Source organism: Scleropages formosus, chromosome 11 (genome assembly GCF_900964775.1).
Source record: "Scleropages formosus chromosome 11, fSclFor1.1, whole genome shotgun sequence".
In the NCBI taxonomy this organism is placed as follows: domain Eukaryota; kingdom Metazoa; phylum Chordata; class Actinopteri; order Osteoglossiformes; family Osteoglossidae; genus Scleropages; species Scleropages formosus.
This window is the reverse complement of record NC_041816.1, coordinates 11,606,713-11,709,144: the sequence shown is the minus strand read 5'-3', so window position 1 is coordinate 11,709,144 and position 102,432 is coordinate 11,606,713. Positions and strand designations below refer to the sequence as shown.

The following is a 102,432-nucleotide window of genomic DNA, read 5'->3' as shown; positions in this document are numbered from 1 at the left end:
CTGCATGCGGCACACGGGCACATCCGACACACTGACACCGACACTCTGACAGTGACATGACACACCACAGGGCAACCTGTCTTGGTTACAGCTAACAAACAACACTGACATGTCTGACCACCGTTTTTTATGCTTGTTTAACAGTATGTTACACTGTTATGACACTGCCTATTTAAAGCCCCTTTTGCCCTCAGTGAGATGGTCTTTTTAGACACTGCTCCTGGAGGGTGGAAGCAAGAAAATCCAGAAATCCCAGTCTGAAAGTCTGGGTCTCCTCTTACAGTTCTGAACCCGTTCCCCTCAACTCCTCATCCAGTCTAAAATAAAGTTACAGTTAAACAAAGATCGTTGTGTCCGCATCCTCTTGTCCCATTGAATCAGAACAGTTGCACTGGTTCTTAGTACTGTCCTCAGAAAGTGACTGCTCTCTTACAAACAGTGGCAATTTTTAAATGCAAATATTGTCCTTCCATAGTTTTGAGAATACTTTTTTTCAGAAGTGTACTTTGTGTATTGGGTTTTATATAGTTACACAGATCTTTAGTGAATACGTTCATTGACAGTACAGTTCAGTGACTTTGCCGTTTTTCTTTATGATAAGTACGAGGATGTGCAGCCGCCACGATGTGGATTCAAGATCTTTGATCAGTGCAGGAAATTCTTCCAGATTCTCATCACATGGTATTTAGAAAAAGACTGAACAGTTGTAAATGTGGTCAACGAACCTGGAACAGCACACAGCTAGAAGAACACCTTGGAAACGGTAGCAAGGCTGCACTAGCATCAGGTGACGTTTGAAAATACTTCAAGGGAAATCTACTATATATTCATTCAGCTGACGCTTGTCTCCAAAACACATTATAATTACTTACTCATTTATACAGCAGGGTAATTTTACTGGAACAAGCTAGGGTAAGTACCTTGCTCAAGGGTACTACAGCAGGAGGTAAGAGTTGAACCTACAATCTTTGGGTCTAAAGACAGCAGTTCTAACCACTATGCTACCAGCTGCCCTGTTTTTTCTGTCTATTTTGAGAATGATTAAAAAAATGGTCCCTGCTATAAAACAATTTTGAAAACACCTAACGAAAACAATCTGCAATACCTAAACCACAGCAGTAAATAAAAGGCTTTACAGTAGAAAATGACCTATAGGACCTATTAACTCGATCCCCTTCATTTATTTTTTTCCGGCCGAGACGAGAAGAACACTGTGCACTCCTCAACTTTTCGGCTGTACAGTGTTGAATAATAAAGGAGCAAAGCAATTAGAGTGAGAAAGTCAGCTTTCCGTGGTGTGTGAAACACGTGTCATTGACATTCATGAGATTCATTGCTGAGCCAGCGGCCCTTTCCCGACACCATGCTGCCCAGTAGTGAGCCAGCATGCCCTGCCACCATGCTGCGAGACGCTCTGCGTGTCCTGATCACAGGGCGCCGAGATAATTTCATTTGTACACGTCTCCGCGGAGCCCGCAGCATTTTGGGATGCCGCTCAAATGGACAGCCAGAGTTAAGGGCCGTGTGATGGGGCCCGTCCTGAAAGCCATCCTTTCTCCGCCGGTGGCTCGGCCCATGATGAAAACAAAATCATCCCGAAAGAAGCCCCCCTTCCATCTTTCTATCATACTTTTTTGAGACTGGATGAGCGTATGAATACAGACAGGCTATTTTTGTTTGTTTCGTTTGTTTCCATGAACAAAGAACGAACCTCACAAGACAGCCACCCTGGTGTAAAAAATTGTTTAAAAAGAAAACAAAGGGAGCTTTTAAGGAAATTGCCTCAAGACTTAATGCTCGGTTATAAACGCTCCCAAGTGATGCAGGCCTTCTTTTCACAAAAAAAGAGGTACAAAGGAAAATTTTTGTGGAAAATTGATGCCAATAAATACTGCAGTTTTTGTTCCAATGTACTACCGTATAAGTCCGGTAGATGGCGACAAAACCTAGTAAATGTTACAGAAACGCAGCCCTTTTGCTTTACGGTCCAAATAGTGTACATCCGTACTGTGTATATACTGTACTATATACTATATTTTATATATAAATACTATGTATATATTTACATTTCTGTTATCATATATAGTTTTATTCTGTCATCACTTTTCAGTTCTGTGTCTAAAAGTTACTTCATATGCTCGGGTCCTTTACCTCTAACTTAGGATCAGATTTATCTCTAGTGTGAAAGGAGCATCTTTTTTCCTTAGTGAAATGAAAAAAAAAATTCAGGAAAAAAAAAACAACTTTTTTTTCATTTTTATCCTTCGCTTGGTGTCATAGTTATATTTGCATTTTTCATTTGACACTGAAGTTGTCAAATTAATTTCTAGCCCGTATAAAACAACAAAATCAATTCCAATTTCTCTCCTCTTGTAAAAATTTGATAAATGTGATCCTTAGTATATATGTCCTCTTCACTGCAATACTTGTGAAAGGACTAAGAACGGTGCAGTCATCTCATTCTGCATCAAGATTTAATTACAAATGGCGGAATATTTTAAGGTTTAAATAAGCAATGGCATTTATTCTCAATGAACAAAATATCATGTGTTTTGAATTGAAAAAAATGACTGATATGATCCAGACACCAGAGATAAGTACAGTTCACATGTAATATATGAATGTTTTAACAAGAAGTGTGCAACCAAATTAGTGAAGCTTGCAGACACACAAATGCACTCATGGGTAACTCTACATTCCCGGAGTAAACATACCCATCTTAATGTTTCTGACATTGATGATTTCCATTTACATTTACATTTACATTTATCCATTCAGCGGACACTTTTCTCCAAAGCGACGTACATCTCAGCGATTTAAGTCAATAATCCTCTACTTGCAATTTGACAGCGGTATTAGATCATTTAATGAAGACAGTGAGTCCAAGTGCAGCATGTGTCTATATGTTTCATTCCCAGTGAAGTACCTCCTTTGTCAGCTTAATATTGTGGAAACGGGGGTTTCTTGTGCAAGGTCTTAAATTAGACAAAAAAAGTTCAGGGGCATAAGCCCTCCAGGGCAGTCAATTTGCAATACATTTTCATCTTAAAATTGTATGGACCTGCACCTTCATGTGTTATTAATGTAAAGACAGCGCAAAAGCTGTGTGACATCCGAGCCGAGCACCTTCAACAGCCTCGGCATCTGCCGCCAGCCGGGAAGGGGGGTCTCGGGGTCTCTTGTGCAGCAGGCCCTGCGTGCGCGCAAATTCCGCTCACGGGTGACACCGAGTGCACTGAATAAACGATCTAAATGTTTGGCGGAGATTGTTTTGCCACCGCGGCCCCCTCAGCGATGACACAAAGGGAAATCGACCCCCGTGGCCGGCATGGCGGAGCCAGGGTGGATTTGGGGAAATGAAGCAGACAGCCAGTAAATAATTGTTGCCGTCGTGCCCCTCAGCCACGGCAGAGCCGGGGAGCGTTCCGCCACGTGCTGCCAGGGCTTGACATGGCACCCAGACCACGAGCTGTCACCCCTACGGAAATATCACCCTCGCCTCCGCAATTTGTACACTTAACACTTCACTTGGCACATGACAGGTGCTTATTTCCCCATACTGGTGGACCTTTTTTACAGGATGCCTCTGAACTTGGAGACATGCAACATCTGCTCTGCTCACCCTCTTTAATGGGCGCTGCGCTTCTGTATCACTTCATTACGGCATTAATATGCTTTTTTTTTTTTTAATTGTGCCGAGAACACTGCTGCGCGGCACTTGGGGTCCCCGGAAGTCCCGATGGACCCGGCGGATCTGGTTTTCGGCTGAGCCGTGAGAGCTTCCCGCATTGTGTTAAAGGTGTCGCTGCTTGGGGGTAGCAGGAAAGTAGGTGTCACCCGGCCTGTAGGATTTACATCCCATCTGACGGGTGGCTTTCTCCTCACTCCCTCGGAAACCGTACTCGGTGCTAATGCACACGGCGTAATTGAGTTGCTGAGCGCCCCTTTGAACCTATGCTTTTTAAAAAACACTGAATGTGAGCAAAAAGCGGTGGCACCGCCGGTGTGAGCGCTCTGAAAAACACTCGTCCTTCGGCCAGCGCTGAGAACGTAAGTAATGTAAGTGCCTTTTCAAACCCTTTCCCATTGTACGTCCCTGTTCGGGAGTTTGGTTCCTTCAATTTATGTTCTGTAGCCTAGAAACAGTGTTATATGTTCCATGTTTATCATCTGTTCTGTCTTCTGGACAACTGTTCTACTGCTTTTGTAGAGAACCACAGAACGCAATGCATGAAAAAACTCAAAGCATTGTCTGCACACTCAAATGGATAAAAAGAGTCTTTTTTTTCAGCCGAAATCCAGGCGCTCCTTGCGCTACACAAAGAGCTGCGAGGGGATTGGATGGAGGAGCACTCGTTCCCGGCTGTGCCTGCGCACCATTTGGGCCCTCGAGGTCGGACAATGTGAAATGCGTTCTGTTTACCTGACTCTCTTCGAGAGGGGGCCAGTTGGGGCAGACGGAGACCCATCACAGTGACTCCTGCTGCTTCCATGGAACATGGGAGCCCAGTGTATCTTTGAAAACAGCCTGGGCTTTGCTCACCAAAGTTTTGCTTTCCTTTGTGGAGTTGAGTTTGAAAGGAGTCTTGGGCTGTTCTTCTCATGTCCTGGGTCCAGGTCTGGGTCTGTGGGACTAACTATCTTGGAGATGGATGTTGTTGTGGAGACGTTGCAATGCAGATCTGTGACAGCTCCGTTGTTAGATTGGCGGCTTGGGAATCTACTCCGCAGTAGATTGCGCCACTCATGACCTCGCTCTTGGCCTCCAATCAGAGGACCATTTTCAGACTGCAAGAGTCTTCAAGTCATATCATACTATCTACATTATACCCACTGGAACTCACGTGAGAGAACTGCAGTATGAGTTATTTCTGCCAAGCGAAATCGCTAGCGAGCGTTCCGAACTGGTGAAAGCTGGAGGATGTAACACTGGGACTCAAGAAGGAAACACATCATTCAAACTGAATTTCTCAAGTGCTGCTAGAATGAAATTGCGTTCAACTTAATTCCAGACAGCAGCTCATCTCACCGAAGAAAGCATACCAGAATAGAACCGTCTTCACTGAGATGCATAGTAGTGTAAATTTTCAGATTTTCTCATTTTGGAATTCTGTCACATTAAAATTAAAAAGGACAGCAGAGGTTGATTTTTTCTGAATTTGGAGAAATTTGCACGCATTCATCTGAAAAATAAACTATAACTCTGATAGGGGTATTGGACCATTATTACCCTCCTGGGAGCAATCTTTTCTGCCTAAATCCCGAATGAAAATTCATCCAGGAGCCATTGGGACTCGCAGCCGTACAGGAGCGATACATCTCAACAGCATTAAATATTTCCCGTATTGTCTCCTCTGCTTGTTAAAGCTTTCACACTTCCGAGACATGAGCAACATGAAAAATCTGTGATGTTTCACGATTTCTGACAACCCCGCATGCGTACACCTCACAACTACAGTCCTCGTCATTAATAAACTTTGACTTCTAAACGCTTTCATATATGGGCCCGATGGTGTGAACCGCTTCATCGGCATGCTGATATCCCTTAGCATGGCGTGCCAAGATCTTACCATGTTATTTGCACAAATTACGGTGCTTTTCATTGCGCTTACCTGTAAGAGGTGGGGCTTTCCATGCAGGGACTGAACCGCTATTCCGAGCGCCCACGGTACGTAACCTACTACGCTGAATGAAAGAGGCCAAGGAAACCGTTCGTATTCCGGTCTTGATAGTAGGGCGGCATTTTTGTTTCACTGAGCTGTCATAAAACAACTTTTTACTTGCATTTGGTAAGGTCTGTGGGCGCTTTTATTTTCTTTTTTCTAGTGACCTGAGTGAAAACAAGGACTGGCTCATCTTATCCACGCTCACCATCCATTGAACCACGCGTTGTACCCTGCTCGAATGCGAAACAGGCCGCAGCCGAGCTCTCGTCGTACTTTTTGCTGGTCCGCTGGGGTCTTTATTACAGGCGGACACCCTAAAATGAGACGCCGATGAAGGGCAAAGCACAGATCTAAGCCACGTGTCATTTCAGTTTCTTTAAAGAATCCCTGGCACAGCCACCTCGTCCCCCACCACCGTCTGTTAAATCATCTTGACCTGTGAGAGTCAAAGGGAAGCAAAAGAGTAACTGTTAACCAGCTGGTATGCAGACACTTTCAGCCTTGAAACTAACGGTTTCATATTGTAAATAATTAAATGTCTGATCGAGCGCACCCCTAACCACGATGCCTCTCTCAAGTAACTTCGCCAGGTTCTTTTTAATCACCTCTTGTATTCAAAGTCACGGATTTGCCTTTCATTTTCAAATCCCATTGCCATGGTTGACAATTCAAAAACATAAATGAGATTACTCTCCTTTTTGTCCTTGTCAATCACCAGAGCCGCACGCTTGTCTCAGTGACACTGTGGGGATTCTAGGGAGAGGCTGTCAGGTGGCATTACGGCCCTGCCTCCGCAACGAAAAACCTGCCCTTTTTTACATAACAAAAACCTAGTAATGCATTATTTAGTGACCCGATCAGGCGTCATTTCTGTAAAGATCTAGAATCTTAAACTTGGGGTTTCAGCCAAGTCTCAGATGTGGGCAGCAACGCGGTGGCGCGCTGCGGGCCCGCACCGCATTGCATGAATAAACCATGAGCGAGAGCCAGTGCCACGCGCGCCCCAGCACCGAGCGCCGTCCCGCAAGCGCGCCGCGGCGTGACAGCTGCGAGCGGGAGGCCAGATGTGGACCAGGTCCAGGTGGTCCCAGGCCCTTCCGCTGGGCTGCCGACAGCGCATCACGCCACTCCCCTGATTGGCACTAATTGGCAGGCCCGGCTTGCGGAGGCGCTCGGTCTCCAATGGCACAGGCTTAGACGTGTCTCGCCGGTGCTGTTTGTCAGAGGTTCCGTCTCGCGGGCCAGACTTCTCCTGACCTTGAATGTGCACACCGCCAGGGCTCAGGGAAGAGGGAGAAAAGCTGAAACCGCTCGTCTTTGTCCACGTCGTTCATCGCTCTCAATGCATGTCCTCGCCACATGTCCGCGATGACAATGCATGTCAGTTATCGTTTCAAGCCCTGGAAAAACGAAAGCCTTTGAGCAGCAAAGCATACATTCCAAATGTTCAATTCCCCGTTTGAAAATGGGCATCGCTACGAAGGTTCGTCTTCTTCGACAAAAAGATTGTTATTGATATTCGCCAGCTGCAATCTGTGCGATCTGTTACCGAATTTGATCTGACTGGAGTTCACCACATCGCCCTTTCCGCACAGCGTTAGTTAGAGGAACCTGCTTGGGAAAAACAGCAAAGTTTCAGACGTTTCTGAGCGAAGCTCCTGTTATCCGCCGGGAAATCGGTCACCGCATGCCTGTAAGTAACCAAGCTGAAGATGCAAAAGCACATCCGACGGAGTCGTGCCGAAACTGTACATAACAAGGTTCCACGGGCAAGGTGTCGGGTTATTATACTCGATTAGAAGTTTGCGAAACGGAGGAGTGCACCGCCTTTAATTTCAGAAATATTTTAGAATCAAATTGTATAAATGCTGCTCCCTTCATGACTCAACATGTCTGTTTAACCAAGGGCTACGCGCGAAATCTCGCAAGTTTCCTCAGCAGTCATGGCGTAATACAGTAGTGGCACTAACCTCTCGCTCACAAACACTCACAAAGCGTTTTTTTTTTTTCTTTTTTCTCCTGTGTTCCTTCAAAGCTCGGTGTTTTTCTGGGCCTTGGCGACATGGTCTTTTCTTCTCTTTCAGTTAAATTGATCACGGTGCTGCCGAGTTAATCGTTCCGGCATGTGTTGTGCTTCCTGGTGGAGAGGAGGTACAAGCCAGCAGAGGTCACGGGTCACAGCGACATGTTTTTCTCTGAAATTGAGGGAGAGGAAAGGCCATGGGAGTGTTAAAGCACAGACGAATGTGACTTTCAAAAAAGCCCTCAAACCTGCATAAATATCAGACGCAGCCAAAGAAGAAAAAAGACCAAATACAGTGACTCTTTTGGGAATACAAAACATTTTTATTAGAACTAATGTTTTCAAAGTGATGCTTCACTTAATGAGATACATCAGTTAAACAGTTACATCAGCAGTGACAATAATATATTAATGTTTATAAGTAATAATATCCGTTCAGAGACTTTTGCATTTAACAGCCATCTATTTTTATAATGCGTGCCCGATCTTAGATTGGAAAATTTTAGATTTTAGTTATAAAAAAGAGACTGGAAAGAAATAGAAAAGTAAAGGTAACGAAAGGAAGATAAGTGACTGACCTTAGCTAAAATGTCAGAGAGCAGGCTTGGATTTACCACTTAAACAAGACAAATTAAAATATCCCACTTTGACCACACATTGGTTTGCTTAGTTATTTAAACAGGCAGTAATTTATAGATCATTGTAGTATATTTTTACAAATTATCAAGGTAAGAATTATCTGCATTGAGTCATTTGGTGTTTATCGGTTTCCGGCATGTTGGATTTTTACTCATGGCATTTGCAGAAAGCCCTGGTCCACTTTCCGTTTCTGCCACACGAACTTTTGTCTCCTGCTGGTTCAGATTCTAGAGCCGTTGGTCAGAAATCATGCATAAATTATTTTTAAGGGCTCAGCCTGAGCGGTCGGCTTATGCAGGAGCGGTCTCAACGCCAAGACGCCCGCAGTCCGCGTGACCTCTCACTGGGACAGCGTTCACCTGAGGGAACCTCGCTGGTGCGTTCAGCGTGTAGAGGCTGTGCAGATGCCCGGGTGGAGCGTCAGCATGGCATCGGCTGTATGTAGCTCCACGGCGGGGCTGGGAAGAACCATTACGGACAGACTCAAGTTCCTTCCATTATCTGCTGTAATCGTCATCCTTGGCAGGAAATAGGAGAGCCCATTTAACAAAGCCTCTGTAATTGATTCTGGCAGATCCCACCAAGGAACAGCAGGACCATAGATGCTCAGTAAGCCCAGCAGAGGGTCTTAATTGAAGTGGATAAGAGAATTATCTATACTCTGGTGATTTTTAGTGCAAGACACTGGAAATTGAATTAAACTGATCTATTGTCTTTAAATAAAGAACGCGTGGCAATGATGGCAGATAAAAAAATCAGACTAAACATTGTAAATTATTGTAATTTACAGGTGTAGTAATTTACTAGAAGAAAAGCATTTAGAGGGAGCAATAAATATTGCACAATGAACATTAAGTGAATACCTTCATATTAATTTCACTCAAAGATTAAATTGTTGATATTTACAATAGGATATAATTTAAATGTGTAAATTTGTAACTTTGCAAATTTATTTTGCATCACAGCAGCACTATTCGTCAAAGACAATTACATATTACCCATCAAGTGCATAAAACAGAAAGAGATACAGTGTCATACCAATAAACTCACACATGAACACAAAACATCACAGTACATACAGAGCATGGCCGGAATGCTGCATACCTTCGTTGCATGTCAATTACTGTGCTTTTTATTTAAATGATAATTCTGTAGTAATTTGGGTAAAAATGCTATGTTTAAATAAAGATTTTCTACTAATTTATAAAAAATTATTATTATTATTATTATTATTATTATTATTGCAATAATAAATTTGTGATAAACATACACCAAAGCATCGCTCCTAAAGTGAAGTATGAACTGACATGGTTTTCCATGTTTTCATGGTACTCATTGATGATAGCAGGATAATAAGCGGGATGAGAGTTCTTTGAGTAAAACCAAAGGAATGGCTAAATATATTCTTTGCAAAGTCATTACCACATTCCAAAGCACTGAATGTATGATTTGGATAGCTCATAAAGACAGAAGTGAGTCTCGTGAAGATAAAAAAAAAAAAAAACCCAACCTTTCAAAATACAAGTGTAAAAAATATAGTTCCAATTTTTTCACGATTAATCTATTTAAATAACTAAGTGTTTCGAGATACGCGAATAACTGACAAAGCATCAGCAATGAAGGTCAGTGCGCATGGTAGAACTGAAGAAAATAAATTACACGTAAAAGTAGAGGAATTCACTTTACAAAGAATAAGATACCTTTCTGTATAGCAAGCTTATCTTTCCATTCCGTGAGGGAAATGTTCAAATTTATTAAACTGTGCGCTGCAAGGCAAGGAAATTTCATCATATATCAAATTTCATCCTTTTTTTTTTTTTTTTGAAAATAGACAAATTTCAAGTTTTAGAGAACTTACAGTAGGCTGTCATACATATAGATATACTGTATATATATATAATATATATATATATATATAGATATACACACATATATCTACTTCTGAGGGAATATACTGTACATAATCCCTCACAGTTAGAACGATTACATCTTGACTAAATCTGCATCGGCATTGCGCGTTGCGTTAAAGTTTCTTCGGCACAAATTTAAATATCCGGTTAACTAAACATTTTTTCATGGCCAAAATTGTTGCAGACTCCAGGGTCTCGAGCGTTTCCCTTCGCTGATGCATTTTTGTAATTGTGAGGAGACACTAAAACAGTTTCAAACAGAGAGCAAATTAAAAGCACTTTTCCTGGCACTTTATCACACATTCAGCTCAGTTAATTATTGCATCACAGGGACTGACAGAATACATGCTAGTGATGTTCACAGTAAGAAGTGTCGACGTTTGTTAGGGAACATTGGCTCATGGCTCTATGGGTGAAGCAGTAAGTAAGAAAAGCAGATGTTCCCTGTACCGAACAAAGGCTGACTCTAAATGATTATGCGCTCTGGAACAATACCGACCTTCAATGACCTCAGGGCTCAAGATCACACCGGATCGCTGGAGAATCTGACCTGAGAAAGACGGCTGTTCGTCAAACCTATGAGCTGCTGGAAAAGTGGACACGACCGCGATGCTTCGTGATCATTTGCCTCCCCGCTCTCTGCCATTTTACAGTAAATAACGGGTAACGATATACTAAAAAACACATTCAATGAAAACCATCCCCCCACTTTGACATGTTTGTGTGTAATGGATTTTCATCGGGCGAAAGTACCGGGACTTGTTTGACGAATCCCAAGACTGCTATAGAATTCTTTTTGAAATCCTTTTCTTTAGTAGTCTTGTTCAAGTAGCCTGGGGGCATAGCCTTCAGAGATCACAATATTATTAATATAAACGTGTCAAACCACATGCTGAAATTCAAAACAGAGGTGCCAAAATGTCAAGGAGTCGAACTCCTGAAATATAAATTATGCTTTAATATTCCTAAGCACTACACAAAACATGCTTTAATGCAAAAAAACAGATGTGTAAGAATGCTTAATATTTTAAGATGAGGCTCCCAAGTGCAAGACCAAAAGGACTCTCTAATGCCCCCTGAAACTAGTTATGCTGTCATACCCATCAGAGCACCTTAAGAAAGAAAGGCCCGGACGCAGAATATGTCCCTCCCCAGGATGCAATTATTTCCAGGACGATAGGACATTTACTTAAAAATGGTAATTAGGAAAAGCAAATTTGGGAGCCTGCTCTTCCGTTCCTCCCTTCATTTGTGAATATTGTTGAAATGTAATACGCTGAACGGCCAACACGCAAAAAGAGAAAAAAAATCGCGAAAATGCAGACTGGCAGATGTGGCGACTGTGTTCTGTTTTACCAAAATATAAAATGTAAATTAATATCTGAGGGAATCGTGGTAGGTTTGATATACTGTATCGACACTGAAAAACGTGCCAGGGATGTTCCGAAGAGCATCACACCACCCGGCATACCCTGAAACGGGATACATTTAAAATGCTTGGGCATATTGACAATTCCCGGCACAAATACACATCTTAATCACGAGCGCTTCTTCCCTCATTCATTCCTTTTTTTTTAACATTAATTCATTTTCCTGTCCTGCAGCAAAACTCGTAGCATCGCGCAAGAGATTTTTTTACTCACATGAAAAAAAAAGTGTGTAAAATATAAATAAGGCTGTCCCTCAAAGGACCTTCATATCTAACTTTCTTACGGTCAAAGTGAGCGATGCAAATGCGAACGTCAAGTCGGCACCACGCGGCGCACGTCCTGGTGGCTGCGTGGTGACAGGGCATCGGGTACCAGCCTGCTCCCGCTAAATGCTTCCTCCTGCGAGTTTGAAAGTATGCAGGTGCTGATCACCTCTGATCGCCGTTAAGGCCTGACAGTAATTTGACGTACTGTGTTACGAGAGGATGGAAGGCAGCCAGAAAGGCAATGTTACCTGATGCATCGTGCCACCTCTTCCAGTTCCTTTAACAGGCTTTCGCTCTTGTGTTTGCTTCGGGCTCCTTAGCGTCAAAGTGAATCTGCTGCTTCACAGAGCCAGAAAACTCCAGTATGACAACTGAAACTAGCCAGATACACATTAGTTTACACTTCAAATGCGTTTGCTATTGAGCCCCGCGAGAGCAAACTGTCCGTCAAGCTGCAGAGGACCTTGAAGCAGTTACCTGACTGCTGGAATTAAGCGAACACCGGCACTGTTATACGCTCAACATTCATACATACATACATTCATGCGTATCTGTACAGTATATGTACATATGTGTGTGTTCTTAACTCGATCTTTCTTTCTATTGGACTTCTGCCACACTTATGGCGCCTTTTAATCAAAAAGTCTTAGCAGCCTTCCGCATCTTGATCCATTTGCAGTACGCATGTCTTCGTAAGTCAATATTTTATTAATACAGCATTTATTAGGTTGAGTTTAAGGTGACAGCCTTGAAGGCAAAAGCAAAGTGATTTTTGGACAAGTTTTCTTGCAAGAAGTTAATTAAACAAGTTACTGTTGATTTAGACGAAGACCAAAAACTGTGTCTTCAAATTGAGGCAACGTGTTTTCCCGGTTATGTCAGTTATACTTGTAGAAATTCATTCTTTTGAAATCCTAACTATTTGAATAAATGCATTACTTTTATATGCATTTTATATTATATTATACAGTACTTTTTATATTATATGTCATGTGAAATCATGTCAGAAGCAAGAAATGGAAAATGTACAGTTGCAACTACAACAACGCGACACTTCATTCATTACGTCGCTTTTGACAGAATAACACAATCAAAGCCACAAGATATAAAAAAAAAAAAAAAATCCTGTACCATTCACTGACAATCCACACTGTATATTGTATGTTTAATGCAGTGCGGTCAGTGTGCTCTCATTAACTCTTCTGCAAACCGTGTGTATTTACCTAAAGGGTCCTTTAAAATCCCCATGAAAATTAGGACCGTGAACAACACCGCTGGCCATGCCTCTGATTCCAGGAGCAAGGCGAGAGACAAAGACTCTTCCATTGTTTCTACACAGGGGTCTGTAATCTGCTGGAGGGGAAAGATGGCGGCCAGGGAAAGCTGGCCCACAGTCCCAGCAGCGAGACGGACGCAGACGGCTCAGACAGCCGCTAACCGCCGAAGCACACATTCCCCTGCCACACTTATCTTCACAAATGCCTTGGTGTCAGAGGTCACCGGCTGACGGGGTACGGAGCCCCCCGTGTGGACAGGCAGGCCTGCGGACCGCCAGCATCCCTTTTCCCCCCATCGGCAGCATGCGGGAGGAAGTAAAACACTCGCAAAAAGGCACCGCTGGTTTAATCAGGGAAAAAAAAGACTTGCCATCGCAGGATCACTTAATGACCGGGTTGGATCGAAGCGCAGATTCCCCACCGTACAGGAGAGGACTTGACCAATAATCCGGTTACAATTCGTGCCTTGGGCTGAACAACAGCAGGCCGCTTCACAGCTGGGTGAACCGCTCTTCATATGCAGATCACCGACAGGCCACGATTTGAAGCACAGGATGTCATCGCGAGAAGAACGGAATTAAGACAAATAACAGGGGTATGAAAACGGTGCCTTTCTTTCTCGTTTTCGAAAGGAGCTATAAGAAGTGTACATGGATTAACTATTATTGGAGAACTAATGTGTTTAAGCAGCTGCATTTTTTGCACTTCGGTTCCACTAACAGCTCCAAGGAAGGAGATGCATTTGCATACTGACCCTGTGGATATGGTCGTGCTTTTTAAAAGTCTGATTGCTGATATTGATAATTGCATATACAGATGCACTTTGGTCTGGCAAACTTGTTATTACTTGGTCATGTAAAATTTCTAAATTATTCCCCGATGCATTGAAGGACTTCAGAAGTGACATCAAAATACTCTGATACAAGACACACATTTTTAAGTTAAAAATATTTGATATAAGTGCCTTTAGCATTCATGTAAACAACACCACTGTGGCCAAAACTGCATGATACTGGTCTTTGATCTCAGAACCTAGCCTTTGATCTGGCTTTTGGAGTAAAAAATGTATTTTCCAAGTGGGTTTCAGGCACTGTGATGAAATGACCCTTGACAGCATTAGGGAAACTTCAATTAAACTGTTGATGTAAACCTGCAACAGAAAAAGTTGACAAATAAGATAAACATATTTACTTTCCCCCACATTTAGAGATGCATGCAAAAGCGTGCCTAAAAATAGTAATTGACTGGCTTTTGTGACTAATCCATTTAGGAAACATGTGCTGTATTTGCAGATTAATGGACTAAAGTGGACATGGTTGACACTGATCATAAATTCCAGCGAGCGCAGAACTGTTACGCTTGTGAAATGAACATCACCTTAGTAAATATATCTGACCTTGAAGACTTCAGCACTGCAGAGCACAGTACAGTACCAAAAGAACGGTGGCGAATGATTTGCTCTAATTGACTTTAAAAGCATTTACGCTTGGAAAAGAGAGGAATGCTGAAACCAAGCTGTGCTGGATGAAATGCATATTGATGGTGTGCATCAAAAGGACCGGCTTTGAAGTGGTGTGGTGTCAGTGTGTGATTGGAGTGCAGATAGGGAGCACTGGATAGTAGACAGGCTTTCCTCATGCATGACTGTGTGTGGGAGGGGGGTCATTTTCTCCCCCGGTGATGCTGGTGTGTGTGCGTGTGCGTGTCTGTGTGTGTCTGTGTGTGTGTGAGCGTACGTGCGTGCGTGTGTGTGTGTGTGTGTGTGTGTGTGTGTGTGTGTGTGCGTGCGAGCACTTTAGCTTTCGGTGTGGGAGTGTCTGATTGCTGTTCTTGGAAGAACAGCGGAGAAAGCATGGAGGAGTACTTTTCTTCCATTGAAACCACATGACTGGCCTTTGACCCCGGCAATGACTTCCCTTTGGCTTCAACTCTACTTGCTCACAGTCACCTTTATTTCGTTGCTGTGCCCAGGCACATGCTTCCCTACGAAGGCGATGTGATAAAACAACACGCCAGGAGAGATAAACAAGTTACGACTCAAAATACAAGCGCGCTAAGGTGCAACCGTACAACTGACAAACAGCATGAGGCTTTGCAAGCATATGGTTTTCCGATACCACCATCCTTATTTTTCTGGCAACTTTGTTCAAGGCGACTTGGAGCATCAAGACAAAGCTTTTTACAACTCTTCAGCTGTGTAAACAGCTGGGTGGATTTACGTAACCATTTCATGGTAAATACCTTGCTTAAGGGTACTACAGCTAACCCTAACCCTAACCCAGCACCTACTGATGGGAATGCAACAGCTCTATAAACACTATTCCATCTGCCGCTCCTTGTATAACTTCTTTAACACAAGCTGTAAGTCACCTGGGACAAAAGTGTGAATGTGAAAGTAAAAAAGTAATAATTCTAATATTTGGTAAATGAGAAGCCTAGTGCCTGGACGCACTCGAGCAGCGCTCCTTTTATTTTGCAGCAGTCACTGATGCTGGGCTCAGTTAAGAAGAAAGTAACCTAGGGCCTATCTGGCTATGGCCAAATGCCTGCCACTCTGGTTCAGTTGCTAAGTTCCACTGTTGCCTATAATTCTCCTTTTTTCTGCTCCCCCCCATCCCCCCATCCCCCCAAGGGCAAAAGCAACCCCAAACCACGCTCTAAAAAATCCCCTGGACATGCATGCTGGAGAGAAGCGAATTTGCCACGTCTCCATGCGGAATGTCAGCCATGGCTTGACAGCCACCGGCGTGATTCCATAACCTGACCTTCTGATGCAGGAGGTCGGCACAATATCACACAAACATGTTAAGCCATCGGATCAGTCTGAGGATTTCCCTTTTCCCTTTGTGTTTGTTGGTGTCCCAATATGAACTTAAAAACTGCGTCCTGTCACTTGAACTTCTTCTGAATTACAGGCCTGCATATCTGGATACGATAAAAACACGCTTTTGTAAGACCTGTTTTTCATATACTCTCAACATTCATGCGATGTATTCAGGTTCACTAGTCAGCAGAGAAATTCAATGTGAAGCACTTCAACAAGCCATGTAGCTTATTGCAAGCTTTACTTAGAAAGGAGGGGAAGTACTGGCACTTGAATATACTTTAGTTAAAACTCATTGCCTGGAAGAAATTTCCTTTCAGAAAAGTATGCCACCCACAGTCTTCCAATACCCCTAAACACATCTTGCTATTTGTATATGTGAGTTACATATTAGAAGTTCAGATTTCACTAGCTGATGTTCTCTGGCTTACTTTATTGATTTCTGCCTCCTGAAAAATACATTTTAAAAATGCTTTAAGCTATCTGACACCGCAGTCGGCCCGTGCACCAGGGGCGGCGTGTCTGCTACACATTCTGAGAGACCTGCTACAGGCCTTGGAGGGAGAGCAGAGGTGAGAGAGGGGCCCTCGCAGGCCGTGCCTTGTGCACCTCGAGCCTGCTTGTGTCTTTGTGTCCCTTTATGCTTAACCCCTGCTCCAGCACAGTGGCTGGAGCTGCTCAGGGTTTTGGTCTCACCCTTGTTTTTTGCAATGGCACTCCCATCTATCTATCTATCTATGTATGAACACTGTGTCCCCAGCCTTGGACACCACATTTCTCCAGCACTTAGACTAATGGAGGAATCCTTTCATCCACATGGGGGGTGCTTGTCACAAAACAAAAAATATGGGATGTACTGTAACAGTAGTTAATTTGTATTCACTTGTATCAATATGAATATCTGTATATTTTTTGTAGAAATTAGCTCACACACACATCGAATGAAACCGTTTGTCTCAAGCGGGGTCGCGGTGGGCCGGAGCCTAACCCAGCAACAGAGGGTGCAAGGCTGGAGGAGGAGGGGACACACCCAGGATGGGGCGCCAGTCCGTCGCAAGGCACCCCAAGCGGGGCTCGAACCCCAGACCCACCAGAGTGCAGGATCCGGCCAAACCCGCTGCACCCCCTCTAGAAATTAGCTGCTACGTCTATTGTACATTCACTCGTGAAGGTCATACAAATAAAGTGTTTGTTATGCCATAGGAAAACATTAGCAAGATGACTGTAAAGACCTGTATTCATAAAAGCACTGCCGTTTGAGCAAATCATGCACCTTTTCGGAATGCTTAGTTAGGCAGTTTTTTCTTTATTATGAAAAGGGATGTGAAGCTGAGATCCATGGGACTACATTTTTATCCTCCTACACACTCTTATACTTTACGCAGTAAAAACTTTGGTTATTGCTCTCTTTTGTTTGTAACTTTATACATCCAGAGAGCTATTTTATCCAGCATTGAAAAAATACTAGTCAATAGACTATTTAAGCTAGGGGAACGGTCTGGAATAAAAACCAGCATGTACAAACCATATCAGAAGCTGAGTTTGAGACTCCCTGACATTACTGATACTGAACACATGTTATAAATGACCAAAATAAAAGTTAGCAAGTTTATGGAAAAGTAAGCCAGTGATGCTCTGGATATATTGACTTTTAGGGCCCCACAGGTGGTAAATTAATATATTTGACTTGACTGATGAAAGGAGCAAAACAGCTTGAAATTCTGTCCAAAGTCATTAAGAAATGTTTCATTTGAGCATGATTGTACCCAGTTAACTTATTGACATTTTCATGGTTGGAGTACCACAGATGTGACAAAGCCATTGATTTCAATGTACAGAATCAACTCAGAATTACTTGGTTAGAACAAAAGACAGATGCAAAAAAAAAGTTGTTTATTTGAAGAAGTTTACACAGAGGCAATTTAGTTTTTCAAACAATGAAATTAACATTGATCTGTGTGGTATAACATAATTTTTCACTTGGTACACATTTATTATGTTTCCTATAGTAAGAGTGAAGAGTAAATCATTCTCAACAATTGTTTCACTATTTAAATGAATGTTTAAGTCTACTGATGATGGACAGTAGAATCTATAGGCCAAGTTTAAGGCGTGCCTGGTTGTAACACCAGACTTCTCTCAGCTGAAGAGCAACATGCATGATCACCCTTCAACCTTTGATTGCTGGACTTGTTTACCCAAGCACTGGAAAAATACCGCTCCATGTCTTGTTCCACAGAGGTTCAGCCTATAAGTCACATTTACGTCTGACCTACAGTTGGCAAGAATGATGGCCCCAGGAACTGGAACTTCCTCTGTGTGATGCAGGGCCACAGGGGCAGGAAGCAGTGTGTGTGGCAGCACTGTGCTAACAGCCAATTGACACACAGCACTTTGTGTTACGGGCTGCTTCTGTCCGGGTCCAACAGCCGTAGGGAGTTAGGAGGTGGGGCGAGAAGCCCAGAGGGACAGATGATGGAAAGGTGCCTGTCGTTTGTACTCTTGGGAGTCAAGCTTTTCTAACACGCTTTTTTCCAGGATATGTTTTCCTGATGGTGGTAGCATGCATATGCAGTGAGTCCTAGCCCAATTTACTGCAGGAGGACAGCCATGGGGCAGTTTGCAAATGATGGTGCTGATTTTAAATTCCTACAACAGGGGGAGTCAACCTAGAATGACCTCCACTCATAACCCCTGTGGGCACAATAAAAATCGATGTAGTACATGTTATAAACATAGCATAAAATATCTGTAAAGTTTTTTTTTTATTTCTGCTTATCCATCATAAAAAATAATCAGTAAGTTTCCTCCCAAGTATAGCTATTCGCTTAAAGATATCACGTTATTACGCAAAAGATGTATTTCAGATAGATTTTGTTTTTAATGCCAATTCTTTTTACAGAACAGATATTTTTTTAAATTTTCATCAGGAACTAGAGTGCATGACCTGTATTTGTCAGGCCACCTTGTCTGAAGGAGAGAGTGTGTTGTGCATGTGTTCTGTTGTCATCTGACTTTCAGGCTGGCTGCTGATCTCTTCTGATATACAGTACATGACACACCGGTGGAAGCACATCACTAATCAGGGCGATGAGGGCTATGGAGCGCAGCCCCGTGCAAGGACCTGGGGAAAGCAGCACAGGCCGCCGTATGCTCAGCAGTCAGGTGGAATGAGGGGATTGGAATCAAGTGGATGTGGAGCAGAAGGGTGTCTGAGCCAAGCCGGAGACAGTTGCACACTGCCGTTCAAAAGCCCCCAATTACTGCCTTAGTCCTGGCGGCTGCAGGCTGCTCGGCGACTGCACTCGCAGTGGCATTCTTGAACTAATGGATTAATGCGGCCAACCATTATACCATCACAACCTTTAAGAATGGCTTTTGGCCGACCACATCAAGGGTAAACTGTAATCAGCTTTCTGATGTACCATTAAGTCTTTCAGAATAAAAAAAAATGGCAAAAATCACATCCATAACAGTGGATTTTCAATCCATAACGGTGAAAACTCCCTGATTACCTAGGAGAGAGATAGATTTTGGGATCACTCATGTAAAGACAATAATTAAATATCATCATTTCAATGGTTTAGGGACAGGAAGGTGCTTCTATGTGTGTTAATATTCTTAAGATATATTTTCATATAGCAGGCAATGTGCCATCAGGGAGCCAAATGTCTCCCAAGTCTACCATTTATTTTAAGAGAAGTATAAGCCTGCATTCAGAGTTGCCTCGGGTAGTGGGGAGACTGTTAGGTTTAATTACTGTTGTCTGACTCACCAAGACTGTGGGTATATGTTTGCAGTGATTATGTGGCATGTCTGTGTGTGCACGCATGGGTGTATTGTGTGTGTTCCTAAGCTGGGTTGTGTCAGAGACCTCAATCTTTCTGAGCTCTACATGAATGCACCTCTGTTGTCTGTCGGCCCACACAGGGCAAGGTGATGAAGAAACCCAAGCAAACCAATAACAACTGGCTGAGACACAGCGAATGACCGCCATGCAGGAAGACAGAGATGCCTGAGAGAAAGGAATCACCTGGGGGAGTTCAGACAAGAGCTATGCACAGAAATTACAGAGCGTATCGCAGAGAAATCAATACTGTCACAGGAGAATGGCGGAGGTACAAGACCTAGCAGCACCTATGAAATGGGTTGGTTACTTCAAGATGTCTGTGCATGTGTATGAGAGTGGGTGGCGGTTGTTGAGGGCAAGAGGGGAGGTGGAGAAAGTGTGTCTAAATAGAGAATCTGCTAAATGTCTGAGGCCACAACAAAGCATTTTTCAATTAAACAGACAGTGAGCTGTAACACGTAGACCCACAGTATCAAGAGCTAAGGGATTACACAATTATATTTCTGGGAACTACTGTAACTTATTGTAAAGGAACTTACAGTATAAGGTAATCTAAATCAGATTATATAAATTCAGAGTAAATTATTCTTATACTAAGGATTGCAACAGCATCTTCAGCTCTTTCCACATCAGGTGAGTTTGTGGACATTTCAGGGGTCTATTTTCTCCTTCTGCATGGTCATCTTGAGTGTTTTGCCATAGTCTTTAGATATGTTAAAAATGTACCTACAGGACCTGATACTTACAGGGCCTGATCATGTGCTATGCCAAAGCCAGACTGCTACACTTCTCCAACTCTGGATACTTGATGGTCCCATGCACAAAAGGTCCAAAAACAAAAACCCAAAGGATCTGGCTGCAGTGTGGTGGAATGATCTCCCTCTGTCCTTCATAACTGCTGAATCTGTCTCAACATTCAACAAAGGTCTCTTTCAGACCCACCTGATCCATCTACTCCATAAACTTGCACTACATTGTCTGCTCTGTATGCTGGTAAAACGGTGGTTGTTAAATTGATTGCACTTCAAGAATCATGTTTGAATTATATCTCTCTCTGTCTGTTGGTGAAAAGTACTTTTGTTTTCTCTTAGTTTAAGTCTGTTAAATGAATAATTCCAAATGTGAATATGACACAGAACAAAACCAAAACCACAACCACACACTGGGAGTCCTGTATTATCCTAGACAACGGACTGCCACAGCTGTAGGTACATTGACACTAGCTGCTGTATCAGAGTGCAGAAGATCAAACATGACCTCACAACCTTTAAGAAGACTTGATAAGCTATTACTTTATAAGTCAAAACAATACCGAAAATCTTCAGCTCTCAACCTGCATTCATCATACATCTGTCAATAATTACTCAGCACCATAACAAATGGAGGCTAACAAACCAGGCACTCATGCAAAGTGTCAGTCACTCCCGCTGAGTGAAGCATCAACCTCAACCTGCCTTCATAAACACATGTTGCGAAAGTGTACACATTGTGAGACTATGATGGTCAAATATTACATTGTAACCTCAATAAAAATATAAGTGTCCAAGACGTGAGTTTACATGTCATCGCATTTACCCATCTATAATTACTTTCAGTGACAGCCAACTGATTTGATAAAAAAGTCCAAATAAATGGCAACACATCATCTAAGTTATAATAATATAGACAGTCTTTATTAAACACACACACATCTTCAGAACCGCTTGTCCCATACGGGGTCACGGAGCCTAACCCGGTAACACAGGGCATAAGGCTAGAGGGGGAGGGGACACACCCAGGACGGGACACCAGTCCATCGCAAGGCACCCCAAGCGGGACTCAAACCCCAGACCCACTGGAGAGCAGGACTGTGGTTCAACCCACTGCGCCACCGCACCCCCCTTTATTAAACAAACAACTAAAAACATTTTACTTTGCAGTAGCTTTATTCCTTGTGATGGACTGATGTCTCACCCAGGGTCTACCCCATCTAGCCTTGTGCCCAGTGATAGGCTCCAGTCGGCTGTGATCCTGAGAAGGACAAGCCGTTTAATGAAATTAGTGAGTGAGATATCTTTAAATAAAAAATTGTTTAAACGATCAAGATAATTAATGGAAAAAGTACATAAACCTTTAGGATAATGAGAATTTAAAAATAGTGTAGTTGGAGTCAGGTATTACGTAGTTAATGAGTCAAGTGTTCCAATCACTTCAGGCGTGGGTTTGACCTGGCCTTTTGTATAAAAAAATACATAAGTTTGGTTACTTGTTCTTCAAGACAGAATTCTGTTGAAGCGTGCACACACACGCACACACACACAGCGTGAAACTGCTTTCCTGAGCAGGGTCACGGCGAACCGGAGCCTAACCTGGCAACACAGGGTGCAAGGCTGGTGGGGGAGCGGACACACCTCGGACAAGATGCCAATCAGTCGCTAGGCACCCCAAGCAGGACTCAAACCCCAGCTCCACCAGAGAGAAGGACCCAGCCAGGCCCGCCACACCGCTGCGCCCCCTTGTTGAAGCGGAATATGGCCCAATTTGTTGAGATTTAGATTACAAATGAAAGAAATTCTGCACTGTTGCTACTCACTCCACAAATGGGTGTTCTAAAAACATCAGTGCAAGGGTATGCAGTGCAACCCTAAAACAAGTGACAAAGTACCCTAGGGTGGCTAAGGATCTGCAGACATGTATTGCACCTGATAATGTCTGTTTAATAAGTCTACCATAAAAAAGGAGAACAAGCTATGCTCATGGAAAGTTACTACAAGGAAACCACTGCTCTCCAAAAAAGACTGCTGCCTGTCTCAAGTTTGCTTAAGACCACTTGTGTATTCCACAGCACAACTGGAACAATGTTCTGCAGACAGATCAGAAAAAAGCTGAATTTTTATGGTAAATGTACACACTTATGTTTGGGGGGGGGGGGGACTGCACACCAACATCAAAACCATGGTGAATCATGGTGGAGGGAGTATAATGCTGTGGGGCTGCTCTGCTGCCCCATGGGCAGGATGGATTGCAACCAGTAAGGGACAAATGAACTCCAAGTTGTTTGAGAAAATTCTACAGAATGTCAGGAAGCATATCTATGATGTAAACCTGAAAAAGAAGTTGGGTTATGCAGTATGGCAATGACTTAAAACACAACAGCAATTCAACAACAGAGCGGCTGAAATAGAAGAAATTGTGTAGGCCTATCTCACAATGGACAGAGTCCTGACCTCAATCCCATTGATTGAAATTCTGTGACATGATCTAAAGGAAGCTCTTCAAGCAAAACCAAATATACATCCAAAAGTTTTGTATGCAGGAATATACCAAAATACCACCCAGTCACTGGGCAGGTCTGATGAGCAGCAACAGAAAGCATTTGGCTGGGGCTGAACAAGGTTTCACTGGTTGTTAAACATAAGCTTCACATACTTTTCCTACCAGTAAACCTTGGTTGTTTGTTCATTAAAGATATGGCAATGTAAAATGTCCTGTGTGTTGTTTGCTAAACAAGACCTGTTTTATTTTTATCACCTAAATTAAGGTGTGATTACATTTTAGAAGCCAGGCATGCAGAAATCGAGATAATTCCAAAGGGTTCACAACCTCTTCTTAAACTAAGTATATGTAGATTTCCATTACTCGAGCCTCGAGGTATCTAACTGATACACTTATTTATGTATAATTCTGCATCTAACATGATAGAATATTAGCTTATTCCGTCCGGAGGAATACTTATGTCTTCAAGTAAAATCGTCCCCCTGTCATTTTTGCAAATCTTCGGCAAATGGGACGCCGTTTTTAAGGCACTAGGAAGAATTGTCCTGTCTGAACAGCGGCAAGTTTGTCCCTTCGGAGAACGAATTACTGACGGGTCTTAATGAAGGCGCAGGTGCAATTCTGCTCCCGCCAACGACCACGCGCCTTTCCCGAGACGCTTCTCTCCGCGCGGTGACAAGTGCTCAGCTCGACGACACACGCGCTGTCATAACCGCGCCATTACTGAAAGCCGAGCAACTTCGATGTTCTGTAATACACCGCGCTCGTGTCTGTTAGTCTAAGTGTAAAGTACGAAAGAACGCTAACTTGACGCTACATTTTTTTTTGAAGCAACGGTATGGAATGTGAAGCGCCCCTTCCGAGAAAAGCGACCCGCTGACAATTTGGAAAATGGCGTCGGTAAGTGACCGAGTTACTTCAGTTGAACGAATGCTGCTTTTTTGTGCGTTCTACTGTCCCCAAGTGCCAAAGCTTAGGATATTTTGAGTGAGTAGTTCTCAACATCCGCGAAGTGTCTAAACACTGGTGTAGAACTGGTATAAATTAGGCGGCCTATATCGTGATTAAGTAAGTTCTTTTGTGCGTGTGCTGAAGCGCGGTGTTCTGAGTAACCCGTCTCACTCAGTCTCAGATTACATAAGCGAGTGTAGTGTTCCGGGACACATAAAATATTAGGTTAGTTAAGTTTTTGAAAAATATAAGAATTACCAAGTCGGACAAAAAAACTCTTTATTTGTATCTTCTCAAACATTCAAATTTTTGTAGCGATCCACGCAGCTCCTTTCACTCAAGATGAAGGATACAGCACAGGCCACATAGGGAAGTCAAGCTCCCCGAGTTGCGACCCGTTCCTGCTCTGTTCTGGCGGTGAATCGGCCTGCTGCCGGTGACGCCGTAACACTGCTTTCACATGAGTCCCGGCACGTCGTGCTGTCCAGCCTTTTCCAATACGACAGAGGTCAAAGTTCAAGTGAAAAGTCGCCAGGGCCGCCAATGGCGACCCACGCTGGGGAGCAGTTTATACAGTTAGTTTTCGCTTTAATCGATTTCTAAGCATCTGTGTGGCAATAAATTATTTTTGTTCAAGATTTTAGCCAGATCTGAAATATGTGCACCAAGAGGAAGTTAAATAATTAAACATAATATAAATTATAACTGTAAAAAGAAGTGGCATCAGTGAGAACAGTAAGACATTACCAGTATATAATATATGGGCCTGACAGGATTGTCTGATGTGTAAATTTTTGATTAATAGAAAAGGGATACTATAAGTGAGCCCAGTGATTTGCCATGTGCAGTTGATTATTGAACCACTTAGAAAATTGGTTACAGTCAATAACTGCTTATTTTTTTGCCACTGGACTATAGTAGGCTAATTCATGTAGTTACGTAGTGTTAACTGACAAATGTTTGTTCTTGAGTTTTCTAGGAACTGGCATTCTTCAAGGCTTTTTTTCTTCATTTTCATTCATTTTTCTTTTTGAGATGAGCCTTAAATTCAATTATTTGCCTGTCATTAACAGGTCCCTAACAGGTGTGTTAGACAATAAAGACAGAGAGATAAATCATTTGAACTGGGCAAGAATTATTTGGAAGATTAACCAGATTATCTTTTTGTTTAACCAGATAATCCCTTTGTTTTTGGAAGATTGCTTCCAGATATTATAAATGGGATATCACAGAAAAGACATTAGAGGTAGTTTGATCGGTATGGCTTATTTTAGCATGCTTGCTAAAGAACTCGCCCATGTGTGGTGTCTGGCTTTTGTACAGAATTTTTCACAGCAGGTAGAAAGTGACAATGTGATGTTTTAAAGCAACTACATTACACACTGATGGCATTTTCTAAATTGCTGGTATTATTCTTAGGTTATGTGTTGCTCAGAATGTTAAACAAAAGTCTTAACTAGTTAAACTTAATGTTTTTTTGCCAGTAAATTTACATATACCTAGGAAATATTTAGTTGTTTAGTAGGTTTGCAGTTTTAATAAGTAATTAATAAGTACATTTCACACAGGTCATTATAGCTTTAAAATTTCTTTTCCACATGATACCCTAATGACAGTACTAAAGACTCGATAAGACAGCTACATGCATTTTTTTAATGGAAATCCACAATTTTTTGTTGTCTGTTAAGATTTTTCAGCAGTCTCAATGTTAGCTGAAGATTTTCGGGGTTTTTTTTTTTTTCTCCCTGAGTATTGTTCTTAAAACTGATGAAAAGAAACCTTAAATGTAATGTTTGAGGGTTATATCTGAGTACTACCAAATTTAGTTTTAGCTGATACACAGTATATAGTTAAAAGCTCACAAGTGCTTTCTCATCAAGATTATAGTTAAAAGGATAGCTGGGAATGCTCACCAGTGTAGATATAGTACAGAGAGAGACTGAAATAGAGATTATTTTAATTCATCAATTGTAACAAGGTGTACAGATATATTGCAGTACTATCAAGAAAATATTTAATAATTTGAAATCTATTCCAGAATAGGTATCTTAGTATTGACCTCATAAAACTGTCAGTGAAGAAGCACATATTTAGCAGTGTCATATCTGAGAACATATTTGCGTTGAAACTTAATTTATTCATTTGTATTTGTTGTGGTTACATTTGTACATCATATCAGCATAATAATACAAATACACTAACCCCTCACATGACAGGATCCCATATAGTGCCAAAAAGAGATAATGGCTTATGGAGATATATACCTTTTTTTTTTTTTTACATTTGACAGGCTTATAAATGCAGTGCAATGCCATCATTGTACTCCTATAAATGTGATCTTGACAAAGACATAACAGGCAGTACAACCACACACACGTTCATGCACTTAACCCCATATAAGTGATTCTTGATTGCACAGCACAACTCCTGTCTGAGGTTATTAGTTCAGTGCAGTCATTCAGCACAACAGCAGCAAAAGTAAACATGGAATAAACACTCTTGGGAACATTTAATGAAATTTCAGAATTCAGTGAATTCGTTTAACTATGTACAGAAACTTAATTATGCTTATTGCAAGACAACACTTTGACAGTTTCTACAATCACAGCCATTGGTTGTCAATCTAATATGACAACTGAAACAGCATATTATAATTATTATTTATTAGTTAATTTAGCTGATGCATTTCTCCAAAGTTACTTATGATATTAATGTACTTAGTTACAGTATTTAACTATTTATACTGAGTAATTTGTATCATGTTACTTCAGGGTTGCAACCTTAAGCAAGGATGTTATAGCCGGAGGTGGAATTAAAACCTTGGTCCTTTCAGTCCTTATAGGAATAAACTATAAACCTTTGACTATTTCTGTGGTCTCATTCTCACGGTTGTGCACCTTCCTATGACCAGGGAAGGTTTTTTTTTTTTTTAAAAAAAAAAAAAATCCACCTGTCTTGGTCACATGCATCATAATCACATAAACAGCTTTAATAACATGAACACCCTTACACTATCTTGGGAATTTTCTTTATATCATAAATACGTGTGTGCCAGATTATCAAAATGTCCATGCAGTGTACAGTGTCTCACACCTTATGCTTGCAGGATACAGTGTGGACCTTGCATGGGACAAGCAGTTATTGATAATAAATGAATGACTGTATAACATTAAAAAACAAACTATAAATAATAAATTTTTTGTAAATATTGTGAAATATGTTGATTTTATTGTCGTGCATAAAAACACCCTTTATTTTTGTTTGTGAATTAATTTCAGGTGGCATTTTTCATTCAGGAACCAATTATTTTTTTCTGGAAGAAATGATATGAATTTGGTTCCCTCACACTGGGATTCACCTAGTGAGGTGATTTCACAGAATAAATTAACTCTGTTTTGTAAGGGATTAATGTATTTACAGTATATCATCTTCAGCATCTTAAATTCTGTGTACATTTGTATGTATTCATACAGTATACACACTGTATCAGTTCATAATGCTATGACAATCTTATTTGAACTTGCATAAACCATTAGGTAATGTGAAATTCTGTCATCTTCCCTCTGCTTCCCCTTTTTGGTGGAAAAACATGTAGCATTGCCAGAGAGTGAGTGAATATTTTAGCATCAACAAAGGCATTAGTGGTGTCAAAGTAGTTAATGCTGCTGGGGTTTTAGAGAGCACATCTGGCAGGGGGCTGTGGGCGTCGCCTGTGGCAGCTCCCTTCCCGTACCAGCCTCTGCAAGGGAGCTGTCGCACGGGTGATTTATAGTTTCCTAATGTCACGGGATAGCAATGTCGAGCTGTGGCATAAACACCAAATGCCTAAAAAGTTTAGAGATTATGATTCAGTGTCTAGGGAGGTTCCTGGTCCTGTTCCACCACACACTTGCACTCCCCTTAGACCTCGGTGCATGATATTCAGAATCTAGCTGTGCCTAGCAGTTACTGACACGAAATCATACGAGTATTTTTTTATTTTTTTAAAGTGACCTGCTACATGCACATGCTTTTTGGCCCTTTCTTCCTATGCATTCTCTTTGTCGTTACACCTAAGCCAAAGATTGTCACGTTGCCCCAAACCTGATATGTTTGGGGGGTTTTTTTTTTTGGCTTGTTTTTTTATTAGTGATTTTTACCTTTTTTCTGGACTTCTTGGGAATTAACTGTGTGAAAACTATAGTGGGCTATCCTGTACGGCCATTTCCCCCTGTATTTTGAGTGGAAGGAATTTCACAGCAAATGATTTTGTAGTAGCGAATTAACGATCAAATGATTTTCATAATAACTGGTCTCTGCTTTAAACACATGGGTACTTGAGTATTCTATTTTGGATGGAAACCAAAGGCTGGGTGTCCTCTTAGGAGCTGCAGCCTGGTGCAGATGAGGCATCTCCCTCAGCATCTGAAACATTAATGCAGCAAGTGGATTACCAATGCCATCACAGACATTGCACTTGAGTATATTGATTTTCCTTCTGCTCTTCCAAAAAAAAAAAAAAAAAAAAAAAGAGAGAGAGTAGTCTCTTAAGACTTAGAGATGCTGCACCACTGTTTTTATTAGGAGACTTCTGCTTGCCTGTGTTTGCGCGTTGAGTTCTGGTTGATTTCTTAGGAGGATTCAAAGGGTTGTGTGCTCCAACCAATACCCCTAGATACTGTTAGAAAAAAGAAATACACAAATGAAGCCCTCCTGACAGTCCTTCAATAGCCTTTATTGCATTCAGTGACAGAAGAACAGAAAACAGTATGTGAAACTGCAGACTTTTCACCTTCATTGAAAGAATGTGCTTAGGATTTCCATTTTTTTGTCGAGGCCAATTTGGGGATTGTAAGGTCTATTTACCTTAAATCTTATCTTGTTTCAAATAAAACCCCCAAATCTTCCATAATGAAATAATAAAACTATATTTGCACAAGAAATACATCATCTTAAAGGTTAACCCAGGTAATTTGTAGAAATTCCATACAGTTCATAAATTAAAATGAATAAAAGAATCTAGTTGAATTTACTGGAAGCCTGTCTGTCCCTCACTTTATGCATTTCTTCCATCATCCAGTAGGTGGATCTGCAAAAAACCAGTAGAGGGAGATGTTTATAAAGTCAGTACGGGGCTCAAGGGAGCGACTGCAGAACTGTAATAGTACAATATTGACCATTTCTGAAAAAGCTTATTTGAATTAATGAATTAACCAAAAACATGTTTTGACAGCACAAGTGCGTTACATATGAAATTCTGTGTTATGAGTTCACACTACAGTGAAACACTAATAATGTATAAAATAACATCATTGGTAGCGGTAGCATTTTAAAAAGATATTCATATGCAAAGATACAGAGATGAACCCAGTCCGTGGTTGGTTTGCTAGTACAGTTCTCTGATATGCTTAAATTCGACTGAAAATTGTTTGAGAGGCTGAGAAAGGTGTTCAGCATTGTAATTACTTCATAAAGTTTTAAGGATTAAAACTTGACCTAAAGAAAAAAGTGTCTGATTTCAGTGTTAATTTTGTGATGATGCAGGACACAGACTACACTGTAAGCAAGTCCTAACAAAAAGGTGTCATTAGGAGGAAAGTCACAGATGCATGGGGAGAACATAGACACTTTACACAGAATGTACAGAAATCGAGCCCATGTCAAATTGCACAGCCCAGGTGCTTGGAGACACAATGTCAGCTTGCTTGGTGAATGTGAATTCATTTGGTTTATAATTGATTGGATTGAAAGGGACGTGGTAGTGCAGCGGGTTTGGCTGGTGCATGCTGTGTGGCAGGTCTGGGGTTCGAGCCCTGCCCTCCCCCCGATCGGCCCTGCGTTGCTGGGTAAGGATCCGGCTTGCCGCGACCCCATTCGGGACAAGCGGTTGTAGATGTTGGTTGGTTGGTTGTTTTAGCAGATTTTTTTTTTTCTGTTTAGGTGTTTAGTTATTTATTTATTTCAAAGGTTGAGTGAATATTTGGACATTCAGTATCATATGTATGTTATGTATGTATGTATGTATGTATGTTTATGAGAGTTTAAGTGTACGGTACATAATAGCAACAAAAGAGTCGAATGGCACCATGCTTGACAGCCATGCAGTATTATAGAGTAATTAATGAAGGGGCTCTGCCATGTTATATTGTGTTATGAAAACTAATATTAAATACTGAAGTAACTGTATTCCTTGGAATGAGATTTTGATGATATTTTACCATGGATGGCTGTCAGTTTAGATGCTCAGAAACATTAAAATTTTTGTAATTGAAACTAAAGGTATTTACATCTTAGAGTTATAAAAATTCATCTTACGGAGAGTGTTTCAAGAATGTGTTACTTTCATAAGGTCTGAGAACACTATTCTTTTTGTTAGTGCAGGATTTTAAAAATAAAAAAAAACTATTGCAACATTAGTTACTAGCTTTAACACCTTTTCATGAAGATTCATTGATTTGTATGCTTCACTCAAAATAATCACTCCACTTGGCAGAAATTTATCAAGACCAGTTTAACATTTTGCACAAATTTTAAATACAAAGAATTTTTTTTTTGTGTGAGATAGTATTGAGTAGTTTGATGAAATGTCATCCTATCATACCTGTGTGCACCTGCATAAGTGTCATGCAAAGTGCTGTAGTTTCAGTAATTTGGGTCAGATAGTATTTGAATATTTACAGTAACAAGGAAAGAATGAGAGCCAGTTACACTGACTGGAGAGTGTATTTGCACTGTTATAAGGGGAAAAAGTCTCCTTTCATCAAATTGAATACCATGCAAGTTCTCAATGTTTTTAAGACTTCTCAGATGGACACAAGGTTTTTAACAGCCTGTAATTGGGGCACAAATATTGAATTCCTTTCTGTACTTTTCTTATGTATACCCAGACAGCACAGATGAACATAAGTGGATATTATCCCATGGAATCATCATCAGTACAATGTCTTCCTGGTATCTTATTGTTTTAACCCTGATTTACATTTTGTCATGTTTATTGAAATATTCTGTGGGCTGTCATAAGTGCACACTAACTTGTTTAAATCTTCAAAAACACATTTTAGGTATAGTATAAACCTGTGCAAAAGGGTATTGCTGAAGGAAGGAAAATTTACCTCACTTGGTCTTAAAATGTTGACATGCAGCATCATCTTTCAGAAAATGCTTAAGTCATCAGCATTCACAAGGGGCTATCTAGTCAAGGTAATGGGGAGAAAGCTGTGTTATTGAAAGGGAACAGTATTACTTTATTATTTTGTGATCTCTTAGTTTGTGTTTTCTGCCCCATGTATGAACGTGTAGATTTTTTTTGGACGGGTCCTTATGAGTACGAATTGGGTTCTCATTGGACTGAAACTTGTAATGTTTCTGTGGCAGCTGACATTTTTTTTTCTAATGCCTTCAGTGCTTACGTTTACCTGTAGGCTTGCAGAGGTCTTTTGGCGAACATAGCAAGTTAATAGATTGGACAGCACCCATTGATGAGGTTATGAGAATTGAGAGTGTTAAGGAATGAATGAGTATAGGAATGATTTCCACCTCCCTTTCTCCACAAGCACAAGTGTAATAAATGCTATGTAAAACCATGTGCTCCTGATGAGAGGAGTGCCACGGAGAGATAAAGGGTAGAACCATATTGATGATGTGCTGGGGGCTGGATTATAACCCGCCTGGCTCCCATCAGAGGGAAGGCAGGGCTGATTGCAGGCCAGAGCAGTGCTGCTCATGCCAGTGGCAGGTAGCATAAAACTGATAAGGGAAATGCACCTATTGTTTAAATAAACTTGTCTCTGTGTAGCTCTCTCCCACATTTATTACATAAAAAAAAAAAAAATCAGACACTACGGTAATCTATATGTTTAAATGCTTGTTACCAAGGGCCTCCCAACAGACAAACTGAGGCTTCAGTTTTTTCAGTACTTTCAGTATGTCTGTGGTTCATACTGTATTCTAGGTCTTTCGTGGAGTTTTTGACAAAATTATTCCTCCTTTGAATTGTAAAATTCACTTATTTTCACAATTAATCATAAATAAATGTATTTGTCTAGATACATTTGATTATTTTGTGCATTACATTACCACTGTTTATTTTTTCATGATGTATTGCCAACTAGTACTATTCAGTTTTACATCATGTGTTCTCAGGAGAACCCAGGTTCAACTGTTTTACCTTCAAGGACCGCAGCATTTGAAGGTGTAGTTAGAACAGATTTTACTACTGGATGCTTCCTGATTTCAACCCTCACCACTTACCCAGGCTTTGGACTGACATTGACTAACCAGTAACTGGGGCTGTGGGCAGTTTAGTGTCACCAATTCATGATATACTGAAATTAGAGAAATCAATAGATTTTGTTCTGTATTCCTTTAATTGTCAGCCACCCACCAGCTCTGTGGTGCTCATGAGTATACTGATCATTTATGGCTTTTCCAGACACTGTTACTTAGAAACAGAAGGACCAGGCTGGAGAGTGACAAATCCAGCAAGGCACTGAATTCCCTGAGCCGAGAGGAGATGAAAAAGTAGATAGACAACAGAACAGAGCATGTTTTATTTTTAAGTCACAGATTCCCCCTCCAACTTGAAGGCAGCTTCTGAGGAAAAAAGCAACATTGAGAAAGGAGTAAGAATTGCAAGCAAAGAATCTGATCTGGTTTGTGTGCCTCTACACACTCTGGCCAGAGAATGGAGAAAAGCAGATCCTGAGAATTTGGCACTGCTGCAGTGGCATGTTCCAGAAGTGTGGGGCACGGTGGGGGGATTCGACATGAACCTATCTGCACAAGTCAGTATTCTTTTTCAGCCTGACAGAATTTGAGAGGTTTAGGCAATCTACTTAATCTAATGGGCCCAGAATACTCGTTTAAATGTATTCCTACTTGATGCCTAAAATTTCAGTGTTAAAAGCTGATATTTATTGTGACAGTTTCTTTAGTCTCTTAGTTATCACTCAAAGACAATGTCAAAACATGAGGTTTATGGCTGTGTTTTGCTCTGTAGATATTCATTTTATGGAATAGAAATGAATTGCTGGATTTCATGAAACAGAAGTCACTGCACTATTAAAAGCACAGAATATGAAAAACTGCAAAGGGTCTAAAGTTGTTAGTACCTGTTTCGAGAGGTAAGGTTAATAAAAGAAAATCGAGTTGTACCACTGTGACGAACACCAGCGACATACACAGTCATTTGAATGATAAGGTCATAAATGATTTGTAAAACTAGAACTGTAGCTACACACTAACTCGTTAGACTTGAGGCCAAAACACAGAAAAGCATTAATGAGTATTATATACTGAATCTCATCCAAAAATCATTTGGCAAACACTGACAAAACACAGGAATAACCAGCCCCTTTTTGACCCAGTGTAAAAGAGTCTAAAGAACAGATTCCTTGCATGTGTGCACAGAAAGGGTTAAATTCCTGTGAAGGAGGCTGTCCTTTTGTTTCCATAGGCGCAGGCACTGGCAGACACTGAAGCCAAAGCCACATTCACTCGATGAGTTCCATTGCTGATTGATGTAACTCTGGCTTTTGTGGCCCTTTGGCATAGGTGGAACAGGTGTGACTCTGCCACAGAACAGAGCTCAGGCAAGCTGTATCACAGCACAATGAGGTCATTGTGGAACATCAACATTCTTGCAAAAAATATCTACTTTTTTTACAGGCAGAGGTAGCCATCTGTGAGCTGGGGTCCAGGTGAGGAAGATTTCTTATCGTGTAAATAGATGAACACACACCAATTACACATAGGTCTGTGGCAGTTTACTTGAAAGTATCAAAAATGGACTGATAATTCATTAAAATGTTTTTTCCAGTTACTGAATTAGAATTTTTCACTGATCCTCACACTGAAAATCATTTCTGAAACCTGGTGATTTTAATCACTTCTGTTCCTGGTCTCAAACATCTTTCATTGCCCCCTCTCGGGTTAAATATCCTGTAGTTCAACAGACAGATGGGAATTGTAAGCCTAAAACCAAGAGCACAATTTGTGGTCATCCTTTCACATCTTTTTGTTTTGTTTAATCTACAGGCACTCTAGGAGATCGCATGTCTTATGCTCAGCAGTTTACAATAAAATCAAAGTTTTTTTTTTTTTTTTTTTAAATTTAAATCTAGGTGTTACTGCCACTTTGTTCACAGTGGCCCTAGTATTACCTGAACGCATTTCCTGCCCATTTCTGTCCCAAAAAAACAGAAAGCCATCTATTTATTTTAATCTTTCCTGCTCTGCCCAAGACGGCGTCTAACAGTGGATTTGGGAGTGTGGAAAGTGACGGTGATGTGTATTTTGTTTGTGGGGGCTGGATGTCTGGATGAGGTCCCTTAGCTGTTTTATGGTTTAACCAGCCTTGACTTGCGCTGCGGTGACACGCATCTGCTGACTCGGAGGATCAGTGTGTGTTAAGCTTCAGGCTGACTGGTGGGCCATGCTTGAAAGACTTTTGGCATGTGCTGGTGCCTGCATTTTTCACCCTTGACTGAAAGCATATGCTTCACACAATTGAGACAGTGTTAGTGTGTGGGTCCCAGGCAGCTTCCTACACATCTGGCAGCGCTTTGCCCTCCTTCCAGGTGAACCCTCTCCCCTGGGAGGGTGGCTCGCAGCACTGTGGCATCTGCAGAGTGGCAGGAAGTGTCTGAATCTGTCTGTGAGTGATTTCTATCTCCACATGCTTTTCTAGTTCCATTGCAGCCCCCCTGCTCCCACCACCAGCAGTCCTCTAGCCCAACCCCTTTGCTTTGCTCCTGGTGATGTGAGTAAATCAGCCGTGAATGAAGGGGTGGCTGATTGATTTAAAAAAAAAAAAAAAATCATCTGTGACCCTTAGATGGGAATGTCATGGGCAAGCTGGGTAATTAGGTCCCACTGCAGAGGTTTAAACCCAGTGTGTGTTATGTGCCATACCTTGTATCAAGCTGATTGTTTGTGACACAAACAGATGTGTGTTACCTCAATATGTCAGAAGTAAAATGGCTCTCCTTATGGAGTTTCCCTATTTTTGTCATTAAAAATTAAAACAAGATAAAGCAAACATCTTGTCATGATAGGTTTTACAAATCCCTGCAGGATCCCTTTGTACTTGCTTTTGAGATTAACCTGCTTTGGAAATTATTTTTTTGAAAAGTGTGTTAGGTAGAGTGACATTATGTATTTATTTGTTTGAATGAATGTAATAGTATTGTTTTGATGTTTTAAAAAGATTGTGTGCTAGATGGATCACACAAATGCCTAGGTCTTCAATTCTTCTCTAATTTTCAGTGTTGAGGCAGTAGATTATCTGAATAAATTTTTTTTCTTTCTTTTTTTTTTTTTTGCTTTGTAAGCAAGGTTTTATGTTTTCATCATATGACAGTGTTGAAGCCAGAAGATGTTCAACTTTTATGGCACATTCACCCTTGAATACCACTTGATTTCTCATTTTCATGTAAGACACAAATAAATACAAGTCACCCAAGCAGCTGAATCTTGTTTTGTGTCAGAAATAAATGTCATACTTGGTTTTGTTTAAAAATTGAACAGCTACCCTGTACAGCTCGTGATGGGTCGCCTGGTAGCCTAATGAAAGCAGAACTTTGACTCGAAGCGAGTCTGAGAGAAACTGTACAGTTGTTTTGCCTGGAGAGGGTATGTGACTGGCAAGGCGTGATGTTTGTCTCTCTGCCATGGTGCAGATCTCTGTGCCCCACCCCCACCAACCCCTCTGAGATTTAAGGAGCCTCCTGTCCTGAACCCCAGTTTTCTGCCTCTGAGTAGCAGAGCTTTACCACTGAGTTGAAACAACCTCTGGCAGATCCAGTCATGTATTGCTTGTGGCTCAACTGTATCATTGACCAAAAGAAGAAAATCTAATTGCAATCTCCTTGCAAGTTGTCTTTATCTAGTTTTTTGTTGGAAAACATGTTATGTTTGCATTTCCAGCTTAAAACTGTTGACGGTGTGGAAGCATAACTGGCCTGTATTTATGCTTCTTTAAATATGTTTGTGCTTGCTAAGATCAGGGTCATAGTAACATGGCATGAGGTGTGAGATTTAGCAATTCCTGTGAAGGAAACATGTTCTCTGTCTAATCACTGATCAGAGCTGTAAATGAGCTGTGCAGTATTATTTCCACAATCCTCACATGCTTGCAGAGGCTCACACTGGTGTCACTGAGCCCAGTGTGCTCTGTCCTGCCTGAACCAGTCCCCTTGTGCATGTCAAGGAACCACACCTCCTGCTGACAGGCTTGCATGACGATGACTTGCCCCAACACAGGCCAGCCACTTAAGTATAGTGTCACTCTCAGCTAGGAGGGCTCTGTTTGTTGGGGGGGCTTTGTTTGCAGATCTGAAGATACTGTCGTTTATGCTCGTCTTTGCAACATACTTTAATGTAGGTGCTTCTTTTAATTTTCTTTTCTTATTTTAACCTGATACGTGTAAGACCTAGTAACTTATAAGCCAAAACATTTATGAGAGTTGTTACATTGTGGGGGGCAGAGAGAGAGTTAAAGTGGTCTTGAGTTGTAAGCCATTTTTCCTAAATCAAAAAAGGAAAAGTGGTGTGCCTTTTCATTTGGATTGATAGATTGGGCTGGAGGGTGACTGGTGGAAGCTTAGTAGTAGAAAAACAAGCAACCCCAGGAACACCAGCTTAGGAGAGGCAGGCCAGAACATTTATTTTTCTCTTTCTTAATGAAACCTAAACAATACAAAGGCACGGACCCATGAAAACAATCCTCAGATGTTCGCTTCTTCTCTGTCATTGCCTCACTTATTCCCCACAGAAAAGTTGTGCTCTCACAGCACCCAGTTCTGACACCAGTCATTGGCAGGTCAGGTTATGTCGGTGCAGTACCTGCTGCTGAAGAGTACTGTCAGTACAGCTCATTGTCCAGTTCTCCATTCCCATTGTCTCCATTGAATGGTCAACAGCATGTTGCTACTGATCTCTTGGAGCTTACCATTCATTGTAATAGAATTAAGAAAAGCTCTCTTGTGTATCTTGTTTCTCGTGATGTGAAGAATCAGGGTATTTTCATTATGATGAAGGAGCAATAGCAGGTTTATGATATAAGAAGAGTTGTGAAATATCAGCTGCAGAGGTCTGAGATTACTAACGGAAATCAGTGTGGATCTCTTTCACAACTAAAAATCCTGTGTCGGAAATTTGAAGTCCCATGGATACTGCTTTTTAAAGGAAAACAAAGCAAAAAAATTAATTTATGGTTGTCAGGCACTTAGAGACATTGCTGTGCAGGTCTTCAGGATAGTCTTATCTGATGTCATCACATACAGGTGGAATGGCACATCTTGTGTGATGTGATGACATCAACATTATTTTGGATGGAGAATCCTTTTCAGGAATTAAGTAATTTTCCTGTGTTTCTCTGCAAACATTCTTGCTTCCCAGTCCCTGATATCTTGCCCTTTAGTGCTTTCTGAAGTTCACATTTGTCTAATCAAGGAACAGTTCCTTTTCTATTTGTATTCTAGTTTGGGATTTTGGGCGAATGATGCTGAGCAGTAAGGAAAATGCTTTCCCATCAGTGCTCAGATCAACAGTTGTCCCTCAGTGAATCATTGTCAATAAGTGTTGCAGGGGTAGGTGGTTGAGAAATCTGTTAGACTGGGATAGGAGTGTGCAGAGGTCGATACCCTGCAGGTCAGTGATAGGCCACGCCAACAGCAAAGGATAAAGCAAGTCAGAAAGGCGTACCTCCAGTAGAGCAATTTGCTATACTGAAGCACTCCGCTATTTAGGTTCACTGTTATGCGCATAAGGGGGTGCGGTGGCGCAGTGGGTTGGACCACAGTCCTGCTCTCCAGTGGGTCTGGGGTTCGAATCCCGCTTGGGGTGCCTTGCGGCGGACTGGCGTCCCGTCCTGGGTGTGTCCCCTCCCCCTCCGGCCTTACGCCCTGTGTTGCCGGGTAGGCTCCGGTTCCCCGTGACCCCGTATGGGACAAGCGATTCTGAAAGTGTGTGTGTGTGTGTGTGTGTGTGTGTGTGTGTGTGTGTGTGTGTGTGTGTGTGTGTGTGTGTGTGTTATGCGCATCACTGTTTCCTACTTGTAGCACAGTGGCACAGCAAGTAGCGCTGCTGTCTCACAGTGCCTGGGTGGTGCAAGAGGACATGGGTTTGATCCCTGCTCAGTCTACGTAGAGTTGGCATGTTCTGTGTCTGTGTGGGTTTCCCTTCCTGGGTGTGTCCCCTCCCCCTCCAACCTTACGCCCTGTGTTGCTGGGTTAGGCTCCGGTTTGCCACGACCTCGCTCAGGACAAGTGGTTTCAGCCTGTGTGTGTGTGTGTGTGTGAGAATGAATAAATGAATGAATGAATGAGTGAGCAGTGGAACTTGGGTCTTACTAGAATACTGAATCCCTTCTTGGCTCTTTACTGGAGGTGACATACTGAAAGATGAGTCTCACCTGCTGAAATGGAATTCAGTGTCATTCTGGTGCGTCCATATCTGCAGAGCTGCTGATGTACACATTACCTGCATTCCTTTTACAAGAAAAATTGCTATCACTTATACTGTAGATGTAACTAAATTATGTGTTTGACTGCTAACTTTTATAAATCTCCCTCCTCCACTAGACACTCACTCTCCCAATTTACCATCTCTTTGCAGTTTATTTCATAATTCTTTCAATTGTCTTAAGAGCTTTGGTAATTTTAATGTGACATCAAGTTTGACCTTTGTTAATATTATGTGTAAGTGAGTTGTTGCTGAATGCAGACAACTTTTCTGAAAAGCGTTTTTCAGTGGAACAGACAGAAGGGGGCTACAGTCCTTTGTCTGTCACAGTCCTTACAGTGGGACATATGGGGGAGTAGAGGGAGTGCAAACTGGGTAGGAGGGTGCTGAAGCAGTGTCTACTGTGCCACGTTGCCTGGCTTTGTCAGCATTCAGGCAGGATGTCAGCTCTGGTAATGATCCCTCCAGAATGCTGAGTGTTGTCCCCTGTTGAAAGATTCCAGAAACTTCTCTACCTTTTCAAGGCTCCTGGGTCACTCGTTTGTCATCATGACCTTTGACCTTTGCCGGCCAGCAGGCTGGGAGGAATGTCAGGGCTGTTTACCTTGGGTGAGACTGATGGTGTCCAGGTGGCTCTTTCTTCAGGAGCTTGTGATCATGCAGCCAGAATTCTCCAAGTCAACCCTTAGTAAAAGAATGTTCAAAAAGTAATAATTGAAATTTTATCGTTCTGTATGAAAACCTGCAGCAAGCAGTGTCCCCTCCTGCTTGACATTTCTTTTGGCCAGTTTTTATTTCATGCTCTCCTTTCAATGATAACAAAGCTATGGAAAATACACTAAATACAAGAAATGTAATGCATTTTGAATCTGGACTTCTGTACTTTAGTTTCTGTACTTCAGCTTCTCATGTCATGCAGTGGCACCTCCTTCTCCACTCTACATCTGTGCAGGAACGTGTTTATTGCTTTTAGTCTCCCTGCCCCTTGGCTACGAGGAAGGGGGAGTAATCGCTGCCTAGGGACAGGGCAGGATCCCTGTGTGAAACTGCTCTGCGACACACTGACCCTACCTCCCCCCAAACAAAGTTCACCTCCAACTAACAGCAGCTCCCCCACAAGCCGAGGTCTCAGAAATTAATCATGTAAAACGGTGCCATCTATCACCCTACCACTGGAGAGCTGTAATGGCTTTCCACAGTTCTCTTTAGGTGGAACTTCTAGAAAGTTTTCCACCCTTTCCCCCACTACCACCAAACCCTTTGCCATCTAAAGAGGCCATTAAACACTGTTGTAATGCAAACAGTAATTCTAAAGAGACCAAACAGGTGTCAGATGTAAAGGGATGTGTCTCTAATGTACCCATTACATAATGCAAGGGTAGATTATTGTAAAAGCGTCTGTTGTCTAATGCGGACACATCTGATCAATACCAGACTACCAGGATGGAGAGACGACTGAGAAGGGCAGCTTTATTAAACACTCATCTGTCTGTTCTGTTGTGACCAGGTGATAGTTAAGTCCTCCAGCTGAAGGACAAGGGACTTCTCAAGACTATGGCATAATGTGTGAGACCATCTGGGCAAACTGTTTAAGATTTACTTCTGTAACAGCACAAAACGTGATTCTTATATTACTTTGAATAATGGTACTCTTCTCTCAACTGATAAATATACATGTTTAATTATGGACACTGAATAATACTGTCAGCTATCACTTTAGACTCATAGGAAGTACTGTTTTCAAAACCAAAACTCTGTCCAAAACAAAATAATCCATTAAAACATACCTCATCATTTTCATAGTAAGGTCTTCTGGAATAATTGTGAATGGACAGTTTTGAATTTTGGCCATGCATTATTTGTGTGTGTGTGTGTGTGTGTGTGTGTGTGTGCTCTTTGTTGAAATGATGCCACATGTTGTACAGTTTAAGGAGCAATAATTTAAAAAGTGAAATAAGGGCCAAACAAGTGAAATTTCCCCTGGGCCCACAGGGTTAAATGACATGTAACATGCTGAGACAAATGTCTGCAAAAGAAAAATTTATTATTTCTACAACTTTTCAGCAGCAGCTTTGAAACACTGTTGTGTGATGGCAGCAATTATTAAATTGTACACTAACAGTGATAATAAAGTCAAAGCTTTGGAAGTCTCAAATATGATTTTATTCTTAAATATGTAATGTGTTTTCCTGCAGGTATCACTTATACTGGACATGTTAAGAACTCTTAGCATTTCTTTGCCAGGACATGTAAAGCGGATATTGAGGTAGTTTTTATAAGTGTTCTAATGTTACCTAAAATGCTGTCTACTGTTTTCATGTGTGACTGTTGTTATGGCAACCCATAAGATGAAAAATGTACGGTTGCAGATGAGCCATTAAGTTTTCAAATACATTTATCTCCTCATATCTGGTCCTAATTGGCTCCTGAGGTTGACCAGATATCAAAAAAGCAAATAAAGAAATTACTTAAGTCCATTTTTTATTAAGGGTGGGTGTAGTGGCACGGTGGCACAGCGGTTTCAGCTGGTGCCCGCTGTGTGACAGGTCTGGAGTTTGAGCCCTGCTTGGGGTGCCCTGCGACGACCTGGCATCCCGTCCTGGGTGTGTCCCCTCCCCCTTCGACCTTGCACCCTGTGTTGCCGGGTACGGCTCCGGCTCCCCGCGACCCCGCTCAGGACTAGTGGTTGTTCATGATGGATGGATGAATTCTTTTTCTTAAGGTGGAAAAATTTCCCTGTATTCACTCCAAGCCCATCCCATATTCATGTCAAGATTACCCTAAATAATGCCTAGTACCATAAGGGAAAAAGTTTTGTAACACATTAGTCATCCCTCTCATCCCCACATGGGGTGGTGTGTGTGTCTTCCTCAAGCTCAGGTCCTCTGCCAGAGGCCTTGGAGTTTGAGGGTTCTGCGCAGTATTAGTTGTTCCTAGGACTGGACTCTTCTGGACAGAGACTTCAGATGTTGTTCCCAGAATCTGCTGGAGCTACACTCCCAGTTTGGGGTCACAGCCCCAAGTGCTCCTGGTACCACTGGGACCACTCTTGACTTCACTTTCCACATCCATTCCAATTCTTCCTTCAGGCCTTGATACTTCTCCATCTTTTCATGCTCGTTCTTTCTGATATTGCTGTCAATTGGGATTGCTACATCTGTCACAATTGCCTACTTCTCCTCCTTGTCGACCACCACTATGTCTGGTTGGTCGTAGGGCTGTCACTATCGATTATTTTGGTAATCGAGTAATCGGACAATAATTTTGGCGAGTACTCGAGTAATTGTTTTTTATTCACAATAAAAATAGAATCAAGTGAACAATAACATATCATGCTTTGCATTTCAAAATTGAAAATAAAGCCATGGTTAATTTTTGTAAGGGTTATAATTCCTTGATTTGTGTGATTAGTAACCATCAAACATGCTAACCCAAGCGGGAGTTTATGAGTTAGGAAATCGCGATGAAAAGTAATGTGAACATTTTGAAACATGGATATATTCACGCCTTAACTTCACATTTCATCAGAGTTTATCATCTACATTCCATTAAATTGTGCTCTCTGACGGGTGTTCAAGTGGTGAAACTCTTTATAATGCATATATATCGTACATATATCGTGTTCGGTCTTGTGTTTAAAACGGCGTGCAAATTAAGAGTATTCAGAATAATTCAAGTAAAGCTAGTAGTGAACTTACTATGCTGGCGGAGCATCTGTTACGCCTGGATGTCGCCTTTTCAGGTGCTGTAGCTTTGCAGATGTGCTGTTATTGTATTTAAGTTGGTTTTTGCACAGACTGCGGACAACTATGTTATTCCTTTCTTCTAACGTGAAGTGTTCCCACACTGTTGACATTTTTTGACATTTTTTGCACGGACCCTTGTCTGTGCACCGTCGCCTTTCCGCCATTTTGCCGAGTACTCGACACGGCAAATTGTACTCGAGGATTTTTTAAACCGGGTACTCTGAATTAATCGAGTAATTGTGACAGCCCTAGTTGGTTGGCCAGCAACTGCTTGTCAGTCTGGAACTTGCAGACCCACAGGACCTTAGCTCTGCTGTCTTCCACCACTTTTGGTGCTGACTCCCATTTGGACTTGGAGGCTTCCCATCCCTATTCTGCACAGATGTTCCTGTATGGTATCCCAGCCACTTGGTTATGCCTCTCGATGTATGCAGTGCCAGCTTGCATCTTACACCCTGCTACTATGTGCTGGACTGTTTCAGGGGCATCTTTGCATAGCCTGCACCTTGGGTCCCGTCTGCTATGGTAGACCCCGGCCTTGTTCTTGTGCTGCCATGATCAGAGCCACTGTGCTGTCCTTCAGGCTGACCTTTCCCAGCCACTGGTAGGATTTTTTGATGTCAGCCCCTCCCTCTGTCTGTTGATGGTAGAGCCCGTGGAGGGGCTTGGTCTTCCACAATGTCTCCTCTTCTTCCTCATCAACCTCTGTCTTCTTCTGCCTGAGGTATTCAGCGGTTTGTCCTGGGGGGCGATCTTCCTGATGTACTCTTGGATGCTCCTCGTTTCATCCTGGATAGTGGCTTTGAAACTCACTAACCCTCGGCCCCCCTCTTTTTGCTTATCATACAGTTTCAGGGTGCTGGATTTCGGGTGGAACCCTCCCTCCATCATAAGTTTTTGCGTCTTGACACCTGTGTCATCTATCTCCTCCTGTGGCCATCTTATTATTTCAGCTGGGTATCTGATGACTGGTAGGATGTCCTTGTTATCAAAACCCATAGGCTTCCACGGCTGGTGTCAACTGACTGGGGATTTAATTCTTCTGGATTTGACCGCATCATGTAGGATACTGGTTCCAACGTTTTGCTTCCCCTGTTGGAAGTACCATCAGGGAGCTGCCACATCTTGTAGAGGCTAGATGTGAACTGGAGTGTTCGACGAGGGTGGGTGTATTTATGGGTGGGATCAGGGTCGGAGGTTGTAGCAGGTGGTCCTGATAGGTGGTGCCCCTGCTGTTTTCTCCACTTGCACTGTATCTTTTGTGTTACAGGTTGCCTCATTGAACTGAGCTTCAGTGAGAGGCAATTGGGTCATTGTGGGTCTGACACGAAGACTCGAAATGAGAGGTGTCCAGGTTCTTGATAGTTTGAAGCCCTCCTCCCGATTGAAGTTGTCGGGGTGCTTCTCAGTCTCAATCGCCTCTCTTACTATGCGGCTTCTGTATCTGGGAACAGGTGCAAGCACTGTGGTCTCTTCAAAATGGATCTCATGACCGGTTTGCAGTGAGTGTTCAGCCACTGCTGAGTTGATGTTAGTTTCTTGTCGCTCTTATGTGTTCTTGGAGCTGTGTTGAGATAAGTCGAGCTGTCTGCCCAATGTAGGTTTTTCCACAGCTGCAGGGTATTTGGTAGACTCTGCTAGTCTTCAGTGGCAGGTTATCTTTTACTGTGCTGAGTAGTCTTTTTGTAGTGGAACCAGTAGTGAAGGTGGTCTTGAATTGACCCTCGCCCACTACTCCTCTACAGTTTACCCAAAATACATAAACCAGGGATACCGATGAGACCCCAACCCCACCCATAAATACAGATAAATACACATAAAGATGTGCCAGCTCCCTGATGATGCTTCCAACAGGGGAAACAAAACATTGGAACCAGTATCCTACACGATGCGGTCGAATCCAGAAGAGTTAAATCCTCAGTCAGATGTACATGCTGATGGCTTGGATCTTATTCCTACCATTGAGCTGGCTTCTCAGGACCTGCCTTACTCTTTGGAGATATTTGGTTGTGGCTGAGCTCCTTGCTGCCTCGCCATGGTTCCCATTGACCTGTGGGATACCCAGGTACTTGTAGCTGTCCTGTATGGCTATAATTCTGCCTTCTGGTAACTCCACTCCTTCAGTCCTGATCACCTTCCCTCTTCTTGCTACCATTCAACCACACTTATCCAGTCCAAATGACATCCCAATGTCATCGCTGTATATCCTTGTGAGGTAGATCAGTGAATCGATGTCTTCACTTCTGGCATACAGCTTGATGTCGTCCATGTAGAGGAGGTGGCTTATGGTTACTCCAGTTCTGAACTTATATCCATATTCACTCTTTGCAGTGATCTGACTGAGGAGGTTTAGGCCTATGCAGAACAGCAGTGTGGACAGTGCATCACGTTAGTATATACTGCACTTGATGGTGACTTGTACGATGGCCTTGGAGTTGGATTCTAGTGTTGTTTTCCAGAGCCACATTGAGTTCTTGAGGAAGGCTGTCAGTGTCCTGTTGGCCTTGTATAGTGTCAAGCACTCCAGTATCCATGTGTGGGGCATTGAGTCGTAGATTTTCTTGTAATCAATCCAGGCAGTGCTCAGGTTGGTCTCTCTGGTCTTGTTGGGTGATTGCTCTATCAACCAGTAGCTGGTGCTTTGACCCTCTGCTGTTGTGTCCAGTGCCCTTCTGAGCATCGCTCATGTATTGACTCATGTGCTTGTTCAACTTAGCGGCTATGATGCCTGAGAGGAGCTTCCATGTTGTGCAGAGGCAGGTTATCGGTCTGTAGTTGGAAGGTGTTATACCCTTGTGGGGATCCTTCATGATCAGGATTGTCCTGCCCTGTATTAGCCAGTCTGGGTGAGACTTAGATGTTACAGCTTATTAATTTGTGCTGCCAGGTGTTTATGGAGTGCAGTTAGCTTCTTCAGCCAGTAGGTGTGGATCACGTCAGGTCCTGGTGCTGTTGGACTCTTAATACTTGAGACTCGCTGTTGGATGTCTGATTTTGTGATGATGACTGGTTCTTGCTCTAGGGAAGTTGCCTTGGTCTGCTCTCAGGTCCACCAGCCACTGGGCATTGATGTTGTGTGATGCCTCCTTGTCTCGTATATCCTTCCAGAATTGCTCAGTCTCAGCTTTGGGTGGGTCTGCTCTTGTGCTACTGTTCCCTTGCAGCTGGGAGTATACTCTAAATGCTTTCTTTGGAGAATAGGCTATTTATTTTCCAGATCTCTGCTTCTCTAGTGTATCTCTTCAGCCTGGCACACAGAGCTGTGAGTCTTTGGCAGTTTCCAGGACCTCACTTATGGACATCTTGCTGTACTCCTTTCTCATCCAGGATCTGTCTTTCATCACACCCTTCTGCACATCTGTTAGCCAGCTGATGTCTCTCCAGGTTTCCTTGGTCTTGGCCTCCAACCTTCTTCTCCATGGGGGGCACTTTCTGCATTTTGCAATCTTGATCTTATAGCCCACCATCTCCAGGATTACAGTTGCAGTGGCATATGCAAGCTTTTTGGTTTCTATGATGGTAGTAGTGAGGATAGTGAGCAGGGCTGTGTTGACATCTGCAAGAATTTCTTCTGATACGAGTTTGTCAGTGAGGCGGGGAATCAGGTCTGGGGCTTGACTGTATTCAGTCTGGCCGTGATTCTTGTGGTCAGCTCAGAGGATTCAGCTGTCATGGTCAGTAGGGTTGTTTCAGCTGGTTCTGTAACCTTGTTCTCCTCCATCAGGGGTAGCCCTTCATTTCCATGCTACTGAGTGCCATGGCCGTTCTGTTGTAGCCTCTCAGTCTGTAGCTGTGACGGTAGCTTCCTCCTGTTGATGTTTGAGCATTGAGCTACTAGGTGCTTCTTGGGTAGAGGGGTGTTGGTCTTCTGCTCATCCATAGTTCCCACATACAGTGCATGTAACCCCTTTCCTTCAGTCTGCTGTTATAGTAATACTCCATGAATTCCATGTTCTCAGTCAGTGTCCATGAATGTCTTGTTCCAGTAGCCCACTTGTCATCAGGTTAACCTGATTCCGTAACACCTGACACGGACCTTGTTAATTCAGGCAACATCCGAGCCGTTATGGCTTCAGCTGTATTTCTCTTGCTCATCTTCCGAGGTAGGCTTGTGTACAGCATTAGGAGTCTAAGCCTGGGGACTCTTACTTGAGGCTCGCCCTGACCGAGATTCAAACCCCGATCTCTTATCCTTGAAGAAGAGATAATATATATATTTTATGTATTTTATTTAATGATTTCGTAAAGTAAACTTACTGTGATAGTGTTCGTAAACTGGCTTGAGGGCAGCAAAGGCCATGTGTCATTTAAATAAGTTAATAATTAGAAAATCATAAAATCATACAAAACAGAAGATGCAAACACATGAGCGTGCAGGTGAGACCATGTAGTGCCAGAACCTAACGGAGTAGTTTTCACAGTCTAGTGCACTAGTGCATCTCACGGTCTCTCTCATACAGCCACTTAGTGCAGTTTTCAAATGCAGCCTTAGTTTATTGTGTCAGATCAAATGTTATAAGCCCAGACCAGATAAATGAAAATCTGGACCAATGAAGTATAAGAGGTATTAATAACTGCTGATCAGATATTGGGAGAACAGTTAACTGTTGATTAGTTGAGATGAGTATATATTGTTCACGTCAGACCAGCTGACATTGCTGAAATTGAAGTTTTCATGTACCGTATGTCCCTTACAGTGGCTTTTGGTTCAGAATGCAGTACAGTATAATTGTAATGTATTATTTCTCCATGTTTGTCTGACTTTAAATTATGGTCTGAACATTGTATATAGTCCATCTAATTTTAGCAAATAAATTTTAATGGATACTTTTGTATTTTCCTTGTCATATATTCTTATTCTTGATCTTTTACTGATAAAATTTTTTTTTTTTGAGGGAAATAATTCAGGTACATTCTGAAGTTCATTCTAAGAGGATCTGTGGTTTTTCCTTCACAAGTAATTTGATGTGAAAAACTGACCTTGTAAATGTGTCCCCAGTGATACTATGGACTGAAATGGCTGAGAACTCCAAACAGCTCCAAGTGGTGCCTGGTACGGGTGCTGAAGTGGGCTGAGGAGGCTTTCTTGCCACCCCCCTCTACATCTGGCCTTCTTTACTGTGAAATAAAATAAGGGGAGACCTACTTGTCTGTGAAATGTAAAGTGCCACTGCAGTGCCAGGTGGCTGGGTGGGGGCTATTGCTGTGCTTGCAGGATCATACCTAGTCTCTGCCAGAGGCAGTGTTGTTCACCTGTGCACTCTGAGTAGACCCGCCCATGCAGCCTGGTAGGTTGCCAGTGCATTGACTCTATCCACAAACAGACAAAAGGAGCAGTCACCCAATTTACAGGTATCACTCAAGCTTGAAGGAGAAATCTCCTTTTCAGTAAGATTAAAAAAATGTGTTACTTTCTGATCTTAATTTCTTAAGTGAAGGTATTCTCAAATGGCTCATGCTTTTTGTCTTGGGTCCTTTGCCTTGTGGTCACCCCATCAGTAAAGATTAATACTTAAGTTTCAAAAAGGAAAATTTTTGAAAGGGCAGGAACTAGGTTTTTGTGGCCATGATCAGAAAATGTATTTATCAAAATAGCAGGGGGTTGCAGGTGTTGCACTGAATAGAGTTGCCACCTTGTTCTCAGAGGACCCAGATTCAAATCCTACCTCCTGCTGTAGTACCCTTGAAAAAGGTATTTACCTTTAATTGCTCCAGTAAAAAGTTGTCTACCTGTACAAGTGGGTAAATAACTACAAGTAGCTTAATAAACTGCTGGAGGTAAAACATCTGAATAACTAAAAAATGATTTGAATAACTAAAAAAATGTTTTGGTATTAAGGCCCTTAAGGCTCAAAAGTTTTGTGCGTTTGTTTTCCTGTGCCATTGGGAGACTTTGAAGAAAATATCGAAACACTATTGAACCCTGGAAAAATGTCCTGACATTTGTGGGAACAAAATTAGTTTTTTTTTTTTTTTTAAAATTTAGTTAGTACACTTATCCTGTTATCCGTTCCTAATTTGTTAATGAAAACGGACTCAATATCAAAAAACTTGACAACGAAATTATTTATTCCACCTTTTCCTATGAGGTTAAAATTTAATTTTGCTCCAAGTACAACCCGAGTTCATTCCAAACTCACACAAAATGATGCCTAACAGTAACAACACTATATATCTAATTTAAAAAATGATTTCCTAAAGTTATTTTATCAAGATTGAGTTCTTGAACTGGCTTGAGAACAATAAAGGCTATATTTTACATTTAATTAAATGAATAATTAAAATGCATGAAACAGGCTGCAAACTCAAACGTGATTGCACAAACAAGACTGTCAAATTGTTACTGAAAGCATAAGTACTCACAGTGCAGTGTGTCTGTCTCTCTCACGCTGTTAGTTTTTGCAATTTTCAAATACAGTCTCAGTTTGTGTGGGATCAATGGGACAGACCAGATAAATGAAAATCCACACCAGTTAACTTTAAATGGTCTTAATAATTGCTGACTGTAAACGTTGGGGGGGCGCTCATTGGGTTAGGGATAGGGATAACTATATTTTGCACTTTTATCTAAAAATGTTTCCACTTTTGTATGTTTGAGTTGCATTTGGTTAGGAATCAAATATTACTTTAAACTGAAGTAAAAGTTCCACAGAGATGGGAAAATCAAAGTCTGTATTTGCACACAGTGCTTTTTGAACATGTTTGTGTGTATGAATTTGGTTGTGCTTGCTGCCTCATGTCTGTGGTTTCTTTTCATTTTTCTATACTGTCCCTTTTTGCCTTTGATTAATGGTGGATTCCACCTGGCACTGCATTTCCATTTCAGATTTTTTTGTCCTGGAACATAAGTACAATTTAGGGGTAGCAAATGAAAAACATTTAAGAACTAGACAGGACACATTCTCTTCATCGTTTTGGTTATGTACTGTGGCCGGCTTAGATTTCAAACATGGCCTAAAGGCAAGAAAATGGCTCTTGCCGTTCAGTAATGAAAGTGGAAAAAGTGATTTCACAACTTTGCAGAATCTATTTAATTTTGTGGTTCATTGTATGTGCACTTTCTGTGGAATTAAAAAGAAAGTGTTTTCATACCGCTTGGCTTCTGATTTTCACAGTAAGTCTTTTTACTTTGTGCAATATGGCTGATTTGATTATGTTGATGTATAATTTCATAAAAGGCTATCAAAAATGATCAGTATTATATTCTGTCTGTATTTGCCTGATTTTAATGGAATATCAAAAGCCTTAATTTTTTAAAATAAAATTGCAAGTACATAATTTGTTACACATGTTTTCTTTAGAGCCATCCATATTATGACATTTTTATGCTTGGATGGAATGTCACCTGATCAGTTTCTTTCGCGGGTGGGTTCTGAAAACATCTCTCAAGTTTTTTCCTCTCCTAATTGCCGAAATCACAGAGTGAAACAAAATGTGCCTGTTAAAACTTGTATTGTAATTTGTGGATTAACAACCGCACCTAAACAGTTACATCAGAATTGAAGCGTTTGGAGTAGGAGCAGATTTGCACAGCTCCAAGTCATATATTGAAAAACTGTAGATTCTAAAGACTCCCACTAAGACACAGAACCTGCCTCTTGACCCTTTCAGTGCCAGGAAGGCCAGGTGGTAATAGAAGAGTGTGTAAAACTTCAATCCAATTGTCAGGGTGGGCTGGCTGTGGAGTCTGTAGTCACCTCTCTTCTAGTTCTTTAAGGTCTAAACAGTAACTTCATGTTTCAGTTGACTGTATAGGCCCCATGTAGACGTCTTGCTTTCATGGACTTGCCATACATTAATATTTAATGCTAAAGCAACAACAGTAAACATTTCATTCTGTTCCAACTTGAATGTGTTATACATTCTTGTCACAGTGTCATTTCCAGTAAAACAAGAAGTTCTCTGTTAGTATGGGTTAGTACTCGATTGGGATTGTACATTTGTATATGGTTGTTGAAAATAAATCAAAGTGCATCACATGATTAAAACCAATATTCTCTTTTATGAAAGAGAATGGGAGAACTTTTGAAAAGGCGTGTGCTTATCACATGCAGCTTTAGAAGAGCTGCTGTCCTTGTTCCTCAAAAAATGCTCAGAGCAGACACCGATACATTCCTCTCAGCACAAGGTACAACTTGTTGGGGCTGTTCACAGAGCAGTGTTGAGGAATATGCGAGCACACACCCACACACAGGCACACATGGGTCCAGAGACCAGTGCCGGGGCGAGCTCTGAGCAGTGCTGCATTGATTTAATGCATTACTCAGGCTGCTGGAGAGGAGAGGTAGAATCTCTCCAGACTGCATTAGGAGTGCCTCAAGCCTCTGTGATTCCTTTTGATCAAATCTCTGTGAAAGATGAGTGTCATGCCCTCTTCCAGCCAGCTGTGAGGGGACTGCCCTGTGACTCGGGGGGCCAGGGAGAGCTGGCGGGGGGGGGCAGGGGGAAGGGGGGGAGGGGCATGCTCAAACACACCATGCTGGGGCTCGCAGGGGAGAGTCAGCTCCTGAGGTGAGAAGGCGCTCTGGAGAGAACACCGAGTGGGAGGATCTCATTGCGCTCCCCTGTGCCCCGTTCAACACACAGCACATCTTGAGTAGTTTAGATCCAGACTACAGCAACAAAGAGGCACAGGACCACAGAGTGTGTGTTCGTATATGTAAGTGTGAGCTTGCAGAGGTATGTGTGTTTGTGTGCGTGCGTGTGTGTGCGTGCGCATGTGTGACTGAGTGTGACAGACGAGCAGAGCTGGCGGGTGATGGCTCTTCTGCCATAATACTTGTACAGACAGGAGAGGTGGAAGCATTTCTTTTGTAGGAATCGTAGGGAATGGCAAACTGCATGGTTTCCTTGGCAACTTCCATTTAATGAGAATGTCTGAGGTAAGAAAGACATGTTATTTACATTATACTTTTTCTGTTAATGCAGCCCTTTAAGCTGTTTATTTTTGGAAATTGGTCCTGTTTAAACACCGTGAATACCTTTTTTTCTGTGATGTCTTCCTTTCTGATTTGAGAAGCAGCTTTGGTGTTGATTTGTCCCATTTTCTCAGATAGCCGTGTATCGTACTTCTGTACTTTGAATCTTGGGAATAGCTTTGGATACGGAATCTGTTTCTTGGCCTCTGCTGGTATGAATTTTTTAGTAGTTTACTTGAATACCTTCACATTTCATTTGCTGGTGTGCTCATTATAACCCATTATGACTTGTTACAAGAGGCAGGATAGGCAGAAACTCCTATAAAACAAAACTTGAAAAAAATCAGCACATTAATGCTGACAGAAGCCTTCCTTCCTGGAATTCCTTTTCTGCTACTTGTGAGAAATATGTGTTTTATTTTACACTTGTTTTCTTTGGAAGACCTTGATAATTTTAAATTGGAATTCTCCATAATTTAATTAGTGCCCTTTTTTAATTATCGCTCGCTGACTGTTGCCGTGTAAAGCGCCGTGTAAGGCTGCTCTGGAGTGCTGGCTTTTAGTTCCTTTCGGCTGGCGACAGTCCAGCTACTATCAGAATGAAATTTAAGACTGAAGTAATGTTTTGTTGCTGCCTTAATGCAACAATTTGTGGTACTGTCTGGGAGCTCATTAATATCGGCAACTGCTGCGTTCCGCTGAGACACATCCACCCAGATGCTGGACTGCATCTTGGCCACAGGGAAGTGTGTTTGTAGGGCTGAAAGGCGTAAAAAAAACACAGGCAGGTGTCGTACAACGAAAGGGAGAAACTAGATTATTTAGAATTGCTTGTAAAGGAGAAAAGTTGTGTACCTGTAGCAGGACAATGCTAAAGTTTGTCTTCTTAAAACTTTTTACATGTGTACTGTTGATGAAATTTGAATAGTATCAACCCACTTTTCAGTGTTAGTTATTTTTAATGACTTTCTTAATTTCCCTCCCCAGATTTGTCTAGGTTCAATCATTCCTTTTAGCTGGAGTTAAGGATCATAATGTTATCTTTTACATCTCTGAGGGAAATCATATGAAACCACAGCTGAAGTTGTTTTTCAGTGGTATTTGTCACGTTATGCAATAATGTGATTAAGCAACTTAATTTCTGTTAAGTAAGCAGGCAGTCAAATGATAGAGTGATTAATTACTGGCAGGAAATGAGAAAATATAGAAAAAAATTCACTTGCTTACCAAGGTGCTGGGATTTTGGAAGTGTGTTTCAGATGCAAAATCAGAAATAATTTCAACTTTTTTCAAACCACTTGGAAAGAGACATTGTTACTGATGTAATATCCCATACACCCATGGCAGGATGTCCAGTTTAAATTTGTTTTGCCTTTCTCTGTATTGTGGGCTACCTAATGTGGGCTGCTAGTTCAGTGATCCTCTTCACCACACCCCCTACCCCCACCCCCATGCGGCGCAGGCCCTGGGGCTGCCTGCCTGAGCAGCTTTGTGTGGTTGCAGCCTGCGCCCGCCAGCAGAGAGGAGCGGATGGGAGTCGGCTTCATTAGGTTCATGATGGTACATCAGTGCGGGACTGCTGCTGCAGGCCCCTCCAGCGCCTCTCAGAGCGTGGTCCGCAACACGCCAGCTTCCAGACGCTTGCGAGGATTTGTCAGCCAGATGTGACAAGATTGTCAAGAGGGAAGCGGAGAGGGAGATCTGATATTAATCAGCACATAGCTGGGAGCCAGACTTTCTCCTGATGCAGTGTACTAACATGTTCCTCTCATTTACTGCTTTTTTTGTGGTTTCCAAGCTGCCACTGTCTTGCGTTTAGACGGTTAGTAGTACAGCAGTTTTTCATATGTCCGGCACAAAGCTTCTCATGGAGATTCAGGTAAAGTTTGTATTTTTTTCCTTAGTTTTTGGTTAAAGACTTTTTTCTTCTTCTTTTTTTTTTTTTTTTTTTTTTTTTTAAAAAACTCATTATTGATTCTATGACAACTGCTTTCTTATGCTATACTGAATCCTGAAAAGCATGGTCTGTCTTTTTCGTTTCAGGCTGACTGTTTTCAGATTTAATATTTGAGTCAAGAATTAATCATTCTCGTAATGTCTATTTTAAAATGATCCTTCTGAGTAATTATTGCAAAAATATTTTTCCAGGGTGAAGTATTACATGCCGTAGTTACTGTGACAGTTGTTTCCTTGACCCTTTATGCTGATGTTGCCGTTTTACACTCTTGTGAGTGAACTTCCCATTTCTCTGCATATAGGCTGTACCCAAAAACTCATTCCATGAGAACCAGTCTAGGGAAACACTGTCATCAGGTTGTTTAGTTTGTGGTAAAGGTGCATTTTCCTTTCATTATTAGTCTGTGGTGGACAAATGAATAAAAAGTAGTATAGTAAAGACAGTTACAAACAGGATAAATGTGTTTTTGTGGTGCCTTCAATTATTGTAATTTTTAGTTGTAATTGTCGGTGACTTTAAATGTTTATTTGCTGTCACTGCCATTTTAAGATATTTTTAAGGCAGAGACAAGTTTTTCGTAAACCTCATAATGAGGAACGATCTGTAGAAAATGAGAATGTTCACATTTAAGTGTAGGTTTTATGTCAGAGTATTGGTTCTTATAATCATTTTTGTCCTCAATTAGGTTTTTCCTCTAAGGCATATGGGTGGCCTCTGTGGAATAGTGGTGTGGTTTATTCATTCACAGTAGCTTCTGTGTAGGTATCTCACTGGCACACGTTCACATTTATAAGCATGAGAAAATGTTTTGTACCAGGAAATATATCATCTGTAATCCATATATTATACCATCAGAAGGTGTTGATTTTTCTCAATCTGCCTTGGATAGCTTTTCTTGCACCACATTACTGAGATATGTCCTTTAATTGGAATAATATGTTTGCAGAGTTCCAGATGCTGCAGCAAGGCTAGTGGATTCTGGGCTTTGACAGCCCAAAGAACTTCTAATTTATACCAGTATAATACAAATCAACTCCATACATGTAATGTTTTTTCTGTGGTTTCTAAAGGTACGGATTTTATTCGAGCTTTAACATTGCACATTATTGACAACACTTCCTGCTAACTATGAATAGCAGTTATTTGGATTTACTACTGCCCTAAAAAGTTGTGGTTTATTGGATGAGTATGTGACTGCTGTCAAGAGTATCCTGTGTGAGTTGTTAATTGATGTTTTATTATGTTGGTTTACAGATTGTTTTTATGTCATGCTTTTAATTATACAAGTTATTTTGCCCTTTGTTTTGAGTGACACTAAGATGTCATGTATTTGTTTTCTGTTGAAGTACTTTGCTCCTTTTCGTCAGTCAAAGTGAGGATCCAAACTTGTCTCTGATCTCTAGTTTTCACTGGTTCTCCTGCTAAAGGTGTGCCTTTGTGCAGGTTGTCAGATTACCTCTTGATTTAACATTTTGTGTTAAAATTAATTTTCTGCCAGAAGTATTTTTTTAAGGTGGCATTTGTTCATTTCCACCTCTTCACTTCTGTACTGCACTGTGTAAAACAATTGTTGCTGACTTGGTAAATGAAATGAAGTGCATATTGTAGTTTTTTTAGTCAGAAACTGCATAAAATATTTTTGAGAAAGATTATTTTACGTAACTATCAAGGGATATAAAACAGGGTTCTCTGTATCTTGCAACATTAGATAAGTGATGCATCTTGAGTAATTTTACACACTTGACAGTATGAGTTAAAACAGTCCCCCCCCCGCCCCCCAGAAAGTGAATCGGCAAAATATTCTTTTTGTTTTCTTCTGCATCCTCTAAACATGTATTTTTCTCTTATATTGCACAAGTTTGAAGATTGGAGCTAATATACTACCAGATTTCTCAAACCTGTTTTAAATTAGATGTGATCAGAAAGTGTGCAGATAGATCTACCAGCTCAGGTACGTTCATAGAAGCGATCAAGAGGAACTTTGTCAGGCATTGTGCTGTACGCTGCAGCTCTGTCTTTGAAGGTGTGGTCCACATTTGGTGCCTGCATGTTTCCTAAGGAATTATTGTTTTCCCCTCTCATACTTTTTCCCGTTGGATGTCAGCTGTGTGAGGCACAGTTGGAGGACTGCGTCTGCTGGATGACTTGCCCCAGAAACCCTCCCTCCTACAAATGCATGTTATCACTTGGGCCCGGGCTCGGCCGTCTGCTTCTTTCTTCAACTCCCCTGCCTACCTTATCGAGACCATGTCAGCCAGCCCTTCTAGAGAACATGGCCTTGTCTGAAATGCATCTGAAACACATTTATTTGGAATGATTGACTACAAACTGTAGTCAGACTGCAGATTCATAGCACTGTAATGACATCAGAAATGCTACATATGCAACAGAATAGTTAGAGTTTCAGTGAGGTCACAGCGCTTTTTCGATTGTCAGGTGTAGCATTTTCACTTAACTAAAGTTTAAAGATAAATTCTTTTGGATGCATAAAATGTTAAATCTAAATATTAACTGAATATGAATACTTCTTGAAGGTCGTAGTTTCTAAATTGATAATTTTGCACAAGACAGCTACATCTATTAGAAATTTTAACTCTGCTATTCTTTTTAGTTTTTCTTTTTATATTGCAATTAATATTTTCTTAACATTGTCGTAATAAATGAATATTGAGAATATACAAATTATAACAGTACTACTCCAAGAAAAAGATAAAATGGTCTTCCTAGTCATCCAGGCACATGCCACCCAGGTCGTAGAAAGATCAACACTTTTTTTTCAATTAATGGGAGTAATTGCAATTTGGGACAAAAGTGCCTGTAAATCTGGTGTCTTATCAAACTGAAAAGAAAGCCAGTGAAGTTATTTTTTTGCAAAGCACTGAGCTTTTCAGATAGGAAGCAGAAGCAGATCCTTATGGAGCACACCGCTCCACACATCTGCTTTGCATCTCTCAGGATGAGGAGTATTATACTGAAGAACTCAGTGACAGTATTAGCATGAAAAAAATCTGAGAAACAGTTGTCTTGTAACGTATTTGTTTATTGTGATACTTAATGTGGTCAAGAAAAAAAAATTGCATGAAAAATTGGTGGGACATTAGCTGGAATTCATGTAAGTCACTTTGCACTAGGTTTTTTTTTTTGGTGTTTTATTTGTAGTTTGTATGAGACGGATAGAATTCGTTAAGTTAAGGGTGCTTGAGTGTGAGGTACCTCATCTGTGGCTTCTGGTACTGCTCTCAGGCAGTGCGTATTCCAGCTTGTCACGCTTTCATTCTCTTCTTTTCCTCCATCAAAGGGAACACTAGTTGAATCATATGCGAATGTCTTTATGCCATCTTAGAAAGGGCTTGCTGCAGTGAATTTGTAGCTGCATGGGAAAACGTCTTTATTTTTAGATGTTCTTAGAAAGTTACAGAAAATAACATGGAAATTTAAGAAGACAGAATCCCAAATATTGGCTTCGTCCAATTATGGTCTTACTGTTTTATTATTGATCCTTAACTATAGTTCACTAGTGTCATGTTTACTTTTTTTTAAATTGAATAAGCAAAATGTAAGGCTGCATAGTCTGCTTAAATAGTTCCCTTAAATATACAAGATTCACAGGGGATGAAGAAGCAAAAAATGGGTATTTGTTCTGGTACTTCAGATGAATAGCTAATTAAAGAAAACGGCAACAAGCAGCCAGCAGCAGCATTCCCACCCCTCTGCTTCCATTTGAACTGATTGAGATGTATATTAAATGGAACAGCAAAGGAACTGTGTGTGTGCGTAATGGGATTACGATAATTGGACCGTGTTCATTTTTGTGCCTGATAATGATGGGATTTAGCTGCCTTAAGATGCATGGTTTTACACATCACTTTATTTTTTAAATGAAAATCAGGTGCCTTGCCACTACAGGGATGTTGGTATTAAAGTATTTCCGTTAATTAAACTCAAGCAGGAGTCACATTTGATTATGAATATCTGAGTGTCCACTTCACTGTGGGCTGTGTCCTGCTTTGGATTTTGGCATTCGCAGAAATACAGTGGGACAAAATGCATAGTTGGATGATTCAGACAATTTATTTTACATTTTTGGGTAAATTCTCTCTGTAAATAATTAGCATTTTGAAAGCATTTATTTATAAAATGTTACAGTAAACTACAGTCTTTTAAAAAATTGTATTGTGAAGCAGCATTGATCTGAAATTTATGAACACAGATTAATCTGGATTTTTATATAACTTTAATTTGTGTGTATTTGATCAAAGTGAAGCATACTTAAGTTATGTTAAATATTTACAAAGTTTTTTTTTTTGTTCATGTGAAACAATAACAGAACATTTAACAATATGCACAATTACTCAATAGTCCTTGTAACGCTGTGTGCCACCATGCTGGACTTTTAGCAGAAGAACAGATTTGCACAAAGGCAACAATCATACTACAACATGACAAGTTCAGGCTTATCCGCTGATCTGACATCACTAGTCCCAAAAGCCATATGAAATACTCACCTTTTTGTGTTCCATGGCAGATTTCCTGTCATCTTCGTGCCCCCCCAACCCACCCGGCAGAGATGTGCAGAGAGGCCACTTCCTCTAGAGATGACAGAGATGGAGAAATCTGTCATAGTGCTACCATACCCTCTGTAGGAAGCCACATTGTTGTGGTTTGAGTTCTCACTTGCGGCTGTATTCTGCACAGGTGTGTCAACATACTGCTTCGATAATTCATCTGAGCTGTCATTGGTAGCTCTCTTCAGTACTGCTCCTCTTCAAGGCTTACTTTGGTATTTGCCTGCCAAATCTGCCTCGAGGCTACAGATTGTCTATGGAGTATTGTGTAAGATCCCAGGTGCTTAACAGCATGACCCGTTAGGGGAGCTATACGTCTGCGTAGCCAGGCAGGCGCGCTGGCACCTTCAGCCTATGCCACTTAAACCCAGCCTCAACCAACAGCACATACAGAGTCTAGCTTCACATTGGGTACTTGTCCTGAGAGACATGGCCCATTAGAGAACAGAGTCCCCCACCAGACACCGTGAAACAACTTCTGGCAGGTGAGCGCCCAGAGCTTTGATTTCTTCAAACGGCTGCAGTGGTGCAGGTGTGCCGAGGCAGGAATGGCCCGGTCCCTGCTGCCACAGCTACTGAGTGCTTCAGTCCTTCCTTCTTTCCCATGAGAGTACAGCTTGGCCTGATGCGCCCCGCTGCCTCCCGCAAACACAATTGTTCACTCTTCTGCACAGCCTTGGAGGAAAAAAATCAAATGATGAGTTATTTACACTTAGGAGACAGCTTCCAGTTCTGTGTGTTCTCTGGGACTATTTTGATGTAGCTGAGTGGGGAAAAAAGTCCAAAAAGCATTGCATTTATTCACAAAAAAAGTTCTTTTCCCTCCTGAAAGATAGATCTGTTGTCAATGTCTGATGAATTCAAAATCTTCACAATGCACAGTAGAATTTAATAATATATACTTTCCCTTTGATATGGTGGTGTATAGGTTCACTGCTCTGATGAAAAGCATGCTTTCCAGCTCATAGTTCTGTGCAGAAACAGAAGCTGAGAATTCTGCCGGTTTTGATTAATGCAGTAAAAGAGAAGCTGCTGCAGCGGCACTCCAAGGGTGTATCTCTTCTATTTTCAGTTCAGTGAGCTATTGGAATTGATAATTTTGGTACATGTTAATGTTGTGTACGTCTGCTCAATAACAGCCATTCTCTAAAACAAAAAGTGAGATGCTGTTTGAGTCAGTAAATGAACTTGCTACAAGTTGGCAACTGTCCTTTAACTTTCATTAAAACATGATTTGACAGACTCTTTGACATGCTGTTAAGTGCAATCACGGTCATTTCAGCAGTTATTTTTCTTGCAGCTGAATGTAGCATATAAGAGTAAAGTCATAATAATAGATTAAGGCATGCATTTTCTCTTTTTTTTTTTTCCCCTAATGCAACTGTGTCTCTCAACAGGCTATTTGTTGCACTTTGGTAAACTGCAACTGTGAAAGTTTCAAACCGGGGAAGCTAAGGAGGCGACAGTGTGAGAACTGCAAGCACGGATGGGTAGCACACGGTATGTTTGGCAGATCTGGAGAAGCAAGGACTGCTTTGTTCACTGTTCCTGGTGTTTTAATCCTGCCTGTTTTGTCTGTCTCTGTGTTTGTATATGTGTGTGTCTTGGCAGCGCTGAGTAAGCTGAAGGTGCACCACATGTACCAAGGCAGCCAGGTGGAGATCGTCCACTCCAATGTAGTTTTCGACATCTGCAGCCTGATGCTCTATGGCACCCAAGCCATTCCTGTGCGGCTGAAAATTCTGCTGGATCGCCTGTTCAGTGTCCTGAAGCAAGAGGAGGTCATCCAGATCCTCAGTGCACTGGACTGGACCCTGCAGGACTATATCCGAGGATACGTGCTGCAGGTGTGCCCATTATTACCGTTCCAGAAAGGCTAAAATGACAAGTACTGTGAGCAGTTCACTGGAGCACATGGGTGGTTTGCAGAAGACTGCCAGTTCTAGTCCAGAAAAAACACATATTCTGCGGGGGGGTCCCTCTACGATAAATGTGTTTGCATTTAGTAAATATGACTGTAAAGACTGCCACAAGACACATTTCCGAACCACCTCCATGGTGTCAACTGTTAACAGGACATCAGATATTCAGGTTGTTGCGTTTAATTCTTGTTAGCTCCCCTGATAGAGAATGTAAAAACAAAATTCTCAACAGGCCATCAGATGAACGCCGTATGATTAAATATTTATCATGGTTACAGCATGAAGTCGCAGCTCGACTTTCAAAGACTGGTAACACTCATGTGTAATTACAGCTGTGTCGACAAGGACAGCTACTGGATCAATGGGAAATTCTTTCCCCTCTAATCTTGTTCACGTTTCCTCACGCATAATTGGACTTGGAGTGGGAAAATCCACATGATATAATGAGGAAAAATTAAAATAGGGATGAAACACTGTGCTTCATTAATAAGCCTTCCTGGTTCTCTTTTACATCAATTTTCATCAGATGTACACCTTGTAATCATGTACATTCATATCACATACATTTTCAGAGTAACAGAATACCTTAATTTCTTTGTTTTTTTTAATAAAAGCAAATAATAAAACATAAGTGGAATTTTTTTTTTACTTTTTCTTAGGATGTTACTGGAAAAGTTCTGGACCGCTGGGCCATTATGACCTTTGAGGAGGAGATTGCAACACTGCAGCAGTTCCTTCGTTTCGGAGAGACCAAGTCCATCGTGGAGCTCATGGCCATTCAGGATAAGGAGAGCCAAGCTATAATTGTCCCCAGCACCAGAACTAACTCAGACATCCGGACCTTCATTGAGAGCAGCACCCAGCGGAGCCCCATGCTCCCTGCTAAGGTCGAGAAACTGAGCACCAGTAATGTGCATCACTTTGAGAACTTTATTAACAACATGGCTTTCATGCTGCCCTTCCAGTTCCTGAGTTCTGTTCCTGCACCCCTCCTGGGCTCCTGCCCAGGCTCCTTCCTATTGGAGCAGGAGCAGAGGCGAGAGCAGCGCAGTCGGTCAGAGGAGGTTACTCCAACGGCAGAGAGCAGTCTGCTGGGCTCCAGCTCTGCTTCCTTCACATCTGATGTGGAGAGGAGCGAGCAGCCCTCTGATGTTGCTGCCACCAAAGTGGAACCTGAGGATTTTCCCACCAGTGACAATTATTCAGATGCTCCCTCCACACCCTGCACACCTTCTGTGACCTCTGACATCACTCAGATGTCTCCTGATAACAAGCTGCGGTCTCTCGAGAAGGGTAGTGGTGGACTCAAGAAGGGGCGCGTGTTCTGCAGTGCCTGTGAAAAGACCTTCTATGACAAGGGCACCCTGAAGATCCACTACAATGCTGTGCACCTGAAGATCAAGCACAAGTGCACCATTGAGGGCTGCAACATGGTCTTTAGCTCCCTGCGCAGCCGCAACCGGCATAGTGCCAACCCCAACCCACGCCTGCACATGCCTATGAACCGTAACAACCGTGACAAGGACCTGAGGAGCAGTCTTTCAGCAGATGAGGCATCAGAGAGTGAGCGGAGGTCCGAATTTAACACCATCCCATCCACTGAGGCCAGACAGGTCTCCAGCTATATAGCCAACAGCACAGACTCCAAGCTCCACGGCAGTTTCCCGAACATCAGCCAAAGTGGAATACTGTTCCCCAACCTGAAGACTGTGCAGCCTGTTCTACCCTTTTATCGTAGTCTAGTCACTCCAGCTGAGCTGGCCAACACGCCGAGCACTCTGCCTTCGTTGCCTCTGATCTCTTCATCAGTCCCCGTGAAGCCTACAGCTATGGAGCCCTCCTCTGATCCAATACCAAAGAAGAAATCTCGCAAATCTAGCATGCCCATTAAAATCGAGAAAGAGGCAGTTGAGACTGTGGAGGAGCCGGCAGAAGAGAGCGGCACGGATGATGAGATTCCCTTGCCCACGAGGGATAAAGAGGAAACTGACAATGGCAGCTACACATGTGAAAAGCGGGCAGCCAAAAGCATTGAGGGTAGTAGCTTAGGTGTTATCCAGGCCACAGACAGGGAGAACACTTCAGCTCTTCCTCAGAGGCACCTGGATTTAAGGTCCAATTCAGAGCCATGCATTGCCAAGGAGATTGACGATGAAATGTGCCCAGCAGAAATGGAATTTAGGCACATGCAAGAAGGGAGCGTGATTACTTGCACATCTCCAATCAATGGCAAACAGAAGGAGCATCAAACTCTCACTGGCACGTTACTGATGCCTGAAGACAAGGCTTGTGCCACTCAGGAACCCATCAGCTGCATGGAGAACAACCACAGGGCAACAAATGGTGGCTTGTTTGGAGTTTTGACAGACAACAAGGAAGCGTCTGAAATCTATACAGAAGAGTTTGGCACCTTTCCCCAGATGGACCCCGCTACAGTTTGTCCGGACAGGGAGGACATGCCCCACCACTGTGAGATTTGCAACAAAACGTTCAAAAACCCCTACAGTGTCAAAATGCATTACCGAAATGTGCACCTGAAGGAAATGCACATGTGCACAGTGGATGGCTGCAATGCAGCCTTTCCCTCTCGGAGAAGCAGAGACAGGTGAGAAAGTAGCCATACACTTCTGAATAAAAGCGAAGCATGACTTTAATACTCAGTGCTTGAAAACAAAAAAACAAACTTTTTTTTTCTGCAACAAATATGTTGATGTGCTTCATTTCACTAGGTATTTTTTTGGTAACTTTCCCCATTTTGTAACCTTCAGGCACAGCGCAAACCTGAATCTACATCACAAGCTGTTGACCAAAGATCACTATGGTACGTCAAGCACAGTCTGCAGAGATCTGGCAAACGATTTTCATCAGGACACCTCTCTGAAAGACCCTATCGGGCAAACATCTGTGATCTTTAAAGGACACAACCGAATGGGCTTGGTCTATCCCATGAGCAAGACGATGGAGAACAGTCCAGAGCCACCTGCAGCAAGCGGCGTGGAGGACGAGGCTGTGCTGGACCTCAGCACCAGTTCCGTGCCTAAACCAGGTGGCAGCGTGCGCTCCTGGGACTCAGACAGAAGCAGCGAGGAAGGTATGCCTATGGACGACAGTGATGAGAGTTGTGACAGCATGAGCTTGGTGCCCAAAGAGGACATGCATCTCGAATTGGCTGAGAAGCCCAGTGGTTGTTTGGCTGTGCACCTCCAGAGCAGCTCTCCCATCACCTGCCACCTCTGCCAGAAGGTGTACAGTAACAAGGGCACGTTCAGGGCTCACTACAAAACAGTCCACCTCCGGCTGCTTCACAAGTGCAAAGTTCCTGGGTGTGACACCACGTTCTCGTCTGTGCGGAGTCGAAATCGTCACAGTCAGAACCCCAACTTGCACAGAAACTTGACTGCAACTACAGGTCACAATCAAGAGTAGCTTCCACTTACCGTTTCTAACAGTCCCAGTATATTCACTTGATATTTTGATTTCACTTTAATTTGGAATTTTTTTTTCTTACCAAGATACACAGGTCAGATACAAGTCTTTGTCAGCAATAAATTCAATCTAATCGTAGGGACAGTAAGTTTATTTAGATGATATTGATTTGAACACAGCGAAGGACTACTCTTTTAGTTTCATTGTCAGTTCAAAGTAAACAACAAATTAAATATATTTGATGTAACCTTGATTTACTTTCTGCCCACCAAAATGGATGGTAGATGTATTTCGAATATGTAGAGTAAATTTTGATGAATACTTCAGCTGGAAGAAATTTAAAAAAAAAAAAAAAAAAAAAAAAAAAAAAAACTGACAGTTCTATTAATGCTAAACACAAAATTGATAAGCAAAGTACCTCAAGCCTCATCAGGTATTTCTTGTGACATTTCCCTGTGGAATTTATATTGATGTGTTTTACTGAGGAAATTCAGATAAGAGATTTTTATGTTTATGTAAAAAAAATTGTATGACATCCACTTTTTGTTTCTATGCACTTCAGTAATGACTGAGACATTGCTTGCCTAACGTATGCCTCATGTAGACAAAGTCCACCCCCTTGGGAACTTGCAGAATGCCATATTCTTACCAGATGTACCAATGCAGTGTTCATCTTCTTGTGTCCTACTTGACATTTCATACTGTATCCAGTGGAAGCCAGTATTTTAATTAATTTGCCCAGCTCAAACCTGTGTCCATGGTTTCCTGTGAACTGCAGAACTGCCCTTGCAAAAGTGGCTGTGAAGTGTCAGGTGTGTGCCACTTTTGGACCATAATACTAAAAAAAAAAAAAAAAACAAAAATGTTGATTTTGAAAAGTGTTGTGTACATGCTGAGTAAGTTATTGTTTGGTATAATATAGATTTTATTATTTTTTTCCCTTCTGTTCCTGTTGTCATTGTTGATGGTGTTACTATTTTTGTTATTTAGAAGGCTAAAGGTGACCAAAGATGTGTTTCATGAGGCCTATAAAAAGATCCTCATACATGAGATAAGCAGTATTAAACGATCATTTCAGAATTGTTTGCAACATTTTCTGGACTGTCTGAAAATGCATTGTGGCTGATAAGACTAAAGAGTTGGGTTTGACCTCTTACACAAAAATGAAAACTAAATTATTCAAAAACTGTATATTTTTCAAGGTCTGTTTTTCTATATAAGTATGACTATACTTTGGTTCTGAGGATTTTTTTAAGCACTGAAACATAATCATGTAAATGGATTCCCTCATGTTCCTTGTGGACATTAGTTATATTGTGGTCCTGTTGTACTCTAAACACATAACTGGGAGATTTAAGTGTTGAAACAGTTGCGGGCTAACTTACAATAACAAAGAAAATGTACTGTAAAACTGCACAGAGGAAATAAAATGACATTGACGCTCTGTGAGCAATGTTCCAAAGTCAAAAACATGGCCACAAAAAGCCAGGAGCGTGAATGTTCACTTAGGTGTACATTTTGTGAATAGAATAATTTGTACTCTTGATAGAAACCAAAAATTTACAATGCAACAGAGGAATTCTATATATTGGATTTGTTGCTTGTCATTGTTAATCTTCTGAAATTATAAGAAGATAAAAGAATGGCATAAACAAGTATCTCAGACCAATATTTCGTTATAATGAACTTTTTCTAGGTTTTTGTGTGCTACTTCAGCATTGTTTTTGACTCAAGTGGATTAGATTGAAATTTAAGTTTTGTAAAAAAAAAAAGAAAAAAAAATCCATCATGTTAATAAATGTTGAAACGTTTAATTGTAATAGTATTCATTAATGCTAAATAAAAAGCCATATCTGTTTGCATGTTTTTGTTTAATACTTTAATACCTGTTTATTATATAAAAAAGCTTTATACACAAAGTGTAGCAGAAAAATTAGGAGGCACATAATACAAAAATGGCGTAAAATGTTTAATTGAAAACAGTTTAATAAAAAAAAACTAAATGTGTTGCAGGTGTGTGTTCCTTACAGGGTGCTTTCCAAACAAATACAGAACGACTGCATCAAAAACCATCAATTTTTCTCTTGTCACCCACACATAAATGTTCATCTGGATTTTTGGACAGTTACATGAGTTGACACAGTGAACATTGCTACTGATTTCTGTCTGCCTGAGAGGAAAGATAAGGTCACTTAGTATATAATAATGCATGACGGTATAAACAGCCCTCTACTGCTTTTGTATTTTTTTTTTTTTTGGACAAGGTTTCTCTGCATTATGAAATCATCCCTTTTGTGACCCCAGCAGCTGTCATTTCCCACACACAACGAGTACGGTGTGGCGGCGCCGACAGCGTAGCATCCTCGCTAAGCGGTCCAAGAACATCACAGTCGAAGGAGTACCTTTCAGCAGTGGACAAGGGTGCCGTACTGCCGCGTCTGAGACCACCTCACTGCATTACGGGGTTAGGAAACCAGAGCCCCGAAAGGAGAGAGGAAGGTGCAGTAGCAGGTTGGGTGTTCTTGTTTGTCATGCAGTGCGGCACAAAGAGCTGCTGCACACCTTCCTACTCAAAAGCACTACAGCTGAAAGCATTGAAATGCTCAGCAGTTACTGTCAACCCACCACTATAATTTCCATTTTTATAGGGCTATTCATCACCACTTCAAATATTAAAAAGCAAATCCTGATATGACTATTAGGATAATTCCAGCAGTACTCAGAGGACGTGCTAGTCCTCCACAACGTGAAATGAACAATGCAGTCGTTCCTCCGTGTGGCATCGAGCTGCGGTGCCGCATCACGACCATTTGTTAAAACACCTTCCGAGATGTGTAACGCTTTGAAAGGGTTTCTGCAGGTTTCCCGCGCCTTCTCCCGCTCGCTCGCTGCGGGGGACGGCCTGCGCCGAGAGCCACCTATGGCGCCCCTCTGTAAACACGGCCCTTTGTGAGAGCGCGACCCGTTACGCCCCACCACCACACGGGTGCCCTGAACACGGTCCTCCCGGACTCCTGACACACGATCCCACGCCTGTGACCCGGGATGCGGAGGAGTGAGGACCGGGAGAAGGAGCGGATTGTCTGCTGGGGCCTCCGTCCACCCGATAACTCCGAGGGAGGCTAACCGGGTCCGCTCGGTGTCCGACAGATGGCCTGCAGATGATTTGTTTTCTCCAGATACCGAGAGGGACGTGGAAAATCTATCACGGCCGCAGAGGTTATGTCCCCCCTGCGAGGAGTCGGCCGTCGGTGATAGCAGAGCACTTCCCTCTACCATGTATTCGTGCTAGAGGAAAGTTATTAAAACTACAGAAAAAGATAGACATATGGTTCCACTTTATGCCCATCTGCTGGCATAATAATAATACAAAAGATTCCATATCTACTAATTCAATCTAGGTGACAGCAGCTTTGACCACTGCTTTGATGATGCAAACTTAACAGTACAGTATGTGAAAGACACAATAAAAGTTTTTTTGAGAATTTAAAGCTCTAAAGAGGTTTTCCAATTCCTAAGAAAATGTTAATGTGAAAACAGGTCTGAAGTCTTCGGTAAGTTTGCAAAGGTTTTAAAGGCGTCTTTAAGTTCAAAGTGTGCTTTGTGTGCCACCTACTGGCCGCAAAATAGATCTACGTGAGCGCACGTCCAATGCCTTCTCCTTGTTTGTGTCTCCCCCTAGCGGTGGGGTGTGAAACCGCAACGAGCACAGAGGTCGCAATATTTTTTTTTTTAATAATTTTTAAAGTATTTTTAATATAATTTTTTTTTACTATTTATTTTTGCACTTTACTTCCTCTACAGTCAGAGTGGGATCAGACGCCGACAGCATGATTATTTCATCGTCATTGCTAAGCAAAGTAATGCCACTCCTTAGTTATTTTAATAGCCATGTGATGTACTCAGTGACATAAACCGCTGCAATCTACTACACTTATACCATGAATCAAATTAATTATAAAAAAGTGCACTCTTAAGAAGAGTAAACCGAGAGTCTAAATGCAGGATTTCATCAATAAGTCCGCTGTGTTTAAGTATTGATCCTAAATTGGTCCTCTGGTTACACTTTTCCCGCGGCGGACAGGAATTAATTATTATCGACACTCAGACAAACTATATCTTTAATATCTTTAAAAGGTGACCAATGCAAAGCATGAGTTTTATTCGTGGGCTGTGATTCGAATTAAGGAGAACGCTGTCATCACTCACTCACTGTCACCGCCGGAGACAATGATGGCGATTTGCTGCAGACATACCGAGAAAAAAAACATTAGAGCTGGTGATGTTTGCCTGAAGTCACTCGGCAGAAGTGAATGAGCCGCAGATTCTCTCAAGTTTCTCAGGGATGAGCCTTGAAAGAACCGGCCTGAAAGGCGGTGACACGAGCGGCTGCAATGGGCCGGAACCCCCGGTCTCGCACAGACATTCATTCATTCGTTCGTTCATTTAATTGACGATCTTACCAAAAAGGCTTACAGGGCTCACCTTCTCATAACTATTGTAACGACCCGCGTTACTGACTCAATGTAAATAGTTGCATTATGGGAAATAATGTTAAATGTGTAACCATTGGAGGCACTTAAGGGAAAATGACGCTAGGCATGCTGGGAAGGTTAACTGTAAGCGCAGGCCTTAGAAGAAACGGGGTCGTCAGGCCGTAACCATCATTTCCCTTGTGCTGGTGTTCAAATAAATCGTTCGTAATGAACGTTGCCTCCGTGTCCTTCTTCACCCCGTCCAAATCCACGACGCTGAGCGCCACAATATGCACATTTTTAATAGAGCAACTTTGTGTGAAGTAGTAAAGAAGGCGCTTGTATTCGAATCTACGTCCTTTCCATCCAAAGGCGACATATCTAGGCACCACGCTTCCCGTTGCCCGTTGGGTGTTTGTTTTATATCCCCTACAACTGAATAGTGACTTTTCCAATTAGGACAGTTATTGCATGTGATAACAGTATGAATTATTGATTATAAATAACCTGCGTTATACTATTATGTTGTCCAGGATTTACTGTTTGCTCATTGGGTTATGTGCCATTTGGGTGGAATTACACCCATTCCTTACATAACGGGGTTAATTAGTTCCGTGACATCATCCCAATAGGCGAATTCCCGTTTCGAGGGGTTAAATCACCGTTACTTATCATGGTAAAAAAATAATTAATTCCCAAAGTAAAAGTATCACTCGAAATAATTAAAATACATAAATAGAGGTACTGCTATCCAAGCAGCATGGTCCAGCTCTTTAAATTGTACATTTATTTATTTCACAGACACTTCTCTCCAAAGCAACTTCCAATGAACTCAGTTATCAGCCCACACACTTTATTCACCAAGGTAACTTACACTGCTAGGTACACTACTTACACTGGGTCACTCATTCATAGAGCACACACACTATGGGGAACCTGAACAGCATATCATTGGCATGTGGGAGGAAACCAGAGCCCCTGGAGGAAACCCACACAGACATGGAGAGAACATGTGAACTCCACACAGACTGAAGAGGGATCAAACCCACATCCTTTTGCACCACCCAGACGCTCTGAGACAGCAGTGCTACTAGCTGTGCCGCTGTGCCGCCGTGCCGCCCCTGTTTTTGTGTTTAAATTGTGTTTAATAAAGTAGCATTATCCCAATACACCATTAATACAGGTATTAACTGCTGCACTAATGACTTATTTGGTTATTGTGTATTGTGTAGTACCTGTATTTATCATATTGGGTTACTTACTCGGCTGTATGTTGTGTGTGTGTGTGTGTGTGTGTGTGTGTGTGTGTGTGTGTGTGTGTGTGTGTGTGTTCAGTCCGCATGTTACAGAACACGGTGAAGCAAACACACACACAAACATAATAAAAATATATTTGCAGCTACTTATATTTTCATCAGTTCGCGAGGACACACTCTCCGCGGAGACTTTTCAGTACTTGGGCTCATGGGTACTTGCGATATACCCTGTAAAGGGTGTGTGAGGTACCTTGAAGTCCCACGATCACAGCCCTGTTTCCCTGTGCCACTAGGGGCGCTCTGTAGCCTTACTTGTGCACCTTCGATTCCCACTCCAGCTCTCACCACGTACCATGAATTACTCCAGTAAGAGTGACTCACATTCTGTATGAATGGGCCAATCATTGTAAGCAGCTTCGGAGAAAAAGCATCAGCTAAATCGATGATGATAATTATTATTATTATCCATCCATCGTCAATGCTTGTCCCGAGCAGGGTCGCGGCGAGCCGGAGCCCAACCTGGCAACACAGGGCGTAAGGCCAGAGGGGGAGGGGACACACCCGGGGAGGGGACACACCCAGGGCGGGACGCCAGTCCATCACAAGGCATCCCAAGCAGGGCTCGAACCCCAGACCCGTCACACAGTGAGCACCGGGCCAGTCCTGGCACATCAACACACCCCCCATTATTATTATTATTATTATTATTATTATTATTATTATTATTACGTTTGGAGGCATGAGAAATGGAAAAGAAATGAGAAGACATGCCTCGTAGATATGGGGTGTTAAAATACAATGGGTATTAAATGCCAGTCCCAGCAATGCTGAATTTTAATCTCATTTTACTGCCTTACTTAAACTTTAGTGAAGTGAATCTTTCCTTCAGTTCATGGTGTCGCACCTATAGGAACAAAGACGTTTAGAATGTATGTCGGTTGTGTGAAGAAGCACGAGGCAAATGTGTGTGTCTGTGAAGGGTGTGTATCCGTGGACTACATCAGAGCACAGATCGCACACTGTGTTCCAATGGCACAGCTGGCCACATGTGCAGTGGGGCGACGGGTGCGAGCCTCCAGCACAGCTACAGTCCTTACCGACAGTCCTTACTCCTCCTCTCCTCTCTCTTTTCCCTCCTTCTCTCCACTGCTCCAGGAGATCGATCGATGAACTGCCAGAAGCAGCGGTGGAGCTTCCGCCAACAAATACGTCGCCTTCTGTGTGGCACCGGCTGCTGTTTCAGAACATTTTCCAAATGATCCCCAGGTTCCATGAACCAGGGATGAAGGTTCTGCGTTGAAAGGTTGTTGGGTCGCTTCCCAAACGGGTATCTGTCCTTCACGATGGCAGCCTGCAGCTGTACTTGTGAAGTGTGTGTGAATTACGTGGAGGCCTTTCTGCTACAGCAGAGACGACGGAATAAAGCGAGCTGCAGGATGGCCTGCTGGAGATGCAGAAACGTGTGCAAGTTGCTCTTGAAGCTGCCGTTTCCTTCCACGTTTACGGTGCGCTCCAGGGCCCAGGGAATCTTCTTCCGTACAGGGAGTAAAGCGATAACTTCAGAAAGTTAAACAAAGGAAATGATTCGACAAGGGCCTCCGGGAAATGGAAAGCAACACACGTGGAGTTCACTGGCTTTCCGCTTCCCGCACGAAGAGCACAGCCTTCGTTTTCATTTATCATGAAAATAGTGTGAGGAATAAGATTTTTTATTTAGCAGGTGCTGTTATGTAAGTGGGGGGCGCGGTGGTGCAGTGGGTTGGACCGGGTCCTGCTCTCCTGTAGGTTTGGGGTTCGAGTCCCACTTGGGGTGCCTTGTGATGGACTGGCGTCCCGTCCTGGGTGTGTCCCCTCCCCCTCCGGCCTTACGCCCTGTGTTGCCGGGTTAGGCTCTGATTCCCCATGGCCCTGTATGGGACAAGCGGTTCTGAAAGTGTGTGTGTTATGTAAGTGAGATGATTTACATTTATGCATTTTGCTGATGCTTTTCTTAAAGCAACTTATAATGTGAAGATATGATTATTTACCCATTTATACAGCTGGGTAAATTTTACTGGAGCAATTTAGGGTAAGTACCTTACTCAAGGGTACTAGTAATGGGATTTGAACCTGTGGGTCCGAAGGCAGCAGCTTTAACTATTACACTTCGAGCGGATTTCGATAACTTCATGCCTGCCCTCCGTTTACTGTTTAATGAATCGTTTACGCCAGTTGAGGCGAAGATCATTGCTTGGGATAATAATTCGGGCATTAGAGCAGACTGGGCCGTTGATCATATATTAAAAGCACTGTTCCAGTTGTGCCGCTGCTGACGTAACTGATGACGTAAAGAATACGCAGGTCATAAGGTGTGCTGTGCGCGCAGCACATCTTCTCGGAAACCAGGGGGCGGGGGGGGGGGGGGGTGGGTGGCGTCATTGCTGACGGTGACAGTGGGGACTGTCTGCAGGAGGGCCGTCCAGGGAAGGAGGAGATCAGTGCCGAGCGGAAAAAAACAGCTTGTACCAAGATATTGAAGAATAGAACCCAGTTGAAAGAGGTCTTTCTGGGTCAGAACCTGCTGTGGAACCAGGACAGACTGGACAGAGCGTAGAACCCACTGTGACAGTCCAAAGGGTTGAGTGAAGGATCTCCTCCATACTAGAGCTGCTTATGCTTGCTTATCAACCTAATCTACATCTTCTTCAAAAGAAATTGTACGGAAAACCAAGCGAAACTCCCTCTGTGAGCTCGATCTGACTTGACTTTACTGCAGTATTCAGACGTCACACTTTTCCCCTCAGTGTGTATCAAGCAAAGAGAAAGTTTGCATAGAGGAATTGGGTTTAGTGATCATCGATAGAGTCATTCAAACAAGATGCCTTCCCCTTCCTCAAAACGTGAATCACTTTCTTCATCACATCTCTGCTGACTCTTTGCTTAGCAACCACTGTTGCTTAGCAACCGTCTTCAGGCACATATTTTTCAATGCATGATATATTAGAAGCTCCCTGTTTCACAAACAGGATGGTTGATTCCCAGTAACTGTATAATTTTGTTTTTTTTAAATACATCTTAAAATCGACAAGTTATACTCAGATAGTTTATGTGTCATATGTAGAGAACACTTGGGAGTTTAGGTATTACCTGTGGATTTTTTCTTTCTTCTAAAGAGAAATAATTTAAATCATGGTGCTTTACTGCAGATGTATTAATAAGAAATGAAAGGAAGTCCCCCGTTTTGAAATTCCTGATTATACAGGGACACATCCAACTGTGATATCCAGCATGACCAGCTGGATACGTATGTGTGTATTTGAGAGCATTAATCTTAATCTGTGTTTTCCAAAGGAATTTTCAAAACTCTTCAGCAAGTCCTCCGGAGAGGACGAGGTGGAGCTGGACGGCAATGGGGACGACCGCAAAGAGACTCCAGTAGCAGGAGATCCCAAGACTGAGCAGCCTCCTTCCACAGAAGCAACCGGACTCAGAGGGAGATCTACCCCACAGTTGCTCCCACAGGGTAGATCACATTTATGGGATAGGCTCTGGACTGCCATGTCTCTCTCTTGGGAAAGTGCTTAAGTAAGTGAGCAAAAGAATACTGTGCTCTGCTAAGGGCTAAATCGCTGTGCAGCTGATTATCTAACATGGTATGTCACTACGGACAAATATATTAGCTAAATAAAGGTTAATTCTTCAATTAATTGTTAAAAAGATGGAATAAATTATAAAGGACAAGTGTGAAAGATGGCATGGTGACACAGCGAGTAGCACTGATGCTTCATAGCACCTCACGTATAGGTTTGAATCCAGCTCAGTCTGTATGGAGTTACCCTGCCTTGTGCCCTATGCTTCCAGGATAGGCTCCTGACCATGGTGATCCTGCACTGCACAGGCGATGAATGTGTAAAGTGTGAGAAACTACCACAGGGGGGCAGGAGTGCTACAAAAATCGAAGTAACGACCTGGCATTCTTCACAGGGCCCAGTTACTATGTTCATTCACATCTGCTTGATATTGATGTACATATGTTCGTATTTCCCCTTACATTTTACATGCTTCTAGTCGTCTTTTCGATTTCAAAAATACAAAAGCAATTTTTATCTGCAGTCATTCTCAATGCCACGTCTTATTTCTCAGTTTAACATTAATAACTATTTCCATGTCCATTTCCAAGGGCCTCAGAGAAGAAGAAGACTGAAAAATGAAGCTCTCAAGGGAGAGTTATTCTTTTCAGCTGCAACATCTACCTATTTCTCTGACGCTTTTCTCCGAAGAAACGTACAACTATTTATCCATTTATACAGCTGGGTAATGTTAGTGGAGCAATTTAGGGTAAGCACCTTGCTCAAGGGTACTACAACCAGAGGTGGGGCTCAAACCTGTGGGCCCAAAGGCAGCAGCTCTAACCACTGCACTCAGGAAGTAGCTATATGTGAATTTTTAGCCAGTTGTTTTTTTTCACTTGGTCTTTTTTGTGGCCAATATTTACTGTTGTTGAGTCATAGGATTCAGTCAAGTCTCTATGTCTTTGTCCACCTCTTTATTACATTGTTGCCTGAAATTATGCTCTTGGATCAGATAAAAGGAAAGCAGACTGGAGCATTTTTGTGCGTTCGGTATCATCCATCATCACAAAACTAAATTTCACCATGGTAAAGTCAGAAGAACAAAAAGGAAGTAGAATAAAAGTGTAACATGTGCATAAACAATGTTACATAATTGTACCTTAATATCATTTTCATATAGAATATACGTATGACAGTTTGAAATTTTTGTTTATTAAGTGACTGTCTTTTCTGAAAAAGTGAAAATGTTATCCTTTTTTGGTGTCTGTGTTAACAGCTTTCTGTCATCATGCATAACCACTGTAATAATCTTACAACATTAAATCTGTGTTTTCTTGTACAGTTGCACTCCTTTATTACTTGTTCCTTCAGCTGACACTGTGCTCCAAAGTGACTTAACATGACACCCATTTATACTGCTAGGTCATTTTTACTTTATCATTTCAGTGTAAGTACCTTGATGAATAGAGCAATAGCAGGAGGGGGACTTGGAGCTTGGTTCTTCAATCGCCAGGTAACACTTTCAACCACTACGCTACTGGCAGCCCTGTTTCTGCTTTCACTATCACAATTGTTCTTCCACGGTAGTTTTGCCCCTTAATGATATGGGTAAAAGTTGCAAACACCTGGCCTGCTATGAATCTTTCTTGAAGAGGAAGAATTTTTTAACAGGTTGCACAAAGGATGTTGGAAGTAGGTATATTTACTTCAAAAATTAATTTTAAAATGTTGAGGGTAGATGCCTTTTTGTTTAAGGAAAATTAATTTACTAAATTTTCTTGAAATGTTTAATGTTATTATATAACTAATTATCTAGCTTTATTGTATGTATTAATTCACAATGGGCATTTTAATGTTTGTAATAATAAAAATGTTACTTGCTTATTTGTGCATCTTTTAATACTTTAAAAAAAAAAAATGATGAGAGGGTATCGGGATTTGTCTATCCTGTGTTTTATGCACCTACTCGAACGACGAACCTCGGTGCAGCAAGTGGTAGGGAACAAACCAGATTTGCTTGAGTCACGTGTCTGTGTCTCTTTCTCTTAATGTAATGCATAAATTGTACTTTTGCTGAGATGTACATCACTTTGGACAAAAGCGTCTGCTAAATGAATAAATGTAAATGTAATAGATATTTTACATTTTCGAGCTTCATATTACCTTTTAAAATGCTTTTGCAGAATAGGTACATTTACTGAAAATGTAATGCAAAGAATGAAAAAAATTCGCATGTTTCCAAAAAATGTTTCTCAGTGTATAAATATATACATTTGTGTACAGTCAAAAACCATTTTAAAAGATTTTCAGTATTTGTATGATCCATATCATTTTAAAGTTTGGGCTCAAGAAACAAATTCTCAGAGTAACTAATCTACTTTAAACTACTCTTTTGCACAATTCAGGGTGAAAGCAGCATACTAAAAGCACAATATAATGTATCGTCATATGGATTTCAAAGGCCATGCTTGTTACAACATACAGCTATGCTGAGATTTCCTACCTATGTAAACAATAAAAAGCCTGAGAGGGAATATGAATTCAAATTCAATTAGTACACAATTAGTCTTGAAGAAAGGCAAGCACTAAAGAAGATACAATATAAAAACATATCTCCAGAAACACAAAGTAAGATGTCACAGTTCCTTTAAGTCCAAAGGAATGTTTAATATTTGGAGAGGATGTTTCCAGAACAGTCGATCCAGCCCTGGAGCCTGGATTGTGAAGCATAAGGTTGTCCTCACTCAGTCTTTTTGTCGTGGCTGAGTTTGAAGAAGAAGGCCGGGTTGCTAACACAGCGGTAGGTAAGGATCTGGGGCACCAGCCCATACAGGGCATTGACCATGAGCACCAGGGTCTTGTTGTCTTCCGGAGCTCTGTAGGCGAAGGGTGTCCTCGTGTGAAAGGAAGCACCCAGGTGAGAAAACTGTGCCTATGGAAAAAAAACACTTGTTTGGATTTGTCCGCAGGGAACACAGCTTGTGATCTCCAGTCTACAAACATCTAGTATGAACTATGTCTGCATGGAGCGTAAAACAGCATCCCAGCATTAGACCCGCAATGGATACAGAAAACTAGATGAAAATGCACAAATCGTGGGCGTATTAACACAAATGAGACCAGAGGCCTGTTGGAAAAACGTAAATGCAAAAGTCACTTACACCATCACTAAGTCACCATCACACACACACACACACACATCTTCCGAACCGCTTGTCCCATACGGGGTCGCGGGGAACCGGAGCCTACCCGGTAACATAAGGTGTACGGCCAGAGGGGGAGGGGACACACCCAGGACGGGACGCCAGTCTGCCACAAGGCACCCCAAGCAGGACTCGAACCCCAGACCCACCAGAGAGCAGGACCCGGTCCAACCCACTGCGCTACCGCGCCCCCCTAAGTCACCATCAATAAATGCTTAATAATACAGCTTTCTCATGAGATATTTATGGGTTGACTTTACTGAAAATTTATTTTTAGATTTATTTTCCTGATGCTTTTTCCCAAAGCAACATATAGTGGCTTACATATTTCCAGAGGTCTTCACTGGCTAACACTGATAAATAAATACTCTGCAAGATTTTTTATTTTAATATTTCCATATCAGTTTAAATGTACGGTGATCCTCCACTTATCACTGACACAAGCAGTAAACACTACTGAGAGGAGCTGAATTAATTTAATTCCACATTCCTATTTTCTTTAGGTACATTTTACAGGTCACATTCAGTGACAGAAAGAACCTTTTTTAAACAGATAAGCAAGAAAAGGCTAACAAAAACAAACTGCGTGATGTTTGCATCTTTGAAAATCTGTAGCTCGACCACTGGTAACATGAGGAGCTAAAGCAATGTGGCAGTCACCTGAAATCTTAAATGTGACTTCTGGCTGCATGTCACTCACATCACACTTGAATACGTTTGTCTCTCTGCAGTTGCCCATTATAACCTTTGTCACCATGCATTGTTCGTAGCACGTGGAACTATTGTAGAAGACAAATGGGGTTGCTGCATAGCAACCCACCCAACTGGAAACCTAACGGTGTGCTGCCCTTATTTATAGCCGGACCAGCTGACTCGTACAGAATGCCGTCACTGCGACATGTGCAAAGGCTGCTCCGCTGTCTGCCCCCTGTAGTGACTTCTAATTTAGCCAAGGTCAAAAATAGTGGGTGTGCCCTTCATCTGAGATACAGGGAGAGAAAAATCCGAGAGGCAGCAACATCAAACGTGCGCTGGAGTCAGACTCCAGTAAACATTGTTTTTTTAAATATGATTTTCATTGATAACCATCATATTTATGTCTTTTTTCAAGGACAGCAGCACCAAATTACAGACTTTAAATGTGATAAACGCAGGAAGCGATCTCAGAAGTCTCACATAATGGCCACTTAAAAGAGTGGAGCACAGATGTAATTTATGCCTCAGTTGCTCTGCGGACCCTGGCTATAAAAGGGCAATCTACCAGGCCTTTGTCAGTGACTGCTGCATGGCCTTCTGTATGGCCTCTGACATGTTGGTCTGGAACACGGATTTCACTTCAAATGACACACAGCACCTTCTCCTTCAGATGCCCCCCCCCAATAGCCGAGTAAAACAGACTCATTCAGCATTTGTTTTTGCTGGACTAGAAAAATAACCTTTGTTATCCTGTCACAGAATACGGATAGACACTACACACAAAGGTGTTCTACAGAAACCTCAGCCTACTCTGTTTTTCACAGAGCTTGTGCAGCACTCTGTCCGGGGCGTTTTCAGTTCCACTTACTAGAAGATCACTTAGGAAAATGACAGAGAAACCACAGGTACATGTCACAATGGCAATGAAAAGCGAAAGCCAGGTGACGGCTGGAGGGATATCCGTCTCTACTCACCTGTGCCACTGCTCCGGAGTGTACAAGGGCCAGGTCAGGCATCCATTCACAGCCCGGAACAACCAGGCCATAAAGCGTTACCACGTAGTATGGAACCGAGTAAAACATATTAACTAGCATCTGCATCCACAGGACGAAAAACACATCAAGGTAAGTTACTTTCACAGCATCCAGTCACATTCAGCAGTTTTCTGCACCCAGTTATTATCCCTTAAAAATGAAATGAGACTGACATCTATATAATGGAGTAACCCACTGTAAGTAGTGTATCTAGCAGTGTAAGTCACCTTGGTGAATAAGGTGTGTGGGCTGATAACACTACATAGAGTTCATTGGAAGTCGCTTTGGAGAAAAGTGTCTGCTAAGTGAATAAATGTAAATGTACATCTCAACACAGCAACATACAGAGTACAGAGGTACTGATCACAGTTGTAGGTGTCACTTTAGAACATATGCTTTGGCCATGCCCTCACCTGAATTTTCGGGTAGGCTGATGGATCCCTTAGGTATGGCTCATAATGCTGCAGGTACTCTCGGCACCACTGGTTGGGGCAGTCCAGCGCAACCTGAGACAGGGAACAGCAGTGAGCGAGTGCGCCTCCTCTGGCACTTGGCAGAAAGGCAACGTAATGAGACGCGCTAATTGCACAGTGGCTTTTCCGACCTCAACTCATTTGTAGTCTGTCTCATCTGTCACAGCCTGGGATTGCTCTGAGGGCCGCTGGGGTCTGCTTGGGTCTCACAAACAGCAGGTGGGCTGCATTGAGCACTTTGCACCGAGCTAAACCTGTTTCACCCGGGTTGTCTCTATTATCTAGGTCTCTGGTGCCGTGAAATGTCTGTCATCCTCTAGCTTAAGCGGCTATAGCTTATCATCTGACCAAAATAGCAAAACTGCCTGTGGACACAATGCCAGGCAGAGTGTAGGTCAGACCTGTCCTTCTCTCTTACAGCGCTTACAGGCCTATCATATGAATTTACTTCCTTTTTTATTTCCTGCTGCTTGCACAATGTTTTAGCTCTATCCAGAGACAGCTCAGACCCTGTAGAAAGCACCTGGAACACTGAGGAGTAGTTCCTATGGATGCTACAGGGTGTTAAGACACATTCATCAGCAGTAGTCCTGGAAATAAGTATATTACTACTGGTTACTTTTATGCAGTTTCTTCAGCAGTATAATAAACTCATTCAGACTGTAGAGAGCTTCCTTACTGTACTTTAGCAATCGCTTACCAAACCTCTGAAGATGCAAAAAGCAGTAGCGGGGATGAGGTAAATAGCAAAGAGAAAGTCCAGAGGTCTTTGTACCAGACTTTTCCTGTGGGCTTCCTGGATGCCCTGTGCACACAATAAATGTATGTGTTAAAGAAATATTTTTGCTGTTTTTTTCACCGTTGAATCATAGCGCCAGTTAAAAATATGATACTTGTAGGTGACAAACTAGACAGAAGAGTGAAGGCAAAATAACCCACAAGTGATTCACATCTCTGGGAAGTGCTGCAGATGAGCTGGGAAGACATGCAGCAGGGAGGGGTTTCCAGGGTGCTTTCCTGCTCAAACTTGTTAATCGAATGCCGCAAAATAGTTTCCAGCAAGCGTACTCAGGCTTTTGACAGGTACTCTACATCACAAACAATTACTGTCACAGGAGTCAGACTGAAGTTAATTCATTCAACCTTATTCCATACTCAAATGTGTGAACCATGTAACAGCCCCACAGTACCTTTTCATTTATATTATTTTTGCTTCACATCCATTTCCTCAATGGTTGTGTGTGCAGCGACAATTCACTGACAACAGTAGCTGGGTGAAGTTTTTCCACATAAAAATATTTTCCTTGAAACAAAAGTCTCACAAGGAAAATACTATTTTTAACATCCTATTTCCATATTAAAGAAACATTGTAGGCCATGTTTTTCCCAAGGTAGCTGTAAACTGCAACTAAACTGCATGCAACTAAAAATAAAGGAGACCTTTATCAGTCCATCAAAGGACACCAGAAGGCTCTCCTGCCCTGATCGGTGCCTACGTCACAGTGAGGCCCTCACCGCAGGCGACACCTCCCGCGTGGATGGCTGACTGAAGACACGAAAGCAGGTCCACACGGACACAGCGACATACAGCAAGTGTCCAATGAATGTGGGGCTCAGCTGCGTCCCGTATTTTCCTGTGGGGAGACCACATGCTTGGCTTGGCTCAAGCTACAGAAAACAGTGGTCAATAAGTGGTCTATAATTAGTATAACAGTAATGAAAACAGTGAGTGGTGGGACACTGGTTTATATTCATGTGTTTTTTCTTACCGACAACATTCCCAGGAATGTAGACTATCACACGCATAAGTAAGGATCCAACCCAGTAAAGTCCAATTGCTCTGTAACTCTCCCTTCCAAGAAATAATAATGATGTTTAATAAAATTGCCTTCACTATGCTATTTGTCATTTTAAGCATCATTATATTACAAGCATAATAATGCATTCAAGTATTTTACAAATGGGAAATATTTCAACACTTCCAGTCTAATGTGTACTTTAAATGTTTTATGCTCATACTCATAATACTTGTACTAGTTTTGCCTAAAAGGGGTGGCTATATGAGCATTTTTATACCTCTACTGCTGATTGCTGAGTCCAGACTATTTCAGACTCAAGCAGAGATAAGCTGTTCAAACTTCGCGCAATTTTATCAAGGTAGAGCACATGCATAGCTCCACATAATGAGGCAGATTAACATACAAGTATGGCCTATAAATAGGATGCCAGTACTTTATATAGCATCTACTCCAGTCCATCTGTGCAAAACCAAATATATCACACTCAAAGACAATGGGTGGTATTCTGGTAAGGCAAAAGCCCAATTTGCAGACTGGTGTTCAAAAATCTGTAACACCACCGAATGTCTGTGTCCATTAAAAGTCAATTATTTTGAGTAAGGGAAATACTATACCAAAACTCGTATTGTTTTAATTAAAAAGGAAAATTTCAAAAGTGGCTGAATTGAATTTGATTAACGTTTTCTAATTATTAAGAAAATAGAGGCACATACCCCCAGGTGATTGCTGCAACCATCAGCAAATACATCAGATAGTGCGTGCAGCCGTCCCAATAGGAAATCATGTGTCCATGGGCCGTGTTAATGTACGGATCTGCCTGGAATACATTGAGAACCACTGCAGTATACCTTGTGTTTTTAATAATAGTAGGTATGCTTATTAATACAACAACAACAGCAGTTCAGCTAGGGCTTTGGTTTCAACAAACAGCAATCAATGGTGTTATTTACACAGCTCTTCAGGAACCACTTGGCTCTTTTGAGCAAACTGGAGCAAAGCAATGACTATATGACACAAAAAGCGGCTCCTACTCCAGATTTCTATAACTTGCACCACGACTGTCCTGGCTAACAAAACAAGTATGAAGGAAAAATATAAGAAAAAAACTAAAAGATAAAATGGGGATTACACCCTGTAACAGTCTGGGTGAACATAATAAAGTCTTTACTGCATTAATATGATTAGACTTTTATATGTTCAACTATGTTTAAGTATATATATAACAATTATAAAAAAACTGCAGAAATAACAATTAAAGTTGAAAAGGGAAATGCAGACATGTGCAAATAAACATAAAACCTTAAAACTCCTTTCAGGGTTAAAATCCTTGCTTACCTGTTTTACGTAAAAGGTCATGAATCCATCTATAATGCCATCCTGTTCAAGTCCTATTATCAAGTTCACTACACTTAAGAAGGCATACACTGCAAAAACTGTGAAAGAGAGAGAGTGCAAGAAATTCACAAATTCTGTTCCATCACTTTGTTGGTTATTAATATCAGCAGAGAGAAACACACATACACAAGCTGCTATCCGACTGCAGCCTTCTGCAACGTTACAAATGCAGCAACCTACAGAAAGTGTACAACCCTGCTAGAAAACTATTAGAAAATCTGTCCTGCTGTTATTATTTATTGCTGTTTGTTGGTATCCTCTTGGTCTTCACACACACACACTTTCTGAACCGCTTGTCCCATACGGGGTCGCGGGGAGCCGGAGCCTACCCGGCAACTCAGGGCGTAAGGGACACACCCAGGACAGGACGCCAGTCTGCTGCAAGGCATCCCAAGCAGGACTCGAACCCCAGACCCACTGGAGAGAAGGACTCGGTCCAACCCACTGCGCCACCACGCCCCCCTACCGCTTGGTCTTCAATCAGTTCCATTTGCTTCTGTTGGTAATGTAGCAGTTTTTCCAAATAAATTTTCAAGATGTAACAGTCTCTGTTGGTTAGCTAATGGACCACATACCATTGGCAGCTTTCACCAGTATAGTATTGGGTCAAGTTTAGTTTGCGGATAACTGAAAGTCATACACCTGTATCAAGTTAAACCCACCCACCCACTCTCTGAATCGCTTGTCCTGTATGGGGTCGCGAGAAGCCGGAAACACAGGGCATAAGGTCGGAGGGGGAGGGGACACAACCAGGATGGGACACCAGTCCATCACAAGGTACCCCACGCGGGACTCGAACCGCAGACCCAGCAGAGAGCAGGACCCGGTCCAGCCCACTGTGCCACCATGCCCCCCTTCAAGCTAAACCAAAGACATCAATTCTTTTTTAAAAAAAAATTCTCTACAGTATACTTCAGAAATAATAAACCATCCATCCAAAGCAGAGGAAACCAACACTCAATGGTCCAACGGTATTTGTAGCAGAGCTGTTTGCAGAAAATCACATGTAAGTGTTAAGACTTTTGATGTATTTTGGTCTTACACAGTTTCCCACTTAGTGCGGTGGTGCAGTGGGTTGGACCGGGTCCTGCTCTCCAGTGGGTCTGGGGTTTGAGTCCCGCTTGGGGTGCCTTGCGGCGGACTGGCGTCCCGTCCTGGGTGTGTCCCCTCCCCCTCCAGCCTTACGCCCTGAGTTGCTGGGTTAGGCTCCGGTTCCCCATGACCCCGTATGGGACAAGCGGTTCAGAAAGTGTGTGTGGTTTCCCACTTACACACACACAATGTTCCCCACTTCACCAGAGCACGGTAGACTACCGGGTAGTACAGGACAGTACTCCGGGATGTTTTCTGTTTTACTCCTCAGGAGCCACACGGTTATACATGGCATGCCGTTCTTCTTCTCGAGAATTTGCACACGCAGTTTGCAGCACTCACTGATAAAAAGAAGAGCAATTCTACAAGTTCTCACCGTAAAAAAGCGGGTCTTTAGGCGCCTTCTTCTGCACGAACATCCGCGAGAGTAAGACGGCGAGAAGTAAGAGTAACGTCGCCGCGCCGAGAATCGCCTCAGGGCTGCGAAAAGAAAGCGGTCTTAGAGTTGGAGCAGCAGTCACACTCGAACAGCGCATTCCGCCGCCACAGTACCTTTGCTTTGGCGCGTCGTCAGCTACTTGTAAAGAGTTCTGCGTGTTTGCTAGTGACTGTGACCACGGCCCGGGGTTACCTGTCAGTGCTGTGCGCTACGAACCTGCCCGTGTAGATGACCAGGTTAGACACGTACGACAGCGGTATGGACAGCAGAGAGAGCACGAAGACCCCGGTTCCCGCGGACACGTTCATCGCCCCGTGTGCGACCGCGCGGCAGCGTCTGCTTCTCTCTCTCTCTCTCTCTCGCTCTCACTCACTCAGGCATCGCCTGGATAGTGGATTCGCAGCGGCGCGCGCTCTAGTACGGGCACCCGGGCGCTGTTGTGGCGGGGAGGGGTTTCCAGCGACAAGGACCGAGCACGGCGTCCTTGCCTTCCTTACCGCGGTGCATTACTTTGCAAAGTGTCCATCAGTGTACAGTACATTTCATAACGTACATCAACCTACGTGCCTTAGCGCACAGTACCCTGAATTACGCAATGCCAATCCATTAGATAAATTACATACGATGGATGTGGCATAATCATGATCATCATGGTGGGGGGGGTTTGCGGTGTTGCAGCAGGCTTGGCTGGGTCCTGATCCCTGGTGGGTCTAGGGCTCGAGTCCTGATTGGGGTGCCCTGTGATGGACTGGCATCCTGCCCTGGGCGTGCTACCCCCAGCTCAGCGTCCCGCGCTGCTGGGCCAGGCCCCGGCCTGCCACGACCCCGCCTAGCATGAGCGATTTCAGACAATGTGTGTGTGTGTGATGTGACATAATGGAGTTGCATTCCTTACCGTAGTGCAGTAACAGGCAAAACAAGACTACAGCAGGTAATCATAAAAACAATACTGACGCACACACTATAGGTTTTATATTATATGTGATTTTCAGCTTTAACCCAAACCACTTTTCTGGCATCATAAACTTTCTCCTAAATTATTTGTAATTCAGGGGGTGCAGTGGTGCAGTGGGTTGGACCGGGTCCTGCTCTCCGGTGGGTCTGGGGTTCGAGTCCTGCGTGGGGTGCCTTGCGGCGGACTGGCATCCCGTCCTGGGTGTGTCCCCTCCCCTTCTGGCCTTGCGCCCTGAGTTGCCGGGTAGGCTCCGGTTCCCCATGACCCCGTATGGGACAAGCGGTTCTGAAAATGTATGTATGTGTGTGTGTGTGGGTGTGTGTGTATTTGTAACTCACACACACTGTCTGAAACTGCTTTTCCTAAGCAGGGTCACAGTGAACCGGAGCCTGGCACAAGGCTGGAGGGGAGGGCACACACCTCGGACGGGACGCCAGTCCATCACAAGGCACTCCAAGCAGGACTCGAACTCCAGACGCACCAGAGAGCAGGCCCTGGCCAAACCTACTGAGTCACCACACCCCCCCCATTATTTGTAACTATGTTCACTAAAAGTACTGTCGATGACTTTTTGTTACATAGAATTTGTTTCTTAGCTGATGAATGTTTTATTTTCTCATATGTGCCAAATGTACATCTGATGAAGATGTGTACTGTGCACCTGAGAAGAAAGCGGGTTTCATGCCAAGACCCTGCTAAGCATCAAGAGTTCTGACTCCAACTCACAGCTGACCTATGGGAATGGAGATGTAGTTTGGTCATGCAGGAGCTGTACCTGCCACAGGGTGATCCTCACTGTACATGACACTGGCAATGTTATATTGAGCCAAACTAATCTCATGAATTTTATCAAACCAACCAACCAATGCCTACAACTGCTTGTCCCAAGCGGGGTCACGGCAAGCCGGAGCCTACTGGGCAACACAGGCGCCGAAGGGGGAGGGGACACACCCCTGACAGGACACCAGTCTGCCGCAAGGTTCCCCAAGCAGGGCTCGAACCCCAGCCCTGCCGCACAGTGGGCACTGGCCACACCCGCCGCACCACCACACTCCCCACTCTATTAAACCATAATGGCGGCACAAATTATATGTATTAAATTAACCTTAGAAAATGCATGGATAACCTGCGATTAACTGGCATTCTGCCCCCCCCCCCCCCCCCCTGCACATAGTGATTCTGGAATAGGCTCCTGACCACTGCAATCATAACCAGGAGAAGCAGTTAATGAAAGTGAGCGAATGAGTGAATGAAATACCTGACTCAGTACCCTGACCAATTGTCAGGGAACTCAGACCAGAGACCGAGGATGAGGTTGTGGACCCAATCGTGGGGATGTTTATTTTCTAAAATAAACAAGGGAACAAGTGAAAGTCAAGGTCAGGAGCAGGCGGGGGTCTTCCAAGGTGCAGACGTCATTCAGGGAACGAGACAGGAATCAAAATCCGTTGAGTGGGGCAGGAGGTCGAGAACAAGGTACAACAAGGGCAAAGGGACAATGAAGGACAGGAAGAAGGTGGTAAGAAGCTAGTGTGCAGGATCACAGGCAAGAGCAGTGAGAATTTAGAAGGATGTCCCGAGCAGGCACCCAGCATCTCTCCTCTGGGCCATACCCCTCCCAATCCACCAGGTACTGCATGCCCTTGCGGCAGTGTCTAGAATCCAGGAGTGTCTTCACCGACTAGGCCGGGGCCCCATCTACCTGAACCGGTGGGTGAAGTGTGACGTCCCTAGGTCCCTGGAGCCGGAAAGTCCTGTATGGCTTGAGTCAAGACACATGGAACAAGGGACATACTTGCAGGTGCAGTGGCAGCTGGAGGCAGTACATTACCGGGTTAATCTGACAAAGGATCCGGTAAGGCTTTATGTAGTGTGGGCTGAGCTTCTTCGAAGGAAGCCGCAACCAAAGGTCCCTGGTGGAAAGCCAGACCCACTGCCCTGGATGGAAGGAGAGTCGGTGGTGATGATCTGCCTGTTGTCTATACCTGTGGGAACTGCGTTGGAGATGGTCCTTAACTGTATGCCATGTCTCCTTGCTGCTCCAGTACCACGCATCCCCTTTTTCCCACGTCATCAGATCCTGGATGCCATGGGAAAAAGGGGGGTTGGTAACCATATATACACTGAAAAGGAGAAATACCCGTGGAGGAGTGAGACCGGGAGTTGTGGGCGTACTCTGCCCATAGCAAAAACTGGGCCCCACTGCTGCTGCTTCTGGCCGCAGTAGCTACACAGAAACTGACCAGTGTCTTAGTGTAGTCTCTCCACCTGACTGTTCGCCTGCGGGTGGTAACCAGAGGTCAGGCTCACTGACACCCCTAGCCTGCGCCAGAATGCCTTCCACACTCTTGATGTGAACTGTGGGTCTCTGTCTGACATGATGTCCTTCAGGAAACCAAAGAGGCAGAAGACGTGCTGGAAGAGAGCCTCTGCGGTCTCCAGGGCCGTGGGAAGCTGAGGAAGGGGAATCAGGCGGTACCTGCGCACAGGCAGGAGCATGGGATCCGGGTGGCAGAGAATCACTACTGTCGTAAACCTCTCCTTCAGGGTTTTGAATGCCTCTACTGCCTCCCTGGTCCACCTCGCGGCACGCCTGGAGGAACCGGTCTACGATGATCAGGACCACGGTGTTACCGTCGGACGGGGGAAGGTCTACCAGGAAGTCTATTGCCATGTGGGACTGGGGGCGCTGAGGCCGGCAGTGGCTCTAGCAATCCTGTGGGCTTCTGATTTGGTGTTTGAGCCTGCGTGCAGGTGTCACAGGCCTCCACATATTCCTGGACATTGTCACGGATGGAAGACCACCAGAATCACCCTTGCAGGAGGGTGAGCGTTCGGCGGTGACCTGAGTGCCCGGCAGCCAGTGAGTCATGTGCCCACTTGAGGAAGGTAGGCCCCATGTTGACCGGAGCATACTCCTTATCTTCCGGCTTCTCTGCGGGTCTGGCATTGTTTTCTTGTGCTGACTGGAGTTCCTGCAAGAACTGCCACCACACTGGAGTGACCACACATCATTCAGGTAAGATAGGCTCTGCGGCTTCTGGGCCAGGGTCCTTACCGTACACGCGGGAAAGGGTGTCGGCCTTGCCGTTTTTCGTACCCAGTCTGTAGGACATGGTGAACTGGAACCGTGTGAAGAGCAATGCCCATCATGCTTGACCGGGTTCACACATCGGGCTGTCTGCAAGTACTCAAGGTTGTGATGATCTGTGAGTACCAGGAACGGATGCACGACCCCCAATAGCCAGTGCCTCCATTCCTCGAGTGCCATCTGAATTGCCAACCCAATGTCATCATTGTGTTCTACGGGGGGTAGTTTCCGCAAAAAAATACACACAAGGGTGCAATTTCAGGGGGTTACCCTGTTGTTGGGAAAGGACCGCTCCGACACCTACCTCCGAGGCGTCAGCTTCCACCACAGACGGGAGCATGGGATCCGGGTGGCAGAGAATCACTACTGTTGTAAATCTCTCCTTCAGGGTTTTGAATGCCTCTACTGCCTCCCTGGTCCACCTGAAGTGGGTTCCCTTCCCCCACAGAAAGGCTGCCAGAGGTGCCGCCTCTGTGCTGAAACCCCAGATGAACCGCCAATCGAAATTAGCAAAACCCAGAAATCTTTGTGAAGACTTCATTGAGATGGGTCGGGGCCACTCCAGCACTGCTTGGGCCTTTTTCGAGTCGATAGCTACCTTGTCTGCATTCAATAGAAAGCCGAGGAAAGAGACCTAGGATTGGTGGAATAAGCACTCTTCTCCCTTCATGTAAAGATGATTAGCAAGTAACCTTTGCAAGATCTGTCGTACTTTCTGGACATGCTGTTTCATAGTGCGGGAATAGTATCATCCAGATACACTAGGACCCCTTGGTTTATCATATCCCCCAGCACATAGTTGACAAATTCCTGGAATATAGAAGATGCACTGGACAAACTGAACGGCATCACCGTGTATTCATAATGACCCAGGGAGGTGCTGAACGCAGTCTTCCACTCGTTGCCCTCACAAATTCGAATAAGGTTATAGGCACTGCACAGATCCAGTTTGGTAAACACCCAAGCTCTATGTATCTGCTCTACAGTGGCCATGATGAGGGGGCAAGGGGTGTGGATATTATACAGTGATCGTGTTGAGACCTCAGTAGTCTCTACAAGGATGGAGTCTTCCTTCTCCACAAAAAAGAACCCCACCAAGGCCGGTGATGTCGAGAGCTTAATAATCCCGGACGTCAATGCCTCTTTCATGTACTCCTGCATGGATTTTTGTTCGGGTATTGATAACAGGTACACGCATCCCCGAGGGGGGGAGGCGCCCGGCAGGAGATCTATAGCACAATCCCAGGGCCAATGAGGGGGTAGAGCAGATGCCCTGCTCTTACTAAAAACTTTGGTGAGGTCCTGGTACTCTTTCGGAATCTGGAGAATAAGCGCGGTGTGGGGCTTTCTACGGAGGTGGCCCGACACGGAAGGGACAGGTATGTCTTCGCACAGCGCAGCCCCCATGCGACAAGGTCACCGGTACTCCAAGAAAAGACTGAGTCATGTTTGACCAGCCAGGTAAACCCCAGGATTATGGGCATATCGGGTGACTTAATCAAGTAAAAGATGAGCTCCTTCTTGTGGCACACCCCCACTTGTACATGTAGGGGTTCCGTTTGTGAATCCACTATTCACTAGATTCCCTCCCCGGGACACCCTGATTGGCACAGTCAGCTGGTTCTTGGGGTGACTATGACTCACCTGTGGTACTAGGTGAAGGTCTGGAGAGGGTGGTCGGACAGCGCAGTCTGCTCGACTGAAACCGGAACATCCACTAGTGAAGTCCCTCTGCTCCTCAAGCTATCGCTGCTCCTCATCCGGAGTCAGGAGCCCTTGTCCCAGGGGCAGGGGGTTTGGAGTCTCTGGAACTGTGGCCACTGATGAGGACAGCCAAGGACGGGGCATCCATTTCCAGGCTAGGTTGTCGATTGTGACCATGGCCTCAATGAAGTGGTCTAAAGACCAGTCCCCCTCCCCCCAGTAGGCCAGCTCTGCCTGAACCCTTAGGTGCAGGCCATTCCAGAAGCTTGCCAATAGGGCGGTGAAGTTCCAGCCCCTCTGCTCTGCTCAAGACCGGAACTCCAGAGAATATGCTGCCACCGTACGATCACGCAACACGGACCAAGAGAGAGTGGTCAAACATTGCTTCGACTTGTTTACAGAAGCTCTCGTATGTGGTGGGCGCTCACTTTCTTCGGACAGCAGTGGTCCAAACAAGCGTGGATCCAGTCAGTAATCCGATTAGGTAGGTGATTTTACTGTTATTAGTTCAGTACACGTGAGGCAGGCTGGAGAACACAAGTTCACACTGGAGCAGAAACACCTGGCATTTGTCAGGCAACCCATTATACCTCTCAGGGGTGGCCAGCTGGGAGTCCGTCGCAGGTACGTATGCGACGTCTTCTGATGACGTCTGGGTCAGGGCCGGTGGTGCTCTCAGTGGGCATGATGGCGGATTCAGCCAACTCAGCAACTCGTCACAGCTGGAATATCTACACCAGTCCCTGGAGGGTCTCCGAAATCTGGCACAGGGTCTGGTCATGGGCTCTGAGGCGCACCCCCTGTGAGGACACTGTAGCTCGCAGGCATTCAATCTCCGTTGGGTCTATCGGTAGGTGGAACCTTTTGTCGGGGAACTCAGACCAGAGACCGAGAATGAGGTTGTGGACCCAATTGCGGGATGCTTATTTTCTAGAATGAACAAGAGAACAAGCCAAAATTGAGGTCAAGAACAGGCTAGGGTCTTCCAAGTTGCAGACGTCATTCAGGGGATGAGACAAATCAAAATCCGTTGAGTGAGGCAGGAGGTCGGGAACTGGGAATCTCGAGAACAAGGAACAACAAGGGCAAAGGGACAATGAAAGACGGGAAGAAGGAGGTAAGAGGCTAGTGTGCAGGATCACAGGCAAGAGCAGTGAGAATCTACAAGGTTTAGAGAGTCGGCCTGTCTCCTTTTATGTCCACTGCTTTCATGAGGTGCAGGTGCAGATGATTGATATGATGGCGTGGGTGTGACACTAATATGTCACTTTGGAAAACTGTAAGCTGGAATTATTAATAAAATGGAGCTGTTACAAACTTGTGGAGTAGCGTTAACCTAATGCTAATTTATAATACATTTGTATGGTTCTGGTGTGGTGATATGTTTAAATTGTCAGCTAGTTATGTAACAATGGGGGGCCCAGTGGTGCAGTGGGTTGGACCGGGTCCTGCTCTCCGCTGGGTCTGGGGTTCGAGTCCCGCTTGGGGTGCCTTGCAATGGACTGGTGTCCTGCCCTGGGTGCATCCCTGCCCCCATCCAGCCTTGCGCCCTGTGTTGTCGGGTTAGGTTCCGGCTCCCCGTGACCCTGAATAGGTCGAGCGGTTCAGACGGTGTGTGTGTGTGTGTATGTAACACTGCTGTAATTTTAATGACCCACCTAGAATAGCATGAAGTGTTCTTTAACACTGTATACTTATTTCTAAATATTTAAGAATTTCTCTAGATATTTTTTTGCTTTTTGTAAATTAAAGGTTTACTATTTTTAAGTGCGTTGTATAATATTGCAAATCAACTACATTTTGTGTTTGTTGTTTTGTCTTGTTCCTGGAGAACCATACACACCAGTTTGATATTTTTTCTTGTATAACAAAGATTTTCCAGTCTGGATCCTTGTTTGATCAGGAAGTGGTAAATCTATTTTGATCGCAAACCCCAAGGGGAACAGCAAGCACCATCAGTAGATTGCAGCAAATAGAGAGTCACTGTGATATTGTGGATCAAGTGGCAGAATAAGGTAAACCAGAGTATTACATTTGTGAAAAATCATCTATTGTCTTGTCTGGGCTTGAGTTTTTGAAAACTATAAATGTTTCCGCAAACAGTACTTGGTGGGACAGTTGCCATTACATGTTACATTGTTTAAATTTTTTTTGCAATCATTAGACTCGATGTCAATAACAAAATACCAGTTGTGGGGTTTGATTGATTCATTGTTCAACAGATTATCATACCAGCATACAGAGGCAGCATGTGAGGCTTAATTTTTCTTCAGAGTTGGGTTTTCATATGTTTCAGTTTACAGTATACCGTGTTTTAATTGATTATTTTTGCTCCATTTTATGGCAAAAAAATTAAACAGGATTGAGTTGTGGTGGAACTGCAAACACATTTAGAGTGAGGTTCAAGTAGTCTATAAACATTTCACCAAATGAAAGCTATACCATTTGTGTAACATTAAAATTGATTTAAAATTTTTAACAGTTATTGGCGGGACCAAAAGTATTAAGAAATAGCGTTCAATCGAGTACAAGTACTGAGAGAGCACATTAGGTGGACAGGTTCACTGTTACATCTATGTATCATATAATGTATACAGTATATAACATATCACCAGCTCACATAGCAGTCAGTGTTTTACTTCATTTTTATAAATGAGTTTATTTATACTGAGCAAAAAACTGTATGAAAATGCTACATAAATGTATAACTGCTGTATTGCATTTTATATGCTGCAACAAGATTTGAGAAAATAAGAATGGCAAAAAATGAAAAAAAATATAGATTATGTACTTATATTTCAAACAGGTAATCATTACTTTTGCCATTTTCACATGGAATCCAGATTCTCATTATGGGACAAATGGATTAAAAAAAGTGATTAATGAATTCACAACAGAAACCAAAACAGCATTTTTCTTCTGTTCCCCAATAACAACAATGGCACTTCCAAGTAGAATGGGACAAGGACCAGAGCTCATGTTCTGTGCCTAAGTTGAGATGTCCTGACATTCAAGCATTTTGATTAAACTGACCAAGTCAAGCACACACCTTCAAAGGTCCACAGACTCAGTAATAACATCCATAAAGTCTATCAATATTAAATCTGGAATTGCTCATACAGCTTGGTATTCTGAAGTCAGCCATGCTGGAGCCACTTGTCTGAAAATCATTCCAAGTGCAGCACGAGTTAAGTGACTCTAACGCTTACTGAAACAAACTCAAGGTAGCTTAGTGGTTAGAGCTGCTGCATGTGGACCCGCAGGTTTGAATTCCACCTCTGACTCTAGTACCCTCGAGCAAGGCCCTTACCCTAAATTGCACTGGTAAAATTACCCATATTGAATAAACAGGTGAATAGGTGTAGGTGGCTTAACATCGTAAGTTGCTTTGGAAAAAAGTGTCAGATAAACATAAATGAGAAGAGTAGAATGATGACAGTTCACACGCTTGTGCTCACAGCTACTGGTTCCTCCTCATTTGTGTAGTCACACACTTGCTTTAAAATTATTACAAAGATTCAAATGTTTTAGAGAATGCTACAGTTATACCGCAGTTCACATTTATAAAGGTATGCATGAGTATACATATATAGTATGCTGACATGGAAAGTATATAGATGTATCTTATATCTTATGGAATGGAATAATAAAAGCTGAAGATGCAGTTTTTCTGAAGTTACTTGGATACTATTGGTAGTAATACTTCCTCTTCACTGTCTTCAATACACTGTTTTATCCATTCATTATTTAATTGCATTGCTTTTAGATTACTGTAGTAACTGATAAAAACATGTAATGGATACTTGTCAGAAAGTCTTTCAGGTCTCTTCTGCTACATGCCATTAGCTGGTTTATTAAGGTTCTTGGTGTGCTTTGTACTTTTGAAGAAACTGGACTGCGTGAATATGGTTACATCTTACAGCTTCCTGCAGTGGTGTGTTACCCCATCTGTCAACACATAAAACAGCATTTCATTATCTAAAAACACCTAAAGAACTGAAAATGCTACAGCTCCAAAATCCAGTGGGAAGAGGATGTGCTACATAAAACCAAATGAATGTAATTTACTTCATATTAGATGGTGGATTTGAAAACAAAACATGATATAGCTTCGGCAGACTATATGTAAATTGATATATCAAAGTGGGAAAACAAGGGAAACAGCATTAATAGTGTTGTGCAGTCGAACTAACATAAATTAATGGAAGGACACTAAATATACATCACTGAAGGACAATTAGTGCGTCTTTACACTGAGAGTACCTGTCAAATGTTGTGACCTTTGCTCCCCCATTTTCTACAAGGAACTTGATGGCTTCAAGGTGACCTTCAGAAGCGGCAACATGCAGTGCAGACCTGCCGTCATAATCTACTGCATTCACATTAGCTCCTGAGAGGAAGTACCTGCGGGACAAGAGAGGGCCTAGTGGTTACTGCGGTCAACTAATCATCAGGGATCTTCATGTTGAATGCTTCTGGGGCAGTAGATAGCGCTGTGGTTAAGGACATAGTTTGGAAAGTTGCTGTTTGCAGCTCCAGGAAGGACCATGCTGTACTACCATTCACCAAGGTCCTCCACCTGAATTCCTCCAGTGAGATATCTATCTCTCTACAAATGGGGAGAATACAGAGCTGCTTTGAATAATACCAGCTAAGCAAGAAATTAATGTTCACAGACAGGCTCAATGTGATTAATTATATGGGCGTGGACTCGCTTACCTTCGCAAGGACTGCACATCACCTCTGTAAGCAGCAAGCAAGACGTTCATTATCTGGTAGCCCTAAAACAAGGGACAGAGATCAAAGTAGGATTATTCCCTAGCATGAAATAAATGCAAAATGTAATTCATTCTCCAGAGACCTTTAAAGTACTGTATATACACACAACTGTATGAGCAAATTTTGTGAGAATGTGGTGCCAACCTCGGATTCTGCTTTCCATTGCCTGTACGCCACCACCTGGCGGAACGGTGTCCTGATGTCAAAGCTGTGAAGCTGGAACATTGAAACCAGTTCCTTCAAAGAAGAAAATGTGAAACAACACAACAGAGTGGATAAATGCCAGCTGATTTCACAGTGTGCAACACCACAGTAGCTGGGATGACTGCACTACCTCACAGAAGTGCACTGACTTCCAGGAGTTCCCAAAGGAGTCCAGCGCAGGTGACCAGCACATCATGCCCAGAATACCAGGCACCACTATTAGCAAAGCTCCGGATTTGCTAGACTTAGCTGGTACAGAGGTCTGAAAAGAAAATCACAAATTAAAAAACATTGACAGCAATACTTAAATAAATGTTTGCTTTTTTTCACTAATCTAAGAGCACTTAAAAAAATTCCATACAAACTGGAATAATTAGAGACTGTGAATCTGGGTGACGCTCATATTTGAAATTCTGATTTTTTTTTAAAAATGGTGGTAGCAAAGAAAGCAAAATGTTTAGAGTCACCCACCTTAAAATGGAACATTCTGGAGTATTCATTCATTCCAGCAACTTGCATCACAGACAGCATCGCTCGGGTTGAAGGCGGACACAACACTTTGTCCCCAGACAAGGGGCACAGGCCTCCATTGGCCAACGTTGCAGCCATGACAGCTCCAGATTCACACGTGACCTCCGTCGATGAGCACTGATGCAAGATAAGAGCCCTCAGAATCTCTGTGCCTTGTGTGTAATTGCTTAATGTGAAATTGTGGGTAATAGCTTTACAAACAATCATACATTTACCTGCTGTATTAAATCCACTGCAGTGTTGATGTCTACAGACTCTGGAAAGCACTGTTAAAATAACCACAAATGTTACTACTCAAGTGTTTAGGAAAAAACAAAACACTGAACATTAAAGCTGATGACCTGCCGATATATAATTCTTATACCTAACATAAATAAAGTATTAGTTTCACAAAGTTTGACGTAAAATGTAAAACTTAAACTTACTTTCTTTTCTTGAAGGTAAAAAGACAGGGCATGAAGTGCAATGCTGTCCTTCTTCATGATTTGATAGCTAAAAAGAGATTTTCAAATTGTCATCTTAGGGAAAAACACTTATGATCAAAATTTTAATTTTAGGAAACAAAATTTTTTATTGTACCTTGTGCAATTCAGATTAGCATGTTCTTTATTACAAAGTCGTCTGAAGGAATTCAAAACCTGAAAAGATAAAATCCAAAAAAAAAAATTTTTTCTGCCATTAGGTGGGTTGTACTGTATTTAATATTCTAGTATTATTTACACTGTGTGCATTTAGAGGTGCTGGGCTATAGGACAAAGTATAACCTCTGAATGCTGACTTACTGACTCATATTTTTCTTCATCTTCTGTGCCAAGTCTGCATGCTAACTGTGGAAAATGACAAATATTTTTACAGCCATGTATTTTACCATGTTCCTTTGTTGTGCTGTCAAAAAGACAGGCCTTTGATAGGTATGATACTTCCTACCTGTAAGAGAGATGTTGTAATAATAGCCCCGGTCATAATAAGAGGGCTGTGGGGAGTTCCTGAGAGGATGGAGATGCAAAAGAGCAGTCAAAGAGAAGAAACCACCCGAGCACTTTAGCTCAGTCCGTGCCTTTCCAAATGCCACCACCATTCTTTTACCATGTTTAGTGAGGGTAAAGGGTGAGTCGTATTTGGAGAATTCCTCCACGCCGACATATCTGTGGACATAGTCTGTCCCAAGCTGGTCCACAGCGATTCCATAAATGAGAGGCCAGGATATCTCTCCCAGGACACAGGGCTCTACACAATCCCCAAGGGACAACCTGGTGTCAGACAAGGCAAGTCAGCAACCCAACATCACATTAGTCATTCCTAAGCAGTATAAACACATGTAACGAGGATTAGTAACATAGCAATATTAAATGCGGCTCTTTAACAACAAGGTGATGCAGGGTGTCATTCTGATGCTGATGAAGGCTATGATTTACAAATCAGAGAACACTTTCCTGATAAACAAGGCTTTCACTCCCTTTTAATTTCAGTGTGAATGGCCTTGTAGATGCATAACATGTTATAGTTCATGGACACAGACTGCCTGAGGTTTCTATATTGATAAAACATTGGTTTGTACTTTTAATAGCAAAGTTTAGGCTTCGGTGAACCCCAGAAATCCACCTTCAGGACTGTCTCTCCACAGAGTTCCACAGAAGAAGTTAAGATTGTATTTTGGTTGGGGGTCCTTGTTGGCAGGGTGCATGAAGGTAATTTGGACTTCATTTTAGAAAGGTCTATGAAGGATATCTGAGGCCATTTGGGCAGGGAGTATATCAGTCTTTTGGCTCTTGTAGCCTTAACCTGTGGTGCTGCACGATCAAGCTCTTCCTACATTTGTTCTGCTGGATTTGCTGCCACAAGGTCCCACCTGTTTTTGGAAAGTTGTCATCGGGTTTATTTCATACGTTCCTCTGAAGCCCAGAGCCTAATCATTGTCTAATATTCTCATTTGTTCAACACAGTTTTTTTCCACAACACGAATGTTCCTCTCAAGGATTGTCTTTGATGATAATGTCTTTTTAGGCGTTGCAGGCTTTGCACATAACCTTCTGGGATATCTCACACATGACAGGGTGGGTGTACTCATGCCATGCATTTCCCAGTCCATGTGCACAATGAAAGGGAACACTAAGCGACTCGCGTAAACCTGGCTCCGCGAAGAACGAATGAACTGCGAGTGCTAACTGCCTGTTGCTAGGTAACCCTGGGGTCTTAAGAGAAAGAGGAAACTAACAATCTGGACCTGGTGTGTGGGATTTTTTGTATTTGGCAATGCATTTCATCTTCAGTTAACCAGGTTTAAGTGAGTATCCCAGCATATTTTGTGTGGCATTGAGAGCATCCAACCTTTGGCCGTCCACAGTGCAAATAGATACACCCCATTTTTCCCGTTCTTCATTTCCGGGCTCTTGCTGAAAGAAATGAAAGCACATATTTGTCTCAGTCCTTTTCCTGTAAGGTAAATGCTGAGATGGTTAATTCAAGTCATCATTTTATGTCATTTTTTTAAATCTCTGTTTACACATGTCTGTATATTGCACAGGAGGGGAGGCATGGTGGCACGGTGGCACAGCGGGTTTGGCCGGGTCCTGCTCTGTGGTGGGTCTGGGGTTCGAGTCCCGCTTGTGGTGCCTTGCGACAGACTGGCATCTCATGCTGGATGTGTCCCCCCAGCCTTGTGCCCTGTATTCCTGGGCTAGGTTTTGGCTTGCCACGACCCCACTTGGGACAAGCAGTTTCAGAGCGTGTGTGTATATACTATACAGGTGTTTATTGTGTATATTTTTTTGTGGTCTGTATGTTTGTAACTTATGCCGAACAGCTGCAGAGAACACACCAAAGATTTCCTCCACCTGTACACTTGTGGTTATGGTGAAGTGACAATAAAGTGATTTTATTTGATGTGGATATTTACATGCGGTTAAGCTTGTGCTACTTCTTCAGTCAGATTGTAATTCATAATTTGCTCTTTTTACAAGTGGATAACATGCGCACCTTAACAGAGGAAAGTTGTTTGCTCTTCATGAAAAGCTTTTGTGTCTCCTCAGTGAACGTGGAAAAATCTGGAATGACGAACCTTCCTTGCAGGGCTTTCAGTATAAAAGACACAAAACCGGTAACACACCTGCAGTGAAATTGTAAAATAAAGGTATGAGTGACAGACACATTGCAAAGGAACACATGCATAGAATGCCCACCACAGAGCAACCAAGGTAAATGGAGTAAAACACTGATATGAAAAGCATTTTGAATTTTCTATATAGAAATAATGCTCTCTTGACCTGTGGAAAGTGTCTCTGTCAACTGTTCCGTCTGTTTCCTGTAGTTTCCTCATCAGTAGGTAGCAATCCTTAATCCTGGGGTCTGTTTTCTGTATTCCAGAGCTCCACACAGTCTGTAAAAACACATACTTGTAACAACTGTAAAAACAACACAAAGTCATGCATACAGACGTCCCCAATAATAGCTGTGCGTTTGTTCCGGTACAAAAGCGGTATGATTATTGCATGTTTTAAAGACCATTTTTGATGACTGTGGGCTTTTAATGACATATTTATGGAATAATGGTATTAAAGTGTCAAACTGGGAAGTTTTACTGAGAACAGAATAGAGAGAAACAGATGATTAGTTCAAATAAAGAAAGTCCTAATAAAGTGACATATTTTAAGGAGCGATTAATATGAAGGTGTTTCCCCTAAATGGAAATCTACACTTTCACTCATAGAGGTACTTCAGATCAAAAGAAAAACAAAAAAAAACTGTCACCTACCTCAAAAAACTGGCTTGCGTTTATTCTTCCCTGAGAGGCGAAGCTTTCAAAGAGCACGTCAGCAGCCCTGATGGGGAGGAAATCCACAATAATTTGCTTTAATGAAGGACACTGGTGGAAATGAAAGACAGGGAACTCGTAGATTTTCATGTTTTCATACGTCTGCTTGAGATAAAATGACTCTGCTTTACTGCATTCTTAATTATTTATAAATTGTTTATTTATTTATTAATTTATTTATTTATTTATTTAGCTGACACATTGTCTTAGGCAATGCCAATGCTTCATATTTTGAGTGACTTGCAGTGATTTACCCATTTATACATGACAGTTTTCTTGCTTTATCAAAGTAAGATTAAGGTAATTGCAGCAGAAGCAGGGATCAAACGTGGAACCTTTTTGATCGCACACCAGCTCTAACCACTACGCCACCCGCTGCCCGCAGCTGACAAAGTGGTGCACCATACAGTTAAGTCCTTCTGCAGTGTCTGATGTTGTAAGTTAAATGAAGCATGTGAGCACTGAATGGGTAGATTTTGGACTTATGAACAAAGACACTTACATCTTCCTCTTCACCTGGCCCTGAAGGGGGTCTAGCCTGTTGATACTGTGCCAGAATGCGTTCGCATTTCTTGTTTGCTCTCCATGGGGTCCCGCTACACTCTGGCTCCTGTCGCTTGCTGTTAAACACCATGCAGAAGTCTCGTATTTACCCAGAAGGTATTTCATGTTTTCATTTGCTCCTTTCCCTTTTAAGTAAATTGTGCTTGATTCTGAAGGTATTTTTTATAAGATGTTCCATAAAAACTCAATGGTAGAAACAATAATGCAGGAGCAAGCTATAGTGGGGCTTTAGTGTACAGTGAAGGTACAGAACTGAATTTCAACCTACTTCTTACATAGTTAAGCTTTACTTTTTGATTGACAAATATTCCACTGCTACCATTCTAACACTGCAGTAACAAACTAAAACTGCATTTTGTTAAAGTTTTTTTCAGTAGCACAGAACAGGAAAGTGCAGGGATCTATACTAAAATAGTTTGTCTATTTCAGGCTAAAAATGTGGAATTGAACTGCGTGATTTCTGGAGTCACGCTGCTACTGACGTAATTGTTCACCTGCTGATCCTGGGTGCACGAAGGTGGCCGGTTTTTGTGACTGAAATACATTTCTTGGCACAAGGCTTTGAGCGCTCATCAATGGAGGACTCTCCTATGGAAAGAAAACCACACTAACAAATTAAAAGAAACTTTAACCATCACAGGCATTCAGACACAGAAGCCTGCTCTGTCCCACACAAAAACTTCCCCAAATACATATATTACCTTAAGCTAGAAATGGACAGTTGGTAGCATAGTGGTTAGAACTGCTGCATTTGGACCTTGGATAAGGTTTGCAGGTTTGAATTCCACATCTAACTCTAGCACCCTTAAGCAAAGTCCTTATCCTGAATTGCACCAGTAAAATTATCCAGTTGTATAAACTGGGATTTAAGAGAACATGATTCACATGACATTGGGAAGTCTTTTTTAATGCAGCCATGTAATTTCTTTGACGCTGCAGTAGTCGCAGGTAATTCTGGCACTAGAGGCACTTAATTGCTACCTTAACAAGGCAACATAAGGACAACACATGCGTTGAGATTCCAACAACTACCCCAGAGCCACAGGGGATTATCATTTATTGGTGCTGCTTTGAAGACAAGCTTCTGCATGGGCATGCTCTGCTCGGAATGGATATATGCACTACTGTCCAAAGTGGCACGAAGGTTCACTGCTCTGTACACATATTTGCTGTTCTGTGTGACGTAAATCATGTATCCGCTTTCCTAAATAGGGTAACGCATCCCTCCGTTTCTGTGTAAGGTAAAGCGTATCTTCTAGGTTATGTAAAATAACAGATATATTTCCTTTCCTGAGTAGGGCAGCAGATACGTTATTTGCCCCCCTTCTCAGCCAGCACTGCTGTGTTGGCATGGTCTGCAGCCTCAGTCTCAGGGTCCCTTCCCCTAAGAGAAGTTCAAAAGGCTGTGCCTTCAATCCCCCTGGGCCACAGCCAGGTGGGTGTGCTGGCAGCTCCTCAGGAAGCCAGGGTGCACGTCTCTGCTGCCAAGCGCAGATGTTTCCCCTGGTGCTGTTGGGTCTCACCTGCCGTGTGTCAGGATGGCGGTGCGATCTATGCAAAGAATTCCAGCAGCTGCTGTGTGCGTGTGCATTGGCTCCAGACAGGATGGTGCCTGTACCTGGATTTCAGGGCTGTTCGTCTGGACAAAAATCCGGTCGTGATGGGTCTCTTTCAAAAACCCATTTTCTGAAACAAAACAAGCAATTCTGTTATACCGGAGGGGAAAATGCCTGGGAAGAAAATTATAAACAGCCCCAGTTCCTTAAAACGAAGCAGATTTTTGCTTCATTTTGTTTCGCTGTTGCGTGTCATTTCACTGTGTTTATTTTCAATTGTTGTGAAATCTGGAAAATCCCACAAAAATGAAAAAAAAATTGTGACCTGAAGAATAAAACATTCAAATCTTCAGTGCAATGCTATGTTATTCTAAAGCATTGAATTGTTTTTATTTTTAACATGTACTCCCCAAAATTGAACAGTGCACACTTTGAGAGTACTCATTATGTTACCGCATGAACAAAAACACCAAGTGTGCTTCTGTGCTGAAAAATGTAGGCTGAGAGACTCAGTTGGGTCTGCAGTTGGGTTTTTCCAGGACGCTTGTCTGAAATGATTAACGAAACCTAAAATCCACAAACAGAAGGGCACTAACAGCTGTGGATATGTCATAAACAAGAGCCATATTAAAGACGTACTGTGTGGAGTTTGCATGTTCTCCCCGTGTCTGCGTGGGTTTCCTCTGGGTGCTCTGGTTTCCTCCCACAGTCTAAAGACATCCCGTTCAGGTTCTCCCATAGTGTGTGAGTGAGTGACTGATGTATGGATGAGTGACCCACTGTAAGCAGTGTATCTAGCAGTGTAAGTTACCCTGGTGAATGAGGTGTGTGGGCTCATAACACCACATAGAGTTCATTGGAAGTCGCTTTGGAAAAAAGCATCTGCTAAACAAATAAATGTAATACCTGTAATGTAAATTCACACAACTTTTTTTACTCGTCTTAGGAATAAGTTCTTGTACGATTGCTGCCATGAACAAGACAACAATGTTCTCGCTGGCTGCCCCACACACTAGCCTCAATGCCATGGTGCATTTTTGTTATTGATGTGACCAGTTTGTATTAGAACATTCCAGTGGAAAGAATGCAGGCTCTGTTCCCCCAGGGCTCGGCAGGAGACTGAGGTGGGCATTCTGAGAAGCTATCAGAGCCTTTGATAAAAGATGAGGTCTTTGTGAACACACACATGCTGACAGCTGAAGGAGGCCTCTTCGTGTCTACGCGACGCGTAATTTGAATGTGTCACATCACTTTTCGGTTGAAGAACACATTGGCCACAGTCCAGCCTGGACTTGATTTAGAATGTTGCCACGCCCACTGCTGCTTCAGTTTCACAGCCCTGAAAAGGACCATAGGCCCCTTTTAATTATTCCGTCGGAGGGAAAATCACAAGCGCCGCAACCCACGCAGCTCTTCCCATAATAGATTGCCAAAAGTGCTGCAGCACCAAGAGCGATGCTAACCAAAAATCACAGAGGGCAAGCCACAGGGCTGGGTCACTCACATACACGTCGATATACCTTTTATATCCTCTTCCTTATTTGGCTCCAGTAATTTGTTCCCATCTAAGCCTCCGTAACGCTTTCTCCATTTGCGCCGAAGAGAGGGAGTCCTCTGAAAACTGCAAGAAGAAACTTCTATGGGAAACTTCCATTGTAAAAGTGCCTCTCTTTGTTTGCGCCGCATCTGAAACGAGCTACTTTGCCTCTTGTGAAACATGTCTAGATCTGCAAGAGCGCATCGAGATGTCAGTGAAAAGTGCTGCGTAAATACACGTTGCCAGCGCGACTCCAGGCTGCAACACTTAAATGGTGTTTGTTTTTGCACTCTGCTTATTTCTAGTGCAGCGCAACACTTTCTTGCATGCTGATGTTACTGTTTTTACTTTCATGAAGTGCTACACATTCAAGGATGCCTTTTGACAAGCAGCAGTAAAAATTGAGTGTTTTTCCAATATTGATTTACTATATCATCACAGAAAGAAAGCACTCAAGTTCAAGTACATTCCCGAAGTTAATAAGAACACAAAGGAAAATGAAGCGAGCTGATCTTACCAGAGATACGGATTGTCTTCATTATTATCTTGACCTGGAATGCTCTCCATTCAGAAACGCACACCGATTTGAACTGAAACTCTGTTAGTGATCAGACACCAGGTTTCCCAGCTGTGATCTTTGGCTGTTTCATGCAAACTTTCTAAAAATTTCTAATCTAGTTTTTGTACTAACACTTATTATCTAGAGAGCAGAGGACCAAGCACATCTAGTGTAGAATTCCTCAGCTCTAACTTTTTGGCTTGTTCCAACTCCCATGTGTCTGCAGCTCCTTGCACTGCTGCTCTTTGAATGAAGTGGGGGGGGTGAGGGAAGACAAAGCGCAATGCGAGAGGAAGGCGGACTCTCTGTTACTCTATGTTCAGAAACCTGCTGCCATCGCTGCACATCCACGCAGTCGTGTGGCAGTGCTTACGGCGCATTGTCTGAAAATACTGGCAAGTCATTTTTTTTGCGTGGACTGCATGGTGCCAAAAAGAATGGCTGCGTGCATCATGGTTCTTACATTTCAATTATTGCTCGCTGCATAACAATGAGGGGGGTGTGGTGGTGCAGTGGGTTGGACCGGGTCCTGCTCTCCGGTGGGTCTGGGGTTCGAGTCCTGCTTGGGGTGCCTTGGGATGGAGTGGCGTCCCGTCCTGGGTGTGACCCCTCCAGCCTTGTGTTGCTGGGTTAGGCTCCAGCTCACCGCGACCCTCTATGA

The 102,432-nt window shown here is 42.7% G+C and overlaps 3 protein-coding genes across 7 annotated transcripts; 1 reads left to right on the top strand and 2 right to left on the bottom strand.

Annotated features, from left to right (window-relative positions):
• Positions 1 to 23,822: 23,822 nt before the first annotated feature.
• On the top strand, positions 23,823 to 63,418 carry bnc1 (basonuclin zinc finger protein 1). 4 transcript variants are annotated; one of them, XM_018763221.2, is made up of 6 exons: positions 23,823 to 24,040; positions 33,737 to 33,768; positions 59,117 to 59,219; positions 59,331 to 59,566; positions 60,301 to 62,246; positions 62,410 to 63,418. In XM_018763221.2, exons 4-6 carry the CDS (start codon positions 59,357 to 59,359, stop codon positions 63,065 to 63,067), a joined length of 2,814 nt encoding a protein of 937 aa, XP_018618737.1. In that variant the 5' UTR covers positions 23,823 to 24,040; positions 33,737 to 33,768; positions 59,117 to 59,219; positions 59,331 to 59,356; the 3' UTR covers positions 63,068 to 63,418. The 4 variants fall into 4 exon arrangements, with proteins under 4 accessions (XP_018618737.1, XP_018618736.1, XP_018618735.1 ...); XM_018763220.2 differs by lacking the exon at positions 33,737 to 33,768; XM_018763219.2 differs by lacking the exons at positions 23,823 to 24,040; positions 33,737 to 33,768 and adding an exon at positions 50,893 to 51,161.
• An 11,251-nt stretch (positions 63,419 to 74,669) lies between these two features.
• LOC108941007 (transmembrane 6 superfamily member 1-like) lies at positions 74,670 to 82,976 on the bottom strand. Of its 2 annotated transcripts, none has more exons than XM_018763439.2 (10): positions 82,697 to 82,976; positions 82,418 to 82,521; positions 80,890 to 80,987; positions 80,268 to 80,371; positions 79,525 to 79,607; positions 79,271 to 79,389; positions 78,456 to 78,560; positions 77,696 to 77,788; positions 77,223 to 77,342; positions 74,670 to 75,281 (listed from the first exon to the last, which is right to left on the bottom strand). In XM_018763439.2, exons 1-10 carry the CDS (start codon positions 82,786 to 82,788, stop codon positions 75,090 to 75,092), a joined length of 1,110 nt encoding a protein of 369 aa, XP_018618955.1. In that variant the 5' UTR covers positions 82,789 to 82,976; the 3' UTR covers positions 74,670 to 75,089. The 2 variants fall into 2 exon arrangements, with proteins under 2 accessions (XP_018618955.1, XP_018618956.1); XM_018763440.2 differs by having other exon boundaries at positions 82,730 to 82,976.
• Positions 82,977 to 92,084: 9,108 nt separating this feature from the next.
• Positions 92,085 to 101,779, bottom strand: glsl (glutaminase like). The gene is made up of 19 exons (XM_018763269.2): positions 101,730 to 101,779; positions 101,196 to 101,296; positions 99,643 to 99,805; positions 97,496 to 97,562; positions 97,008 to 97,120; positions 96,721 to 96,850; positions 96,073 to 96,137; positions 94,831 to 94,994; positions 94,672 to 94,730; positions 94,527 to 94,571; positions 94,324 to 94,382; positions 94,170 to 94,236; positions 93,960 to 94,010; positions 93,685 to 93,861; positions 93,344 to 93,475; positions 93,154 to 93,246; positions 92,950 to 93,011; positions 92,494 to 92,634; positions 92,085 to 92,178 (listed from the first exon to the last, which is right to left on the bottom strand). Exons 1-19 carry the CDS (start codon positions 101,777 to 101,779, stop codon positions 92,085 to 92,087), a joined length of 1,833 nt encoding a protein of 610 aa, XP_018618785.1.
• Between the last annotated feature and the right edge of the window lie 653 nt (positions 101,780 to 102,432).

Coding starts and splice junctions, on each gene's coding strand:
- bnc1 (XM_018763218.2), top strand. CDS start 53,044: ATGTCCGGCACAAAGCTTCTCATGGAGATTCAG. Junction 53,077..59,116: donor AGCTTCTCATGGAGATTCAG/GTAAAGTTTGTA, acceptor GTCTCTCAACAG/GCTATTTGTTGCACTTTGGT. Junction 59,567..60,300: donor TCCGAGGATACGTGCTGCAG/GTGTGCCCATTA, acceptor ACTTTTTCTTAG/GATGTTACTGGAAAAGTTCT.
- glsl (XM_018763269.2), bottom strand. CDS start 101,779: ATGGAGAGCATTCCAGGTCAAGATAATAATGAAGACAATCCGTATCTC. Junction 97,563..99,642: donor GCCATCCTGACACACGGCAG/GTGAGACCCAAC, acceptor CCTCCCCATCAG/GGCTGCTGACGTGCTCTTTG. Junction 93,247..93,343: donor AGTCAGTGCACTTCTGTGAG/GTAGTGCAGTCA, acceptor TCTTCTTTGAAG/GAACTGGTTTCAATGTTCCA.
- LOC108941007 (XM_018763439.2), bottom strand. CDS start 82,788: ATGAACGTGTCCGCGGGAACCGGGGTCTTCGTGCTCTCTCTGCTGTCC. Junction 82,522..82,696: donor CTGGTCATCTACACGGGCAG/GTTCGTAGCGCA, acceptor TTCTTTTCGCAG/CCCTGAGGCGATTCTCGGCG. Junction 80,372..80,889: donor TGACCTTTTACGTAAAACAG/GTAAGCAAGGAT, acceptor AATGTATTCCAG/GCAGATCCGTACATTAACAC.